Raw genomic sequence first — 127,188 nt, forward strand, 5'->3', positions numbered from 1 at the left:
TTTTTTTTATGGCAACACTCAGCCAGCACATAATAAACCGGATGAAAAATCTCAAGATACATGTTAAAAGTATTATTATTATTTTATATGAACAGAGTGTTTGAAGATAATTATTCCTCTAAAAATGTATCCAAACAGCAGATCAGGAGTGGCTTCTTGTAAAATGTGCCAAACTGTCTTTCCTGTGTTATGTCGGCCTAATGGACACTCTAGCATCTATTTTACCCACATAAACAGACAGGACAGTGGAATCAGCAATGAAGAGGGCATATGAATTATGCATATTATATTACCATACCTCTCTGCTATCATGCTTCCCAAAACCATGGGCAGAAAAATTGGCCCCAACAAAGATATTGAACAATTTCCTACAATTTCCTACATGGTTCATACCCAACATAAATATAAAAATCTATTTAGCTTGTTCAGTAAAAGGACAAGCTGTATGAGTGTCTCTGGTTGGCAACACTCTTCTGGGGAATCAAATGTAAACTGGATAATTGAAAAGAAACACACAGAGCCCAGAGTCCAATGGCTTATCAGTGGTATGGATGGGGAAAAGGCAGAGAGAAAGAAGGAAAATGGAACGAATTGTTCCATTGATTTTCCTTTACAAATCAAAGGCAGATAAATCAAACAGCAATTTTTTTTCGGCTGCAACACTAGAGCCTTTAACACAGCCTACATAACATGTCACAAACTATTATTTGCAATCATGCCACCCTTATTAATCTGGCGTGCAAATGAATAAATTGTTGGACAGGAGAAGCAAAGGGATTCATTGAAATGCAGCACACAAGCTGGCTGTATTATGTCTCAAACACAGAGCAGAGTGCTAGTCGATGCACTGCCCTTTCACACTGAATTCCGCTTCACTAATTCATATTCAAGTTGAAATGTTTTGGAGAAGAATAATAAGGAAAGAAATTAAAATAACAATTGTACATGTATTTCTCTGCATGTGCATGACAGAGAGAGAGCCAGAGTTAGTTAGAGGTCACCACAACCCAGTCATTTGTTCTCGTGACTCTGTGAGAGTAAAAAAAAAAATGCATGCATGCATGTCGGCAAGTGTATTTTGCTTTAGGATATGACAATTTAGAATTAAGTGAAAAATGTGCATGGTTAAAACAGTGCACCATTTCAGTGCCTTCAGTGTTGACTTAATCTTGGTCTTATTGGAAAGAACCAGCATTTCGCTATTATAATTCTAGCCAGTATTCAAATTAGTTGTAAGCTCAAATTAATTAAGACCACTGGCGAATCATTCAATATTGGCTGACATGTCCACTGTTACTAGATCTCTCTGTAAGCTGTTGAAGAGTTCGTTATTGTTTGTTCCGTAACCACCTCCCTTCTGGCCTTGTAATAGTTACCTATTATCCCTCCTGCCCTTTGTAGCTTGCACCCTCCCACTAAACAAGCAGAGCCTTACAGCTGATCTTTTCATAATATTTTAAAGAGGGCATCCCCGCTGGAGAGGCGTGGTGGAGAGGGACAAATTAGAGCTGACAATCTCCACTTAAATCAGAACAATCACAACTCCTAGGGGAGCAAGGTCTCACAGGACACAGTGTTAAGAGCCCTCCACATCCACATCCCACTCCACACACACACACAGACACACACACCCACACACATGCCGTTTAACAGGCCACAGAATGTCAACAAGCCTCCTCTGAATGAACCATAAAAGCCACAAAGGAAAGAGGATTTAACAGTTAATATCCCACAGTGTTATGTAGTTATGTACAGGAGTTGCTTGACTGTATTTGTTGTAATATGTGTGATTTGCTACTTCTAGAGACTTCCTACCAGTTTTGTCCTTGTCCAGACCACATTATAAACCCAGATGTGTTTTTACATTAGGTATTAGGTAGATTAATTTGTTAGGTTTAATTAATTGACAGTAACTATTTATTTAAATGGATGTTTATATCTACATGGCAACATTGAAGGTATACCACTACACAGACCGATACAGAATTTCCTGAATTGTACCTGTGCCTGACTTGATTGTTCTTGAGCTTAATTTATTAATCCTTATGAGCTTACAGCATCCAATGTCTTATTCTGGTGTCTTGCATGAGTTGTTGTGCCTTTTACTGTATGTTTACTGAAGTTTACTTAAGGTGGTAAATCAGACTGAGCAAGCTGCAGCAGTGATTACGCCACATCAGCCTCTCTAAATCTCACATTATCTCTGCAAGACTTGATGGAGGGTCCTCAGCCAATTAGAGTAAGGAAGTTTAAAAGCAGGAAAAGTCACAAGTTGCTATTTTATTACACAAATGGCCCTTAAAGGAATAGTGCTATGGATGAATTACCTACAGGGGATTACATTAAAAAAATAGAGGGAAGTGCAGAGTAAAAGTAAATACCACAGAATATTTGTACTGAATGAGGCAAAAATGAAAGGTATTTGGAATAATCATTCCACAGTCACATTCTCCCACAATATAAAGCTACAGATAAAGTACAAAGCTGATGTACCAATGTTCAAAAAGGGTCAAAAGAACTTAATATATGATGCCTGTATTCTCTGAAAATGAAAAAAGAGTACCTGGGCAGTGTATACCCTTATGTTAACTCTAGTGTTTATATGATTTCTGGAACATAAAAGCAAACATTTTAGTATCATTAATGCTTGGCTTAGTGTAATGACAAATGACAAAAATGGACAACACAGCATATAGTTTTAAATTAATAATTTCTGTATATGATTATATATATATATTATATGATTTCAATCAGAAATCTGGATAAGATTTTAACAGAAAGGAAAGTAAGATCATATCAAAGACATAGGTAGTTTAAATGAACCAACATTTTTAAACAAATCACAGAACTATGTGCATTCATTGCTCCCAGTATTAAATAAAATTAACCTATAAAATAAAATAAATAAATATAAACCTATAAAATTTGGCAATAGTGGTTCGCATTTCTTATTTTAAAAATAAAAGGATAAATAAATAAATAAACAATGCAAACAATTATGATATGTGCCCTGTACATTTCAAGTGTACAAATGCAAATCATGTTGTATATTGAGGGATCATTAACTAATTCTTAACTCATAATTTGCAGAAATTAGGTCATTAAAGACAACAAAGCTAGATGGGCAAATGTGCTTTTATAAAATGATAAATTTTACTTTAATAAAATAGTATAACACCAAATGAAACTTCAGATACATTACAGTGCTTTAGAGATTAAAAGGTAGAGACAACTGGAGAGATTATATTATGCTGGCATCCAGTGTGGCAACGTAGCCCAGTTACACAATTAATGTTGTGTCCATCAGGAAAGAAAAGGCACTTCTAAGTAATTATGTGTAAAAAAAAAAATTACATTCACTGTAAGTTTATAAATTCAGTGGTCAAGAAACAACAAAATATTAGGTATTAAACTCTGTACTATAGCTTTATTTACACAAATTTTAGTCCATATTGAACTCATTTGAAGGCATTGAACTGTGCTTACAGGTAGTCAGTTACACACACTTCTTGTTGCAGCTAATATGGGGAATAATGACCATGCTACCACTGTGTCAGTAAAACAAGTGATGCTAATTTAATTATCCATACTTTGCTCTGTTGAATCATTAGATTCAAATGCATATCAAACAACAATAAATATACAAGCAGACAAACTTCCTGTCATGCACTGATATCACATAAACACAGGAATCTGGGCAGATTTGAACTTTAAACTTATCTCACTCCCTATCTTAGCCTGTCCAGCAAAAAGGAGAGCAAATTTATGAGCTGCGACTAAAGCAGTTTACCGCTTCTGATATGACCTTGAGTCTGCCTTCATCCAAATGCAAACTCAATCGCTTCAGTTACTTACATTCTCCCTCACCACCATTACAGGCATCTCATTTATATGTAGGTGACAGAGTGTTATAGAGAGCCAGAGAGGGTTTAGTTACACCATTAAGAAGATGTTAATTAAAATAACATCAAAATGTAGCTGAAATAATGATACATTGTCTGAAGTCTTACAGTGGTGTGCTAATGTCATAAAGAAAAAGAGAAGCAGACAGCTGGATACAGAAAAAAAAAACTTCAAGATGGTCAATTTAAATTGTACAGTTACATTCCATAATTTCATTCAACTGCTTTTTTCAAAACCAGCAGTTTGCTTCTAAGGATCAATTTTGCCAGAAGTTCTGCATGCATTGTGACAAGCCATTGGACAGGCAAGTCCAGCCATCTGAAATCTGTGCCTAATTTATTATTGAAAACATGAGGGTACAACATGGCATTTCACTTTAATCACATCTCATAGGAATGCATGCACTGGGCCAATACCCTGACGTGTTTCCTCTCTAAAAAGGCAGAAAAATAAGCTGGGAGCTAAGCTTCACCCTAATTCCTAGGAAACCATGGGACTGAGTTTCGAGCACGAAATCATTTACATCTGTGAAAAGTTCATTTTTCCTCATCTATTAACTCGGAATAAAACTACCATCACTTATGGATCTTTTCATTTACAAGGGCTCCACCTCGTAAGACAGAGATCTGAGTCCAAATTCTACACTCACGCTCTGCTAATCAGAGAGGGAAAAAGCCAGTCAAAATGGCTCCCCTCGCAGCATTAAAATCAGGACCTCAAAGAGACCCATTTAGCCTGCAGCTAAAGTGCCTGTTTATCAGATGAGACTAACATGGGTTTGAAATAAAAAACCTTTGCCGTAAATCTAGCAGCCTTTTATGTGCTGGAGGAGACACTCTGGCTCCCTATCTATCAGCATTTTGGCTGAGTGGAGTCAGAACAGCAACAGAGAGCAAGCATCGCGTGATAGAAACAGAAATGCATGAGGAGTTAACCAAAGCTCTAATCGTAATGGGCTCAGGTAAAGAGAGTGTTTACAGTTTAATACATTCCTAACAAATTTCTAATATAGAAGTGCACCACAGGGATAAAGATCCCTCAAATCTTTAAGAAAAATGTGTCACCAAAGCTAATGCAAAAGTTAATAAAATATCTGAGGCATTCTAATATACCTTATTCATCAATAAGTTATTTTATAGCCTATAAAGCATCACAAAGCATCAACACAGAAACTTATAACCAAGATATTGCAGCATTTCATCTGTTGAGTTTTCAACTCTATTAGCTAAATGGTAGTGGGTATCACTGGTTTGTATATATCTACAGGTGTTTCCTGTGCTGTCATGTTGTCTTAGACTTTTTGTAATGTACTTGAGAGAGAATGACAGATCTAAACCCCAGTTGACAAGCGCATCTCTCTCACCCTGACACATTCTGATATCTCAATAAACACCTGGCTCACATTGTAACAGCAACACATCACACCTGTGTGCCTTCACCATTACCCAGCGCAGCGCCAGGAGAGCAGTGCACCTGCCATACTCATCTCTCATCACTCAGGGAACACAAACTCAGGAAACAAGAAACTCATGCACTTAGATGCAAAAAAATGTTCCTTCTATTAATCATAATCTCACATGCAGATCATTTGACATTCACTGAACTGCAAAGTAGCTGGTCAATGTTTTTAATGAAATCGACCCACTAAAGCCCCAGTGTATTATTCCATTATTCACTTTAAAACATACACTAACTATAAATTATTCAGTTGTCTTAGACTCTTCGTAATGTACCGAGATTAAATGCCTGTAGTTATGAAGTCTGTAGTTATAAGAGTGAAGTATGTATGTCTGACCTATTGATGGGTTCTGAGAGTTTATGAGGATGATGGATAAAATGAAAACATTTGAAATGGGTGTTAGAGGTTGACGGTATATCAGTAATTAAATATTTGCATTATTCATTCATTCATCTTCAGGTTTAATCTAGTCAGGGTCACAGTGGATCTGGAGCCTATCCCAGAAAGGCAGGGCGGCATGTACACACATTTGAACACTCACTCAAACCTAGGGGCAATTTTGCGTAGCTGATTCACCTTTCAAACTTTTTTTTTTGTTGAGAGAGATAGGAGGAAACCGGAAGACCTGGAGGAAACCCATGTGGACACAGAGAGAACATGCACAGAAACTCCACACAGACAGTAAACCAAGCTCAGCATCAAACCAGGACCCTGGAACTGTAAGGCAGCAATGCTACCTGCGTTACCTCTAGGACACCTGCATGATTTATAATAATTGATATTTTGCATTTATTTAATTTCATTATCAGCTATGAGACTCAGCTATGAGTATTTAGATTTATCAGTTAGAAAATGTAATCAGTTGGAAAGTAATCATATTCTCAAAATCATTGGTTTGATTGCTGCTAAGAACAAGGCAGGAAAAAAAAGCAGGTCTGAACTTATATTCTATGAATTGTATGAAAGTGTTCTCTATATTCTCTATACTCTATACTCTAGAATAAGAGTTTTGACCAGTTTAATTCCAAGTCTGCCCTGAAAAAAATGGAAAAAGGGTCTCTGTTTAGAAGACAAGCCTCTAATATGGGACAGTCAGATCTGCAGTTTCTATGCCACTAATCCCAAAATGGTCCAGTGATGCCAGGTTAAAAGTGCAATAAATTATATAATTGTCCTGAAACAGGTCGTATTCAACATTATCGTTATATACCTTTACAAACATTGTGATCTTAAGATCAACAAAAAGACTCACTCTTTTTCTGCATTATTTATACTATCTATACTCATAGTACCTATATTATCCTCATATCCTAAGCAGCTCCTGAATAAGGATGTGATTACAATACTATGCTCATACACTGAATAGTCAGATAGAAGTATATCATATTAGTAAATGCCATTGTAATATAAATCATACTTAACAAGCAATGCAAACTGAGCACCAAAGCAAGTAAGAAGATTTCCCAGGCTAAAAATAAACAAACCACAGTCAAGCATTTCAAATACTGCAGCTAATACCACATGGAAAATGTATTATTACTCATGCCTGCTGGCATAATGTGATATTATGGGGGATAAACACTATGCCAGATTTAGGAAAGCAAAACAGAGCCATAAGGTTATATCACAATTTTCATAATACGCAGTACATTAAATTGTTTATATTCAATCAGCATATGCTACTAACTGGGGAGTACCAAAGGGAGTGCGCTACTGATCAATATTATTGCACACTTCCCACTCTATCAATTTAGTGTCTGCTAAGAGTTCATTATCCACTTTAATACACTGGCTTAAATTAAATGTGTAAAAGTGGAATATATTAACAGTCCCTTTACCCAGTGGTATTATTTTCACACAATGCCACATATTTTTCAACATCAACATCACTGCATATCCATGTGTCAAGGAAAATGTCTCCTAGTAAAAAAGAAAGAAACCATGCCTGTTGAAGTTTGGCTTTTTTTTAATCAAAGGAAATGCTGTCTTGAAATTAGTTTAACCAAAATTGTCTGACATTAACATCATAGCATAATTGATTGCTCAAATCAGAATCAACATTAGCACTACTTTGCTCTAAAACAAATATACCAGTTACTAATAATTGAAAACATGTGTTTTGATGTATAAAGCATAATTCTTGTTGTACTATTAAAAGTTAATTTCCATGTGATAATAGCTGTTTGGGTAGAAGCTGAGGTTCAGTCTTAATGAGGTAAAACCCAGAAGTCATTTGGTTGTTCTTTGTAATTATGCAAATGAAGGTGCATGGTTGATGAAGCTGAGAGCAGAACTCAGTCTCTGTGACTGCAAGCCAAGCAGGTGTTTCATCCTTTGCTTAAATCATGCCACAGATGATGAGGTACAACACCACAGCAGAGCCTCCTGGAGATAGCGGAACATCAGAAATACACAAAAACATGTTTAGGAGTGAGGGTTATAGGTAAGGGCATAATGAGTGATTATAACAAGAAGTTATTTGTTCAAGGTTATAAAGTATTTATTCTATATAGGGTTGTTTATACAGATTAGGGATGTTGCTACAGTATGACAGCATACAGTAATAAGGAAATTGTGATAACCTTAATGTTATTCTATACCAGCATAGATAATGATTTCTCAAAATCTCAAAAAATGTTATTTGCAGTTTTTTTATATTATATTTTATATTATAATAATACATATTATAACTTTTCCTAAACAAATAATTTATACTTACCCTAATTAAATGACAGCGGTATATGTCACTTATATTTTAATGTCACTGTGTTTGTAGATACCAAAAAATAACACCATTAGGTTGGAGTTTTTTCTTATTACTCCATCTCTATAAAGGATAAATTGTTTTATATGGCTTTTAGCATATCTCTCATCCCTTATTAGTGCATACAAGGCATACAATTCCAACAGTGATGTTTGTAATAAGATCAAGATACTTAAAGGCATGAGGCACAATATCAGTATTTTTGCTTCACTAAACCAGACTTGTAAATTGGTTTCCCACATGTATTGATTGTGGGTGTGAAGAAAAAAAAAAGCTCTTCAAGTCAAAAACCTTGTCTGGTCTAGTCTAATCTGTTTAACTTCATGTCCACTACATCTATCCTTTAAACTGCAAACATAAGCAGTTCACTCCTCTACCCATGATTCCATTCACACCAGGCCCAATATCAAAACCCAGAGTGTCCTAATTATGGTATTCATGAAAAAATGAAATCGAGACCTGTGTAAATCTGTAGCTTCAGGCAAAATCAACATCACTACATCACACTGCATGACCTCCAGCTGTCTCAGGGACACAACATGCATAATGAAACTTTTCAGGAGACTCTGTGTGTGTGTGCGTGCGTGTGTGTGTGTATCAACTGTACAAATGTTCATGGGTGTACAGGTATGTGAATGTGTGTGCGTGTGGCTTAGATATGTGAATGTGTGTGTGGCTTTTTAACCAGCTCCAGTAAGGGAATGAAGTGCATCGATTGTTTGTGATTATTAACTAGACTGGGATAAGGCCTCTCCTTATTATGCAGATTACTGGGGCTGGGCGCTGCAGCATATTGTGCAGATGCAGCGTGGCAGCTGCTGCTGCAGATGGCTGCTGTACGGCTCCATCATTGCAGAGCTATTGTCTCCACTCCGATTGTTCAGGGGACTGGCGAGGAGGGCTACAGAACAACCCGACTGCAGTGAATTAAGAAGAAGAAACGGAGAAGCAGACAGCAAATTTATACACACGAGGCTATAGAAACAGTGACAAACATAACACTCAAGCAGCCGTCAAAGTACACACATGTCCCGCCATCATACACACGGTGTCGCCACTCAACAGAGACGCTGTGCAATGCAACAATGTGGATCAAACATATGCTGTCGTATTGTTTTTTCAGTGCTGTTACGCCAGTGGAGAAAAAGTCTTATTGTTAAATGAGGAGGGAGCTTTGAGACAGGACTTTTAGACAACAGAAATATTTAACCTTTTTCAAACCATATTGAAAACACTCTCTCAAATCAGCCCTCTGTTTCTAATGAGCATTGAGCCAAGGTTTGGTGAAAATTAGGCTAATCTGGATTTTGATGTCTATCAGCAGACAAACTGCTGATATAGTTTCTCCACTCCCCTGGGAGCACCTTCAGCTAAGAGTCACACTTTACTGTTTACTATACCCTCAAATATGATAACAGCTAGATCTTACTATAAGAATTTGCTGGTCATTTAAGTATAAGATGAAATTTAGCCTATAACTCATTATGAATGACTGTAGTAACTATACAACAGTATAAAAATAAAGTTTCATCCAGTTTCATCTTTACATCAGTATGAGTTTGAATTCAAAATGTTACTGAAGAATATGTGCTTAAGAGTTTGAAGAACAGAACAATATGTAATGAAATTTATCATTTTGATTAACAAGCTTCTATAGTTCACTTTACAGCTTAATCTCATAGGCTTTGCACTGCTATTTGGGACCTGATGCCTTTATGCCATATGAAAATATTTTCACAAGACAAACAAATACAATTAAATATCAGCTTAAAAGCTGGCAATTTCAACTACTTAGTAAACGAATAAAATAAAATAAAGTGATAGCTACTTCTTATAACTACTTAGGGCAATGGCATAGAAATTTACAATAAGGTAATCCAAAAAAGGAAGTTCCAAATTCATACAAACAAGTTTAAGTCTTCACTGGAGGCTTAATGAGGTCATATTTTTCCTCTATCAGGAAAAAGGTTCTACCAATTTGTGAATTTCCTTATCCTGCATAGATTGTTTACATTAGCACACCAATGAACTGGACAGACCTGTGATATTTGGGCTAGAGAGCTTAGCATGCACTAAGTGAAACATTCATTTGCTTACACCTTGAACAAGTTTAGCTGTGATACTGTTTGATGACTATACAGTTTTTGTAAGGAAGCGTAGCTTTACTTCAAGAGTGTGAATTTAAGACACCAGTTGAGAGTTTGGGCAGACTCATGGTTCTCAAAATGGGGACCGTGTACTCACGGGGGGCCATAAACCATAGCCAGGAAGTCTGTGAAATTTAAAAAAAAAAAAAAGATTGACGATAGTGGAAATCACAACCTACCATTATAAGAGTTAAAATATTTATTATTTAATTTTGTAGTTATTAGCCTGTTTGGGTGGTTGAATGGATTGAATACAAGCATCAGTAACTTTGGGGGTCTGTGGATTTTTTGTTTTTTACAGTTAAAGGGATCCCTAGCTGACAAAAAAAAGTGAGACAAAAAAGTACAATTTTTTCATATTTTGAAATATTTTAAAGGACACAGTTTTAAAGGACACTATTTCTGCAGTAGTTTGTCACCATTAATAAAAAAAAAGGCTGTCAGAAAAATAATTGTATATATTTTGGTAAGAAATAATATAGATGGATCTCAGCATTAACAATTAAATAGCTATAAAATTAGGCTTTGGCCTACACATATTGTTCACAACACTAGGCTAACCAGGCCACAGCATTCTCTATTCTCCGCTATTCCTGTCAATCACTTCAGCACCACTTGAAGCACAGCATAGGTAGAATCTTTCATAAGCCCCCTTCGTGTCACAGGGTTTCATGCTGCATAAAACACGCTGGTGGATATGCAGATATGCATTGTCAGATTTGCCCTCAAGGGGAAGTGCTGCATGTCCATTTGGTGGAGCAGCTCTCCCCTGCTGAGCCGAGCTCAGTTCAGGACACTCCAACCACAAAGCACAGGGACCTCGTTGCCCTGCTCAGACATGACACACCACCTCCGCATACTACATGCAGAGAGTGTTCACGAGAAGGTCACACACACGCACACACGTAAGTCTCCATGCCAGCTGAACACACTGTTACAGGCAGAAGATGATAGTGATCTGATAATACAGGCTGAGATCTCAGACATGCAGCATGACCTCGTGCTCTGCTACAGCAAAAGGACATTCGGCCTGCATTAGATCTGTTCTTCTCAGAGAGTAATTACACAGGCTAAATGGCAAGCCATGTTCACAGAGAAGACAAAGAAGGGGGAAGGGAACAAGAGGAATGAACGCTTATGTCATTTTAATATTAGATGCATATTATTTGAGATAGCTGCACAAGACAGGTATTGCTATGGACATCCCAGCTAGTGTAAGGCACCCTATTTTCAGCTATGGATAATAATTTCAAGTCTATTTCTTAGCACCTTAATTCATTAAAACAAAAAAATAAATAAGGCTTATTTATTAGCACTAAAATACTGCTCATAAAGCTATGCTGTTTTGTTTTGTACCATATTATTTTATTTCTTTGTTATAAACCATTGAAAAAAAGTGTGTTATTCTGGAGATCTAATTTTCAAGTCATCCAAAATATTCCCAAACTGGTTCACATTCATAACAAAGTGGTTTATTTCTTTGCTTAGTATATAAGTTCATATAGAAAGTGTGTTGGGTTGGATAGCTAGGTATTTTTCATACCAAGTTAAATTCCATACCATAATAAATAAAAAATAGAAAAGCTATTTAAAAGTATTGCAATATTTCCTTAAGTAAACATCCTCTGTCCCAAATTACAAACACGGGGCAGTGTTTGGTTGTAGTATATATCTCATATTTTCTTGCACTAGACAAATAAATGGGAAGTACGACTGCTGCCTGAGCAGCCACTTCATATGGAACACTGGGCTGTGAAATAGAGAATTTTATTGGTTTAGAGAGAACACAATAAAGGTGGAGGGAAAACTTTGCAGAATGAAAATCTCTTTCTCCTTTTGAATGTCTATGCATTTCTTCACAGTGAAAATATACGTGTCAGGAATTGCATTAACTTTATTCCTTTGATGACTTTTTAAACACCATGGTGAGATAAAATACAGTGATTTCGGTTTGACCTCCATTCAAAAGAAGATGCTGTGTGCAGTATATCAGACTCATAGTTTGGCCCACAACCCTTTTCCACTGAGTGCAGCTGTGTGTGGTAGTAGGAGAGCAGGTTTCCTACAGCTGGGCCAAGCTTTTGGCCCTCAAAAGCCAGTCCTCTGGGACCCACTACTCCTCCTAGACTCTGACATGTACACCGCTTGTCATATGGTCCAATTTGGTCAATACGGTCACACTGCTGCCACACTACAATAGATTAACCAGACACTCTTAAAAAAAACCACATTATTTAAGTTAGTGACTACAGTGTTAATTTGAGAGCGCTGGCCTAAGGCTGGAATATATTGGACAGTATTGGGGGACAATTTACATTCTGTGTTTGGTCCTCTGTGGCCTGCTGAAGTAGCAGTTAAATATCCAATTCCAGTGCTATTGAATAAATTAACTTTTGTATATTTGACCATGGTATCTGTCCGTTATTGACGCAGAATTTATTGAATAATATGATATAATACACCTCGTATGATAAATTACACAAAGCATAGCAAAACTGTTTGTTCAGCAAAGAGGCGGACTGAACCAAAAGGCGAAAAAGATGTCAATTAATATGTCATTTACACTTCTATTCATCCTCCAAGAGCATGTTTAAATTTGATTAAAGCCCGTCTGTTTAAATGTTAGTCCTAATAAAAGGCGGTGTAATGGTAGCAGAGGATTAGTGCCTGTGACACAAAGCCTGTCCCTGAAGTGCTCTTTAACTCAGCTGTTGTTACGGTTACGGCCGGGGTCCGCATGAGGCCACTCTTGATTGGAAGGCCCAGAGGGGCGGCACCAACCAGTCACCAGGGCATTGTTAGTGCCGTCAAAATGGCCGACAAAGAATGGCTGATTATGCGACTACATCCAACACCACTAACAGGGAGCGTATTTGAATTTCTAACACAGCAGATGTTTGCTAGGCACCTCCATGCAGTGTGCATACACTGTTATGCTAATTTGCCAGTGTTTCCCTTCAACTTAGCTCAGAGTCATTAGAGCACACACTTAGCTTGGATCCTTCTGTCAAACTAATAATTGGCCATTATTGATATTAATTAACATTTTTTGCACCCCATCTCCATTCCTTGACCCAGTATCTGTTAGTAAATCTAGTTAGTGAGGGCCATTAGAAGCTGTAAAATCCAAGGGACCTCACGCTAGTCACAAGCCATTTATCAGAAAAGAACACAGCCCAATTAGCACCGAGGGGAGACAGTAGTCTTGATTCGCTGCTGACTACTTCTTGATCACCATTATAAATTGCTAATAGGGCAGCGAGTGCTATGCACCAGTCTGTAGGGGGCTGATGCAGGCGGCTGAGTGTGACAGGTGAGGGAGGTGGTGACGGCCGCCAGGATGAGACTGGCCCATCAGCCGGTATTTATTACTGAAGCCTATGATGTCACAGCTGATCCCTCTCTCCTACAAGTCAATCAAACTAATTAGGCCCTGAGCATTGTGAGAAAAGGCCACAGAGGGTTATTCTGCTTTCTGACAAAACAATACTTTGAAAAATCCTAAATTGCAACAGCACTTGATATTGAATAGTCTAACCCATTATTTTGCAATAAGGGCCACCGCTTAAGGTTTTTATGGCCACAGATCAAGAGATCATAATAGGAGCATATTGACAGATATTTTTCTTGCAAAGTTCCAAGGGACCCACTACAGCAGGAAAATATATCAAAAGCCTATCATGAGTGCTTGGATCTTCTGTGTAAAATCAATAGTGAGCCACAGAAGGCTGGAGTTTTCACCGTTCCCCTCCGTCATTTAAGAAGACTGTGCCGTATAGTGCATGGCCCCAAGAGAGTCAGTAGCTTAGCAACCGTGCAGTTTCTGCGATTAACTATACAGTACCATGATGCTATTGTTGTCACCTCAGCCTTTGTTGCAAATATTGATGTGAAACTCATGAAAATAAAATCACCTTCAGAGTAGTCTAATTCATGTCCTGGAATTAGCTAGCAACATTAAGATTATATGCCTCTTCACAAAGATTTGTTCAAAAATATCCAATGGCTTTCTCGGTAAATTACACAGGTATTCTTGAAAGTCTAGTCACTGAAGATCCAGCAGGCCATAATAGCACGAAAATCACTTTAGTGATTTTATTCACCTGCCTTTTTCCCTTCTACCAGTGAAAAATATGATGCCACAGGTTCATACAGAAGCCTTATAGGTCTATATCTCACTGTCCTTGAGTCACATATATGGCTTCTAAACTAACCCATCACTGATGAGGAGTGATGTTGTCCATAAGAGCCATTCCAAGTGAAGTGAATGTTTAAGGATCACAGTCCAAACAATAGACTCAGCAACAGACTGCACTTATTGTCAGTGGGTTATCTTTCATCTCATTATGGCAGTCAGCTGTGTATGTTTTATGAATTATAGCCCTAATGAAAAAAATTCAATCCTGCATGTTAAAAAAAAAAGAAAGAGTTAGTCTTCAAATGTGTTTTTCCACTTATTACACACAATATAAATTTGTGTCACAATAAGTATTTAATAAGTATTAGCTTTCTAGCTAATCTGACCCCCTTTGACCCAGACATGGGTAATTCTCTGAGTAAATAGTTTGCATACACTGATCAGACAGAGAAGGATTAAAGAGAGCCAAAAACTCATACCAAAATACACAGAATTTAGCTTACATTCTAAACAAGTTATGACTCTGGAAGCAAGTCATTCCAGATGTATGTTTCTCTATTCAATTCTATTCAATTTTATTTGTATAGCATTTTTAACAATGGACATTGTCACAAAGCAGCTTTACAGAAATAAATACATTCAGGATATAAATTGTAAATGTATGAATTTTTCCCTAATGAGCAAGCCAGAGGCGATGGTGGCAAGGAAAAACTCCTTGAGATGATATGAGGAAGAAACCTTGAGAGGAACCAAACTCTAAAGGGAACCCATCCTCATCTGGGTGACAACGGATAGTGCAATTATAAATAAATCCTTCTATAACTGTGTACTACATAGACAAATAATGCAATTGTGTAACCAGGAAATTGCATTTTTCACATGAAGGCTGTTTTGCTGAACCTATCCACTGTCCACTGTATTCACTGTGTTTGATTCAGATTTATTTATCCCAATATAAATATATAAGAATATTTTATTTTTTCTGTATCTTGAAATTACTGCTTGATTGTGCTTGAAGTAAAGTTGAAGCATAAAAAATACACTTTCGTGTGACTTAATTGAGTATTGCTTAGCTGCATTTCTCTGTGAGTGGAACAACAGAACTTTGAAAGATCTTTGATCAAACTGTGTTACTTATCTGAGGTCTACCCTCTGCAAGCATAACAGAGCAATTCCTTATTCAACTGTGTTGCTCCTGTAACAGTGGTTTTCTTTCTCTAAGATGCTTTCCCCCAGAGAATTGCTCTCAGAGCCCAATTACAAGTTTCATCATCAATCATCAGTGTTATTTATTCAGTAAAACGAATTTCTAATTAATAACTGATGAGCATTATGGCCTTGTAGACTAGAAAGCTATTAATTATACCCAGCCATGGAGAATTTGCCAGCATAAGAAAAGACTACCTGGCAAATATTCTCCACCATTAGTATGTGGTGAATGTTTACATCCTCCCCAACTAGCGCATTTAGCTTGTGCCCACTGAAGGATTATTGTGCTAATGAGTGGCATATGCTGCCATTGTGGCAACTACACAACCAGTCACATAGATTTCATAATATTAAATGGAAAGGCCCAAAAGAGATGTTTATTTTGCAATAAAAATGGCCATTTTAGACTCCTATTGTATCTTTTTAACTCATTTTTACAGAGTGAAAGAGCTGCAGTCTACCACATTAGGAGTCAAGGACGGGACAAACAGTGCTGAGGTGTTTTACTGGATGTGGGCTACCTGAGCTCCGGCCTTGTGGATAACAGATCGTATAAGAGGTGAAATGAGCACAACATTGTGCAGCTGTACTCTGGTCTCACACCATCAGCTCCCTTTCCACCCAGAGCAGCAGCCCATGCCCAGCGTAGCAATAATGATGACTTAGAGACTGCTTTCAGACACAAGAACACTTTTTTGCCGATTTGTCATCTAAAAAAATAGAAGAATGACTCAAAACCAAAATGTACTATACTACAGCAAAGGGCTTATACATTTTCCTTATTTAAAGCTGTTCTTTTTTTTTCTGGGACCAACAGTACACTGTGGATGTAGGATAAAATACACCTCAATGATAGAACACTTTACAAAGCATCAAACTGATGCAACTGTTTAAATGTTTTTTGACTTTCCTGAAAGAGCCTCCCATGCCTACAAATGATATCATACATGCTTATGTGTGCGGAAAACTCTGATGGTTACTTCCCTGGAAGCGTGCCTAGATTTCGCAGAATGCTTATTTACTCAGAATATTAAGGTGAATATGTAGATGGGAGCTTTAATTGAGGAGAGAGATCAATACAGAGATTTTCAAGACATGTGCTCACTCCTTCAAGCCACAGCTACAGCCCTCTTTCCACTCTTAACTGTCAATGTTGTTGTTTCTTTATCTGGTTTTAACCTCATGCAAGGATTATCTGCTTCTCAAATTAATAAAGATAATTGTGTCATTTATTTACTGGCACAAATTCAAAATGGTGTAATGACAACGACAGAGAGGAAGACAAACACATGATAAAGAGGCATAAAAATGTAATCTTTATATTTAGGCAATGAAAACCAGTCAAGCAATTCTTTAATTTAGCCATTGTTACAATTCAGCACAATTTATGCACAATTGTGACACTTGTTTTCTTTTCATATGTTTATCTCATCTCCTGAGTGAAACAGAGATGGATGGAGTTATGCATGGTTGTATTAGGTACCCAGAGTCAATGTAATAAATGTGTATGACCATAATGCTGAATCGCAGCTCCTTGCTGTAATCACATCTCTCTGGTTGGAATAGGAGGCTATTGCCAGGCTTGGTATTCACTACCATCACCGTTTGTCTGCATGGGTGTGCGTATGTGTGACTGAAAAGCAGACCCTTACCCACACTACTGTTTGTGCCATACTCTCGACTGAGGGCAACAGCCTGGACTATTTTTGTTGTTGATACACGAACCAATAGATGGTAAGAATACAGAGCAGTACACTTGTTATTCTCTTCATAGCCCTGTCTAGATAAACAATAGGAAGAAGTTTTTACATTGCATAGCAATATAAATTGAACTTAAAAGAACCAAAAAGTTTTAAATGCATTTAAATGTAAAGCTACTTACAATACAATGTTGAAATAATACTGAATCTTTTAATAATATTGAATCGGCATTGTATAGAAGAAAGAATGTGTCATGAGCTAGGAAGGAAGTTTTCTATCATGCATCTTATGGTGAAAAACCCAATAACCACTAATTAAAAATATTACAAAGATGCCATGTATTTAGTGACTATATAAATAGTAATGCCAAAATATAGCTTCATATTACTAAGCATACAATTAATGTACATTTTACCATTTCACCAAAGATTATTCAAAGGACTAATGTTATAAGATGAACTGCCAGAGCACCAATAGCCTATATGTGGTGCTGTGGCTTTAAGGGGACATAAGGACAACAGTGAAAGAGAGAAAACTGTCATGTTACTGATAGTATAGAGAGGTTTTATTTGTGAGGACCTGGCATTGATATAAGTATTATTGTAACTAATAAATGCCTACACCCAAACCTAACCCCTGTAACTAAAATAAAATATTTATGCACTATGAGTGTTTCAAATAAAAGCTGAATTTTTTGTAAAAACATTTTTTGTGAGGACTGGGTGATAGTAAGGACATTTGACATTATCCTATCATTATGATGACTTTTACTCATTTTAGGTCTTCACCAATGGCTAAAAACACTGAAACACACACACACAGTGTGATCAGATTATTTGATACTTTCTTTTTTCTAAGCGGTGTCATGATTGATTTGTAGATATACCTGCTTTTTGCAAACTCTTTTGGTCCATTTAAGAGAAATAATATATGGAAGCAATCAAGCTACAGACATTTTGGAAAATCTATTTGAAATCATTTCAGCTGAGGCCCTGGCAGTTTGTCTTCAGAGGGAGCGGGGCAAAGCATAATTGTCTGCAGTCTAGTAAAACACAGAATAACTGCCACCACACTTGAGTGAGCTTATATCCAGCGACTCCCAGGGCCTCAGGAAGATAGAGCAGTTAATGTTCCCTTTTATTTTAGAGGATGTGTCACTTGTATCTCAGGTTTATACCATGATACAGCAATTTCAGCCAAACAGATGGATAATGGTGTCAACTAGGGGAGGAAGAAAAAGCTGTGTTTTTACTGAGTTGAAACACAGATTGCTTGTGTTTTACCAGTCTTGACTGCTCTCCTTCTCTTAATCTCCCTAATCTCAGCAGCATCAAGTTTGATGATTTTTGTTTGAAGGAGCAGTACAGCTCTGTAATAGCCAGAGCTGGGGACACAAATCCAGAGGCCCTGTTTTCTGCCATGCCTCCATAAGCACCGCTGATTTATTGCGCTCTTTATGACAGAAAGGAAAATGATGTGCTGCAGGTATATATCAGCGCAGGGGGAGGAAATTGAACTTAGATATCATCTTGTCAGATGCTTAATGCTCTTCCTCCTGTCACATTCGATAGGGCCAATTTGGAGAATCCTGTGGAGGTAAAAAGAAGACAATTAACAATGACAGAGTGGTAATAGATGAAGCCATAAAATGGGGCCGAAGCATTCAGGATGCTTCATATGATTTCTACAAGATATACTAAGCGTGTCTGCTGGCTCATGCCAACACCACTATCAGTCGCATGTTACAGCATGTGGGCAGTGTGTACATTTATGGGCAGTGCATTGCTTTAGGAAGACATAGAGTATTTAATACAAAATGGGTCAAAATATACAATCAGCTATTTCTGATGCCATCAAATTTTCAATGTTGCATTATAGCAGATCTCATAATTATTGAACACATATGGGAATTGGTTTTGCTAGGTAAATCTGTTTGGTTACACAGATTTGTAATTTGATATCTTCTCAAACAATATGACAGAGACAATCAATAATTTGAAATACACTATGGATGTAGGATAAAATATATTATGTGTAGAAGGTTAGCTGGTGCATATCAGTTCTCAACAGTAGACAGCATATTATATAACTGCAAAGATAGCGATTTGTTAAAAAAAAAAATTGGAGGTAAACATGGTGGACAAATATGCTCTATAAAATACTTTTTAAAGGATTGGGTAAATATTTTTTTATACAAAAAGACGTTTGTGTGCATCCAAAATATAGTGATTCAAGGGATGCATTCTTTCATTAAAGCTCTCATGAAGACTTGTGACATTTCTAAGCTTATTGTATTTTCTCCTAAGTCTATCAAACAACCTAAAACTATAAGAAACTTACCAGGTTTGTCTAGTGTTATGAGTTTTCTAATGTGGAAGTATGAATAATGAGGGTCAAAGTCCATGCTCTGACTTAAGACATACACTTTGGCCAAAAAAGAACAGCAATAAAGATAAACACAGCATGTAAATGCTGAAAGACTGATATGGAAAGTATACTACCCAGTTCCCTCAGTACAGGGAAATCAACTTTATTGTATATCTTTTTTCATCCATGAAGATCCATGATCCTTCAATATCAAAACAGTTAGCTGGAAAATTAGTATACTATTCAATAACTCCAAAGCGAGGAGGGATAATAGGACTCACAGTTCCCGCCAAGATTGGTGCCCTTTTGGAGGTGAATTTAGCAAGTGTTTATAAATATTGAGGGTGATAAGGTGCTGACATTTCTAAACGTTATGATGGCTCTAAATATATTTGAAGAGCAAATTTCAATTTGATGTAAAGCATCATGTTGAATGGGTTTTCTGCTCCAGAGAAGCTTATTGTTCCTGTTTAACGATTTATGACGGGCCCCAGTGAGCAGGGAGAGATGGGAATCAGCTTGCCTAAATGTGGTTTGTGGTTTAAACGGTAAATCCATTCAAATCAACATATTTTTGGCACCTCATGACCTTTTAGCAAAATGAATTCATGGCACTCAACTTTGTCTTGTGGCATTTAAAGACCACAGAGCCAAGAACTAATCGCTAGATATCAACTGCTTGAAGAGTGTCTCCTCATTTAGGCCATAGCAGCAGCATATGCCTGTATAACTCTCTAATTTGATTTTAATGCCTCCCAGGGCCACTATTGCACTACGATGGCTTTGATAATGATGCAGTTGTCATCATCCAGTGGTGAACTCTAATATTCAGGGAATGTTAATTGCTTTTGTGACACTCATCTCATTATTTTATATTATTCTCTTATATCCTCCTCAAGGAAACAGCACATGCTCTGCTGATAGGCAATGCTAAAATGATAAACCCACAGATGTACATGTAGCAGTCTGGAGCTGAGAAGAGCAATACCAAGTGATTCTGCAGTCTTCTGCATAGACCTGCTTTAGATTTCAGTACATAAATAAAGATAATGACAAGGTCTTCATTTTTTTTTAACACAGGGTAAAGTTTGAAATGTTCTCTTTCAAAAGCAGCAAATGGAAAAGTGACATGGAGGCTGCTCTTGTCTGTTTTACTTATTCTCTGCCTCAGTGTTTCATATTCTGTCTGGACCAGTGCTGTTATTTTCCTCAAGGGTTCACAAGGCCACGCTCTTTCATTTCGACAGAAAATTGTTTCCCAGGATTTCAATCTTTGGCTGCTAGATATGACAAAACACAATATCAAGAACACTTATGTTTCTTATTTGCCATTCTTTCAAGGCATAAATAAAAGATCAGTATAAATTTGAGTCAAGTGGAACAGACTGTACATGTAAGAAATAAAGATTTCAGAGAGCTTGGGACCCTAGACAAGGCCTGCTGTATTCTCCCATTCGTGACTAAATTACCTCAGCTTCGCTGACCACTGCATCGTTTGTCATCCTTGAAAATCAATTAGTGGCTATGTGATAGCACATCGCTGATGGGATCCCTCTGCTGAATGGACGAACAGGGCCTTGGAAGGCCAAAAGTGATGTATTCACTTAGGTGTTTGGGTTTTTTTCTCTTACACTCCACATATATCTCTGTACCGATGTCTGATAACATTTATGATAGCTGCCAGTAGGCTGTATGGAGCGAAACGTCTGATAGGAAAGAAATGGCAGAGTGACGGTAGAATATGTCAAAATAACAGCTCTAGTCACCACAACTGCACAAAAGTTTCACTTATTGTTCACAGATTGTACAATGCATGTAAGATGAGGATAGAAAAGTAAAAAACATACATCTTTCCCCTTATTTGATACATCTAGATGAACTTTGAAAGAGAATGTTTTCCCACTTGGGAAGAAAAGTACATCAAAAAGGAAAAAGAATAAAATGGAAAAGACAAATAAGGTAGCAGTACTACATGGAATCCATATGCAGATCTCAAGGGCATCACACTAGATGTGTTTGTAATTACTCCATCTACTCCTGACAGAAATCATCTATGAAAAAAAAGAATCTATTGCAAATATGAAAAACTACATTGGAGTGAGAAACATGTATTCTGAAAATTTAATGGAAATCCAAAACACACAAAATGATTTTACTGACAATGCACTATATAATTGTCAAATAAAATCAGTGTCATTGTGTAGAATGATGGAATGTGTAGTAAGGTGTTTCATTTTGATATGAAACCAAAAAGCCCTCAACAGTTATGATTCACAAACATTTGATCTACATCATATTTGCTGTTAAATGTTCAAACGTCCTATTGACAGGCTGTTTTTTTCCCCCCCAGTGCCTGTGCCACTGTCAGGGGTCAAGCTGAGATGGAGTGCGCTGGAATCAGGTGCTACTGTCCTGCTGACAGTGATGCATTGCCACACTCAGGGGGTCATGTCTCTGTAAACATGCATTATCAAAACCCAAAGACAAATGTGGGAGGATGACCTGAGAGCCAGTGTGTGAGAGTGAGAAACAGAAGAGTGTGTGTTTGTCAGTGGGGGCAATATGGGTAGAGATAGTCCTCAGGTTGCAAATGAAGAGGGTCAAGCAATCAAGCTGGGTTGGGCTTGGGTGTCAGTCCCATTATCTAACACTGTCTGAAATGATCAATGAGATAAAATAAAATGATCACAAGCCAAAACAGACCAGCTAATGAAAATGGACTGTGTTTTAACGGATTCCATTCAATGTCCTTCCATATCAGGATAGCTGGAACACAGATAGGAAGGGGAGTAAGCAATAAAGCAGCCCACTAACAGCCCTAACAACCAATTTCTTTAGAGGACACATGCTTTTTCCTCTCTAGAAAGGCAGGTTCAGTTAACTATTCAGCTGGGCAGAGTGACTGACCCGTAATCTCTCACAACAAACCACATCTTTTAGTAAGCTTAACATTTCCCTGTGTGCAAACATAATAAGGAAGTAAAGTGAACAGCAGTGATACATACAAGGGGCATAGGAAAGTTAACATAAGTCATATGAAGATCATAGTAATGCTTTAGTTAAGTATAGTTATAACGAAACTACATGTAAAAATGTGCATATTAAAAAAAAACTTTATTTATGAAAAGTCAGGGCAAAAAAAAAATCCATATGTAGTAATTAAATAATTACTATTTATTTTTTACAGAAATCTTAAATAGAAAGGCACATACATATATAATACTGCTCTACCTTCAGATTCTATAATTAAATAAATAGCTGTGGATTTTTTAATGACTAGCTAATCTGTGTAAACATGAAACCCATCTCACTGCAGGTACAAAGAAAACTATAAACCTACTTAATACCTTCAAAAAAAAAGGCACTGTAATAAAGGTGTAAACATCTATAAATATCAAATATTTCTCAGAAAAGAGCAGACATTTTGCATTATTGTACATGCTGGAAAAACAAGTTAAATACATTCAGTCATAAACAGTACTCATGAATTTTCCCTTCTGAAATAAAGGACTATCACTGAGGAGTTATTCTCATTAGGGAGAACTAAACTAAAGACATGTAAATGGTCAGAATGATGCAGATTGAAGGGTACTTCAACATAAAACAAAAAAATATATATTTGAACACAAACAGGATAAGTTTTTAGCACTTAATTATTGGCATTTCTGTCTTTTAACCTCATCTCCTCCAGATTTATTACAGTTTTTAAAAAAAAAAGAAAGAAATTAATAAGAAAAGTATACTTAAACTAGACTAAATCAAAGTTACAAACTTTCTAAGTACTCCCAAACACGTTAAACATGCGTTACATAATGCACACCTTTCCAGGGGACTGGTTAAATTTGTAGATATTCTTTATTCCACCTCCATAGCAGATACATCTTGTTCATTGTCTGATTTGTCAGCAAGGTCAGAGAGAGTGGTGGCTGGTTCTAGAGGTCCTGGTTTCTCTTTTTGGTTTTCTGCCTGATGCTCACTTGACTTCTCCTCCTCTACAGGGCCAAAGGACTCAGATTTATCCTCTGCTGAACAAACAAGACAAGTAATACAGATTAAGATTATGTAACTAAATAAAGGATAGTGTAACCTCATAATGCTAAGCATATCGTACTGGTTTAATTATATTAGCCCAACAGGAATTTTTGAACAGTCCCCATATTTCCTCAAATACAGTAAGTCAATGTTCTGTTACAATCAGCTTAAAAAGACACGCTTCTTGGGTTATTAACTTACATAAAAGGAAGATCCATCATGTACCCACTACGGGATAATCACTACAAAGTGAGTAGAGAAAGTCAAACAAACTATGCACTGTGGGACAGCATCATGAAATGATCCAAATCCTTTCAATCATACAGTAGATCTGCTCTCAGATTCAACGGCAGATCAATGTAAGATCAAGATCAAGCAGATCAAATGCCTTTAGAGACAATGAGCTAAGGGCATTTAATCACCACATGATACAATTTTCACACTGTAGGAAAAAAGGATGGGCACAAGCTTAACACAACCTGTAGACTCATTCCTTACTATAAGAACCAAAGAATTGTTTATCCAGGACAGACTATCCAAACAAGGGTGTCTGTTGTCTCATATATGCAGAAGAGGGTAGATAGCGCTTTCCTCTGAGTGTGTGATACAGCAGTTTGAAAACATGTGGCTAGTTGTTCAGTTATTAGTCTTCACCATCCCTGGTTGGCAACTGTCGTATGATATGGGAGAGCCGGCTGGTGGGTGAGAACTGGCATGTGACCCAACTGGGGAGAAACGGGGGAAAAATGTCTAATATGTGATTCCGTTTTAGAAGTCCTGGAAACACTGGGCCTCATTCATCAAGCTGGATACAAAGGGATTTATGCGCAAATCGTTTGTAGGAGCACTTACGCAAAAAAATTGGTATTCATAAAAATCTCAAATTATGAAAAATTTCTGCTTCCAAGTATGTAAATTTACTTATGGGAAGACCAACTAATGCAAAACAATTCATCGGCTTCTAATCTTATAATTTGCAATAAGCTTTGCATTTTTATATATGGCTTATGCGGTCTAGCTCAAATTGCTTATTTATTTCAAATACACAAACAAATGAAACATTTTTTAGACCCCGTCATTTCATATAGGCAAATGACAGAATTGATATTACTGGAAGAGTTGGCACATGATACCCCTAAGGAGGCAAAAGATATTTAGAGACTAGTATGATTTTTTTTTTCCTCTGAAGATGAAAGCTGGGTTATAAGTCAGTTCCATTTGCCATGGCATCTGGTCAAGTTCAAAAAGCTTTGTCATGGTTTGGGCCCCCCCAGGTAGAGAAACTGTCATTAGCAGGATTTCCTTTAATTGACTTAGTTTTAGTGTAAATTTTCTTTTGACCTCACTAATATATGGGTGGATGGACAATACTTAATTCACCTCTGTAATCTCTCACCATAGTTTGGCCATATCGGGTGCTGTGACTCCACTGGATACACTTCTAAATAATATTTTTTTATTCTCATAGAAAAGAGTCAAAAGTACTTCAAATTCTGCCTCAGAGAAATTCTTTTTTTTTTTTTTTCCTCCCATTTAGTAGCCATTTTACATTTTCTGCTCTCTGAACTTGGCCTTTTTATGGAGTTTTGTTGGTGTCACAAAACGAAAATCAGCTGTGGTGTGCATGTACCCGGTAATTTACAGGTGAGTGCTATTTATCAACATATACGTGTTTGCGAAAATTTTGTAAATTCATCATACATTTTTAGTTCGCTTGGGCTTATGCAAACATTTACATTACATTTAGGACATTTGGCAGACACCCTTATCCTGAGTGACTTACATTTATCTAATTTTTTATTTTATCTTCTCTTATCCACTGAGTTACCTTACACACAACTTTACTCAAAGATTGATGAATGAGGCCCATTCTTAGTTATAAGTATTTTAAGCCAGCTAGCAAGCAATGCAAAGCTAGCAAAGATACTGCTATAATCCCTTATACAATTTTAAGCAAGATTATTTTAATGTTCATTTCTTGGACATAAATGCACAAGTGTAAAAATTCAATATTTACAAGCCTAATATGTAGATGTTTTGCATCTATTAAATAACTATGTATAACTTCAGATATTGTTGTGACAAGATTACCAAGCAGGTAGTCTTTCGCATGAAGACTCATGCTGACTGACACTGCAGACAACCAACCACAGACCTTTTTCCTGTAGTGTGTCAGCATATATGCAAAGAAATCCCATTAATTTGCCACTTTGCTGTTTAAAAAAAAAAAAAAAAAAAAAAAAAAAAAAAAAACCCTCTTGAATAACTATTAAGAACATGATGCTATACACTTTTTTCAATCCAGTGACTTCAAAAAGGTAACTGTCGCCGAGTTTAAAATTTTGTTTTTCTGCTGAAACCTGATGCACAGACATGTGTATATACGGAAGTGCAGAGAACCAATTAGGATGCAACTTTTAGGATCTTAAAGCTTGAGATTAGAAAAGTGTAGTAAAGATAGCAGATGTGGGCAGAATGTCTACTACATAGCAGGTACCTGGGGAAGATGTGGGTGCACCTTGGTCTGTCTCCAAGGCAACAGCAGATGGTCCTAGGCTTGTCTTGCCTTCACTAAATTCAGAGAGATGTGGAGCCTGGGGGCGTGTCTTCCGAGCAGGATTCAGGAAGTAGCAGTAAGCACATCTGAATGCTGAAACAGCAGCCATAACACACTCTGCTGGTCCAAATTATCCATGGTCACATTGATATATTATGAAAATAAAGCATGCGCTTATGGACACACATATGGCAAAAAGAACATAAACAGCCTACACTTGTCTGCATATTTAATCTGTTACTGCTACTGCATTCAAAATGCTAGAGAAGGCCCAGCATTTATGAGGTCCATGATATACTGAGCTGCCAAAAGTCAGAGAGGAATAAAGATACCATGTTTGATGAAGACTGACAAATTGTTCCATGTTCCTCTAAATCTTACCAACATATTCAAATTCCTCCTTTAATGCCATGCCGTTATGAGATAGACACTGCTGGCATATTAGGGCATATCTGCAAAAGAATACAAATGTGAATTTATTAAAACAGGTCTACTTCCTCCATGGCAAGAGCAGTCAACTGCTACTTATTTTCAATGTACAAAATACCCATCCATACTTCTTAAACTAGCTTGGATGAGAATACCAATTTCTCAGTTCTGCATGCATGACCCATTACATCCATGACTGGCTAGCATGTATTGATAAAGAGCAAATTAGTCAGAAATATCAACCATTAAGAATCCATGTTAGTTAACAGAGTATGACATGAAAGATTCCTTTTAATTATCATATACACAAAGTAACTGCTTACCCAACCTCCACTGATGGCAAGAGAATTACAATTTAAAGCATTTATAGATTATCAAAAAATGTTTATTCACCTACAAAAAATCTAGAATGACAGTGACGGTCATGCAAATCACCTTAGCCTAGTTGCTAGTGGGAGTGTTGATCTTCATTTTACTGATTGCCATGGTTTCACGGGTAATGCCAGGCTAGTGAGATATCGTGCACAAACAACAGTATCGGTACAAGCTAGCTACAGAACAAAACACTGATTTGACGACAAACTAGATGTCCTCCAGCTAAAAATGAATGTCTGTGTATAAAATGACCTAAAATTTAACTAAAACAGTTATTTGCTCTTCACAGTTTCTGCCCATTTGAATGGCTTGAACGTTTTGTTGTACAGAAACAGAACAGAGGAAATTTTGAGTAAATCAAAGTTTCATTCCTGTACCAGGTGGTAAACTGGCCCAGGAACTGCAAGTAGACAGAAATATGTAGACCCAAAAAACACAGCTAATGTTTCAGTGTGTGGGAAAGAAACCTGCCAAATTGCTTCACTTCTCAGTGGCATCAAGTTAAACTTCACTCAAATTTGTTGCATCGCTCAACCAACCTATTTTGCATCACTATCAACTACTTGAAATCTCAAGCTCTCATTGAAAAAGCCATTTGGCTTTCCTGCTGCCTGTGTGAAAATGTGATTATAGAAAAAAGCTTTCAGATTCAGGATATTTACCTATTCTGAGGGCCATCACCTACTAGGTACTCAATAAGCTTGTCCAAAGCGCCTCTGTCTCGAGGGAGGACAGGCCGTGCCAGGGGTGGACCAGGAGGATGCATTCCTGTGAACACACGCAGACACGGTTACTAACAAACCAACCAAGAATATACATGCAGGTTTTCAGACCATGAACCAGTTTACAGACAGACTTGCAGTCCTCTGCAGCAGGCAGGTGGCCATGATAAATGGAAGGCAGTGACAGATTTTAATAATGACTCAGAAATAGTTCTCCCTATAGATAACTGCAAACCTGCTGTGATCCTCATCTCTAATTAATATAATTTAACATGAAGAGCGATCATAGCGAGATGACTGGTCATTTCTACCAGACTTGGCAAAGTCCCGATATCCTGCTGCTTATTAATTTACAAGCATATGGAATCGCTGTGGTGACTCTTTCGTATCAAATTGCTTTTCACTAGCAATTCCTTACAAAAATGATCTTGCTTGGATTGGTTCACCCCCAAGTACTGATGCTGATTCTCTTCCTGCATTAAGAAAAAAAAATTACATTGCCGTTACAAAGTGTCAACCATTTCTGGCAGATAATGACAAAAATAACAAGGAAGAGCAAACCAAACACTGGAAGTATGTATCTTTCAAGAATAAGAAAATACATGCTTTCGGAATGGAGTATCTAATCTTTATTTAAAATTATTGATGTGATTAAATACATGAAGAAGCATTAAAACTCAAAATAGCATGTTTGAAACTTAAACATTACCAACCAGCACTGAGAGCAGTGCTGGCATATTAGACCTTGCAGTTAGCAAATTGCCAAATATAAATTTCCATGGCGCATTAATAAACTACATTCTATTAACAGCTCTACAAACTCTAGAGACTGAAAATCCCAGAACATTAGCAGTTTCTGAAATACTGAAACCAACCAGTCCTGCACCAACAACCATGCCACGTTCAAATTCTGAAGTTTCACAGTTGCATTTCACTCTCTGAAGTTAATGTGAACACTGACTGAAGCTCTTGACCTATACTGCATGATATTAAGCATTGCACTGCTGCTACATGATTGGATAAAAACTTGAATGAGGTGTTCCTATTAAAACGGCCAATGAGTGTAGTCATATTTTAATTGAACGCAACTCAATAATATCAAGGAAAAACCCTTAACATTTATTCATAGTATGTTGACGCTGTTTCACAGATGCAGTTTCTACACTGAAACATCATGTTTTTATTACAAAGTGTAAAAACAATTTGTAAAAACAAGTGTGTATCTCTCACCCACACCAGGGGCAGGGGAGCCTGTGGGGGTAGCATTTCTCCTCAGCAGGTTATGGTGCTGGGCAGAAGAAGACAGGTTCCTCTCTGGAGGCCCACCTGGGGCTGAGATCAGGGCAGGAGGGGCAGAAGGGCCAGGAGGAGGACGTGCTGCTACTGCTAGGTTTGGAGTCACAGGAACAGGAGGGCGAGGAGTCACATGCCTCTGACGAAGCTCTGAGAAAAAAAAAAAAAAGACCAGAGTGTGTGTTTATTGAAGCAGATAATCATATCTTTTTTGCTTACAAACCAAGTATATATACACATTTGCTTCCAACCTTGACCTTGCCGAGGAGTTACAGGAGGTCCGATGGGTGTAGCATCCAGCTCCTAGAAAGAGAAAGAACTCGATTAAAAATTCTGCAATAATCCCTTATGTTAGCAGTCTGTCTATATTGCTGAAATACTTACAATCTTTTTCTTAGAATCTGGATCAAACCGCTCCAGTATCAATTTGGCATTTTTGTACGTTTCCGTCTCCATCACCTGTTCAAGCTGAACAATATATTAAACCATTCAGTCTACTGAATATAAACATAATGATTGTACTGGCACAAAACATGACATAGAAATCTAGAACAACAGAGTTTAAAAATCTCATTGACAGAAGGGGAAATTGCTTCCTAGCAATGTTTTTAAAAAAAAAAAAAAAAAAAAAAAAGGAGTACAAATGTTCTGCTAAGGCAGTTGCTTAGGGAGAAAAATCTCCTGGCAGTTTTTACATTTTGTTCTATTTAGCTTCATTTTAAAACTCATTTTAGAAAAAGAGCAAATAGTGCTAATTATTTAGATTTAATGAAAAGAATAATTACAAGATCTATTCTGATAATGGAGAGTGTAAAAATCCATCAACTGTAATTATTGAAAGTTATTAGACATGACAGCAGATGACAAGCAATTTCTCAGATTTATTTCCTCCCAGCACTAAACACTATTAATTTAAAGACAAGCCGTTGGCCAAGCATTTTACTAAGTCAAGTCTGTGCAATTACCCGCTGTCTGCATTGATTTTAGATTATTTATTTGAAGAAGAAATTTCTCTCCTTACTAAGAGCATAAGCTCAATAACTGTGCAGAGAAGGGATGCTCATGTTTTAGCATTAGCATGGTGCTAGCCTAATGTCAGAAGTAAAGCTGAATGGCCTACAAGGGCAAAGCCAGCACATTAGCATTTAAGGTTAACGCTCACATTACAGTTGCAAAGATGTCTGACATTTCTGAGAAGGTGTGCACTCTGGTTTGACCCCTCATGGAATAACTAGATTTTAAGTGTTCTACACAGGTATGAGGGTGCAACTTGCCACAAGAGCAATGGCCTCCCTGAACAAATAGACTACAATTATCATCAGAATGCACTATTCAGAAAGAATAGACAATCCAGAGGAACACTTACTATTTTCTTTTTTTCAGCTTTCAATTCTTCTAATTTTTCAACTGAAAAATAAAAAGGAGAGTTATGCTAGAAAATAAAACACAAAATGTCAAAATGATTAATGATAATGATATTTAAGAATATTTAAGATGAAAGAATAAAGTGATCATTTTACCATTTCTTTCTGTCCTTCTTGAATATAACATAATTAACAGTTTTCTCAGAAGCCATACACTGTGGATAAAAAAAAATATGACATTATAAAGATGTAAAATTAATTTAAAAATTCATCTTTTTTGCTGCAAAAACAATTACTTACGAGCAAACTATGAAGTAGACAAAAAAATAGAAACTTCAGCTTCGAGGTAACCAAATCACATCAGATCAGTCATTAAGTTAAAAGCGAAATCTAATTTAGATGTTTTACCTGACATAACCCCTGATGCAATATACTCTTGACCAACTCAAATTAGCCAGAATAAACCAAACCTCACAGCTGATCAAAACCCAACATCTATTTATTTTGCATTTGATAGTAATAGCACAAAATAAGCTATAAATAGTAAGGAGCTAATTATGAAAATACAGCTGACAGGGGCTGTAAAGCTTTAAGTAAAAGAATGCAAAACATTTATTCATATAAAAGAAAATTTAAAAGAATACTTACAGTAGTGGAAATATTAAAAAGGGTGAAGCCAATATTAGTTTCCCCATTAGCTGTTCAGGGATGTACCACATATAAACAACCATGCAGGCTAACAGGTACAGAAGGGTTGAATATAGAAGTAATCTGTACACCCATAACTTCAGCTGTTTCTGATTCTTTTCTCTGTGTTCCTCAAGGGTTTGGATATCCTGAAAAATCAAGGGGAAAAACAAAGTTTACTAAGAACCAAATAGCATTGTGCTGAATGACAATGTATAATAATAATGATAATTACAGCAATGTATAGTGTCTGATCACTCCAGTGGCCCAGCACTCTTCAGTTACAATCTAGCCTGTTCTACTGTAATATCATTTTTTCAAATGTGTCAATCATTCACAGCACACCCCGATAGCCTTGCCTGTCCCAAAAACAGTTCATAATGGATAGAGCTACATCAGGATTTTTCATGAAGTTGATTTGCGACAAAGTACATCATTAAAAGCGCTTGCAATGAATACTTGAATTTAACACAATATAATCACTGAAACATGAAGAGTTATAAAAATGAACAGTAAACAGAAAATGTAACACTCTGTCTATTTGAACAGTGGACACCATGTTGTGACTATTCAGAGTATGGGGTCCTTAGCCTAGAATATATGTTAGGTAAAGAAAAGAAAACAGAGTAATCTAATTTACCAATTAATTTCCTAATTGCCTGAAACACATATGCCAACATACTGAACCCCATGCTGGAAGCAGAACTACAAAGGCATTTAGGTGAAGTTATCCTATTATTCAATTTCTAACATGTTAAGTAATATTGCATGAGCAATTGTGCGGTTATACTGAACATCAGCACGGCTGTGATTATAATGTGCTACAAATTATAGCTGTGCCGATATCCAGTATAATCTCATGATTGCGAGTGCAATATTACTTTTATACAACAGTTCTATAAACAAGAAATTAATATAGAGTAACTGACATTTCGAACACATTATAGTCGAATGTTATGTTTATTTTTGCTCTGCTAGCTGAAATAGATCCCAAAGAAGCTACACTTACGTTATAGCCCATTAGCTAGCTGGGTAGCAGGGTCACATTGATTTGTACATTACCGTTAAAAGGTGCTTCCAGTGAAACTGGCTTCCCTCCTTCCTTTTTTTTTTTAAATCTTCATCTGGGAAGCTTTCATATTTTCATTCAAAAGTTATATTTCTGAAAAGTATCATTTGCCATGTCACAAACACTACTAGTAACCGTTTCCGAACTTGGAAGTGGGATTTTACATGACCAACACTGGAGTGATACAAATAGTGAAATGTCCCAGTGTGGTTATACTAAACATAAGCACTGTGGGAACGCCGCTCAACCAATCAAATTAGCGGACTAGAACTAACTGCTGTATAATATAACTTGAGCTTTTCAGTGGAGTATGACTTTAATCTGGACCATGAGCAGTTTAGTCAACTGAACTGCTCATTCAAAGGGTCTTTCTTGGTGAGCCAATTCTCAAGGACCATCGTAAGTGGTTTTAAATAACCTCATTCCAAAAATATCCAAGAATGATCCCAATGAACCTGAGCCAAGGAGTGCTCTAAAGAGAGCAAAGGCATATACAGTAACACGTGTCTGACAGTCTAATAATAAGTCTGATTCTGCCAATGTCTCTGGTCTACTGAAGTCAACTGTATAGTGCTGCCAACTCAAAACTACCTCCATGTTGAAAAATGTGTTTTTTACACCAATTTTTTATGCTATTCGCATAATCCATAAGGATAAATATGGTATCAGTGAGATTGGATATCAGTAACAGTAATGAGCTCTGTGGGCTTAGAAGCAGATTACTTCTTACCTTATCAAGCCCCTCCAATACCTCCACAGTTGTTGGCTTGGTCTGAAAGACAAGTCGTACGATTATGCAAAATATATATAAATGCAAAAGGAAGTCACACATTTCACCAAAAATTTACTTCTGGCAGATAGACTAGACAAATTGCTTTAAAGGCCAGTTGCGCGCTCACTTGGTAGTTCTCTTACAGTTCACATAGACATTCTGCAGAATGTTAACTAGCTACTGGATACATAGACATTTTTCAAGCAAGCCTAAAATACCCTAAAATATTTTTCCAAATGTAATGATGAAGAACTTGTGATATGCCTAAATGGTATTCATTAATCAAACAAGAAACAGTAAGCTTTTACATAGTACATACCCTCCAACGAGAAACCAAAGCTCCCATCTTGAGGAGTAGATTCACACTTCTACTCTCTTGGTGTACTCCTGTTAAACAGCTGAAAAAACTTCACCACCTACCAAAAAAGCAGAAGTTACCAGTTGGTGTTTCAGTCTGAAAAATGCACTCAATATATAAGCTGGAGACAAGCTTGCAACAGGAGGGCATAATACAAGAAAACTTGTCATCAGAAACATTTAGAATGATTTATCATTAACTTCACTACTATTGCACCATTTTCAAGTCCCAAAATACCAGTGTAATCAGGAGCTGTTGAGCTGTAAACCTGACAACCTGATACCCCTCTATATCTCTATTTTAAACTTCAGGGCATACGAGTGATAAGTAAGCTGCTAACCTAAACAACACCTACAGGATCAGCCAAGAATAAGGGTTGTCTAGTTAAGTAGGCCATGGTCAACTGAACAAATATATTTTGATAAGGTAAAACACTATATTTAAACCACCAAGAAAATTAGCTCCTTTTTGTATGTGTACTGTTAGAGCCATTCGGCAGAGTTCCACCTAAGCCCTGGGTCTAATTTCTGGGTCTAAGCCCCGGGTCTCCCTGCCCATTCATCATTTCATTACTCTTCAACATAAAATCTCAAGCTGCAACACGAGAAGAACTCATCTGATGATGATGATGATGATGATGATGGTGAAATAAACATATAAACCATGATGATCTTGAAATAAACAAGCCAGTGGATAAAAAGATTTCGTTTTTAAAGTAACGAAAACATTGTGTTCTAAAACGATATTAAATTTAAAAAAAAACTTAGCAGTACGTATACATGTAATCAAGGTCACCACGTTTTCAAGCTCTGCTAAATAATCTAACATAACGGCATGTTAAGTTAACTATCTGTCTAAACTAAGCCAACTAACCTTGTGCACTGTACGAGCTAAACTAGGAAGCTTAACTAGTAAACATGACACAAAGTAGCCTAACGGCGATAACTTTTACAGTCCTGCAACAAGACAGCAAACTCTGCTATGTATCACAGCGAGAAGTACCGAAATAACGGAAAAAGGATATTTTTGGTACTTTACCGCACAAACATCAGCCGAAGGTAAGAAGGGTAACTTGTTTAATAAACGTCACCGTATACCCATAATTCCCTGCGGTAGACTTCTGCGTCGTTTGGGTCGTCACGTGATATTAACTTCCACAAAGGGCGGGAAAACAAAGCGTTGTGGTGGGCGTCGTTTCTTTATAAGAAGTGATATTAAAGCTACAGTGTGTGAGTTTTTTTTTTTTATATATATATATATTAAAAAAAAAAAAAAAAAAAAAAAAAACATGATTATTGTGTCAGAGAAGAAACATTACTTTATAAGTTGATGTTCCTGAGCTGCTGTTGGTTACCCTGCTGAAAAGAAACAGCTGCCAGCTAGTCAAACTGGGAGACCATCTTTGCCAGCAGGTAAGTTTTGCAGAAACAGTTTTGGAATTATTGCTGCTAATGTCACATGGTAGCCAAGTTATTGTTATGTTTCAAATAACACAACAGTTGGTAATTAGAAAATCTCATTTACTGATCAAATTTGTCAATTAATTAATAAGAATCCTGGAAAATAGATTACCAGCTGGTAAAGATGGGCTACTAGTTCAACCAGCTTGGCTGTTTTTCTAGCACCTGATTGCTTGTCCTACCAAGCTATATTTTTCAGAAGGAAGTTCATAGTCGGTGCAGTGTGAGGGGTGTCAGGTCAGAAATCTGTCCTCATACATCATACGCCAGCTCAGGTATGTCGAATGCCATGACGCCCCAGCTGAAAGAAGTCCAGCTACATGGTGACTGGCAGAAGCCACAGCCAATCAGAAGAGAAAGTGAGAGCATGTGAGAATATAAGAATGTCAACAAACACACACGAGAGAGTGAAAAAGTCTGATAATATACTTTAAGAAGAAAATTGGTGTGGTGGAGTTTTGGCTTTTTTTTTTCTTGCTGAACAGGTAAGGCATTTATCTGTTCTCTAATTTGATGGAAAGCTATTTGATTTTTTTATTTTATTTATTTTATCTTAACTGGTTTTATCTGGCACGGTAACATAAGCTGGCTAGTCGGTATCCAAATTATTTTTGGTGTGTTTTTCTGTACTTTATGCTTTTAAAACTGATATACCTGTCAGTAATGTGATCGAGGTTTTGCTGAACTCTTATCAAATGTGCATTAGCATACTTGCAGCCATCAGATTACTGCTCATGGTGTAGATCACAGTACAATGCTATATTTCACCATTGCCTCACAAAAATAATTGCCTCTAAATACTAAGGAAGTCTGTAATCCAGTTTGCAACATTGAGCCTTAACACCTACTATGCACCTACAAGTAAGGAGATGGTTGTCTAAAGGATGCTGTCTTTAAATCAAAGGTGCAATTTTAGGTGACTGCACCATCTGCATAGTCTAGTAGTATTTTCTTAATGTTGCTGTGCAGTTAAATATGTATACCTCCTAGAACATCTCAGCAAGGATGAAACTTGTGACTTCCCATTAGATCTATGCTGAAGCTGGATTCCTGCAGATTGTTAATGATGCTAGCGTACATAACAAGTCAGCTTTCTTGAAATCTGTGCATTCAGTGACCACAGTACTGCTGTGCCATATACACATCTACAAACCTGTGATTTCAAGCCATGCCTGGCATTATAGGCTATTTATAAGAGTTTTGTGTGCAGTGTTGCGCGGCATTCATTCCAGAAAAGGTAACCTGAAATGGGGACTGGTGCAAGTTTTTTTTTTTTAATTTTCAAGGAACATCATTTAGTACTGTTTGCCTTTATAGTATACAGTTGTAGAAGAGTAATGATCAATAATCACATTATGCAGTGTCACTCAGAAGAGGATATGTTCCCTTTTGTGTCTGGTTCCGCTCAAGGTTTCTTTCCCATATCTTCTCAGAGAGTTTTTCCTTGCCACTCTCACCTCTGCCTTGCTCATTAGGGATCAAACATCTACATCTGGATTTCTGTAAAGCTGGTATGTGACAATGTCTATTGTTAGAAGCGCTGTACAAATAACAATGAGTTGAATTGAATTTTAAATAATTATGGCATTAATCATTAACGCATGGGACCCATCTGACAGATTTTTGCTTCATAATCAATGTGCTTTGCATTATCATTACAAGAACTCTTATCATAAATCATGACTTCTCTAAGTTTAACCCTAAATCCTCATCATGGGTAGGTTTCAGTGTTAATGTGATCGGAGTGCTAAACGAACCTTTTGTTGTGGTGGCACTGCTGATGGTTCTACCAAAGGTCAAGCAAAGGCATGTCCTCTTACAGTGTGGACATGTGATGCTGTTGCTTTGGATAAAGTGCAGGAGACGGTGCAAAATAATTAAAGTATATGTATTTTATAGAGCGTGTGATATCAATATATGAAAACATATAGCACGCATTGAAGTCACAATTATCAGTGTCAGGAAATGAAATATAGAAATGAAATCTGTATGCTAGTAACAGTAATATTTGTTTGTTATATTAATATCAGTGTATTGATACACTATATATCTATACACTATATATACAGTGTATATGCGCGTGTGTGTGTGTGTGTGTGTATGTATATATGTGTGTATATGTATATGTATATATATATATATATATATATATATATATATATATATATATATATATATATATATATATATATATATATATAATTGTGCAAAACAAATCAGTGTCATTAGTTTCAAATCACAAATGAGTTACGGTAGTTTCATTTGATTTTTGAGTTAGTTATGAGTTGAGGTTTAGTGCACTGTAACCTTTCTTTCAGCAAGGGACTTGCACTGAAATATAATGTGTTTTTCATTCTGTTTGTATGTTTGTGTGAATACTATGCCATGCTAAAACATTCATTATCCTTTGACAAAAAAGAAAACACTAAGATCCTCAAAATAACTTAACAACAGTGCCACATAAAGAAGTGAAACATAAACAAAATTAATAATAACAGTATGCATAATAAATAACAGATTTTCCATTTGCTTAATTGCTGTTTTTTTTTGGCCAGTGTAAACAAACCTTTGTTTAAATTGTGAATCCAAAGTAACAGTTTACACTCTCATTTACTGGACAAAATTACTGATACCAATATTAAAGACCTAATATATTAATGCCTCTGATAAACAACTTACTTGGCAAGAGGCATGGACTTCACTTGTTTGTTTTTGTTGTTGTTGTGTCTCTTTTGTATCCTCTTTAATTTTAATTACATTTTTTATTTTCTTTAGTTATATTTAAATGGCACTTCTTTAATTCTATTACTTTTACATCCTGGCAAATGCACCAGGATTAGAGCACTGTGGAAGGATAAGAAGGCTAGTAACTGTATGCGATTAAATTTTGAGGTGATATCAGTTCCTGCTCTTATGCCAAAAGCCGTTGCTATATGTAAGAAGCAGGGTATGTTACTGTTTTCCCGTTTATGTACTTACTCTTTGTGCAAGGTCATCACACGTTTCCCTTTTCTGTGTTTCACACATACCATCTGATTTAGAAAATAACATCTTTATTTTGTTCTGTATGATAAATATTTTTCCTATTTTTTTTGTAAATTTTGTAAAATTGTTTATGCTTACATACATTACCTTGCATTTTCAACAGAATGGTGGTGTTAGTAGTCCAAAAAGGTGTATATTTATATGGGTGCATTTGCTGATGAATAGATCAGTTGACCAATAGAAATTATGTCCTGTCAATCAAATCTTTGGTGGCATGGTAGCTTTGCTACTAACTGAGCTCACGTTATTGTCTGTGTGGAGTTTTGTATGTTGACCTCATGTCTACATGGGTTTCCTCTGGGTCCAGGATCTATCCCTGCAGATTCAAGGGCTCACTTACTAACAGACCAATACAGCTGGTGTGAGTGGACATTGTGCAAAAGTTAACAGACAAAAGGTGTGAAGAGGAATGGGATAAAGTAAAAAACACTGTCTTTTTGAGGGTTGCCAAAAAAGAGAGCCACTTCAGCTCACTGCCCTTAGTATAGCTGAAGTTGGCACAAGCACCACGCCCCATTCACACCTGAGCGGAGTGGTGGCTTACTGTTTGTGGACCTGCCTCAAATTGCATTATAGGTGAGGCTGACTTTCACAGCAGAAAGCTGCCTCAAATGTTAAGAGCATACACTATCTGCTTCCACCTCTGCAGAAGAATGAACCCCTTTTCACTCAGCCAGCAAATCCATTCTGGTCTTCTAGATACTGTATGCCAGAAATCCCACCCAGTTTTGTTTTTGAATGTAATGTAACTGAGTATGTGTGAGTTTAAGTACAGTTTAAGTGAGCTAAATTTACTTTGTTTATACATTATCTGCACTGAAAAAAATGTTGGAGTGAGATTTACTCAAGCATGGTAAGAATTTCCACTCATAAACTCTTAGTAAATGTAGTGTATTTTAAGTAAGGTTTACATGGCACTAAGGATTATTTTCATTAAAAAATGTAAATAAATTTAACTCTGTTTTTCTTTTTATTTAAAGTACATTTTACTCAAACTTGAATTAAATTGCACAAATCAAACAAGTAAATGAAACTTTTATTTATTTATTTTTTTTAACTTTTTATTTTTCTATTTCATACAAGATATCTCAAATGAACTACATAAATCTCAACACTGTAAAAAGTACACATTATTTAAAAGTTATCATTACTACTTAATGGCCACTAACACCTTAAATGGTTCCAAACAGGAAGCACTCCAATGAGTAAATGCACTTACAGCCCTCCTAAAGACTGAACTGACAGAACCCAACATGACTACTACACTGACTTGCTCACACACACACACACACACACACACACACAAGCCATACGAGAAACGCAAAGGGAGTGAGCCAAGAAAACATTACGGAAACACTTGATCTTTCAAAACATTTCATAATAGAATAGCCTTAGGCTTTAAAACCAACACAAAACAAGAAATATTGAAAACAACCCACTCATAATGCTCAAAATCAGTTGAAAGTGCAAACGCATATGCAAATTGAGTTTAAAAACCATGCCCCTATTTTAGTCTGCAAACCGTTCAGGTAAATGTTGTAAAACAAGTAAAGCATGTATATCTGTGTGTAATAATATTATATATATATATATATAAAATATATGGGTCTTTCTGCCTTCAGTCTTGTCTTCTATGTGTGTGTGTATGTGTATGTGTGTGTGTGTATATATATATATATATATATATATATATATATATAGGGGGTTGTTTATCAGTTTCAGCTTCTTTGGTGTTAATGAAATTAACAACAGGTGCACTAGATGGGCAACAATAGCTGCGTTAGAAGCACAATCAGATTTAAAAAGTCACATGTAAACACGTCAATCGGAATGAATTGGCCAAAACCGATTAAAATTTCATTCAGATCATAAGGGGTGGTTTAAACCTTTTCTAATCCGATGGAGAGGACATGTAAACACTTCATCGGATTGAAAATGAAACCAGATAGTTCTGCGCATGTGCAGTGACGTACAAATCACGTAATGACGTATGACGCATATATGACGTATGACGCATATATATATGATATATATAATATTATTACACACAGAGACACACACCGATCAGCCATAACATTAAAACCACCTGCCTAATATTGTGTAGGTCCCCCTTGTGTCACCAAAACAGCTTTGCTCTATCGAGGCATGGACTCCACAAGACCTCTGAAGGTGTGCTGTGGTATCTGGCATCCAGACGTTAGCAGCAGATCCTTTAAGTCCTGTATGTTGCGAGGTGGGGCCTCCATGGATTGGACTTGTTTGTCCAGCACATCCCACAGATGCTTGATTGGATTGAGCTCTGGGAGGCCAAGTCAACACCTTGAACACTTTGTCATGTTCCTCAAACCATTTCTGAACAATTTTTGCACTGTGGCAGGACACGTAATCCTGCTGAAAGAGGCCACTACCATTAGGGAATACCATTGCCATGAAGGGGTGTACTTGGTCTGCAACAATGTTTAGGTAGGTCATATGTGTTAAAGTAACATCCACATGAATGCTAAGACCCAAGACTTCCCAGCAGAATGTTGCCCAGAGTGTCACACTGCCTCCATCAGCTTGACTTCTTCCCATAGTGAATCCTGGTTCCATCTCTTCCCCAGTTAAGCAATGCACACAAATCTGGGCATCCACATGATCTAAAAGAAAATGTGATTCATCAGACAAGGCCACCTTCTTCCATTGCTCCATGGTCCAGTTCTAATGCTCATGTGCCCATTGTAGGCACTTTTTTCGGCAGTGGACAGGGTCATCATGGGCACTCTGACATGGGGTCAGAGTGACACGGCTACGCAGCCCCATACACAGCAAGCTGCGATGCACTATGTGTTCTGAAACATTTCTATCATAGCCAGCATTAACTTTTTCAGCAATTTGTGCTACAGCAGCTCTTCTGTGCAATCTGACCAAATGGGCTAGCCTTCGCTCCCCACGCACATCAGTGAGCCTTGGGTGCCCATGACCCTGTTGCCACTTCACTGATTGTCCTTCCTTGGACAACTTTTGGTAGGTACTAACCACTGCATACCGGAAACACCCCACAAGACCTGCCGTTTGGGAGATGCTCTGACCCAGGTGTCTAGCTGTCACAATTTGGCCCTTGTCAAAGTCACTGTGATCCTTACTCTTGCCCATTTTTCCTGCTTCCTACACATCAACTTTTGGAGCTGACTGTTCACTTGCTGCCTAATATATCCCACCCCTTGACAGGTGTCAACAGTAAAGAGATAATCAGTGTTATTCACTTCACTTGTCAGTGGTTTTATTGTTATGGCTGATCGGTGTATATACCCGACATCGCATTAAATTTCAGCCAAAGATGTTAACTGTGTCTGTTACTGCTGTGTCTGGTCATGTCAGGTATGGCCATATTTGTATACCTGATGTAAAACAACTTGGATGTATCCTCTTTATTCTCTCTATAATTGGCTCTTTGTAATTTCAGACCTACATATTAAGTGCACAAGTCCCTTTTTGCTATAGTTATGAGAAATGGTTTATTAATATTGCTGAGTAGTGGTTGCTTAGCTCAAAAGATTGTAAGATAAAATCCCTCAACTTCCAAGCAACCACTCTTGGACCGTTGATCCTCAGCTGCTCTTTTCTGTGCTTCAGTTGTATCCTGTCTTTTTTGTAAGTCACTTTGCTAAGTGTTTGAGAAAATAAATATTTTGCCAACAATGGACAAATCCTGCATCGTGATGGACTACTTACATTCAGTGCTATGATGCATTTCTGTTTTTAAAAAGTGTGGCTCTAGTGTTTCCAGTAGCATTATACACAACAAAATGATATCAAATCCACTGTAAGTTACATAAGACAGAACAATTTCAAATACAAATGAAGAAATATTCTGAAAAAATATTCTTGAGCAATTCTGTGTCCCTCTGTGCACGATGTCTTCAGAATTTACCAACTATTTAAGCTTCCATAGCTTTCCAGCTTAAATTGATCTCAGGGGAGCATTTCACAATTTAGCCCAGACATTTCACACCAGATCAGCTAGTTGAACCCAAAACCACCAAGGGTCAGAGAATACAAAAAGTGCAGTACCATGGCTCTTTGAATGGAACAGCTACGTATAAAAACACCACAGCCTATTGTGTGGGAGAAGAGAGAAAGGCACTGGATTATAAACACCCAACAAGAAACACTGTACAATAATAATAATAATAATAATAATAATAATATTATTATATCATCATATTATTTTACTTATCACATACAGTTTGTTCCATATAATTATATTATTATATGAAGTGGAGGCATTTGCAGGTTTACAGGACAAGCTGTGACTGCCAAGTGTGTTATTAGACTAAAAACAAAAAGGATAAGAATAGCACCAACTGCAATGTAGATTTCACCACCTGACTGTATGTATCAGAGATGATCACAACCTTCTATACATCTTTGAGAATCTGTCCATACAGACTGCCATGGAAAGAAATTACCTACTACTGCACCAGAGCTGACATCTGCAATGGCTCAAGTTCATATCCAGGCAGCACTGAGATTTTATCCAGCTGATAGTATTCCTCCTGGCCCTTGTCAATGGGCATAGGCTCTCAAAGGTATCTGTATCAAGGTCTGTCCAGGCATTTATCAGTACCTTTCATTAGCATGCAAAAAAAAAAAAACAAGACAGGACATAAATAACGTAACTGGTGTAATTCATTGAACACTCATTCCCATTCTCATACCATCTATAGATGGGATGTATACATACTGTATGTCAGATAGTTCATTCAGCAATCAACTGTCAAGTTATTTAATAAAAACAGATAGCAGAAATTGAAATCTAAAAGATACAGATTATATGCAAATTAGTCCAAAGGTGAAGCATCTGGGGTTCCGATAGATAATTTGACACTTTCAGAGTGGTCAAACAAATAGTTTTTATGTTCTATTCAAATAGTAAGCAACAGTCGATGCTTAGTATATGCTCAGAGTAACTATTTAAGTAATGTTCTAGCTTTGAGGCTATGATAACATTAGCTTGCTGGCAGTATTTAGCAGCTAACAGCCAGAGTTTGCTGCTTAATATGAATTTAGCTATTTCAGTAGAGCATAACTTTAGATGCCTTTACCTCATTACAGTTGATATTTTCCATTTGAGTGTGACAGATGACTGTGATTGGCTGAATGTTGAGTTCAACCACCCTGAAGGTGTCTACTCTTCCCTGAGAATCTTGGTTTCTTCAGCTTTGGCCTAAAGTACATGAAATGTGAATTTTTGATATTTGAATTTTTGAGATTTGTTATTAGTGTTCTGATCTTTTTTTCTAATCTCAGATCCCATTTTTTTTATTTTAGTTTTGGATTGTATATGTGGTTTAAGTTATCTGACCCAGAGAGCCATTATTCCAGATCAGCACCATGGATAGTTACATATTTTAAATTGTACACACTTATGAAATGGATAAACAGTGCAAAATAGTTTTACACCATATAAAAGTATCACCATTACATTATCACCCTGCCCTGAAGGACAGCCTACAAATTTTGGAGTCAGGCAAGTGTTTTTAATGGGATATAGCTCAAGCCTCAAGAGTGTGGTTCGGTTTTTGCCCAAATTAATGTCTTTTAAAGTAAAACTCTCAAAGTAGCATTTATTACTAAACGGTGTCCCCATCACCACAAAAGGATCCTGCGAAGGCAGTCTATGAGGGACAGGGGCTGCCAGGGTGAGGCTTTACAGCCGAAAACTACATTGTACCAGTGGGTCATGATGAAAATGTTGCAGGGGTACAAACTTCAGTTCCACCATTGGCTCAGGGGCTCATCATTAACAAACCCTAGCAACATTGCTGCTCTGACCTAAAACTTTTGTTCCCTCTAGGGACAGAACAAAAGGTTTAAGAGATTAAATATAACTTTAACATTTAAAGTTATATTTAACCTCTTAAAGATTGGTGGTTTCCATTCAATTCTAGAATTGAGAGGGTTGACCTAGTTCATCTTTAGCATTTTAAGGCTATCAGATGTTATTCATGCAGTGGAACTACTGATTCACATCAGTGTATCTGCATGATGCATATTTCCATGTTTCCAGTGGCCCAGCACACCTCCTTTTTAAGATTTGCCCTTCCAGGGACATGGTTGTTCTCAAGATGTATGCTTGTGGCCCTGTTACTGCTGATGGCCGGAGGCATCAGGATATTGCCATATTTGGATGACTGGCTCTTATGTGCCTCTATCCCAGACACATCCACCCATCTTGCACACATCATGGTGCTCGGTCTCATGGTGACCTCAGAAAAGAGCTCTCTAACACTGAAATAGGCAACAGAGATTATTGCCATGAAGCTAGCTTCCCTGAGAATGCTATCCACCCTGTAACTCCAGTGTGGTAGATATTATGGTGATTGCTGAAAGCCCATAAACTTATCACAGCCTTTCTGAATGGATCAAGGCACTTTTGTCTACCACATATGGAATCTCACCCTTGCATGCCTTGAAGATGAGCTTGTTTTGCACGCATTTGTGGCCAGATTCCAGAATTTGTGGTTAAACCTGGGGTTTCTGCCCAAGGTCATACTATAACCCAATTTTGTTAAGTAATCAATGAACCTCACAGCATTCATTTACATTGAGCCTGCCATGTGTACTATTTAGGCCATGGCCTAAAGGCAGGCCTGTGTGTCTGAGAAGTGTTTCCTCCTCATGGGCATTATTTATTTATTATTTATCTCCAGGTTCTTCTCAAGGATGCTATACTGCTCCCAGTGCCATACGTGCAGAGGTCATCTCCAAACTTGTTTCCAGTCAGTTCTGAGGTGGGTCAGTTGCTCATGAGAGTATACATTGTGGTATACATTATCCAGTTGTTTTTCACCAACATTAACAGTGAGGAGGGTCAAATAAAACGCTAGTTACATATGTAAGTATGGGTCTATGCAAACCCATACCTCGGAACAAGCATAAATTCAGCTGGAGCTTGTTCCAGGCAAAGATGAATATATGACAGTGCTATTTACTGCAAATACTAGCTTCGTCATACGCTACTTCGTTACTTTGTTGAAAGGTCGCGGCATTCTTGTGCACGCGCACAAGAAAATATCCAGGTGATTTTCACAGCTCCTGGCGGCTATCCGGTGTTCAGAGTTTAGTTTAATGCAATTTAGTTCAGTTCAATTAAATTTTATTTATATAGCGCTTTTAACAATGGAAATTGTCCCAAAGCAGCTTTACGGAAATCCGGATATAGATTCACTTGTACATAGCATTTTAATAAACTACTAATCAGACATGAAATTTTTAATCGCGGCCGGACTACAGTGGCAAATATTGTGTCCGAATCAGAATCTTTGCTTAGCAAAGCTAAGCTTTGAATCTGTACCCGAAAAACACAGCAAACGTGTCTGAACCACGGCCTACCAGAGGCTGAATAAAACGCGATATTCTAATAATAACAGATTCAGCAAAAATAGATTCAGTGACAGCCATCATCAGATAAAAAAGAAGTTAATAGTTTACTATATCAGTCAAATCCACCTAAAGTCTTCATCAAACATGTTAACTTTACATTCGAATTTATCCATCAATTTGTGACTTTCAACATCCTGAAATTCTAGTGCATTAGAATAAAGCCTGTGTGTGTGTGTGTGTGTGTGTGTGTAATTTCCGCTTCTACTGTTTGCATCTAAAATCATTTTACATCTAATTTAAAAGACACAGTAATGTTTAAATAAATTCAAATGAAATGTTTTAATTAATTTTATTTCATTGTAATACAGCTTGTCAAGACAATTGACAGAGACATGATTTACACTGTTCATTTGTATAATCACTTCAAACTGTAATGTATAGAAACCTAACCGGGCTAACACACATGCAGTCATCACTTAGGAAATCTATTCTCTCCTCTTTGTGTGACGCAATTACGCCGCTCGATTTGCTCAGTTGTGTCCTCAGAGCACCTTTACCACATCAAAATACAACTTTGTGTTATGTGTAATTAATTTCTTAGTCTAATCTTGTCCTTTATTATATAAATGCATGATAGACTGTGCAAAGTTAAACAACATGTGACACGCACAATTTACAGTGCATAGCTGGAAGTAGTTAGTTAGCATTGTTATATCCTTGTTAAATGATGTGAAATTATTCATCATGCCTAAGTGTGTGCCGACTTTCTCGACCTCATTCTTGTGAGAGCCAACAAAGTCGTTCTCATAATATTGTGGGATATCGCCAGTTACAACCATCTCACTATTATTTTTTTTCTTATTGATATCGAGATCAATAAAATACGAAGAAACAATATAACCTTTTTATTACATTAAAATATAATAAAATAAATATAGCATATTTCCTTCAAATGCGTCATGTAACTGACACTGTAGTTTCTACGTCTCTCGGTCAGGGTTCCTGAAGCGTTCGTAATGCAGAGAAGGCCTATTTGCTTATCTCGTTCGTAACAATGTTCTTTAACTAACGAATGTTCCCCGAAACCCTTCGTAACCCTAAAGTAGTATATAAACTCATTCGTAAATTAACGAGCAACCTGACCAACTCGTCATTCACTAAGCACTTCGTTATTTGGAGCTTGAGTGCAGTTCTACCTCAAAGAGACAGAGGCCGCTCATTTCTACACAGCAATCCTCAGTTATATAGCCTGAGTGTGCGCCATTGCCCCAGTGTTAACCTGAGTAATTAAGTTACTGCAGCGCGGTGGGGCAGTGGGTAGTGTGGCTACCTCACACCGCCTCAGACCTCAGCTCGAGTGACTGCCTGGTTGGGGTTACATATTGTTTTTATTAATCATATTAGTACAAAAACAAATGAAGCAGACTGCATTTAAGAACTGTGTTCATGTACATCACTTCACATGGAACCAACAAGCTTACTTATCATGTGTATAAGATATATATAATATATAATATAATATAATATAATATAATATATATATAATAATATAGATATATTGAAGGAACATATTTCATTGCGTGGAACCGATGCACACATTCCGACCAAGTAAATTCAATTAACATTTTGTCGTGTAGCTTTTCTTTCATGTTTCAAGTTTCAAGCTTATTTGTCATGTGCACAAAATGTCAGGGACAGTTGTACATTGAAGTGCTTATTGTGAGCCTCAGGTACTCTACAGCTGTGCTTTATATATATATATATATATATATATATATATATATATATATATATATATATATATATATATATACACAATATATATATATATATATATATATATATATATATATATATATATATATATATATATATATATATATATATATATATATACACATTAGTGCAGATCCTAACTGTAGACACTGGAATATGTTTACTTTGTACTCTCTTTGGTCTTCGTTTTGTATACAAAAAAGTTAATTGTATTTCCTTGATTCAAATGTGTACATTGATTCCACGTGAATGAATTGATTTGCTTTAGCACGGTTTGTTTTTGTACAACCAACAGGATTTGATCATATATCATATCATATATCAGTGTGTGTATGTATGTATATTCAAAACCCTGGATTAAAAATGAATTTTTTTAATTTGATGAAACCCAATATCCTGGAGCTGTGCGACAGCTGTGCAACTACACTACCGTGCCACACATGGGTTAACCAAGTTAATTTATTATTAGTCAGCACCTATATAACTTCCTTTTTTCAGTATATGGCTCTTCCAAACAAACGTAAAAATGCTGTCTTTCTGTGTGTGTTTCTGCTGTTTAAGTCTCTGATTCATCTGTTAAATTTACCTCCAGACTGTCAGTGGATAGTTTGACTATCGACTGTTATCCAGACTCTGGCCGGGCGGAGTCAACAAAGAACTACTGACAACTCGTTCTTTAAATCTCTGATAATGAAGGCTTTCGAGAAACGCTATCAAAACAGGCTCCTACGTAACGTACGCCCTTCTTTAAGTTGTTCACTAAGGTTCACCGTTATCGAGAAACCCACCCCAGGTCTGTTATGGTCTTACTTCTGCGCATGCGCACAGTGTACAACCAAGCATCCTGTCACCTACAAGGTCTGTTGTAACACAAGCCGTGAATAGTAATCTTACGTTGTCAGTACACAGCTAAAGAAGCCAAGCTAAGAAGAAACAGTAATACCTAAAGTAACCGTAATAACTACAATCTATTTGATATATGGGTTCTCAGAGGGGTGATTCATCCCACAAACATGGTCTTCTGTGAGGTGTCATTAGAGCTAAAAGGATTCGTAAGCAGCCGTCAGATGAGCGTTAGTTCGTGAGGAGGCGCCTACTGCTTTGACCTGACCTCGTCTGTGCACTCGCTCCTGCTGTTCAGCATGATCAGCTCGCTCAGAGTACTTCATCACACCCGCCCTATCTTCATCCCGTCTAATTAAAACAATTCTCAATTACTGTTGCGACAAAATTCTTTTATCTTTATGCGCTCCCAGCTCATTATATGTCTAAATCGTCGCGAATCGGGGAGGATATAAAGGTTTAGTCCTCAAAGTTGTGGGAGCTTCAAACGTGCGTGTATTGGAGTGATGGTCCATAAAGTAGGCTAGTTTTGCTTAATTTACTTAATCTGTTTCATGAAAACGTGAACACTTAAGGGTTAGCTATCTCCGTCGCAAAATTGGAAGGGAGTAATATGACAAATTATTATTAATTACATTGCCTAATGTTATGCAACATTGGCAAGGTGAATACCATATCCAGAAGCTGGATTCGCAGCATGTTATTAACCACCAAACGCCAAAATACGGGAAAATAAAATTTTTTAAAAATCTTATTTACTGCACAAACTGGATCTCTGGCGTCCTCGTGTTCTAATATATTATAACGAAATGTGGGAAAATGCATCTGACTTGTTGTGTACCCTTCTGAACATCACTGACTCCTGGATTCCATTTCCGCCAGCCAACCCAGTGGACTTCCCTTTGGCGCAGTATCCTCGCATGACATTAAAGCCGATGAAGGCAATTTTCAAGGATAATTGATAACATGTTTTAATGCATATGCATGAAAGCGAGTTTTACGAGACCGACTCTACATGTTTATGTAATTGATTGAGGGGATGACCTCCTATTCAGAATGTTTTTTGAGATGTAGCAAAACGCGCAAACTTGCAAATAGCCCAGCTTGTGTCTGAATTAATACCCCATTCATCATCATTATGGGCTGATGAGTTAATTTAACCATTTCATTCTGTCTTAATGAGCTATGGTTAAATTAATGAAAGTAACATTTGAACAGAAGCGTACATAAACAATAAACAATAACCACATATATAATATACACCTATGCCACGGTATTTACACAGCATCATCCCCAACTTAGCAGATTATACATGTAGGTCTAAGGAGATGGACAGTTTGCAAATACGGTGAAAGCTATTGCAACTCCATCTCACCAACCAATCACATCCTATCTCACATTAAAATTTTAACAAATGTAATTTGAATCTTTAAAATAATCTGACGCCAAACGGAAAATTGTACTCCATTATTCTTAATTGGGTTATGTATGTAGACCACCCATTGTAAAAAAATTACAGGAGCTTATATTTTATTTCTCCTATTGAAGTTATTCCACCTTAAAACGATGGAGTCGTTTGGCCCCACGTGCTCCCTGTAGTTTTGGTTTTTGTCCTCCTTGCAGCTGCTGTCACCTCGCATTACTCGCAGTCAGCTAAATGAAACATTATTCTAAACATATGCATCGTAATCAGTTCGGTCACACTTACAAGAACACGCGTTAATAAGGCAATCAATCACTGTGGAACAAGCGAGTTGTTCTGCAGCAGCTCATAAACAGTGTGTAATGAAGAATTGGAGGTTAGAATGACACGCGCTGATCAGATAATCAATGTCAAAGACGCGATGAATGTCAGTAAATGTAGTTTTCACGTCGTTTCTATAAAATCTTCAATTTACAACAAGCAGTTCAATTACCCAGAAAATACAGTCAATTAAATAGGGGTGATTGGACAGTAGGGGGAGGATCATCGATCTTTGCATTTCTATCTCGCCAGTGGACATTTAATTTAGGTTTCCTATTAGCACCGAAATAAAGAAAATATAAAATATATTAAACAACCCGCAGATATATCTTCTTGTCAAAAGCAATTCGGTTAAGGTGACAGACATTTTTTACATTTTATGATGAATTCTTTTTTTAGCCTTTGCACACTGGATACAGAACTAATCGTGTTATTGTGGCCAGTGTTTTTCTGCCCTCTTGTCTTATTCCGTTTAGCTCTCCATCTATCTCAATGCCTTTGTTGGATGGGTTGTAACCCTTGCTGAAGTAAAGAGCATGAAGAACCACTGCAATACATCACATCCAAAGCTGAGTCTAATCCTATTTCTTTAATGGGGACGTTAAAAAAAGCAACTTATCTCAGAATCCCCTGGGGGTGCTCTGGTATATATTTAACCGAGCTGCAATTAACGACAGTATCAGCTTGTATCATTTAGAGGTAATGTAAACATAATGGTAAATTATAGGGTCGAAATGACCCGTGATCTCACTCTTCATATTCCCTACAGTTTTGGTGACTGTTTAATTAATATGAGTCTCACTTTCCAAAGAGAAAGAAAAAATGCTTCGAGGTACGAAATAGTAGAAACATCCTGCTTTTCAACGCTGTAAGTTTTCTATCGAAATATAAATTTTAAAAGCACTGTGCAAATAAAGGTTTCCTTTTATCATAATAACAGCTTCAGACATAGATGGAAATTTGCATTAAGATTTTTATTTAAATAGTTTTATTCTAATTAGCTTTATATAAATATAATCTATTATAAATAGTAATATAAAACAGAATAGAAAATAACGGATTATTTACCAATTTTTATGCCGAATGGGCATGTTGTCTACTTTATAGTAGGATAACCGACCTTTTTACCCTTTAGTATCTGTTCATTTTAATAGTTGCAATGATTTTTGCGAAGGACAAAATGCTTAACAGGCAATAAGTTGATTTTTAAATATTTATTTCCCCAAGAACAAACACCATCAATAAATAACATAATTTACATTTTATATTGCACATATTTCTCAAGTGAAAATATGAAAAATCATACAGTTGGTAATATTTAAAATACAGAAACGTAATTTAAAGAGTCATGAATCACAGCGATCCTGGGGAGAAGGGCAAAACACAGGATTTTTTTTTTCACTCCCATTTATTGAACAAACTGTTTCTATAGCGAGAACCATCCCTTCGCATCCCCTACTAATGTATAAAACCCTTTTACCATTCGAAACTTTATCAGCAATGTAATATGCATTATATACAATGACCATTTGGTATATGTCCTGCATTTCTGTGTTCTGTCTTGGATGTCTTGATATTTATTTTAAACTCTGGTATCGACATTACATGTGTGTAGAACTGTTAGAGCACCTAAGACAAACTCAAACATTCAGCCAGTCACTTGAATTAAATAGATGTCTAACTCATTGAAATAAATAAATAAATAAATAAACGCTGAAAGTTCTTTTCACATAGCTGTCGGTGTTTTGGTTTCATTCTCTCTGAACTAGACTATGCATGTTATGACAAAATATCTCACCATTCGTAACTGGCTATACAAGTGCTGTTTTGCGTTTGTTAAAATGCGGTTGTCTAACGGGCAAAATGTTATCTAGGTGACAAAAAATATGCATGCAGACAGAAATGCATGAGCAATTTGTCTAAAGTTTGGGCTTGTGCGGATAATCCCGTTACAATGTGAGTGAAGAGTCTCTGTTGGGAGCATTATGGAAATATCGGTTCGTATTTAATGAGGCTGCTCGCATCAGCGGAACACAGCTGAGAGGAAATTCTACCCACGACGACTAAAGCTCCAATAAGGAGACTGGAAATAGGACTCAGCGGAAGGGGAGTTTTTTTTTTTTCTTTCTTTCTTTCTTTCTTTTTTTTTTTTTTTTTTTTAAATTTCTTCAGATAACGAATGCCACGTTTGTTACTGTACAATATGCACCAATAACAATGTGTGAAGCACAAGGTCCTTTATCTGCCTCGTCTAATGACTTCCCACAGCGGGTTGTTATGATGTGACATCGGGTCTCAGAACAGGGAACTTCCTTACATTTTCTCTTTCAAAGGAGCTCCATCAAGGTGCATGATTGGCAATTTTCGTCATAATCTGCACATTATTAACAGCAGAATTGACACTGTGGAAGCAGTGTAGAGTCTCAGCGCCTATAGCTCCATCGAATTAAGGGAGTCCCTGAACGGCATCGTCATCATCCTCATCCTGGTACCTCAGTAGACACTAAAAGTTGCACATGCACCATATTTTTCTCTTTAGAGCATGAAATAGGTGTGTGTTAAGTCATAATATTTGAAGACGAAAATTGAAAAAAAAAAAAAAAAAATTAGGAAAAAAAATAATGGAAACTGGATCATACATCTGCTATTATTTAGCCATATTGTTTTCTCGATGCCGAATCTTTCTTTTTTGCATCTGGCGCTAGTTCCGGATGTTATCATTTTAATAATTGTTTATATTTTATGGTCTTGGATAATGGGTTCTGCTTGGAATGGCTTGGGAAAAATGTCCTTAGTACTTTGAATGCGCTAACAACACGATGTTGATTAAAATCAAAAGTAGCTTTCGTTTCATGTTCAAGTGTCAAGTTATCTATTGAGGGCGCTTTCCTCTCTCTGGTCTGGCGAGGGCACGGCGGTTTTGCTCAGTACCGCAGCCGAATAGGGTAGAAATCCGCTTTCGGACCTGGGCGCGCTTGCCGTGCATGTGAAGTCCGTGCCCGCGCTGCGAGAACTGAGCGCGCCGCCGCTGTGGCAGCTGAGACACGAGCATGCACTGGCCGAAGGTGCGCTCACCGCCGCCGCCGCCGCCGCAGCCGCTGCTGCAGCCGAACTGTTGAGGCCCGCCGGCGACTGGTACAGTCCGGGGTGCCGAAAGCTGCAGAGCAGCTCCGGACGCGAATACGGATGGGAGAGCGCTCGGAAGGTGTCAAGGGGTCGGATAGAGGTGGCGAATGGTGATGATGCGGCCCCCGAGGCCGCAGCCGCCGCCGCCGCGGCCGTGACGCCCACGTGCGGGTAGTAGTGTAGGGGCATGTGAGAATGGAACGGGTACGGCAGACTTCCGGTGGCGGCTGCGTGCGTCATCATGTAAGTGTAGAAGCTGGGATCGGCCGGATGTGGCCAGGACATGGCCAGGCGCTGCCTCTTGTCCTTCATTCGCCGGTTCTGGAACCACACCTACACACACACACGCACACACGCGCACACAAACTCTGTAAGTCTGCGTTTCTAGATTGCCCCTAATGCTTAAAATCCGATTTCCTTCGCGTATATTTTCCTAGTTTGCTTCTAAATTTACTTGGAAACTAAAAGCAAAATAGGAGAGAGAGGGAGATCTAATTAAATGTTTGAATTAAAGCTTGCTAGAAAAAAAACTGATTTGTGAAATATTGGGTTAGAGCAATATTTATATTGCATAAATTATAAACTGCTGTACGCATAAAAATACCTAAGCCAAAGTAGCGTAAACTTCCGCAATACACGGAATTAAAAAAAAAAAAAAACATTCTTGCACTTTAACTGATTCTTACACCTTATACTGGTTCTCAACTTACTCCGAAAATAACCGATTATATCTGTTGGAACCGATTATATCCCTGTATTTCAATTTCAGATTAAACAAATTGTTTAAGTACGTTGATCACATGTTTATATACGTTTAAAACTATTTATAAAAGAATTCTGTTTGAATGTAAAAATGTGTAGCCTGTGAGTGGGAAGTTTTAAATGTCACGCTTTTTTCCCCACAATTATGGAAAAACGTGTATTTTTAAAATATATATTAAAAACAGATTTATAATATGTATGTAGCATTATTGCATATACACATATTGGGCTATTATTTGAACCAGCAACACTGAAAGGAAATATTACCTTTATAGTTGTTTCAGGCAGGTTTAACGCTGCAGCTAGCTCACATCTCCTGGGTCTTGAAACGTAGTTTTCCCTGTAAAATTCTTTTTCCAGTCTCCCGATTTGTTCTCTGGTGAAAGCAGTCCGATATCGCCGCACCTGGTCTGTGTTTGAGTTGGTCGAGCTGCCGATGGAGTTTCCGTTATGATTGGAGACAGACGAAGAACTCGAGCTCGAGGTCCCCGAATTACTGTCTGAGAAACCTAACGAGCACGAGAAATGATTATAGACAAGACTAGGACAAATGTTAACACAGTCATTTCGCTACAGTAATGTCGTGATTCGAAATATGTTGTCATTAAATTACATAAGAGAATTTTGCTACATACTTTATCCCATACAGTGTGAATTTCCCCCTAGCTATTTATCTCTGACTCGTATATCAATAATGCACTCCACTGGGTCTATTTATGAAAAATAAATCAATTAATATATTAGCCAAATTGTCCGATTTTTGTTGTCTTTAAATTTGCAATATGTAAAAAAAAATTGCACCAAAGAAAAAAAATGTTTGTACGTTTTATATCAGTAACAAGTTCATATTAGCATGAAATACCAGTCAACATAATAATAATAATAATAATAATAATAATAATTTTATCTGTCTTAAGGCAATAAGTAAATACATTTCCAGCGCTCTAGTTCTGTATTGTTTTTGTATACTTAGGCCAATGCATTTTCTATACTATTAGAACAGAAAATATAATTAGTATAATGTTGGAATGATAAAACCTCAGCATTCATGACTTAATGACGAAATAAAGGACCTTTGTGCGTTACCTTTATTATTGTTTTCCTTGTGTTGGCTGACACTGCTTGGGGAGCGATGAGATGGGCAGCCCACTTCCACATCGCTATTCATTTCGGAGTCGGTAGAAACTTCAGGATACAGACTTGATTTCTTCCTGTTTTCCGAGGACGAGATTTCCGCCGATGAACTGTTGTCGCTGGCGTGGTGGTTTCCGAATAAGCTGTCTATTTCGAATTTGCCTTTGCTGGGTACGTCGCCCAGGCTAGCGTGTAGCGAAGCGGAAGTGATTCTCGGGCTCAGTCGCCCCGCATGCTGAGAATTTTCGAGGGCCTCAAGCACCGCGTTTCCGTTCGACTCAGAGAGGTTTGGGAGCCTCTTGCCTGACACGGGACTGTGCAGCCCCCTTTCCATCAGAATCATCTCTTTTCTTATCCTCTCCATCATGAAGTTGCGTAGGAAAAAAAAAAGCCCAAGTCCCGGCGCCGCTGGTACTCCGATGAATTTGTGGCGTAGCTAATCCGCCGTCAGCTCTGCTACTGGCACTAAATAATATAACACCTTTATGGGCAAGACGAAAGAAAGAAAAAAAAAACAGACGAATGCCAGTGCGGGCAACGAATGACTGCTCAAAATGACCCGTGCATCCTATCCGGTCCGAAATGTCATTTATCAAAAAAAGTGGTTCGCGGTTTCGTCGTTAAAGGTGCGCGTGACGCTTCTCGAATGATCATTTATTGTAACAGGTTTATAAGCAAATAAATAGGAGCAGGACTGTCAGAGGAATGATGTAGTCGGGCTGAGCTCGCTCAAAGCCTCATATCCAGGTGGAGGGAGAGGGGAGAAGTGAGGAGAGGAGCTGCTGTCCCGTCGCTGATCTGCGTCTGCTTTAGATGGCTCCTGGGTTTGGCCTCTGGGGTGAAATTGACAGTCTGATTAATAAAATGAGTGCGGCAACATTTCCCTCTTCATTTAGGAATATCATTATACTTTGATTCTCTATTGTTCCTCCCTTCTGCTTAGACTCTCGCTCCCCCTCTCTGCCTCCCTTCTGATTCTTTTTTTTTTCTGAGTAGATTATTTCACTCAGATGTTTTGGACTGAGAGGTGTTGAAGATTTTTATTCCAGGGTATCTGCGTGCGCAATTTAAGAACTGGTGTACTTTAAAAAAAGAAAGAAAAGAAAAAAGAAATCGTGTTTATGATGATGTCAAATAATCAATCCACACTGAAAATCATGATATTTTTCATCTTTTTTAGGTGTACAGAATTATGCATTTGTTGTAGGAGCTAAAACAATGTGTTATTATGTTAAATGGTCAAGAATCCCATTTATTTATAGTATTAAATACATTTATTTTCTGCATATTTTATTACATATTTAAACTTGACATACTTTAATCAGCATAGTCTACATTATTTCTTCAGCAAGCCCATTAAGACCTTTATACAAAATCTGAAATTATAGAAAAATAAAGGGAAGCAACCGAGTACTTTTTCTTTTTATTAAAAAAAAAAAACAATTATGCTTTGAATATACACACTCTTTTCCCTTAATAAATCACAATGTTCGTAACAGAGTGTAGTAATCATGCTTTGTTGGAATAGGGAATAAATTTTATATTTGTTATCAAAGGATAGTTTGTTTACACCTGTGGGTTACAAAATAAATGCTGTAATAATCTCTGAAATTCTTTCTGTTGGTCTATTTATAATGGGCGCTTATTTTTATCTACTGTATTTCGTTTCAAAAACAGAAAAGCAAGATAACCATGTGCGAATTAATATCTAATGCGTATATGGTGTTTAGAGGTGAGCTCCGGATCAAGTGTGCACTGGAGTGAATGGAGTAAGTAGACGGCTTGTGAAGGTGAGGTTAAGTGATAGAACGACGTGCTTTCAGTTTGGGAGAAGAGGTTTTGGCAACAGAAGCGCTTTCCTGTTCTTTGGCGCCCCCAGCAGCTTCTCTCTAACGCAGCAGGCGTTGGATAGCCTATAGAGCTATTGGTCAGATTTGCAATCAGGAACATAATATAAAAATGATCAAATATTCAACATTTATTACAAATAAAATGAAGGCTCACAAACTACTGTACATTCAGCTGCAAAGAGCAAATATTCCCCTAGTAGCTTTAGCTCTATTGTGCCCTTTAAATCTATATTCTCCGTCGTTGTTGTTGTTGTATTTGTTGTTGTTTTCTAAGAAAATATTATTTCATTTACCTAATAAGGTTAAATCTAATTAACATGCGCTGCTACAATGATGCACGCTACGTTTTTGGCAGTATTTATATGGTCGGTAGTAGGCTATTTATAAGTGCATTAATTTGGGTCTCCATATCAGGAGTAGTTTCATCTCACAAAGAATAGCATTAGAAATCACATAAATGTCTTGACAAAAGGCTTGGTCGTAAAATGACACACATGATATAGCAATGTATAAGCGACTTCTGGCTCAGGTGGCGCATAAAATCTAAGCACTCTTGTAGGTGTACTGACATTTGTAACCTAAACTAGTGTATTAATATCCTATATCTATAATAATGATATAAATAAAGGATATTCTGAAGCAAATGTGGACATTTTTTTGATTATCTTTTTTTCTATGAACAAATTTCCCAACGAATTACATTTTATAACTAATTATTAAAACATTCAATAACGAAAAACGTATTGAATTTGCTGAAGGTGAGTCGTGTTCTCCTGGTTTTCTTGCTCTTGTATGTCAGTGCAATGCTAGCTAACTACATACCACAGGGCTGTGTACCAGCTAGAGTCCCAACAACAGGCCTTTAACAGGCCTCTGGTTTCGTTTTGTTCATCTGTCAGGTTGAGTTGATTACTCAACCACAGCTTTGCTCAGGTTGTTTTAGAGTTGTGATTTAGTCTGGTGTCGTCAAATCCATTCCAAGAAGAGGACTGAAAAAGCTTAAACTCAATCTCGAGCTCTGAGTTCAAATAACCAAATTCCTGACCTGTGTAAAAAGTAGGTTACAATCAGCTAACTGGACACATGATAGGCTGAATCAGGACTGTGAGTTTACGGCTAATTATAAAAGCCCTCATCAGTAGATCGCTGAAGATGTTTCGGCTTGCAGAGAAGAAAAGCCGCATGTGGCATTTTTCAACATTAGAAGAAAATGGTTTGTCTATGTTGATTTTATTTTTCTTTACATTTTTTTTACAAAGGTAGCCTCTTTTTCATACATTCAATTTTTAGCCTAAGGAAAAAAACATAAGATACCATGTTGCAGTTTAGTTATTGCAGCTAAGTTCACGCATTAAAGGCTACATTTTCAATCTCTAGCCAGCCGGAAGAAACATGTGTCCTCGAAACGGTGATGGTTCCCTACCGCCACCTTTCGCCCCCAAACAGTAGCTTAAGCATTGTTTATGGAAGGGGGCTCAACACAGCTGCCCCTGCATGAACTCAAATTCCATCATCAATATATATTATTATATATTATGGATAATTATGGCTGAATAATAGCTTGAAAATGTGTTAGAAAAAAAATAGCATTTATTCTGATGGCCCTACATACACTGCAGGCTAGGACAATTTTGTATAATCGTCTACAGTTAAAAAGCAGCAGTTACCTGTAGGAAAATATATCCCGCATAAATGAAATTCGCATCTTTTGGTAAATGTAATTTCAATGGAAATCAGTGTGCCTCCGTCCAGGCCTAGCAATTTACAATTTTATACTCATTTAATGATGTATCACCATATTGAGTTACAATAACTTCATCTAAAAGCATATTTTAAAGGTATATACAAGTCATTTGAAGTGTACTGCATATCTCTCGAAATGCACTAAAAATGACACTGGAGGCAAAAAAGCAAAAAGGAAACGTAATGCACAAAGGTTGCATGTAAGGTCGCATGCAAGCAGCGACGCCTTAGAGAGTTTAAGAACGTCGTGTTAGTATTTAATAACTATTTAAATGAATAAGTAGCAACGGTCAGTTGAACTCTGTATCCGTAAGACTTTCAATAAAACGACGCGATTTATGGCATTGATTAAATGTGTACCGTGATTGTTTGTCTTCAAATACGGCAGGTGAGGTTTCAATGCATAAGTTTCCCGATCTGGAATTCGAGTATGCTGATCCCAACTAGAATGGAAAATCTATATCTTTGTGAAACCTGATTGACATTATCAGGCTAATTCGCAAATCGTTTCTGTGAGAAACCTTGGTTATCAATCGAGCGATGAATGCCCACAATGTGGACTGATATCGCCATCTAGTGACAAAACTAAACTACTGCATGTCTGTTGGATTCGACGCTAGACCCTGGTCTGAGGACTAACCTTCACATAGATGCAGAAACAAAGGGAAAAAAACTGTAACATAAGCTTAAACTGTATATTTTCTCTCTCCCTCTAATATAAAACTTTCAAGTATGTTTACTGATTATTAATATGTCTGCATAGGCACATAATTCCATATGTACAGACAAACATTTCTGTGAGAAGAATAGAATTTTAAGATATCTCCCATTATGTTTGCATTGCTAATGCAGTATGACTATATTACATGTTGCAGCAATTTCTCACAGACTTTTTCTCGGTAGACATATCTGATAGTTTTTTTGATAGCTTCACAGATGTATGAATTCAGCTGAGATCTATATACCACATTGAAGATGTCACTCCAATTATAAACAAACAAGCAAACAAACAAATAAACAGACAGGCAGATAGACACAAACAAACAAACAAATAGGCCTACACAGTGGGAAGGACATTTAATGCAATAGTCTGCAAATAGCCGAACCGGATGATATAGTAACAATTTCCAAATATACATCAACTCATTGTTAAAAAGATGTCGGCCCGCTAAAGCGTATTTCTGCTTAAGCATAAGGTCAAATCTGTGTTACAGAGAGGCCTGTGTAAAACCTGTACACTTGTATAAAAGACTTGTATAGCAATCTATGGTATTTTAACAAGCTTAACGTCTCAGCGACTTATACTGTTACAGCTGGTTAATTTTTAATTTGCAGTACTTTATACTCTTATTCTACAGTATCAAAAAGTCTTAAGAACCACGTCGTGTCTTACTGTAGGCTACTGACCTTATAAAAATCATTAGGCATATTATTTTTTATGTAAATTTAGATTAATTTAAAAGGATAATGTTACGTAGTTTTTTAATAGACAAGGAATTATGTCACCAGTGGGATGAGGCATTTGTCGACTGAAATTGTATACACGTTTAATTGTATGTACATAAATAGTAGGTCAGCAACAAATGCTCAAACTTGAACGAGGTCTCTGGTCTTCTGAGCGACTTAATCTCTTAGTAACATTATCCAAGGTCAACCTAGTGATTTGCATATCACGTGGACAGTACTAACCAATCATGTTTCAGGTTGTCATTGTCCTGTAATTAGTCTGGAAAATATAAAAAGCCTTGCTGTCAATTGATTTTTATAATGCTTTGCCCTACTTGACTGGACTGGATTAAGACAGGAGGATGGTTTTAAACAATCTCAGGTTAATTGTGCTGGTTGTCATATAAATATGGAGCGGCAGGAGTTAGGCGGGGAGAAAGCCAGTAGAAGTTTTTACACGTCTGCCTTTGGAGCGCACTCGAGTCGATCTTCGTCTTATCTGCTGTCGGATACACCGAGCTCTCTGAGCCCCGAGCCTCTATCTCCTTACGTATCCTTACCCAACACAGCGTCTTGTACCAACTCGCAAGTTACTTTTGGGTGCCACTTCGCCAACAGTTTCTACAGTTGCAAAGCTCCTCCAAGCGCAGTGTTTCAGCAGCGAGTCATGAACCACCACAGTGTTAATGGGAAAGTATATGGACACTTGGCTGATACCCAAGATGTGGTGGATTTCAGTAGAGCCGCAATACACTGCAGTGAAGGTCCGACCAGGGTTCGGGACGTTGGTGTGTATCAGGGCTATGCAGGACCCTATAGGATCCCTGGATATATTGATGTCCCTGTAGTTCAGTGCGCCAGGACCAGAGATCACAAACATGAAAGTCCTTTCGTAATGGAGGACTACGAGCCCTGGAACTGGTCGACCAGTTGGAGCAACCAGATTTATTGTCCGAAAGAGCAAGCGGCCAGCCCGCATATCTGGAAATCGTCACTAACAGGTAAGATGTATACTGTAGGCCTTTTCGTGTCTTTTTATACCTATAAAGGTCTAGCACGCCTACTAATGATTGCTGCATGTTTGAAAATGTTGATGCAGTGAATACATTTGATGATATAGACTCGTTTCATTGCCATAAGCAACAAGCTGCGTTAGGTCATATGTATAAACAGTTTGCTTGTACAGCTAATTAAAGACTTCTGTCCGAAATTTTTAGAAAATTTCCAGTCTTTCCATTTGCTTCAGAAATATGGAAGTACATCGCAGTTACACACTGGAATTATAGATATGTAAATTGTACATATGTATAGCTATATATTATTATTATGTATGCAACATGCATACATAATAATATATAATGTTTATAGATTATACATAACAAATACAGTCATCATTATGCAAAAATATATTTTATTAGTGTCATGTCACTAGTAGTAGGCTACTATATTGTTTTAGTATATATTTGCAGAAGACGCAGCGCCTGATACCGGCCCTTTTCTTCGGCGCGGGAGGAAGAAACGGGTTCCATATACGAAATTGCAGCTGAAGGAACTCGAGCATGAATACACCGTTACAAAGTTTATTACCAAAGAAAGGCGAAGACGGATAGCGTCCTCCACTAACCTGTCAGAGAGACAAGTCACTATATGGTTTCAGAATCGCCGTGTTAAGGACAAGAAAATAATTTCCAAAATATCTAAAGACTTTGAATCTTTTTAATGAATTACCATCTAAACTAATTTTATACTCAGTTCAACTTTGTTAATGGTCTGAAGCTCCTTATTTATAGAAAAGTGTCCTAATGTGCTGTAAGTTTTATTGCTCCATTTTAACAGCTTTATATATATATATATATATTATTGAATGATTAGTGTTATTCTGCAAGCACCTCAATTGTTTTTCAGACACATAATTTAAAGGGTTAAGGCTACTGAAGACATCTATTATATTATACGCTATATGGTAATCCTACAATATTAGTTTATTTTGTGGTGAGGCCAGTCTGGATTCCTTATGTACACTTCCGTTCTGTTTGTGCAGATGTTAACAATGATTTGCTTCAATGTTTTCCCAATAAAATGTCATTGCATCATTTGTGGATGATTGTGATTCTGTTGAGATATAAACAAGAAGGCATGCACTTGAAGGTCTTGAACCCATGAGGAATGTTATAAGGAAACAGAATGTTATTTATTAAAGAAAGAAAGTTTAATATTGCAACAACATGCAATACACACCCTAGATTCAACCATGTATACAAATGAAACATTTGTGATTTGTCTTTATTTTGTGAAAACATGCAGCAAGACAATAAATGACGCATTTTCAGTGGTTTGGAAGTTGTAAACTTTTATTTGTTATTTTCGCTTTGTCTGAATTTGGCATTGGTCTATATGGTACAGCCATCTTGAAGGCTCATTGTACTACATAATTTCAAGTTTTCTCTACTCCGAATACACCAGATGCAGCTTATGGAGGGCTTGACGACGAGCTCATGAGTTGGATTGAGTGTGTTTGGAGACTGGAAAACGTTGAGCCACCAGGAGTGGAGTTGAGAAATACATCACTTTATTCCCAATATGAATGTCAACTTGCTTGTTGTAACTAAGTGTTATAGTTTGGTGGGCTTTACACTCGGGAAAACTCTTGGTTAGATCATCATGTTGAAAAACATACACAACTGATTCAAAATGGTCATTCACATACTTTGAAATTTCAGAATATTTCTGAACTTATAAAGCAGCAGAATCTTTGGAACGAGCTCTTCTTTCCTCTTAAACTGCTATACATAATACATTAAAAGTCGCAGAAGGTTCATAAAATTGCGTTTTAGGATATTTTTTCACAAAATTTCCACTCATATAGCGAGTCTTGTCTTTACCGTTGACCTTGACACGCGTTCACAGTGGCGACCTTGACTTAAATGTCTGAGTGCCATAACTACCGAAAGCTCCTCAATTTGTGGAAGTTTGTTTCCATCTACTGGCTCTGTAGCGTAATTACAGCTCAGTAGTGGTTCGACAAAAATGCCATTCAAATATTAATTTAATAAAAGGGCCAAGGGGCGTTGTATTAAGGAAATTAGACACTTCCCACTTACAAACCAGAATGGCCGAATGAAGGCTGAATGGCCGTAAGTGCATGCAAAAACACAACGGCGGCTCTAAACTATGGCCTAAAATATTACATTGGTTTCCTTTATCTACGTCAGTCAACAACACGATCGTCAACAAAAGCAACAAAACTGTATGGCCTTGTTTCCAACATGGACTATATTATTCCATTTGAAAAGTAACTCGGACTGTAGCTACAAAACAACCTTGCTATTAAATGCACTTGGACTTGTTTTTGCTAAATGTATGTCTGGACTTTGACCTTGAACTGAGTTTTTGTGTTGTCAGTGAATCTAACTCGTTTTCCATTAAATAAATACGATAACTTGTGCCATTCTTCGGAATGTCGAGCAAACGAAAGGAGTCTTGTTTTAATGCTTTTATGTAATTGCTAGACTCGTAAAGGCTGGGAGGCTGAACCGTCTCTTCTCTTTCCGGCGCGTTTACGATTCATTCAGGCTGCTCTTGCTAGGCAATAATTTCCAACGTTTGGAAAAAGCCACCCGAGGTAAGGCAAAAATCTATTTAAATATTTCGTTCTCATCTTTAATATTAGGCTTATTAGATACTCAATTTAACGTCTAGTGTTTGTGCAGTGTCCAAGTAATCATGTTCGGCCATTCACATTCTGTTATATGAAATTGCTGAAAATTTAAATATTTGTTATTTACTGCTTAAGGTTTTGTCATTACATTGGCCTAAATACGTTTCCTTGTTTCAGATACTTAAAATATTAAATTAGACAGTAGTCTATGACATGGGATATGGCATCATTATACCAGATATTTCGCCATGTACACCATGTCAGGTAAGACCATTATTGTATTATTATTTGTTAAAAAAAATCTGACATTGAAAATTATCAAAATGTTTAAGCCATAATTAGTCATTTTCACAAATAAAGCGTCCTCGACAACATACCTTGTGATTATATAAGTGTAATAATATTTTGAGAAATAAAAATCTGTGTTTTAAAAAATTGGCCTGTTCTACTGATCACCTTATAGAAAATTACACCGAATTATGAATTTGACTAACCTAAAAAAAAAAAAAACACAGAAAGAAAGAAAGAAAAAAAAAGACAGGACCGAAGGCGCAAGGAAAGATTGAAAGATGAAAATTGAAAGCTCTCTTTCTTATAGGCCTGTAGCCCTATTATTTCTTTAGTTGTGAATGTCTGTGGAACAACATAAACATGCTAATGACACAGAGATAAACATATTTGAAGTCTCTGCAAAAAATTGCGTGATAAAACTAGAGGAAAAGACACATAGGAAAATCGTCTTAAGCGTCGTTTTCAACATTCTAGTGTCTTCAGTAATAATAATAGTACAGGAAACGTGACGTTTTGCGCTTGAAAAAAGGAAATAATAATAATAATAATAATAATAATAATGAGAAGAAGAAGAAACACGTTATAGAAACACGTCGTTTTATTTTGTTACAATTGTGTGTTGTTATTTTATTTAGCTTCTAGCTGGTTTAACCTTAATAGTTTGTTTACATTTATAGTAGCCCACATATAAGATGGAACGTAAACTAAATACTAAAAAGTGAACTCAATATACATAATTATAATACAGTAACATATTACAAAATTATACAGAATACGTGTCTGTTATGATAATTCTGAGATTCTAATTCTAATTGCAGTTTTTATTTATTTAAAAAAAATCAGGACTTGTTTTAAAGTAAATCGGGCGGAAGGAGTGATTAGTAATCAGTAAGCTAATGCTAGAAAAAAATTTAATAAAAGATTGCTAAAGACTGCTAACGTCTATGTTATATTACATTATCGTAAGCAATTTTCAGTCGCAGGCTATATTGCTCTAATAGTTATTGACATATAACGCGTTGTAATTAAACCTCTTTCTTTGAATCTTACTAAGAAAATTTATTTTGAAAGCCACAATTTAGTTATGTTAAACAACATTCATATAGACAAGAAACGACGGTCAATTGCCTATTTAAAGGCTTTTTCCTAAAAAGACGTAGCTTGAGTATTATGTTATGTAGTGAGCTGGGGCAAGGGCGGGGCCGGACTCTGCTGGTTTGCATATCACGTGACTGTGCATTAACAAATCAACAATTACTGACTTTTATTCTTTTAGGGGTAAAATAAAATCGCGTGTAAGAATTGCGTGGGTGAGCTCATCAGAAATGTGTGAGCACAATTTTCTTAGTTCTGGCTATGTTAGTCCTATGTTGAATTATCCAACTGCGGATTCGTTGCCTTTCTCCAACTGGCCCAATGGCGCCCATCCGTCCGGACTCGCGCAGCTCTACGGCAGGAGAGAGGTGTGTTCACTCCCGTGGACTTCCCCAAGTTCGTGCACAAGCCCGCCACAGAGCCTCGCATTTAGTGGCTATTCTCAGCCGTTTATTACTAACTCAGTGGCTGTGACTGGCCATAGCAAAGGAGACTCCTGTAAATACTACGGCCAAGATGCAAACCCCAAAGCAGGGTTGGCGGACAAACACACGACAGCGTTTACCGGTGAGCACGGGATAACAACAACTGCCAGCTTTAGCAAATGTGACTTTTCAGACTTGGACAAAAGGTTGCAAAACACGGTTGTACAGACTGGGGTGAATTCCAACAGCCATTCGATAATCGATGGCACTGAACAACTTGCACACTCCACTGCCCCAGTACAGCCCACATCGAGTTCTCAGAACACCAGTGCAGCTTTTACGGACGGTACGCAACTTCTTTAACTGTTATGGGAGTTATGGTCTGTCCATATCATATTGTTTTCTTTTATATGTATGGCACAAGATTTCATTTAAACAGGACATTTAATTAGTACTTTTCCTTTAGAATGTTGCTTTATTTATTTTTTTTTTTTTTACATCTGTCCCATTAAATATCTGCACTAGCAATTCGTTGTTTCCAAGAGGAATATTTGATATGAAAATATTGTAACATATTCAGTATTAAATGTGTTCATAAACAGTTTACAGCATAGGTGAACGAAATCTACTGATGCCTTGTTTTCTTTCTAGGATTCCCTTGGTGTCCTGCACAAGTAAGAGCCAGAAAGAAGAGGAAACCTTACACGAAACCACAGCTGGCTGAACTTGAGAATGAATTTATGATCAACGAATTCATAAACCGACAGAAACGGAAAGAGCTGTCGGATAGACTGGACTTGAGTGATCAACAAGTAAAAATCTGGTTTCAAAACCGGAGAATGAAAAAGAAACGTTTATTAATGCGCGAGCATGCTTTCTCCGTGCACTGAAGAAAAATCAGTGCTTCACTTATTGGTGGCCACAGCGTACAAGTTGCTCCTCACCTTGGCAATGACTTCCCAAGTGGTTTAAGGAGTTTAATACAACTGTATTTTTATAATACCATTGTAAGGATACGAAGAAATCGACAAAATTTACAATATTTATTTAAGGCAGATACTGATCTAGCTGATCACGAGAACAATTGCAAAATTAGTCCCCACCATAATAACATTTTTTGACGTAATCAGCAGTAGAAAACATTTTACAGGACGCCATTCATTAAAAGTAAAATTAATATGCAACATTGCCTGCACAGTCATGTAATCTTTTATGTTTTTTCTTGATTTATCAGAGATTCTGCCTATTTAAATTGTCATGTAAGCTGTCCCACTGAATTGTAAACTCATCGAAAGGTGTGTACGTTTTGTGTGTGTGTGTGTGTGTGTGTGTTAAACTTCTGTTTTCTAATGAAAAGCCTTGAACTGGAGAGAGAGCTTCAGCCTGGCAAGTATAAGCTCTAAGCTCAGGTTTGTAAGTAAACAGTCAGGTGAATTCCAAGTCTGGGTGGTAACCAAGTGTCCACACACAAATTTACCTTTAAAGAGAGAGAGCTGTAATACATGTGTATAGCTTCACATTGACATATATATATATATATATATATATATATATATATATATATATATATATATATATATATATATATATATATATATATATATATATTGACATTAATTATTTTGTTTTCGTAATACATTAATCTAAAACAATACGGTGTGTGTCTGATATTTCTTATGTAGGCTTTTTTTCTGGTTAAATTTTTGAACTATTTTTTAAATATTCTGTTAAGTCAACACTATATTATCTAAACATAATCTGGTGTCGTAATAGTCTGTTGTCTTGTTTAGATCACACCGGTATGTGAATGTTCAATGCGTATTATATCGTATTGTGTTATATGACTGCAGTCTGAGAAGTATTATTATGTTTCGATTAGCCGAAAGTCTATGCAAAAAGTGTTTAGTATGGTATTTGTAGTATCAAACTGGGTAAATGTGAATGTAGACGTTCTTTGGTATTTGTTATGTTAGAATAGGCCAAATGAATCTCAACCTTGTAAAAAAAGGAAGAGATGTTTACTTAATAGGCCAAAACGTTTGAGTATATTTAAGCGAATCTACTCGCATTTTACTTTATACATGAATACGTCCAGACTCATCATACTGGAGCATCACTTTAAGGATATAGAGAGAACATGATCTATTTTTTTATATTAAATAATACTTGTCTAGTATAAATACTATATACATGTATATATACAGAAGCAATACGTGCAACATTAATTAAACTGCGCTGTTCTCTTAGTTTGATAGCCTGAAAGGCTTTATAGAGCCAAGCGGAATATAATTTATTTTATTTTATTTTTTTAAGCTGAGGGCGCGAGACAACGTATCTGCTGGCGCGCGCCAGATACGGGGACGCCATAACAAAGTTAAGGTCAAGTTAGTCTTCAGCCTTTCACCATAAACACACAAATACACACATTATTTCAAAAGAATACATTTTTGGGTGAGTTATTTAAAAACATTCATTGTTATTATTATTATTATTATTATTATTATTATTATTATTATTATTAATAGCAGTAGTAGTAGCAATAGTAGGGCGTTTATAATAAAAACAATCCGTTAAACACATCGTATTCACTGAAAGCTTTGCGCTGTGAATCTGCATTCATTTGAATAATTCCAAGAGCCAAATATCTGTGCGATTGTGATGTGGTTTTCTTAAATTATTAATTTAATTTACACTCTATTTAGTTATTTTATTTTTTTATTATTTTAAATTCAGTAAAATTATGTCTTATTAGACTTTAACAGCAAAACTGTGGTGAATATAATTTAACGTCTTTTGGGATCATTAGTATCAACATCGTTCTGTCCACGTAACGCTTACACTGAAGGTAGATTTGTTTTGAAAATCTTTTTGTAAGCTAGGTAGCCGTATGGCTTCCATAGCTGGCCACTTTTCTTTTCCAGACAGTTCATAGTGAAAGGAAAATGTAGTTATATGTATAACATATTTTCTTTTGTTAAGCACGTGATTTAGCTAGCTTGGAAATTACAAGTAAGCTCAATCAGGACTAAAGCTACACCTTTTAAGCTTTCATAGAATTCGAGCTGAGATGAATTCAATAAACGAAATAACAACAAAGGTAACCGCACGATTTAATATGCTAGATTAAGTAAAACCTTAATAATTTACTTTTTGATAATAAAACATATTTTAAACATTCTGCAACTTCTGGTAATATTAGTAATTGCATGAAATATTCTAATAATACATTTTGCTTTCTTGGCTTCAGTGTAGTCAACAAATTCTTCCACACAACTCACTTACAAGACAGTAAAACCAGGGCTCATCCTTTTGTCTGAGCAATAAAATGATTTAAGTGCTGACGGTTATTGTAGATTGCCGGCTGCCTTTCAGGCCTCAGACGTTCAAAGCCAGAAGAGTTGTTTTGGACTTGGCAGTGTGAATCCAGCGTAGCTCCTGTTTCACGACATTTTTCTGTGTTTAATTGCTACGATGCAACATTCGACGAAAGCTATTCAGCAGACGGAGCTTGGATTTGCTACTAAAACTCTAAAGTAAGTGCAACTCAGATACAGTATTTCTATTACTACTGTGCTACTACTATTGTTATAATTATTATTAATAGTAGTAGGAGGAAGAGGAGTAGGAGTAGTAGGAGTAGTATTAGTAGTAGTGGTGGTAGTAGCAGTAAATTCTTCGGCGATGTAGGCTATACACTTATCAGTACTTTTTTCCAAATAGGTTTTAGGAATAAGCCTACGTTTGCCCTGTGAATAAAACGTCCTTCTTTCTCGCCTTAGAAACTGCAAGAAAACATATACTCAGTAATGATTCGCCTTAAAGTAAATAACTTTAAAAGAGTTGTCTGCTTCCTTCGTAAAAACATGTTGAAAAACTTCCTTAAACCTGTTCTCTAAAGCCAAAGTGTTACGATAATAATGTACTGTGAACTGCTGTTAAAGCCAATGCCCGATGAGAAAAAAAGGAGATGAATGACAGTACACATAGTCTATTGTAATTGTTGAGAAAGGAATAAAACTTCACAGTTCGATTAAAACCAGATAGACCGTAAATCTGTATGTTAATTCAGATCTCCGATAGAAGTATCCAAAATTATTATCTTGTTTGTAAAAGTCACAGCTCGTCGTGTGTAAGGCGTGGGTACCTGGGAAAAGAAAAAAAAACTAGATATTCTTAAAAGTCACGAAACTGAGCCTTATAGAATTATCAGCAATGCAGACACAATAATCTGACTAAATGTTACAAAATGTACCTAATTTGTTGTAATCTGTTATGCTTATTTCTGGAGCAAAGTGTCTGTGGTAACCTAGCACTTCAGCGATTGTTTAGCTTACTAATGCCTTGGTTATGAACATGGGGAGTTTCAGAAGATGCAGGCAACCAATAATTTGCCGTGTGCTTTTGCCTATGAGCTGCCCAAGACAGTTCCTAATGACTGATATTGATATATGGTAATTTCTTTGCCGGATCACATGACACAATTACCTCAAGAATCGATCAAGATGAATTGCACGTCAGCCTACGTTTCCGATTTTTTTTCTCCCTCACGACTCCTGTCCACACGCCTATGGTGCAATAGATGTACAAAGTTTAACACAGTCGAGTTGCCTGTTCGTGCTCTCTAACGCCAAACCGAGATATGACGGACTACGATGATCGCGGTAACTGCGCGTCCAGCATGTATTTACCGAACTGCACGTACTATGTGTCGGCGCCTGATTTCTCGACTGTGTCGTCGTTTTTACCGCAGTCCACGTCTTGTCAAGTTAATTTTCCATACTCTTCCAATATCGCTCAAGTCCAACCTGTTCGAGAAGTGGCTTTCAGAGACTATGGACTGGATCACCCGAGCAAATGGCATTACAGGGGCAATTACGCTTCCTACTATTCAACGGACGAGATAATGCACCGAGATCTGCTCCAGTCATCAAACAGAGCGGAAATGATATTTAAAAATGAGCCTGTGTACAGCCATCACGGCGGCACGAACTCCGCGTGCAATTTTTTCACCAATGTCGGACGAAACGGAGTACTTCCTCAAGGCTTTGACCAATTTTTCGAAACTGTTAACACTGGGAAGCCCAACCCTGAGTCCTCCAGACAAAAGACTGAGCCTACTGTCCCCGGAGATGCCGCATGTAATAAAGTGTCCTCGGATAGCGCGGATCAGACGAAAAGGGACGCTGAAACCACAGAGGAAGAATCTCCACTATCAACGTGCGAGCAAGAGGGGAAGAACAACGGCTCAAGTAGGTACACACATTAAACGGTACTTAAAGCTGCTAGACCACTTTGTTGGTTCGGTTTTATGTGCAGCTTTATAAGCATGCAAAGGTTTTTACATACCCAATACGACTTGACTTGCTGTTGTAAAACAATTTTTATGATGGGAAAGCAGTTCTGGGGCATATGGCAATGATGGTGGCGAGTTGTGTATTTCTGAATTTAATTACAAACTGATATACATGTATAAATGACTACAGTTCCTTGTCATATACTCTACCGGCCCAGTGAAGTGCATTTAGTGCTGCAACTAAACCCGTGTCTATTTCTGGACTTCGGTGTTTCACTAGTTTGTACGACTAAGCTATTTAGGTTTAACAGAATACTGGACTAACCCGACAGATTTTAACAGAATGTTGCAAGCTACTCCTAGAAACCACAACAACAACAACAACAACAACAACAACAAAATAGCTTGTCGGCATGCTTTTATGTGCGCGCGCACGTACATGTTCGTCTCCGTGCAATGAGTGTGTTTTCATTTGTGTATGGGTTTCTTAGGTCCTTACTTTGTTGTGTATGTGTCCATCTGCTGTTAAACTGACGATAAAAGAAATCACAAAACGTGTAGCTGTATATGGAAGGAAAAAAAGCTTGCTGAGTTCTTTGAGGCCATTGCAGAAAACGTCCAGCTTCAGTTGATCTTAATGTATTTAATGTCAGCCAGTTAAGTAGTTGCACAACTAAGTTTACTAAGTTACATTTTATTTGCATTGTTAACCCAGCTATGTTTCTTTTTGTAGGTACAAAGTCCAGAAAAAAGAGATGCCCATATTCAAAATATCAGATCCGAGAACTTGAACGAGAATTCTTTTTCAACGTGTACATAAATAAAGAGAAGCGCCTCCAGTTGTCAAGAATGCTAAACCTTACAGACCGACAAGTGAAGATCTGGTTCCAGAACAGAAGGATGAAAGAAAAAAAGCTCAACCGAGATCGTCTCCAGTACTTCACTGGAAACCCTTTATTCTGAAATCATTAGACTGTTTATTTTAGCAGACCACGTTCATGGCTTTCACCCAGTCGTGAGCATGTATGCTATTGGGACATTATGCATTCAACCGAAACAGATACCTAAGCTGAACTGTTAGGTCTGATGTATACTTTTAACTATGCAAAAACGTTGGTAACCTATTAAAACAATGAACTCTTACCTCTGTGAAAATTATAACCACAACAAGAAAACATTCTAAAAAAGAATGGTACCGAACGGTAGACAATCTTTTCATGTTCTGTTGTTTAATTGTGATTGCTACAGAAACGTAATCGTATTGTATCTTTTTTTTTTTATTTATTGCAATTTTCATGGTACAAGGCTAGGTAAGTCACTACAATTGCAGTAAGCAAAACAGATTTTGATTACAATAATCAATGCGTGTTTTCATTAGTGTAGAAATGTGTATGCATTTGTTTCGGTAGCATGCTGTGTATTGGTCTAGTAAATAAATATGAATATTCCAGAATTCTCTGAACTTTTTTTTACGTAATAGCTTGTATTTTGTGTGAGAGAATGTGCTTGCTGTTATTTTTTTTATTAAATATATTTGTTTTGAAAACGTTTCAAACATATTAAAAGCAGAAATGTGCATGTAAATTACTAAGCATATTCTTTAAATAAACTTCTTTCCACTTCGATCATTTTAATGGTATAATAGTTTAGTCTGTCGACGCTTTAAGGGTGCAGAATCAAAATCGTCACGTAGACTAAACGCGTGAAAACCTGTATAGGCCTAACTAAGGCCAGAGGCCTCGAGTTTTTGTTCTTTTACATTAAGGGTGTTTACCAAACCTTGAACCGCGTCTAGACAGTTCAATAAAGTCTAGCTGTAAAGGGCTAAATTAGGGGCTATTGTACCCTCTGGCCAGTCCAAATGCGACGTTGGCCCTAAACCCTGCACATTGTGTGGATGTTCTTTTCTAGAATGAGATGTGGATGTACACAAGACCTACAGATTTAGACAGAAAGTAGCATTCTCAAAATGAATCAGTAACGCAGATGAGAACTAGACAGTAAATTTGGTAAATTTTGAACCACTGCATCATCGTTGCAGTAGTGACATTTGTGTCAAAGATTTGAATACTGACAAAATGGGGTTCTTATACTATTTTATGAGCAACAATGGAAAACGTGGATACAAATATGAAAATCGGGTTTGAACGTCCATAATGTCAAGGTCGCCACCCTTAACCCGTTCGTAAAATATAGGCGCCTTTTTCGTTGTTCTCGTTGAGAAACTACGCCCTCCGAGAAATAAAACACTGCAGCATGAGCCAACATGGCCGCGACGCACTACGCTTCCTTTCATTCAAGACCAGCATTCCTCAGCCTGCTACACGGTCTAATCAGAGCAAGGTTACAGCTCCCTGAAAAAAAAAGATACAGATATAAATATTAATATTAATATAACTATATATCACTTTATCTGAAACCATTTTACTTTCAGTTAGAATACCCTGAAGACAGAAATACGCACTGAGACCTTATACCTTACAGCCATGTGAGCTAAAAATATCAGTACTAAACAAGCCGGGTTTTAGTTTTCTGACCAAAATAATACTAAATACACAAAAGGAAACCTTTATGAAGCGTTTTTTGTTTTGAAGGCATGCTTCCTACAGAAGAAGACCTAAACCAAATTGTTAAAAAAAAAATCCCTGAAATGTATTCTCAGTCTGTTACAACAACAAAGGCTCGTGTCGCAAGTGGATGTTTTACAAATGCAATATGTCAGATATAGTTTCTAGAATTTTGCCAATAACATCTTTTTTAATTTAATAAATTAGGCCTAAATATTTATTTATTTATTTATTTATTTACTTATTCATTTATTTGCAATAATGGGAATGGTGGAGTAAACTGAAAGATTATTTATTTATTTATTTATTTTTATGAATTGACTTTTTGAAAAAGAAATGCCTGTTTTATCCTAACAATATGTTAAGATTCTATATAGTTTTATTTGTTATATTTATATGGTTTTCTAAATAAACTGTTCAAGCGTTATATAAAAAGATATAACAGTGGTTACTACAGTGGGCACATGCAAACAGGGTTTAGGGATCATAATAAAATTATGTTACACAATTGCATGGCTGTTAATGTTAACATTATAATTATCTATAGTGGTCTTATTTTGGCCAAATTTGTAAAATTATAATTTAATTCTCTCTTACTCGTTTTTGACTTTAGTATAGTCAGTGGCCACGTGGGGGCACACTTACAACAGTTTTGGAGTAGGCACTGTGTATTTCAAGTGTTGAGTATGTAACAATGACTGTGATCTTGGGAGAAAGTCATTTGTATCTGAGGTTTCTAAGTGTCTGAGATTCCGTACAACCTGCCTTTTAAAACAGAATTACAATATTTCGGGGTTTAGTGGATAAGTAATTTATGTGATATATTGCATATCTAACAAAGCGTCATAAGCAGTTTAGTTGAGAAGGTTTTTGCTCATCGCTGTTATACAATTGTGTGTGTGTGTGTGTGTGTGTGTGTTTTTCAGGTAATTTTCATTTCTAAATGGTCAGTAAATATTTTATTTATTTGATGAAATTAACCGGTAACAGATTATTCAAGTTGTATGTGCTCGTAATTCAGAGGCGTCTAAATAAAAGACAGAAATATAGGAAATATCGTGTGTACTATTTGAATCACAATTCGATTTAGTGACAGTCTAATAAAAAAAAAAAATCGGACGTTACAGTCACAGTAAATAAAAACGACTGGAAAGTCATTGTACCATACTACAATTCTGACTAATATATTATATAGTATATGGATTATATTATATTATATTATATTATATTATATTATATTATATTATATTATATTATATTATAATGTTACTTTCAGTTTAAGGAATATTTGTCAGTGGTTTGAGACATTTATCGAACATAATGTGCTGTACATTTAGTCAGTACTGTTACTACGTCAAAATGTATTGTCTAATATTACGGCATCGTTGCATATACACGTGCAAAATATATTTTTAAAAAAGTATAGAGGCCATCATTGAGAAAAACAGCAGGATTAATAGTGTAAACTCTCTAGTTTACTTTAAGTGTGCCCGATAATTTTGTCAAGAAAAAAGCAATAGATACATCGTATACAGTTAACGAACAAATGGAAAAAATAATAATAAAAAAAAGAATATAAAAGGTAAAAATAAAATGCTAAGTTTTTGTATATGCTGTTTTCCTTTTGCTTTATTTCTTAATACGGCCCTGCATGTAGCTACGGTCAACATTCATCTGTTTTTATTAACTGTAATATAAACATATTAACAATGTACATCTATCAAAATATTTCAAACGTAAAAAAAATGCTTAAGCTATTTTAGCTGACATAAAAGAATTATTTAATCATATTTAAGAAAAGCTAATGCATTATAAATGTACTTTTTAAAACACTGAAAAATAGGCCCACTGTTATATATATACATGAATTCTCTCCACCCCTTGCCATTTCAAGCATTTTATTATGGTTGACTGATAACTGTTAAACTTGAACATGCATCACATCACAATGATACATAAATAACACTTGCGCATTTGTCATTCATGTGCCTTCGGAAAAAAACGGTTTTAATGTACAAGCGACACTTAAAACAAAATAAGCCGATGACTGGGAGAAATAAAAGAATTATTATGCACCAAATTCTCAAGATTAAGTCATCACAATATACAATGAATCATGACACAATTAAAAGTTTAATTACACATGGCATTGCCAGATTTATTAATAAATTTAATATTTTTGTCAGGACAAAATCAATAAACCAAAAGAGCAGCATGTAATTTTGTTTTAAATTAAACACAGTTATTGTATCCAAATAGTGTCCTTTTTTGTTGTTGCTACTACTGTAGGTGTTGCTGTTGCTGCTGTTGTTATTCGAAGTGGTAGTGATGGAGGTGCTGATTCCTCTCAGAAATTAGTAACTGATTTAGTTGTGAAAAGGAAACTACTCTCTGAACCAGGCCTGTAATACCACAAAAGACTTCCAGAAGAAGGGCATGGGAATCAAAGGTCGCAGGTGTATTTTACAAATGAACATGTAAAACTAACCAGCGCAAATGTGCATGGTAACCAAATGAAATATGTATTAAAGAGTAAAATAAAAAATTAATATCCTGGTAATTTACCTGGTAAGTATTATAGCAATTTCAATTTTGTTGGGAAAAAATGTAATCATAAAGAAAACAGCCCATATCCATTCCCTGTCCACTGAACCCCTACAATATCCTGCGTTTTATAAAGTATACTAGCAAATAATATGTATTTAGTAGCCATCGTTCTTATCTTGTACCTGAAGGAGTTCACATGCTGAAGAATTATGCGTTTACGAGCAGAGTTTTCTCAGTACAACTCAGTACAGATGCATATCTGTACACCAGGTTTTTGCATTTTCTTTATTACACATGAAGAGCAGATAGAATTGTTTAAAACAGCCTTCGTCTTTGTCCGTCTTGAAACCAATTTCAAGTCCGTGTTCTAGGTGTCGCTGTTGACCACGTCTGAAGCTCCAAATCATGTGCCGGTGCGCACACGTGACAGAGAAGAGCCTGCGTCTCAAGGCCATTTTCAAATTTCATTGGTGAGATTGTCATGTGGTTGCAGAGAGACCCTCCGGGTTACGCGGGATTGTTTTGCTAGATATGTCAGCTTACAAAGGACAGCTCTCTCTTCTTTAAAATCTCTCCAAAATGTCCTATCCCAACAGCTCTCCCACTGCTAACACGTTTTTGGTAGATTCTTTAATTGGGGCCTGCAGAACAGACAATTTCTATTCCAGCAGCAACATGTACATGCCATCCAGTGCAGAATTGGGAAGTTATGGAATGCAAACCTGTGGACTCTTGCCGTCTCTTGGCAAACGGGGGGAAGTAAACCACCAAAATATTGGCATGAACGTGCACTCGTACATACCTCAGCTTGATAACTGGGTAGATCCGAACAGGTCTTGTCGAATAGAGCAAGCGTCTAACCAGATGCCCACTTGCACATTTTCCCAGAATATAAAAGAAGAGAGCAACTGCTGCATGTACTCCGACAAGAGAGCAAAGGTCAGCTCGTCCGAGATGCCCGCGTACTCCAATCTGATCTCCGAGGCGTGTACGGTGGACGGTCCAGAAATTCCGGTCCCGGGTTATTTCAGACTGAGCCAAACATACACGACGGCTAAAAGCCAGGACTATAGCCACGAGACCAGCACTCCGAACACGTTGATGCAGCTGAACCGGCTGACTCCTAAGCCGCACTCCGCGTCCTTTGTGGAAGCAGAAAAAAAGGTGCCGGAGGTTGAGGAGGAGGAGACGCGCAGCCCGAGTCCGGACAACACGGCGAGTTCTCAGGAGGAGAAGAGTAACACTGCCGAGGCGCCTGTCTCCAGCCCGGAATTGCCACACAAGGAAGCGAAAGGTGGGTACAATAAAAAGATTTAATCGCGTCGCGCTGTAATACGAACGCTCCAGCATCATAAAACCCAATATAAAACACAAACAACCCCGAAAGTCGTAATGTTTAATGAGAGGCTTACTCGGGTTGCAGTAAAAGACTTTACAGGAAACGGTGCCGCGCGCTAACATTAAATAGCCTACCTTTTGTTGCGGTCCCTTTAAAGCCCCTTTCTTTCTTTGGATAACTTGAAAGTGTAGTCATATCTTTATAACACAAATATATATTTTATTGTTAATTTCAAGACATACATTTTTTCAGTGTTTATAATTAATTGACAACATGAAACTGGTAAATTTATTTTCATATTTGCAGAACTTGATTTTTTTAAATAAATAAATAAAACCACTGACCTGTTTTTAAAACAGTTAAATAAACGTATAATCACTTAAGAATTAATATCCTTGTGATATTTGTAGGCTAATCTTGGCCAAAATCTACCTTTGCTCTAGTATATACTACATCCTAAGGTCATTGTCCTACTTGTTATGCAAACGAATAGCTGATTAAACCATGAGACAGAATGAAGGGTGACTTTAGTATTCGTTCCAAATTTCTGTAATAATAATTACAGGTTATGTATAAATCTTATTTATTGATGATTTGGGAGACTTTTGGAGATATTTGCATTGGGTAACGGGTCGCACATGTTGAGTGATTTTATTTATTTATGTGTTTATTTGCTCTGTTTGATTTCCAGAATGCAAAACGGATACACCGACAAGCAACTGGTTAACTGCGAAGAGTGGTAGGAAAAAGAGATGTCCATATACAAAGCACCAAACCTTGGAATTAGAAAAAGAGTTTTTATTCAACATGTACCTGACTCGAGAGCGCCGTCTAGAGATCAGTAAAAGCGTAAACCTCACCGACAGACAAGTGAAGATTTGGTTTCAAAACCGCAGGATGAAGCTGAAGAAGATGAGCAGAGAAAACCGGATCCGGGAACTTAATTCAAATCTAACCTTTTCGTGAACATGCAAACCAGTGCATGCCCTGAAACCAATGCCCTGTCTGCCTCTCTATATCTATTCATGATGGGTTATGCTACAACATGATGCTGTCGAACATTGGACGTTTTCTTTTCTCGTTCAGATACTGTGATTGTTGCTATACGTCAAAATAGGTTTTTATTGTAGTTACTTGATGGTATTCAAGTATCATTATAAAAAGTATGAATTGTGTATAGCCATCATGTTTCACAGGGTATGAAGTGGTCTTAAATTATGATACGTGAGAGAAACACAAATTCGTTGTGTGTATGTTTTCATTGGAGACAATATAGTGTCGCACAGGACAGCACTGAAATTCCTTGAAGACATGACTTTGGACCTGAAAGCACAGTTGCCGTTTTTAAGCGAAGACTAGGCTCCCCATCTTCTTCGAAAAAAACTTGTACATTTCTGTGAAATCTTACCATTTAAATTGTTCTGTATAGTAAATGTGATATGTAACATTAAAATATGTACCTCTAGTGCATGTTTGTGGCATGTATCATGTAATAAATAGTTTCAGTGTAGCAGTTTGTGTGTAAACGGTGTTTCATAAACCGCACTGTAATAAAAAACACATTAAAAAAAACAAAACAAAACAAAAAAAACAAAAACAAATAAAAAGCTCCTAAAACAACCACTCAAAAAACACGCAAGCCATTAAATGAAAATATGGCACGAATATATTGTCTTCTTGGTCTTTCTTGTTTATGTAAATTGGTAAGTCAGTATAATTGCTGATATTGTTATAACTTCATTTAAAATGTTTAAATGGTGAGTAGAGGTTTGGCTACGGTAATACCAAATACTGCCGAGTTATACTAAAATACACTGTTTAAAAATAATCGCTAGGCCTTTAAACGGATTAGAATAATACGTTAAGCTCTGTCCACGTTAATATAGTCAAATATTGTCAATAATAGTCTGTCAAAATAAAGCCAAAGTAATATTATGACTAATATGTTGAGATTTCATAGTATATAATAAATTTTGTAAATATTCAGTGAGTCGATTACATAAGAATTTGCATTCAATAAAAAGCAATATCAAATCTAATACAAAATACAGTTAAATTTGCTAAAAACAGAATTATGCCCAAGAAACCTCTCTCTCTCTCTCTCTCTCTCTCTCTCTGCTCATGTGTTCATGCCTTAGTTTAGTCTACATAGCCTATTATCTATAAGACGATTCCAGTATTTATTCTTCGATGTGTATTTGTGTTAATATCTATATTGGCTTACTTTCTTTCAAAGGTAGACAGCTCCTCTGAAAAATGTCAAATATGCCTAATTAATCTATTTCTAAATTTAAAGACACTACAATAATAAAACCATTATTGGCAAATAAAGTGTTGACAGATTAATTATCAATGGACTAATAGTAGGATTATCTTATATTCACCATCTTGCGAGAATTTTGAACGGTGATCAAAACGCATATCATCTGCGGGGTGATGATAGACCGAAGTTTAATTATTTGTGTTCCATTAAATGCAGTCATAGACACATATTTTACTTTGTAATGCGAAGTGTCCGTTTTATTAAGGGCACATTAATGCATATCCAAATGCACCTCATAAAGATTTTTATTGATAGACATAAACACATTATGGCTTTCTTCTTAATAAATACAATCAACATACAAATTCTAGGTTCTGTGTGAAACTTACGAGCTTTTAGAAATGTAAGTTTTCAACTTAGAAGAAACATAGGCAGTATGTAAAATATGAGAATCCGCCAGGAAACGTGGTATGTTATTTTACAGCATGTTATTGCATTTATTTTACGAGGGCTTAAAACTCAGTACACTATTAAATAACCCACTTTACAAGACTGGAGTATAGGATATATCTCATGACGAGATCTTGTAAGATTTTACACTCAGCTGGTGTAATTTGGCATGCAGGCATAAACGCTGAGAAGAGATCGTGGAATAAATGTCTGTTTTATTCTGGCTAGCTAAAAAAAATAGTCCGGGGCCTCCTCCATTTTAGCAGTGCATTAAAACAGATTTTTGGACAACAAAATATATCGCCATATCAAATTTCGGGAGGAAAAAAAAGCATGTGTATATGTTTATGTTTTTATGTTTAGTCAAAGGGCAGTATCAAGCATACCGTTATCAGCGGATTGATTTACTCTCTGTATTGGTAAATATGATCACGTGATTCATGTAACCAATCACTGAAGATGAAGCCAGCAAAAATACTATGATTGTGCGGAGGCAAGGTTTCCGTAACAGTGTAACCTTTTATATGACTACGAGGGGATCCAAAAATGTCGACCAGTTCAACTCTGAGCAACTATTATGTGGACTCTATAATGGGACACGAGGCGGAGGACGTGTACGGAGCGCGTTATGTCCAGAGCCCGCACTCGGCGGCAGCTAGGCCGTCAGGTGTAGGGGAAAATGCGGATTTTTCCTCCTGTAGCTTTGCTCCCAAGACAGCCGTGTTCCCCACGTCCTGGTCCTCGGTTCACCCGCCGTCCACGGCTACGGTGTCCGGAATTTACCATCCGTACGTGCACCAGTCCCACATCGCATGTGCAGATAACAGATACGTGCGTTCCTGGGTAGATCCGATCTCGAACCACATCTCCTTTTCCGGCTTCCATTCGAGTAGTCGTCAGTGCGGGACAAAGGCGGAAACTTTACCTCCGAAAAGGACTGAGAGCTCTGCGTTCGGCCCTGACACTCCGGCGGCCCCAGACTACAGCTGTAGCGCCCTGGCCGAGTGTGTACAAAAAGCTACCAAAGATACCGCTGACAACGATATTTCCAACCAAAGCGAGCCCAAAGACGAGAAACATCAACAACAACAACTTGACCCAAGTAAGTAAAAGAAATTGCCCTGTGATTTACAACCGTCAGAACTGTACGAGCAGGGTGTGTAAAGCTGGAGGTTTTACTAACCAATAAAAGTGTCTGAACTCTTACCGCAGGTCCAAAGAAATGTACGCAGCCGTAAACCTAGTATTTAAAACAGAATTTACTAATAATAGCATTCACGCCATCAATTATTGCTACTGCGAATTGCTTAATAAGATCAAGGAAATAAAATAAGAAGTTTATTTCACAGTGCAACTATTTTTGCTTATGTAGTTTGTCCAGTTGTTTATTGCTTTTGTAACCTTGGATTTATTGGTTTATTCATTCTTTTACAGGCAACCCAGCAGCAAACTGGATTCATGCACGTTCAACGAGAAAGAAACGATGTCCATATACAAAATACCAAACACTGGAACTTGAAAAGGAATTTCTTTATAACATGTATTTGACGAGAGATCGCCGTTACGAAGTTGCACGAATTCTGAATTTGACGGAGAGGCAAGTGAAGATCTGGTTCCAGAATAGAAGAATGAAAATGAAGAAGATGAACAGAGAGAGGGGTAGCCAGGAGCCTCAGTGAATTACACTGCGGGCAGCGCGCCGCGCCAAGTGTCCTCTATGTATATGAGTAATATGTTACGTTTAGATCGAGGTTGTTGGAGCCTCATTGGTTTATGTTCTCTGTGTGTCTTTGTCAAATTATTTTATGGAAAAACACAAGCTTACATTCTGATTATTTTGGATTGGATGTATAGAGAGTCTTAACATAATTATGATTTTTGTTCATTCTTGAAACAAATGTTCAAACGGTTGTGCACGCAGGTAAAGTACACACGCTAGTTATGTTAAATGCAGTTTTGATTGTGTTTGTTAGTGTACACTTAATTCAATCTTAATAGTGTATAGCACACTGATTGAGGAACAGTATTCATGGAGCAGTAATAGGCCACGCTATACTCTCCCAGCATCTAGTATTAATTAAGCAGGGATATTTGGGTAGAAATCTAAACATGAAGACAATTTTAGAGACTTATACCACGTTGTTGCAGGATTAATTTAGTATCAAAAATGTCGTTGAAGATTAGTTTAGTAGCCGAGATCCAGAAGGTCTTACTATCTTGTTCGAGTACTGGCTATATGGACAGAGATTCATGTAACACTACTATGTATAATAAATGCATCTATGTATGTCCATATATTGAACGTGAAAAAAGTATTGGGTGCGTATTTGTAATTTAACAGCGTTCAACATCGCGTATTTGTCTCTGACAATACTGCACTTATAAGTATTTTAAAGGTCTAAAATATATTAGCAAAAATATCTAAGTCTCGTTTTGGGGGCTAAGATTGTGGACCAGAATAGACCGCTGAAGGTTTTTTTTTTTTTTTTTTTTTTTTTTTTTTTGAGGTTGACAAAATTTGTTCAACGAAATAAACACAGTTGGTGCTTGGACTGCACACTTTGTGTGTTGCTCTTATGTCAAAAAAAAGTTTAGTCTAAAAGGATATCGGTAGGCCTAATAAACCGTTCCTGATTGCGAAATAAGTGTTGTAGAGAACCCCAATTTATTTTTAAACCTTACTTTAGAATTACTTTAGAGCAGGAAGAGACTGGGTCCAATAAAGCCATAGAGAAGACTAGACGTCTGGTCTAAATGACTTTATGGTCTAAGACAGTAATTGCACTCTGCTTTGAAAACCTTCTAGTTGGGTGTTTGCGTCTGTTGCTGACAACCAAAAATGCAGACACTTTTCTACGGGGTGTCTGGTCGATAAATTGTCTGTCGGTGAGACTGAAAGAAATCGACCCAAACACACGGAAAGTCAGGTTTATTCACCAAATGCATTTCCACTCATGGGCTGCAACACTTCACTTTGACTGTTGCCTAAAATTCAGGTTTTTATTAATTAATCTACGCATTTCTAGAAGTTAAGGAATCGGTTTTTACGAGTGTTTGCTTAGTGATAGCGAGAGATAAAAACCCTATCAAAATATTCATCTATACAGTCACAAGACAATTAAAATGTTAGCTAAGTAATTACATGGATCGGCACAGTGTTAATACTGTATTCAAAACTTCAAAGCCTGCATGTTGTGCTGCAGGCAGATCCGATAGCATAAATATTTTAACTATATTTTGAGGGTATCTTTGCGGTTAAATGCATCACTGAATAGAGCATTAAAATGGATATGGTTACCGCTAGAGGGCAATATAGTTCTTTGAAAACATGGGTGCAGGGTGCTGATTAAAAACGTTATTTTTGTGGAAGCATGCGCAGAAAAAATACAAACCACGTGCTTACTAATCTATACTGCGAAAATTACTTCAGAAAAAAGGCTGCTGCGCAAAATAAAGCACAAAATGGTAATGCATTTTATGAGGGATTTTCTCGTCTACTCAAAGTTATGAAATGATCACACTAGTGCTTCATGATGATTTCAAAACAGAAAAGAACTTAAATGTTAAGATATAGATAGGGATATAGCCTAGATATAGATATAGATAGATGTATATCGATTTTTTTTTTCTTTATTGAATGAATAGGTTGGTGTTAACAGTAATTAAGGAGGAGTAAATAAAATTATATCAGACATATCAATGAGTCAGTTTTTTACCAGTATCCCGACCCATACACACTACATGGTTCTTACAAATAGCCTACTTCATTGGTTACAATTTACTTATATGATAACTGCTGCTTTTTCTGTTGTTTAAGTAAAAGGTTATACTCTTGCTGCTATTTTTTTATTTTATTTTTATTATTTTTTTTTTTGGACGGAGTACTCAGTATAAGCTTCCAAATCAAAATGTTTTGTACTATAACATTTTGGAAATTAAAGTGATCTTAAATGAATAACCATCCCACTCCTCAGTTTATCAGATTTTTTAAAAAAATGAAAAACCTGCTATAAATTCTAATTCAGATGGACACGCATCTTGGAGAATACTGCATTTGTTATTAGATCCAGTAACCTTAACCTTAAGGTTTAACCAATTTTACAAAATACGCAAAAGGGATAGTTTTATTATTATTATTATTATTAGTAGTAGTAGTAGTAGTAGTAGTAAATATTTAATATGAACGGAAACTGCACAGGGCTGTTATAAAACTAATACGAATAGGTTAATACTAAAAACTATAGTAGCAAAACCTGTGCGGCCATGGCCCTTTCCTCTGCGGGCTTTTGAGGTGTGTATGAGCATTGCAATTTGGCTGAATTGCTCCGGATAGCGGCCTTGGTCGCGCACATATAACAATCTCTATCAGATATCCTTCAATCATATTTGACTCCTCTGACAATAACAATTTATAAGTAACAATGTGATCGTGCCCAAGAGGTACTTTCTGTCGGTCGCTTTCAGCAGATACTGGACCACACGACATTGTCTCCTGTGGGAGAAGGTGTGGTGTGATAATACTCGTTTCTATCGGCCTTAGACGCTCTCTGATTTTTTCTCTTTATAGGGGAGAGCTGCAAGTTATCATACGAAATCTGGTGGAATTACGTGCCATGGCCAACGCTCTAAATTTTACGGAGACTATAAGTTTAAAAGACAGAAGCTCTTTACGACACCGCGAGAGGCCGGCCTGCTACAATAGTCTAACTGTAAATCGCGCGGTGGTAATACGGGCGTCTAAATCACCGCGCGCCTCTTTCTCACACGTTCCCTTGCTTGAGCCCTCAAGGTTGCTTGTCATTAAATCCACTCCCAAACACCACGGGCATCCAAATTGCCCTATTTTTGCTGATACCACGCATCCCTATATAAGTAGGCCTGCAAGTTCTAGAACCCAAAAAATACAGATAGATTTTGACTGTTAAGTAGAAATGGACAGAATAACATTTGCACTGTGCGTATTGTTTGGTTATCTCAAACAGGTCATACCAGCCCCAGCGACTGAATTGGAAATTAAGCTCTATTACCTACTGGAAATAAGAGAAATTCTAACACACTTCCGTGAGCGCACTAGTGGCAGCAGTTCTGTCAGGAAAATATAAATAATATCCGAGAGAATTACTGGCAAAACCACCTACACATACAAAATACTATTTGAACCATAGATTGTAGCCATATGCTGCGGCCATTGTAGCAATGGCAATATTGATTCATAATTCCAATATATAAATTTAATTTATGCATAATTTAAACAATATGCAAATATACATGCATCCCTATTTCAGTTATATGTTGTAAATATATCGCAGTTAATACAGCTTCTTATTTTTAGTGACATTATTGTTTGCTAAAAGTTAGAATTTTGACCAGGCTTTATCTGGATACTATGAATATACAATTTGTGTGTGTGTGTGAGAGAGAGAGAGAGAGAGAGAGAGAGAGAATATTTTCTATTTGTTTATTGTGCTCACTAGGACGAATGTGTTTCAGAGTTCTAACATAAAGAGCATAATCAGTAATGCAGTAGAAGTAGTGCTACCTCGGCCATATGCACAAAACCGATGGGATTTGCGCCAGCCCCGAATTCCTTTTTTGTTCGAAGACAATTTACAGCTTGGCAATAGAGATTTTTATGGGCCTGTATCGCCTGTCATTGGATGCCACTGGTCATGTGCAGGAGGCAAGCGTCTTCATGGCCCCCTTTCCTGATTTTTCAAGCGATTTTTTTTACCGCATTCTGCAGCTAAAGCGTTGTAACCCAAAGACATTTTCTCTGCTCGCATGTTTGTTTTGTGTATTTTTCAGAAAGTCTGAGTGAGATACACTTAGAGACAATGAAAGATTCCATAGCTTTATAGCTGTCACTTTGTGCTGTCCGACGCTAGAGCTCGTATACAGACTGCATTTGGCAGGACAAACACAAAAATGCCTCAAAATATCGGCAAACGACACAGAACGGAAGACATGGATTATCGGGATTCGTTTGGTAAGTTTATTTCATATAACGCTATTCTGGTATAATCAGTATTTCCACATTTATCTTTACTCTGAGGCAAGAAAAATATATTACTCAGGCAACTTACATTAATAATCTATCACTAACTACTGACTAGTTTTCCTTTCTTTCGAAATTGACTATATAAACTCAATCAGAACCAACACAATACACTCTTAAAACACTGCGAGTTTATACAGAATATCATTATTACTATCCATCATAACACTGAAGATAAAGAACTGGACAAAAGAATACCTGAAGAATTATGGCAAGGTCATCTTGTGTTCAAATCAGTTTTCCTTTTTTATCCTGTATAGTTATTGTCAGATTTCTCTGGGTAATGTTTCATATGCTTTGGGTGTTCTTATAAGAACAACAACAGCAATAATATTAATCAATAATAATAACAACAACAATGTTATTATTATTATTATTATTATTATTATTATTATTATTATTATTGTTGTTGTTGTTGTTGTTGTTGTTTATTAAAAATTAATGTAAGTAATGATAATAATAATTGTGCAAATACTGTCCTACATGTGGAGTCATGATTTTGGTATTACTAACGTTAAAAAGGTTATACATTTAATGAATATAATGAATCCTGATAGCTTTTAATATGTCCACTTACCAGGCGATAGCTTTCTCATTTATATGAAATGCGAATGCATATATTCATAAGAACTATTTTGTGTTCTATGTGCCCTGAAAATCCCATTTTGAATATTGAAATACAGACAACACAATAATATTACTTGTTTAATAGGAAATACGATGCTGCAGTTGCGTACTTGAATGCATTTCTTTCCAAACGAGACTGTTGAAGTTCTGTGGCCAGTTGGGTGCTGTGGAACAAAGACAGTATTTCACCAATGGCTGACAGACAGCTGCAAAACTATTTACAGCCCTACTGCAATGCGGCAAGAAAAGGAGAGAAAGGCGCAGAATCAGAAGCATACCAAACAGCACACAGACGCCAATAACCAGCTCGTTCTATTTTGTTATTTTAATATACTCCTCAACACAAAAGCCAAAAAACACTCATATATATATATATATATATATATATATATATATATATATATATATATATATATATATATATATATATAGTTTTCATATAAAAGGAATAACGTTTACAATTTCGCCATAATTTTTATAATCACTAACCTGATTGCATAATTGCATAATTTCCTTATATTTGTATGTGGCATTATTATTTGGCATGCAGTATAACAGCAAGTGAATCGCTTGCAACAATGATTGTCCTTCAGTCTAAGAATTTATGAAGTTATGAAAGGCTTCGCATGTTCAATAATCTTAATATTAATATCGGTCTTAATATTGGTCTTACGTCATGAATAAAGACTAAAAAATGCGCCACTTGCGCCAAAGAAATAACAATACCCCTATTTACCGACAGGCGGCAATGTTGTCCCACACTCTGACACTTGCTAAGGTCTTTCTCCGTAGTTTGTATTCATATCACAGGGTCTAGTTGTGGTTGGTTGATGGAAGCATGTGACCTGGTTGTAGAGCATTTTTTTTTACGAAGGAAATATAGCGAAGAGTCTATGGGCATGAACCAAAATCTAAAAGCAAATTCTAGTGATAGCATAAAGCAGAAACTGCATAGACGTTAAATATGTGAATTTCAGAACAGTTTCTATTGGTCTGAATAAGGCTAGACAGGATGCTCAAGGTTTCCCAATGTTGCTAGTTTATTATTTCAGTTATCTTAATATATAATATTTGCATATTAGTGAAACGGGTTACTTAGGGCCTGGTAAATCCTTAACTAAAATAATTAATTAATCTGGTAAATATACGCAGTCAAAAACTAGTGTAATAAAAGAAATACCTTTTATTAACAAATTAATGTGTATGAGTTGTCCCTTACAGCTTTAATTGTAAATGACTTTAGGAACTTTATAACCCTTTATAAAATTAATTCTAAAAGATTCACATATTACTAAGCCTACTGCAGCATTTGATGAAGGCGAAGAGTCGCCATATGGAGAGAGAACTTACAGTTCAAAGGTTCTCACGTTGGCTGTAGTGCGGTTCGCACCAGGGATGCGTTTTATTGCTTTATTGCCTTAAATTTACAGTGTGAAAAACAACCACAAATGTTCGCGCTTCAGGCTTTTGAAACGGACATCATTTTTTCTGGAGTGTATAACGAGTAAAATGAAGGAAATCACTAGTTTAAAAAAAAATAAAAAATCTAACTGCATCCACCAAGTGTAAATAATGTATACTTTAGATGAAAAGAACATAACGTTCTTTCTCCTCCAACATTCAAATGTTTTCCCATCTGAGAAACACGAATGCTTTTATTTCCTCTTGACATCAGTGCAATCTCCATTATTGAATAAGTGCAACTTTCAGGGTTATTTATGGCACCCGCGCGCTGTCATGAATGGCTGTGGGGAAGCACGTGATACCATTAAACTTTGTTTTATGGCCAGGGAGTTGACAAGCCAAAATATAATTCACATTGTGTATTAGAAAGGCCTTGCAGACGTTTAGAAAAGATCACAGTGTCGGTACAGGAGCCCGAGTAAGTGCTGATTTAGTTTTGAACATGGATATCGACGCTTCTCGGTGTGCCTTACGTGATCATAGAGTCCCTCGAGGTAAGAGCGATTACAATAGTTGTCACTGAACTTGTGCGAGGTTGAATTGCATAGCATTTGATTCGTTATCGTTTTATTTTAAATTCCACATGGTGTTTCTGGTGTGGCTTGTTTGGTTGAAAATCGTTATTGTGCAATGCTAAGTGTAGTTAGGTCTCACAGAGTAGGAAATGTAATGAAGGTGACGGCGTGATTGTAATTTAGTTGTCCGGATTTAGTGCTCCGTTATCAAGGAAAGTAATGTGGGCCTCGAGGACAATGGCTACATCTTAAAAAGTCAAGAATTAAGTGAGGAATAAAGAAATTAGATAGCGAGGAAAAAATCTATCAGTTTTGCTTTCATTTCGATAGCAATGGATAGTGGTATATAAAATGCATAGTTAAAAACAAACTAACAATATCATGTTATTTGCTTCCAAAAATGAAATGAACCACTTCTTAATTTGTCATAGACTATTCAACACTGAACTGAATTGAACACATTGAATTAATGTTTTTAATTTAATTAATAATAACATTGACACACATCTACATGTTATCTCGCACTGGCATCAGAGTTGGGGTTGAATCGAAAAGAGAATCGAATAACTCTTATTATTTCAAATTTGCATGACTTTAAACTTTAAACACGAGTTATTTAATCTATTCTTAAAGATTAAATGTGCTCTCTAGCGCCCCCACTCCAACTATTCAACATGTAGAAACGCCAAAACATACCGTTATTATTATTATTATTATTATTATTATTATTATTATTATTATTATTATTATTATTATTATTATTATTATGTTAATTTTTACGTGTAATATTCCTTTTATATGAAAATTAATATATTTTCAGTTTGTCTGATTTCTTTAAATAGGTACTGCCTCCAAGTGTTTGAATTTGGGGTATTAAAAGGAGATGTATTCTGAGATACTGAAATCATATTGCACATTATATTTGTAAATTAAGCATTTAAATTATTATTTAATGCAGCCTAGATTTCAGTTTTCATATTGAGAGATGAATGAGAGTTCTGTTGGCACTCCGTCTGCTTTTGAAATGTAATATTAAACGACTATACAATACAATACAAATTTGTAATTATAGAACATTAGCAGAATGATATAAACGGGAAAAAAGCTGTTGAAAGAGTAACAGAGTGAATCTAGTGACTATTCAGGCTCTGCAATGGAATTTCAATTTCCGAAAACTATTTTTAATATTGTTTTAATTTAACATGCTAACCAGAATTCGAAAATAATGTAAAATAATTGTGGTTCCTGGTAAACGTTAAGACAGAGGTCACGACAAGCGTTGACTTTTCTGTCCTTTTGTTCATCAGTAACTCGGCTTTGACCCGCACGAACAAGTCTCAGGGCAAGGTGAATCGCAGGTCAAGCTGTCTAACACATATTAAAATGCAAAACGCTTTAAAGATAAAAGATCTGTTATACACAAATCAAGATCTACTGCTATAGGTTAATAGCAATATCAAATTACATTTCATCGATAATGTTATCATATTTTTAATCAATATTACACACACGGTTTATATATAATTTAAAAATATACTCGCCTATTTGATCTTTTAACAGTAAATTATGTTTAAAATCACCTTAACACCTATTCAATTAAAATTAAAACGTAAAGTAAAGGGCCACTGGAGCTGGTTATGGGGAGGTCATGCAGAATCCCTGAAAACAAAAACCTGTGTGATGTGAGATTTAAAAGAATCTGGTTGACATAGCTTATTTATTTATTTATTTATTTATTTATTTATATATACATACATACTTAACTTCGTCCACCCGGTGTCCGAGAATAAGTGAGACCGCCTGATTTACTTTAGTGGTACGGGCAAATGTCATGTGTGAATAAACTTTATAATATCGTTTTACTGCTGCATTAAAGCATAACTTTACCTAGAAACACGATGACACATAAAAATCTCGATTTTATTGGTGAGTTTAGTATTTACTGTCCGACTGTCCGAGAAGATGGTGCATGGTACAATATTTTCCGTCAGAAAAAGGGGGGCTGATTAAAACCTGTATGCACGCTATTTCATATGTTTATTATTAGACAAAAAAGTAGGAAATTGGTTAAAGAATTATTCATAAAAGTTTATGGATAAATTATTCCATAAAGGTGGGCTTTGTGTTTGATAGTGAGCTCTCTGCCTCTATGCTTTGGTCACAAGCAGAATTTGAATGTATATATCCCGTCGTCTATATATACCCTGTAGAACCGAATTTGTGTGAAAAAATCACGGTCACAGATTCGATTCTAGGGGAGTATATGGTCGATGCAAAAACTTCGAATAAACTCAAATTTTAACTTTGCATTTCATATAGGCCATTACGCGTTTTACGTGTTGCTGTATTAAGGCCCAACGGATGGACTCGTCTAAGTTATACTGACAGTTGAGGAGTAAGAGCGTTGTCTATACAGCATTAACTTAAGTATTATCCCTGGTGTAGTGCATCTTGATTTTTAAAAAACGCCTTTGTTCTTGATGAAGTTGTTTTGTGAAAGTGCTTTTGAAAGAGTAACTGTAATAGCACTTGGACCATTCTCTCGGCTCACATAAAGACACTCTAGACATTAGCGTTATTTTCATTTCAATTAGACTCAGCAACACAATGCTACACTAGTAGATAAGATACACTAAGTCGTAATATAAGCTAATGTACTTTATTCTGTCTGTTTGGGGTCATCCGTGCCAAGCTTTAGCTTCTCATATTTGCGTAACCATAGCCTCTCCACCTTCCAGTTGTGCTATTTGGTGTTTGATTATTGATTGGCACGCTGCATTGATGGCCATCCACAGCGCTGCTTGGAAGCCCCTGAAAGAGTGTGTGGGCCAATGGGGCGATGAGACTCCTGTAACTTCTGAATGACCTCTTCATCACAAAGACGATCTCAGTCAATTGTCTACCGGCTTTATTCGTCTCTTTTTGTGGCAGAGGTCGCATTGTATCTTTTATTTGTTTACCAGTTAGAATCTCTGGATGGAGTGTGATTTGTATGGTTGAATATTAATCCTAGATAGGAAAACAAATATCTATATTAAGGTGGGTATTTATCTTTTATTTTAAATTATTTATAATTATGGATTTTCAGTATGGTAATAATGCTCACTGACCTTTGTTTATGAGAAAGGTGTAGGCTGTTCATTTTCAAGTTAATTTTCAACCTTTGGGTGCATTAGACATGCTACACCATTAAATTGTGTGTTCAATCAATCCTAACTGATGAAATTATGCAAAGTTTGTTAAATTTGCTGCTAGGTGTGTATGGCTTCTTACCCGCTAATAGACTCACTTCACCTCGATTGGCCAAATCCGGTCACATGGGTGGCTAACTTTATTCAGTTGACAGCAAGTAGGAGGGCTTTATGGAGGGAGGAAAAAAGACAACTCGAGAAAAATTAGTATTTTCTACCTTCAGAAATTAATGGCCATGAGTTCCTACATGGTAAACTCCAAGTATGTGGATCCCAAATTTCCTCCATGCGAGGAGTATTCGCAAAACAGTTATATACCTGAGCAGGGCTCTGGATACTACAGTCCATCGCAGGACAGTGATTTTCAGCATCCAGGGATCTACTCACGGTCAAACTACTCGGAGCAACCCTTCAGTTGTAACACTGTGCAGGGCTCAACACTACAGCCGCGGGGTCATGTGCAGGAGCAAGGCAGCCATCCCGGATCTTTCCCCACTCATGGCGAGCAGTGCTCTCCGATCCAAATATCCGGCCCGAGGACTTGTGATCAACAACAAAACACAAAGAATCAGAACGGGATACAGACCAGGCAACCTGCAATAGTTTATCCCTGGATGAAGAAAGTCCATGTTAGTACGGGTAAGATTCATTCTTTTCTGCTGTCTGTTTCAGGACTAGTTGAATTCCGCTAGGCCTATATGAGACACCCAAAAATTATTCGGTGAAATATTTATGGCTTCTTCTGAAGGGGCCGCCAATTACACTAGTCATAAATTTTTATTGCTTAGGAAATAGGCCGCTGGCTGTATTGGCTGCCTCAGCGATAGTGAGACGCCCAAGTGGGCTATCGAATTTTTTCATGAAAATTATGGAATATGGCACCGAATAGAAATTTCTTAATTGATTTAATTATTTTAAATTTAAGGGAAACTTTATTCGAGTTAATGCAAAGTGAAATTTGCCATCTTGAACTAGGGCAGTTCCCTTCATTGGGTTTCCTTGCTCACCCAAGTGTGTCCTTGTCTTTTCCAGTGAACCCAGATTTCACAGGAGCGGAACCCAAGCGCTCGCGGACAGCCTACACGAGACAGCAGGTTTTAGAACTAGAAAAGGAATTTCATTTTAACAGGTATCTAACCAGACGGCGTCGCATCGAAATAGCGCATACTCTTTGCCTCTCTGAGCGACAGATTAAAATCTGGTTTCAGAACCGAAGAATGAAATGGAAAAAAGATCACAAACTGCCCAACACGAAGGGAAGGTCGGCATCGGCTGCAAAACACGTTCAGAAGGACAACCAGACAGATATCACAACTTTATAAAAGAAATGGAAACAACTGACCCCAGAAGTACAGCTGAACTGTGTATGATAGACAATGCTTCGTTTGTCTTTGCATGGTTTTAAATCCTGACATTCCGATCTTTAAGCTATTTAATATGAAGCAGAAGCACACATCATTACCAAACGCAGTATGAATGGATGCGATGAAAGGAGCCTCAAGACAATTTTAAATATTGTATGTGTGAAGTGGCAGACTATAGGAGGGCATCACAACTTGATTCACGGGCTGCCATGAGGTATATATTAATTTTAAAAGATTGCAATATCTATATGAAAGCAAGTGAGCTTTAGAAATCATATTCTTTTATTATTACCATTATATTTTCCGTGTAATCACTACTCTCCTAAATGCATTATGGTCTGTAATAAATTCGATAAATTATTTTGTAAAGAAAGCAGTGGCTTATGACTTTAGCCAATAATTTATTAAACTATTTGATCAAAGCTCAATAAATCTTGAATATCTGGCCTGGAAAATATTCGCATTTTAATTACAGACTTGGTTAACCAAAATATTCGTTTTCTGTATTGAAAAATCCTGAAATAATTTAGTTACGGGTATGGCTAACCGAATAATTCGTTTTATGTATTGAAAAAAATCTTTAAATAACACGAAGGTCTTAAAAAATTAACTACTAGTAATATAGGATGAAGAGAATAAACCGTTCTTCGAAAATTACTCTAAAACAGGAAGCGCAACATTTGAAATCTATTTTACTTTGTTGACCATAGTATTGGATACCTTGACGGCTATAAATCTCACTTGACAGTTTTGTAAACAATGTACAATTAAAGCAGCTGTATATCTGTCTTCCAGATGTCATCAGAAATTCCTAAATAATAGTTCATTTATTGTTTCACGTACTTCTGGGCTTTAGCTAAACTTTTTTTAAATCTTCATTTCTTTATTTATTAAATGCCAGAATAAGAATGCTGAGAGTTTGTTTGTTTTTAATTTCTATGTGAATTCAAGTGGTCGTTCCTTAAATATACTATGTTCAGTTAGAAAAAGTGCATTATTTTTTATTCTATATATTTCTGTATTTTGTGCATATTTTCTACAAGCATATTTTCTAGCAAATGAATAATAGAGCTCATTAAGAAAAGGTTTATCCACAGACCACGAATACCCTGTTGCAATAAGAAACAATGTGTATAGCTCGCTGAAAGAAAAGCGGTCTGCTGTTTCGGTTTCATTAAATTTTTATTTTGAGCAACAGAGATGGGCTTAGCTCTGAAAATGTGAGTGGAGGTATTCACGTCGTGATTAAAGATTGACTGTTCTACTGTTATTGTGATGTCTTTGTCTTCTTGAACAAAACCGTGAGGCGCTCACACATTGCGAAGACGTCTTCTGCCTCAAGTCTTCACGTTGAGAGGTCTGAAAAGGTATTTTACACAGAAGTTCGACAAAAGCCTCGCGGGCAGGTTCATCCAGAGGACACAGTTTCTGTTGCCTTTCGACGCTTTTGAGCCGTGAGCACTGACCTCTAAACCCCTGACCCGCGAGACAGGCCTTTCTCGCCCAGACACTTCTTTGGACCAGTGTAGGAAAAAAAAGATCTCTATAAATCCTTATATACTTTATATATACATGGTCAATATTAACTTATAGTAAACAAACAAGAAACAAGCTAAAAAAAAAAAAAAACACCAGTGCGAGATGTATTTTGAACTGAATAGTGTTTGAAAATGTGATCATTTGTTCCTTTTTTGTTTTTTTTAACATTGTAGATTCCAGGTGCCATCACCTACCCTTTCCGGATATTTAATAAATCACACATACTTGTTTCGGATGAGACAATACACTGACATGAGCACACGCGCGCACGCACACACACACACACACACACACATCTATCTATCTATTACTCATATATATATATATATATATATATATATATATATATATATATATATATATATATATATATATATATATAATCTGCATTTGAATCTCTCTCTATATATATATATATATATATATATATATATATATATATGTGTGTGTGTGTGTGTGTGTGTGTGTGTGTGTGTGTGTGTGTGTGTGCGTGGGTGGAGAGAGAGAGAGAGAGAAAGAGAGAGAGAGAGAAATAACATTTTATGCATGGGTGTAAGTCTTGCTTATCATTCACTCTGAATGGCAATCACTTTCACTATAGGGTCAAGCAAACAGTATTTTTTCATTCACTATAATCCTAGCTATAATTCGTGCTGTAGAATACTACCTACTGCAGTGTCTGGACTGAATATATGTTTTAAGTTCATTGCAAATTGATAATTCTTTCAAAAACACTGACAGAATAACATCAGTGTTTTGTACTCAAATACAGCCCCTGAGCCTATCCAAAACGATGTGACAATATCTTTATTCGAAAGCTTTTTCTGTAAAACTGCAAGTTGTCTTTCAAGATCACCAACTGTCCAAGGCTCCAAATACAAGCTACGCCTTTCCTTTAACTGAATTCGCACAGCGTGTAAACGCTGATCTATATGTCTTAATACAATAAATGGGAGCCATAGGCAGTACCATTTGCAGTGACACTGCCCTGACTACCAGCGCCGCTCCCTCAATGGTGTTCAAACGGCCATATTTGATTTCCAGCTGTTCGCAGAAAATGTCTTCGCCAAGCGAGACAGCCCTTTAAGATATATTAAACTGCGCTGTCGACATCCGAAGATAGAACTCGGTGACTATATGGTTCCGTTCTATATCTTTTTTTTTTCTTCCCTATTTGATCACGTGACTGTCTAAATAATTAATGCAGCACGTCCCCTTAGAAACACGGCGTCGTCATTAATCGCAAGGACTCTATCAGACTTGAAAACTGAAGAGATCCAAGAAAATAATATCCAAACGGTTCGGTACCCTCGGCAACTATAACCAGCACTTTTGTACAACATTTCAACCAATGGAAGCTTGGTAGGTAAACATTTAATGTTCTTTTATTATTAAGAAGGTAAGGTGAACATATCTGTCAGAATTATGATAAATAGCGCCCACTGATAAATGCACGAAGCTTCCTCGAGGACAGACAGGAGTCGGAATAAAAGCATGGCAATGACTTTTTGTGTAGAAATCGTTGTAATCACCTCCCGATTTAAACCTACTTTGCAGACCACGACAGCTGTTCAGTCGCAGTTCTGGTTATTTTATCATATAACGGTTACTGCAGACCATTTTAAACCAGTGTCAAGACAAACTTCAGTTACATTTATGCATGAGAAATATCTGAACACGTACATGCGTCGTGAAAAGGCCACTGCGTGATTTATAATCCATCGAAGATGCAGTTCTTCACAGGTTTACCGGTGGCTGTTTGTTGGGATGCATTGTTGTGTGTTTAGGGTTGTAAATGGGCTATAATGCACGGTAGTGAAAACACGCCACACAGGAATATGGGCTTTATGTGTTTATTGATAGGAAAGAAGAGAGTCTGTATGCATTTTATGGTATTAAATTAACCGAGGATAACCTTAAAAAACAAATAATTGTGAGAAAATTAATCTTCACGATCGGAGGCAAACACACACACACACACACACACACACACAGAAGCAATCCAAGACAAATTTAATTTTGTATTTGGTATTTGTGAAGATAGGAAGTAATTGCAGATTATTTCGAAAAGTATGCCAGTGGTTAGAAAGGGATGACGGAGATGTGCATTGCTGTAAATCATGGTCAGTAATTCCTGAAAGGGTGAGAGGCTGTTGGGGGCCGGCCGAGGACCGTAAATCTTTCACTTTTATTGCTCTATGAACATATGCTGCAAACGGAGAGCGCTCGCATTCTCTCCTCAGGACAAGCGTGTTCGGCCACGTTCCCATGTCGCTTCATCTTCATCCTTGCTTTGACTAATCCACTCTAAAAAAAAAAAAAAAATTAAGGCAACATGAAAATACGGAGACAGCATGAAAACATAAAAAGCCCCCCCTAAATTTAAATCTGAATTTACTCTTGCAGCTTATTTTAGCGATTTTACTGCCCCAAAAAAGGTTGAAGACTATAACTTGTATTCCACGACCATAGCAACAATATTAATACAAGGAAGAATAATTAAATTCACCTTCTTCATATTATTATTATTATTATTATTATTAAATTATTAAATATATATATATATATATATATATATATATATATATATATATATATATATATATATATATATATATATATATATATATATATATATATATATATATATTATAAATAACGGTGTTATGAGAAAAACAGAACAGGGCTTGTAATGATTTTGATGAATTTCCCCGGCTGACGGGGTCATACATTGCTGTCAATGCTTTAGCCATAATCGTCAAACAATATTTCGAGGCTTCCTTATGAACTATTATAAACACATTTTAAAAAAAACAAATATATAAGACAGTTTACTCCCACAATCTCAGGTTAATATGGTAGTTTACCCTCAAAATATTCAATCTTTATTGAATAACAGTTTCATATTCAAAATATGAAGCTGATATTGTGATGTATACAAAGATTTAAGCTAACTACCATTTTAACATTATTTTTTTAAACTCACATTGATGTATCCCTTGTTTTATTTCTTACTATATATTTGTCATATTTACACCAATAGACGTTTAACAGAAGTGCCCGTAATATAAGGACGGAGTCAGTACACAGGCTGATTTTTCAGAAATTTTTTTAGAACCAGTTGTAATGAAAGTGGGGTGAACTAAGTGTAGTGAGTGTAGTGAGGGGTTACACGAAACAGTAGCGGTCCTGCTTTTAAAATGGGTTTGTGAGGTAGAGCTTGGTTGGAGTAGCACCCTCAATCAGGACAATCTACTATCCAGATCACGTGAACAAATATGCTCGTATTTTAAGGCAGCGCCTTTATTTGTCATGATAAAGGTTTCTGAAACGCCAATATCGCAATGTTGACTCGAATGATGACCCAGCTTCTGTAAACGTTTATTTATTTATTTATTTTCCAGTGGGAGGTTGACTGCCAGCAATATTTCGTTTTTGGAATAAGGATACCTGCTTGGCTTTTTATTGGTAGTTGAGTGAGTGGCTTCCATTCTTTCGGGAATACTGTCTGCACTGGTATATGGAAATGTTTGGAAAAGCGTAAGATCGGGTTTAGGACGGTGCCGTGCACAGACAAAGGGTGAAGGATATATCCGAGGCGCTACAGGGATAGGTATTGAAACTGAGAAGCGAGACTCTATGATGAATTGATTCCCAGGTAAGCAATTGCATGGCAAAACGCAACCTTTAACCATGGACTTTACCAGGCAAAATATGATTTATTCCATTCAGAGCAGATGAGCTTTATTAACGTCTCCGGATCTTTGACTAAGCAAGTACAATTTATGGACATCGGGGAAATTTGCAGATCTAGTTTACAGTTTCGAGCATCCATGAGCACTTTCCAAAGGTTAGCTTGGACGGTTGTCTCAGTCATACAATTGAAGTTGAATTTTATAGCTGATTTTGCGATCTGACAAATATAAACTAAAACAAAAAGGGGAAGCTACTGCAACCTCTCCTTCTGGCTCATAGCTTGTATGATCGTAAATCACTTTAATTTGTTGTCTTATACTCACAGTAATGTTAGACATGATATATTTGGTTTAGATTATATGCATTGTTAAGCAGTAACGTTACCATATTCAAATCAATTCAATTGCTATATTTCGGATTGTGCTATATTTCGGATTTTTGTCTAGATTTCGAGATTAGACTAAAGTAGACTCCAGAGCACCTTAAAGAATAACGATATACATACATACATACATACATACATACATACATACATACATACATCATATATATATATATATATATATATATATATATATATATATATATATATATATATATATATATATATATATATATATATGAGCGTATAATGTTTTTTAATAGAACAAACTGAGCATCATAAAACAATATTTTAAATTATAACCGATAATTGAGCGCTTAACAACCAGGAAGCAATAGATTTAAACAAATATGGAATAATAAGAAATTTGAATGTGTGAGTTTAATACTAGTGCGTACTACTACTAATATATATGTATGTAATATATATTGTAATATTTTATATATATATAGAACAAGCTGTGTGTTAGCGACTGCAAAAAACAAATAAAATAAACAGATAAAAATAAAATCACTGTTTTAATCTAGCTTAAATAAGGATATTAAGACATTTATTTTTGTAAAATAGACTAAATGTCTTAGAAAGGCTTTGGAATAGAGTAGTATTATTCTCCTTTCCATATGGCATGGCTAAACAATAACTATTAAACAACAATATTAATTTTAGCAAGATTATCCGACAAGAGACGAAGAACATAATATTTACTATAATCACCGACACAGAATCGCAGACATATTTAAGCTCGAGTTCATAGATCATTATTTTAACAAGCCATTGTGTCATTATTTCTACCAAACTTACCGTAACAATGCGTGGGCGAAAACATTGTAGTCAGATAAAGGCAAACCATGTTAAGCCACAGAGACAGCAGGATTTATCCCATTAAGCACAACTTTAAACATGAAGCTCCAGCAAAAGTGTACTACATTTCAAAGCGTAATTAATGGTTAATCGTATGTGGAAATGTTGCAGCTTCGCACTAATAGCGTAGGTAAGAGTCCATTATTTTTCTTGCATCCACCTAGCTTTACGAATGCGCTAAAGAGCAGCGCATCTAGCTTGGAGACAGAACTGGAGAACTGTTTAAATATCTCATCTTCACCGGCTCTTTTGGTTTAAAAACTCAGGAGGAAAAACTTGTGCGGTGTGGATTTCATTGTGACTTACTTGAGCACCTTCCGCCCGTTGTTCATTAATCAGTGAGTTATGGCTGGAGAAGCCAAAGGTCATCTAAAAGGCTTATGAGTGCTAAATATTTTGGCCAGCTACTCTTTGTGTAGAATCGCTTGTGTCAGTTTTTTTTTCAACCTGCGTTTTAACATACATTACTGTTGCTTACGCTCATGACAAAAAGTAAAGTCAAATAAATAAATTAATTAATTAATTAATTAATAAGACAAAATAAGAATAGACATATATTTCGTGGCTTTATATTTTCTTGTTACATACACATGAGTCCTTGTACATCTGTGGGGTGTGTGTGTGTGTGTATAATTTATGTACAAATTTCCAACAACAGGAGGGTATGACTGATATAGAAATAGTAACAGTTTTAAGATGCATAGGCCGCATTGTTAAATAATCTTTTTATGGAGTCCTCCAAAGACAAAAGTAAAAACACACTTAATGCAGCAACATTCAATAAATTATTTCCATCCTCCAGGTCGTGGACCAAATAATGAGAAGCGCTTGAGGGAAAACAGAAAACAGTGCAATAAAGGCTACGGTAAGTAACATTTCTTTAATGAAAACAAAACAAATGAAATATTATTTTAATTCATGACACTTTTAACTTTCATCTAAGATGACAGGGCTTGATGTGAAATAGGATATATAAAACTAGCTAGGCTATATATGCTTGAAACATATTCTATCCTAAGAGTCACAGCACTGAGAGTAATTTTTACACACGGCACTCTGGGCCCACCAAACACAATGCTTCAGCATACATGCCATAAAATATATCATTTAAAAGGCCTTCGTTTTAAATGTATCTCTTTTCAGTTATGAATAATTGCACGTGAATTATATAATAAGCAATATATTAACCATATATATCCCAAACGAGAGCAGAGTATACCCGTCTCCATGCAGTCTTCACCATTTCAATGTATATTTTCCTTATTTCAGTCCAGTATCCTCTTCATCTCATTGTAAAATGTCGCCGCATTAGTTTATTTCAAGACCGATATCTTACAATGCGTGGAGTAGACTGAAGTAGCTGTATTTATACTGACTGCCTGTTTGGGTGTACTAGCAGAGTAAGGCATTCTTTAACCCGGGCATCCTCCTACGCTTGGGGTTTTACACTACAGACCGTTACTCGTCTTTAGCTTCACTCCTGTGTTAAGCATAACATATATAGTTGACCAGCAATACATTTTGTAGGGTCCCACACTGACAGGTGCATTGAAATGCATGCTGTGGAGCTCCAGGCCGTCTAATACTGTATTAAGCTGTGCTGACAGGTTATGAGCCATTCTTTTTTAAAAGGATAAAATAGGGAAGGGTAGATAGAGAAAGAGAAATTGTAGTGTGGCTGACTATAAGCCACGCAGATCCTGAGCACTTCAAAGAGCTAAAGTGATCAGATTGCGCCCGCGCATTTACCACGCATTTGTGATGTGATTAGTGTAGTTTGGTAGCCCTCCCACCCACCACCACCAGTTTCCACAACGGCAGTCACTGCTACTAAACACAAGTCACATACTGCACCTCTCATCAATTATAAGAGCTACATTACAAGGTAAAAAGTCGAACAAAAATAATTTTAATTGAGTCAAATAGGCCTACACTTGCATCGGATTTCAGGAACAGCAATTGTTTACGACAGATGATGGACTATAAATGATATAAACATTAAAGATGAAACACTCCAACAGCTCGACATCAAAACAGAGCGCCTGAGATTTTGACTGATTTTGGCGCTATGACTTACAGCCCGGTTTATGGTTCATATAAAGTTCATCTACAAAGGAGCTACAGGCTATATGGATACACACACACACACACACACACACACACACACATATATATATATATATATGTATGTGTGTGTGTGTGAGTGTGTGCGTGTGTGTGTGTGTGCGTGTGTGTGTGTGTGTGTGTGTTCTTTTTTCTTTTATTCGTTTATATATTATTTTCTTTTAACCATTGATAACAGCTTAGATGTCCATCGCTCAGGACGAGTGATGAAGTGGTAAAGAAAGGGATATTGTTCTGGCCAAAACTGCTGATTCGCCTTCTGTCATCTCTACTTTTGACTCAGTAGGGAACTTTCAGAACAAGTTAAAGTTTAACTCTCTTGTTGCATTCATGGTTAGGCTTCTGAAAATGAAAGGCTTGAAATGTTGCTGAGGAAAGAGCTTTGACTAGTGACCAATTTAAAAGGGCGATCAGGTGCATTATGGCAAATTTACTTATAATACGATGGCTGTTATCGAAAAGACAAATCAGTAAACAAATACCCCAATGTGGAAAAAGTGGAAAAATATTTATTTATTTATTTATTTATTTTGGGTGCTTGGAATATTCTGTATGTCTGATTGTGCATAATCAATGAGTTACGTAGCTTAGGATACTGTATAGGTCTTGATTAAAATTAATCTGAAGAATGGATGGATGGATGGATGGATGAAAAAATGAATGACTTTACACTCAGGCTCAGGAGAACACGTAAGCAGAGCTGTAAGCTATAACTTGAAACTTACACTAACCTCAGTTTCTGGCATGTGCTTAAGACATAACGCTGGAGTTCAAGGTTAGGCAGGTTTCAGCTAAGTTAAACTTTTTAACACAGTTTACATGTGAGCACGGCTAAAATCAATATAATTTGCACTAGTACATTTTTTTCGTTTCAAAGTGTAATTTGGATTCTTGGTATGGTATAATATGAAGTATATAGAGGTATTGGGTTCAATGAATCAGATAAATATTAATGCAAAATTTAAATGAAGTCTTGCTAAATGCATAATTGAACCTGGGGCGCAATAATAAACGGATAAAACTTGACACCAAGGAAATGTGTAAAAAACAAAACAAAACAAAAAACCAACACAGTGTATGCCCACTACTCAAATCATAAACCATTTTTAGCCTTATTTGATCTGATTGGTGAATTTGCTTCTCTCTTTGCAGATCAAAGCTTAAAGAATCTTTGGGAGGTCCCAATTACATGACACAGGAGCCCATGCCACTGGACAAACATACAAAGTAGTAAATAATCTTCAAAATGCAGAAAGCCACTTATTATGATAACTCTGGACTTTTTGGAGGCTACTCATACTCAAAGTCTGACTCATATGCCTATGGGCCCTCCCATCAGTCCTACCCCACCTCCAGCTTAGAAAATGACTATCAGGGTCCCATCTGTTCCGTACAATCTACAACGGTCCGGCCGCCGGTGCACAAAAACAGCGACATCAGTGGTAGCTGTATGCGACCAAATGGCAGCCAAGGCAGCCAACCAGAGAGTGTTAGCGACCAACAACAAGCGCCTCCTTTAGCACCCACCTCACCCAACTCAAGCAGCAGCACCACCACCCCGAAAAAGAAATCTCCCAACAACAATGGCTCCAACACTGCCACCTCAGTCATCACCAAGCAAATATTCCCATGGATGAAGGAGACGCGTCAGAACTCAAAGCAGAAAAATACCAACTGCACAACTCCAGGTATAGCCTATGTGAACATATATTACTCCACGTGTGTGCATAGTATGGGATGGTTGTTTGGAGTGAGAAAGGGACTGGGCTAGTGCATTAATGACGGTTTCACAGATGTCTATGCAGCATATATGTACTTGCAGAACGAGTAAAAAATGAATCAATTGATTGCACATGTCACTACTACCCCAAGTATTAAAATCACTTCATAGGCTCCACAGAATGAATTAAGATGTCAACATAGTTTGTTTGACGTGTTTCCGCTTTTTATATCTTTAAAACACTGAATTCTAAAACTATCCATTTCAGGAGAGACCTGCGATGACAAAAGTCCCCCGGGTCCGGCCTCCAAGCGGGTGCGCACTGCTTACACCAGCGCCCAGCTCGTGGAGCTCGAGAAAGAATTTCACTTTAATCGCTATTTATGCCGCCCACGAAGAGTCGAGATGGCCAATCTGCTCAATCTCACCGAGCGCCAAATAAAGATCTGGTTTCAAAACAGAAGAATGAAGTACAAAAAGGATCAGAAATCCAAGGGAATAATGCACTCTCCCTTAGGACACTCTCCGGACAGAAGCCCGCCGCTAAGTGGACCCAATCACGTTGGATATTCTGGGCAGCTTCCAAATGTAAACAGCCTGAACTATGATGCGCCGTCTCCCCCGTCCTTCGCCAAACCTCAGCAAAATATGTATGGCTTGGCTGCGTACACGGCGCCGTTGGGCGGCTGTATACCACAGCAAAAAAGGTACCCGGGTGCAGAGTATGAGCACCACGGCATGCAAGGGAACGGAAGCTTTGCCAATGCTAATTTGCAAGGCAGTCCTGTGTATGTTGGGGGGAATTTTGTTGATTCGATGCCAGCTTCAGGCCCTATGTTCAACCTCGGTCACCTTCCTCATCCTTCATCTGCCAGTGTGGACTACAGTTGTGCCGCTCAGATTCCGGGCAACCACCATCATGGACCGTGTGACCCTCACCCCACATACACAGACCTCAGCTCTCACCACGCATCTCAGGGAAGGCTGCAGGAAGCGCCGAAACTTACTCATTTGTAAGGATCTCACGTGCGTGTGCCCAAGCGAAGTGTCGCTTTTTATTACCTCATGAGTTAAAAGTAATTTATATAACTACACTTCGAGAGAGAGAAAGAGACACAATGTATTACTCCTGTATTATTATTATTGATAGTACTATTACTGCTATGACTGTAACAATTTTTAAGCTGTGGTCCATTTCTCTTGACTGTTGAAGATGCGACAGAGTGTTTGTTGTCAGTCGTTCAGATCTTGAAAGAGCAGTGCGTAATATGAAGGACATTTCATATCTTATTACTTGAAGGTAAGTTCTGTAGATTTTACAATATTAGGCTCCCATCTTTATAGGGATGGAATTTGTAGAAAAAAAATCATTGCCATTGTTAAGTCGTCTGTTAGTCATTGGTACCTATGAATCAGTCCACACTAAAAGTGTCATTATTTATTATTTTCATCTGAGATTGTATGGCAGACATTTATCACTATTGTATATTTATTATTTATGACTTTTGTAATACATATTATTATTATTTATCTTTTCATGTGGACTATTTATATGGATTATAGTAAAAGTTATGCAACCTAATTGGGAAGATTGCGTGCGGCATTATCAAAACGAGCAAAACGATAACATGATAACATGTGACTAGTGTATTTCCTGCTTTTTTTTTTTTTTTTTTTTTCTTGCTGCATCAACTCGAAAGCGGAAGAGTTTATGTGTTGTTGTTGTTGATGATGATTTTTTTTTTTTTCAAAACAAAATCTGGCACATTTTTTATTCTCATATCTTTGCCCTAATCATCCATAACGAATTTTATTTTGTGAGTGAACAGTCCACACGCAAATTGACGAAATGGTAACGATATGGAAATGTTATATTTTATTGTGTTATAGATTTTGTAAATAAAGTGCTTAAACTGAATGAGTGAAATCATATTTGTGTAATAATACATTTATTATATTCAAGCTGAACATACAAAACTGTATGTCTAATGGACCTAATGTTGATGTTACTTCATTCCCACCCAGGATATCTCATCAAGTATAAGACCAAGACGCCATTTTGAAACGATATCGACAGTAAACAAAGAAGGCAGGACCATATTCATGCGCACCCAGCGCGCATCCCTGGTCGCCATTCAGAAATAACTATATAGCCTAAAGAGCATAAAAATATAAAAGTAGACTATTTATGCGAATAGCCTACTATTTTTTGATTATATCCATTTTAACATGGAAAATGCACTAATTACTCACTAATTACGAAATATATTTAATGGTTAGTAAGTAAAATAGTAGTGCAATTAAAAGACGTTTGGATCGCCAGGTTAAGTTTGCAGTTTATTTATGCGTTAGGTTCTTTAAAAATAGCAAAAATAATGGTTGATATTCGCCATATTTATACAACAATTAAGCTAATGCAGGATACAGTTTTTGTTAAACGCGTCTCAGTATGAAATTAAATACCTTACCACAATTTCAGGCTACTCATCTAAAGATTATATACTATAACTAAATATGTCCCTTAAATATCATCCTACAGGTACTTGTATATTCGTATTTATTTAAATCTACCTTATAACGTGACAATAAATAGCAGTGAGAATAGAAGCATTTCTACACATTGCTAGTTTTATAGGCATGGCAATCCTTCTCTGACTGAATGGCTCTCTCACCCGCCTCCCCCCCCTAGCGAGGTATTTCAAAGCTCATTAATCAAAAACTCGCCGCTTTCAGCCTCGCCGCTGATTCCACCTCCTTATGAACAAAGCTTTTGCATTCCCAACTCTAGAAACACATTTCAAACTGCGAGAGGCCAAACTTTGTCCCAAGCAAAGGAGTGTGACAGCATGCTTGCGGTGCAATCAGGGCACGGAGAAGAGAAGGCTGGAGATGTTAATGCTACATAGTGGGGATGAGACGCTCACTGGTTTACTCTGCAGAGGGGTAGGTACATCCTATTTACAATTCATAAAGACTGTTTAGGATGCATTTAAAAAATATATTTATATAACCAAGTATTTATACGAAATAGCTCGATAATGGTTACTGCTCAATACCCAAAGGCTACTGCACAAAAGCGCCTCAGTAGAAATGACCAGTTTCAAATGGAATGTTACAGCAAATATTTTAGTCTAAATTTGGGCATTTCTCACAGGTTTTCGTTTTCCCACGGCCCTACTGTTTTGGTCGTTGCACAATAATGGCAGCCATTTTCCTACATCATTATAATGAATTGGTGGTGCTAAATTGCCTTATCCAGATAGCCCTGACTAAGAAAATTACCCTGCCAGCCTTTTGACATCGGAAGTGATCACAAGGAGTAGTGACAGACAGGTCTTTCAGACAGACAGAGAAAAATAATGTAAAACAAGGCATGTGTAAAATCTGCAGGGGTTCGGGCTATTTTATGGCTAGGCCAAGCGACATATATGAGATTATGGTGCTCTATAAACTCTGTCCTTGTCCGAGGTTCCATCTGAAACACTATGGCTTATGATCATCTGAAATGAACAAGCAATTCAATAGGAATAAGGCTGAATAATTGAGTCACTAAAGTTGGATTTAAGAGTTTTAAAAAATGAGTTAGTTCGGTATGCCTATACTAAACTGCAACTTTGTGAATTCGAGTTATTTGTTTACAATGTATTAACTTCTCAGAGCTCAAATTAAGTAAGAGAGCATGGCTATTACAGTAATAAGAATTCTAATTAGAAAAGGAAAAAACACCTGAAATAGTTTGCTGTCATTTTAAAGCCACAGTAGCTCCTGCACCTTAAACTGGCCACACTAACACAGGCCCTATGTCTTATACTGCTGGTTGAAAACGTTAGTTCAAAACGAGGTGAGATTAAGTAGGTGTGTTGGGCAATTACTTGAAAGTACTAATGCACACTCATTCAACTAATGATGCTAATGCATGTAGCATGGTATTAAAAGAGCCATTTTAGCTCTTTCAAAGTCAAAACTACGCTTCCTACATAAAATAGCCTACAGCCCTACCTATTTATGTACATTATTACCATGCATGATATTCTACAATCATGCATGTTATCATGTTCTATAGAATTAAATGCTAATGTGCTAAAATGTTTTAAAAAAAAGGATTGAAGCAGCCTTCATGGAGCTATTTTGTGTGTCACGAAAAAGAAAATTAATAATCTATAGATACACACTGGTGCTGGAAACATCGACGCAAAAACTTGAAATATAGACTTGGAAATGAGCATGCACTTATCACATGCAGATTATAACTGTACTAGTCAGAGTGCACTTTCTGGAAGGCCAGTAAGGTATTAATAAAATGGCAGGTTGAGACAGTTGGACTAATTTAAATAGAATTAACGACCAATTCTGTTTTGAAAAAAAAAAAAAAAAAAAAAAAAAAAAAAAAGATCATTGTTTGCCTCAAATTTTCACAATTCACAGTCGCAACTGCTTAGCTGTCTCAACTCTCATGTAGGCTACTAAACCAGGGCTGTCATTTCACTCTGTTCATCGTCTGTAAGATAGGACCAAATTTGAACACTTGGAATGTAATAGTGTAACGTCAGTCAAAGAGGTTACAGGAAAACAGTGCAAGACCTACTTGCTTACTACCGCTGTCGACAGTGTTAGTCTGCTTAACAGCTTAACACCAATCACAGACAGTGCGTAACTGTGGTGCGAGGACTAAGCCCAAGGAAAAAAAAAGCATTAGTCAGTGCAGTGTGGCCTGAGCTAGCATGCTGGAAGTGACCGTGCAAAATACCTTTCCTGACAATTTAAGGAAAACATTAACCCATAGATGAATAGCTTATGCGTTTGAGTGGGAACGGTGAAGGCTAGTTTAATCTCACTAGCCTGATTAATGAGCTATTAAAACGTACAGAGCAGCAGGCATGAAAGTCTATGAGAAAACTGCAGTGAGCAATAAAGAAGATCCAAAGATCCGAAATAAGTTTTAAAAAATTCATTTTAAAACTTAATTAAACTGTGTCTGGCATATATTTAGTTTGTAAGTTTAGTTATGAGTAGTAGCCCATTTCCAAATTTGAAAAAAAAGAGTAACATTTGAAAGAGCAATCTATGGAGGTTGTAGATCAACAGGCTAAACGCTGCAGTTTAGAAACCAGTGCACAAGGCAGAATACAGATCTGTGGTTCGATTGGCTGGGGGGGCGAGACCACGCCCCTCTTAGTGGTCGGCATTATTTACATGTTGAGCCTCAAAATACAGTAAGACAAGAAGACAAGCTGCGGAGGCCATCGTACACCCTTTGAACTGACCACCTGAGAATTGTAATGTCCTTGTATTCAGACTCAGGCGGAGGCATGTCTCTCAGATCTAAATTCGGTCAGGTGGAGCAGCAGGGAGAGACCCAGGGGAGACTAGCGACAGGTATTGTGGATCATGTTATTCACACATCGGATGTGCAGTGTAGCTCGAGTGAGTGTGAGACGCCTCGGCCAAGTTTCTTATTTAGTGATGATAGATCCTGTGGATCCTACGCTGAAGCTGAGGACTGCATTATACACGCTCAGTTTATAAGCTCTTTATACTCAAGAAGCGCGTCGTTCTGCCTTAAGGAGTCTTGCCCCCACAGTACACAAGAAGAACAAGCGTACATGCAGAACGGGAAAAGTTTACTCGCTTACGATAGTTACCAAAGTTTTACTCGGTCTCAGGGGAGCTGTTTAATAACACTTCGGTCTGAGGACACGGGGGGTGCAGCTAACGCTTTCGACTGGATGAAAACAAAAAGAAGCCATTCTAAAAGTAAGTTTTAGACATGATACCATATACCACACGGGCGTGGTTTATCTGACAGAACAGAATGCCTATAATGCTTTCAACTACGCCCAGCCTACAGGTCATTTACGATGTAATATATTTGCAGGATGTTCACAAGCTTGCGGCTTGACTACTGCAACAGCTCGCACCAGCTTCACTACCGGACAGGTGACTGAACTGGAGAAAGAGTTTCACTTTAATAAGTACATCAGCAGGCACAGAAGAGCCGAGATGGCGAGCGAGCTGCATCTGAGTGAGTCGCAAGTGAAGATCTGGTTCCAGAACAGAAGAATGAAGCAGAAGAAGCGGGAGAAGGAGGAGGGCCTTATCCCGATTACGCGCTCTACAGAGCTGCACTCTTCCTCCACAGGCTCCCAGCCTGCTCACTTCCCCTGCTACTCCTGCTATCATGAAAGTGCCTCTACACGAAAAATTACATAGCCTATTTGTGCCACATAGCCTGTCTGTGCAGGTGTTCAGCTGATTGTTTTGATTGACTATGTCAGTTATTTCCTTGCACTATTTATAAGTAAACTGATTAATAATTATATTTTTACATTTTATATTAATAATCTGTCAAAAGTGGGACCTTATTGCTAATTTACCAAATAATGTCAAATGTAAATTTCAGTGCCTTTAAAAGACTATATTTCCCAATATTTTACTTTTTCCAAGGACCATGAATGTATTTTTTTAGTTATGTAATTATGTTCTTACTATAACTGTAACAGACACAGTGTCTTGAGAAAAGCTTGTCTGTTTAGATTATTAACATGCAATGCATATCTGAACTAACACTATTGTCATAATAAATATAAACTATACTTCTACTGATGGCACACCAGTACTGCTCATATGTATCACTCTTAGGTTAGGACTTTGTAACACATAAAGGTAATGTTTCACACAAAGGTAATGTTTCACGTTTCAACACAAAATGGTTTCAGCATAGGACCTTCATTTTCCATTTATTTAATCTTATGTGCAGATATGCAAAAATGTGCATGTAAAATATAGCAAAAGATAAATCTCTCAGATAACAATTACTGGTAAATGGTCCAGTAAGTGTAAAGGCCGCCTAACATTTATAATTAATAGATGAATAGCTACTTGTCAACCATGCTCAAAGACAAGAAGCAGATGAGCAAATCAGCAGGTGATCCAAAAACAATGGTTTTGTGACTTAACCTCACAATACACATATAGTCTTCACATGAATACCAACAAAGTGATTAATCGTACCTTGGCTAGACGCATGTTTGAATATATATTAGTCACTGAAAAACAACATATATAAAATTTTTGGTTTAAGCAAGTCTGTTTTGATTTATTTTAAATTAGTCTCCAGTCCATTTACCCCAAACATATCAGGAATTCTTCAAAGTTTACTAGGTGGTTGATTTTGGAAGTTAAGCTCAAAGCTCATATCTATAAAATATTTATACCGTTTATTCTTTCAGCTTATGTCATGTTTGGTAATTAGTAGATACCCAGCAAATGTTCATGTTGATACCATGTACATTTGCTCTGTTATTGTAGCCTACTATTTCAATGCTGATGTCATGGAGAAGAGAAATTTTCCACTATACTGAATCTGACATTCCTATCATTTTGTTTCAAGATACACAACACCTTTGGAATGTATTCAGCTCAGCAGTAGTTGATGATTTATACTTATCATTAGAAGATTTAACCTAGCAAACGTCATGTGGTTGCTCATTCCTTTTTCTGAGGCTGCTGCCCCATCCCTCGCTTTCCACCCCCTTCAAACTGACAGACAAACTGATCACACAGGAAAGCTGCCATCAATTACTGCAGCGATGTCTATACCACTCCACACACACAAATACCTCACACACATCCTTCTATCTCACTCCTATCCATATGGACATCCTTTAGAGCATTTTCCCATAGAAATTATGACGGAATAAAACACATCTTCATTCATCTTCACCACGGAATGAGAGACATCTAGTCTCTTTGGGTTTTACAGCACATCATCATATTAGCCCTCCCCCATACAGAGAAATGGATTATTCTGGAGAATGAACTTGGCTTTACTATAAATTACAACTATAGATTCTGAGAAGTAGCTTATTTTGTTTAAAATAGTCTCTAATACAATTAAGCTTCTAATTTATGTAAAATCAAAAGTGTGCCTAACAGTAACAGGGCTTGGAATTTAATCTGTCCACAGGATAAAGAATGATTCCCTGTGCTTTTCATTTGTAATCCCAGACACATTATTCCAGTAAAGTAGCCTATGACCATTAAATATGAAAAATGACTAGCTGACAGCTCAGCCCGTGAGTTTGGGTTTAAAAGTTAACAGTCCCCTTACAAGCATGAGCTTAAAATGAGTAATTAAGCAACTTATCATGAGCCAGCGACATCTTAAGCACGTGAGAGAAGTCCTCTATAAATGCTCACCTGACAATATCTTTATCACAGTCATAGACTTGGCCAGGTAACTGCAAGCTCTATAAACCTGCTTGACCTCCAATCACACTCACACAGCCCAATATACCAACAATTACTTAAAATTACAGAAAATAAGTCAAAACACATCACCTTAAATATTCCGCTTTACACTTGATATTGGTCATACACTACTGCACATCAGAACTGTACTAGCACTAGACAGTTTCTTCATTTGAATAAAGGATACTGTTTCTGTTACATTTCCCATACTAGCACGTTTAGTAAGATATCTGTGAATTATGGATTTAGTCTTTTTATTTTTTTTACAATTTAGAAAAATCGGAAAGACTTGCTTTTAAAATAAGCCTAGTAAAGAGAGTTTAGATGTCTAGGGCTAGAGTAATTAAGGATAATTAAGGTTCACAAACAGCATTTGTACCCTATGTGTGTTTGTGAGAGAGAGATGCTAACTCTCCAAACAGCATACTAACCTAATGGATACCCCAATGCCCACTGAAACTGACAGTTGCTTTTGTAAAGACTATTGATGGCTCTATTAAATACATATGCCTCCAAATTCACATTAAGACTTTCTTGTCCCTTCCAGGTCATATGAGATCATATGAACACACAAGGACTCTATGTTTGGATAAGGGTGGTCATCACAGAGAGAGATAAATGGGCAATTAGTGGTGGCTAGTCCATTATGATCCATGTTAGGGTCTTACAAAAATGCTGATGGAAAGCTGAATCTCTGTGGACATATACATTCAGTAGAAAAAATTTAGTTTTTTCTCTTTTGATGCATGTCTAATAAATAATGTGAGTGTCATTTCTGAGTGATCAATGGTTATAAGTCATACTGAATATAGAAAAATATTTCTAGAGAAAATATTTATTTTGGTCTGAAAAATACTTTCCATAAGATATATTTTTTTCAGATGTGTGTCTATCCAGCCAGCCACCCAGAGATGCCTCTGAGCAGCTGAGCAATGACATATGTTCATAAATACGTAGAATAACTATATTGTGACAATTTAATCAACCTTTCAGATTAAAGTGCAAAATAATGGTTTTTGGTGTAGCCTAATGGTTGATTGTGTGGTCAGTTATGTCCAGGGACTTGGTATCCTTGATCCATGGGAAGAGAAGATAGGAGCCAGATTAAATTTGCAGAGACAAGAATGTCACTACAGGTGTTTTGCATTCTTTGAGCTTAAAGTAAGAGAGTGAAGCCACCTACCGCTGAAATGATCTGACAAGGAACAGACTGAAGGAATGTTAAGTTCACCGACCTTTGTTTTACTTTTCCGTTTCTCAGTCAGTTTTGACATTCATTTTTTTCTCTACATTTAACTTATGAATCATAAAAAAAAATGTTTTGCTGGTTAACTCTTTGAATAAACCTGACATTGTTTTTGAATTTTGGACTGATTTACCTTGAGTTATGCAAGAATACATATATGTGTGTGTGTGTGATATACATATATGTATATGTATGTCACACACACACACACACACACACATATATATGTATGTGTGTGTGTGTGTGTGTGTGTGTGTGTGTGTGATATACATATACATATATGTATATCACACACACACACACACACAACAATCAATATGTGGGGGATGTGTCATAATAACAGTGTGTTTATGACATGGGTTATGATTATGATGAGTTTATGAAGTAGGATATTTGTTAGATAAAATGACATAGAATGTTAAGTTAAAAAATTATGAATTCATAAAGAACAAAACTTGATGTAGGTGATAATATATTTGTTCCAGGGTATCAAGTAGTATCTTAATGCTCACATAATTCAATTATACAACAAAATGAATAATCTGAGTTCTTGTAACAGACTACAGGAGTGGTCTATTGCACACAGAACTAAAACAACATTGATTTTGAACTCAGTGCCCTACATCAGAAACAATTTCTTATGTCATATCTATACTGTAGTGATAAATTCACATTGTACTATAGTGATGAATTCACACAGTTACAGTAGGTTGTATTTTAATCAGAGTGTGCACACACACACACACAAAACACAGACAAAGTCTCTTTGCAGGGTTAAATTATTCTCCTCAGTAGCAGCAGCCATTTGATTTCATTTGTAGTGTGTCTAGTGGGCAGCGGAGGTGAGAGCACCTTTGGCTGCAGAGGGACTGGAGCAGCACACATATCTAGTAACTGGAGACACAGAATTGACAATGCATTTATCTTTGAATAATGTAAATGTCGGGAGAATGCAGTGGCTGTGGAGGAGAGAGACGGGTGCAGGACATGGTGGGGTGGGGTGGGGTGAATGGAGGCCCAGATCTCCTCCTCTTCATCTATGCCCCTGTCATCCATAGCACTTCTCCTATGCTGTTCCTTTGCTCATCCAAGGCCTGCTACATCTTTCCAGAGCTGAATCATTTCTGCCAGAGGCCAACAGGGAATTTATACACAGCACACTGCCAAAACCACTATCCACTTGCAATTTTTTTTGGCATTTTTTTCTGCAGTATCTTCTTCCATTGACTGTATTCTAGCTTGGCTGATGAATTGCAAATTGCTAAATCTACTTTATATCAAGTTTTTGTTGAAAATAAGAGAGATGGGTATGCATTTGTGGTGTGATAGTTTTTTCTGTGCATGTTAATTTTTGATATGTTGTCAGTTATTATATGCACATGTAAATGTTGACAGTTGTCATTAAGCACAGTCTGACTGCTGCCCTCTGAAACCCCTTAAGCAAGTGATTATGGCTTTGCACTTTGTGTGTCAGTTACAGAGAGATTATATAGTCACAGATCCAACCAGACAAAGTTACTTATGTCAGTCATAAAAACACTTCGATTCACTGTTTTCCCTTACCCTTTAAAAAAAATTAAAATTTACACTACAGTTTGCTGACAGAAATAAGAGCCACATCTGTCACAGTTACAAAAACACAAAAGCATATACACATGCAAAATCTAAAGGACACCAAACTTATTAATTGAGATGTGACCTCCATACAGTGTTTTGAAAATGTTAATTAAACTTTAATAAAAATAAAATAAGGTAAATCAGTCCTAATGTTCATAATACTGAACTTGTGCAGTTGCTGTGCAGAATTCCTGATCTTCAAGCCAGTGCTCATCAAACAGCTATGTGTGTAGGTCAAAATTAGTCTAGCTTTTTTCTTTTTTCCAGGCTGAACTGAAATTTGATACCAATGACATTTATCAACATATACATTTAAAATTTAGCCCTGCATTGTGTGTATTGCACCTGTAAAGTGTTGCCTGTATGGTATGAGTGCTTGTGTATGTGTGTTTGATACTGCATGTAGAGAATAGTAAAATGGATGGCTACTGGCAGGCAGCAGGGCTGCTCATTGAGGCAAAGTGCCAGTAAATTGTTTGTCTTCTGCTGTGCAACCCTATAATTCTTATGGGAGCAGATGACATTGTGCTTGCCAAAGAGAATAATAATAAATGGGCCATAATCAAATAGGGAAATTTTGAGAGGCAGGCATGGTCTAAATGCATTACCAGGTTGAGCCCTGGTAGCCACAAAGCTTTGTTTCTCCTTTAAAGGCATCTGACCTGCCTTTAAACACACTACCCGAGGACACCAACAACAGTGCAAACATTTACATTCCATATCTGTGCCATTAATCTGGATACAGAACAATATGTATTGTTTCCAGACAGGTACAGTAACACTACTGAACACACTGTATTCTGTTCATCGCTCTCTCTTACAGCAGGAGATGTGCTGGCTGCCTGTATGAGGGTTCTCTTTTGCCTCAAAGAGCATACCTCTATTTGAGTGTGTGTGAGGAAGGCCATCTGTTTGGTCATGGCAACATGATTCCACCTTGCTGTTGGAAAGAGGGACTTGAGCGTTGCTTGGCTAGCAGAGGTCTATTGTTAGCCTGAGCAGGATTGATTACAAAGTGTGGTAAAATCCAAATTTTATTTATGAAAAAAAATTATTAATAAAGCTTGGATATTAGACCAGACATTAGAGGGATTTGACCCATTTCATCACGTGTCACATCTTCTCGGAAACACTGACTCAGCGAGCCATGTACAGCAAGTTTCCTCATAGAACAGGAGATGCCTTGGGCACTACACAAACGAGCATAGCACAATCCACTGAATGTACCACTGTAAGCACATAACCACAGACTCTGGATCTAGCTAAACATTCACCAAGACCGATTACTAAAAAAGTTTCTAAAAAATATAGTGCATACAGACTTGGTATAACACATAATGCATAATGGCAGTGTACAACAGAAACACAAACATATTTGAGTTTACAGTAAGGTAATATACAAGATTAAATTATAGACTGCATTTAAATACACAATGAATGTGTTGAGAGTATTCAAAACATTATATGATGCTTGTTTAAATGTGTAAAGGAAGTATTTGATATTTACTTTTAGCTGGATCGATCCTCTGACAAAATAATAAGGGAATATAAGCCTGTCATATATTGACTTAGTATTGGTGCAGTCTTAAAGACATAATGAAATATTGCAGAGGAAATCACAGATGTTTTAAAAACTCGATTACAGCTAATATCTCAGGCCTACAATTCGTCTTTGTGTATGCTTGTGAATTCTTGCATTATCTGAGGTGTAGGATCAAAAGTGAATATGCTGTATGTGGATAGTTTGCTCATTCCTTATTTTATATTTTCACAAAAAGACCAAAGAAATGTAATATTTTTAGGTTCCTATACTTTTCTTAGCAGTATTAATACAAGGTTATAAATGTAATCAATTACTTCATATGCCCCCTCTGTCACAATGCACTTGTCTGTGAGCTGCAGGTGCCAGAGCCAATTACACAATGCTAGACAAATTGTATGTATGTACGTAGTATTATTATGGGTCTTTTGTGAGTCATTTAGTTAGAGACAAAGACAAGCTCTCATGAGTGAGATGTCAGTAACCACACCAAAATTATTATTTTATCAAAATAGAAAAATAGATTAGTTACATTAGATTGACTATAATTTGACTATGATTTGGGTATTGTGCCCCCCCTCCACCCCCCCACCCCCGAACACACACACACACACACACACACACACGCATATTCTGTAGTGCATATCATTGCCTACTCAAAAAAAAAGTACTAGTCGTAGCATGTCTAAAGATATCTGCCCTATGGCTATTACTCGTATGGTAACTAAGTGAAAAGACTTCTTAAAAACAAACTAAAAACAATCTCCTCTGCTGATTGATAGGCAGCTTTTATACAGAACACACACTGACATTGAATACTATTTCAATCTTTGACACGGAAATCTAAAATGTCATGCACCAAAGCAGCATTCTCCTTATAAACATGTTCCAGCAAATCGCAAACAATATTGTGAATAAAGAAAGGCATGGTAATAATAATTACCATGCTAGTTAGTTCAAAACCTTGGTCCATCAGTTAACAGGATGAGGAAAGCATGACACTATGAACCATACTTGTGTTAGATGCATGTATGTGTGAGAATTGTACATGTTTCTTAGTAATCTTTAGTAACAACCTTACAGACTCATTAAATTTAGATATACTGTATTTTTTAGAAGTCATACAGGGAACTCTCTGTCTAAAGTTAAATGGGAGTCTTATAGATTTTTGGAGACAAAGAAGAATGTGCAGTCTTATGTCTCAGTGCAAACAAAGAAAGGGCTGTGTGTCTGGAGCGGAGCTGGAAGCCAGTGGCAATATTGTCTCAGACCTTGTGCTGCTATATAAAAAGTCCTTGGACACAATTTAATTTCTGTCAGGACTGAGGCACTACCACCACAATGGATTTCTTTTATACCATAGCTTCAGCATCTGAGCTGCTTTGTACAGTAGGAGTGCATCACCTCTTTCTTTCTCTCTCTCTCTCTCTCTCTCTCTCTCTCATTCTTTAACTCATACTTTCTCCTCTTTCTCATATCAAATCAGTAAAACTGCCTGTACAAAAACAGCAGAACATTCCAATGAATTGAGGTGACAGTGGTAATGTAATTGGATAAACATAAAAAATTGAAACTACACAATGTTGATGTAAACTGCATGTAACACTGGAGTGATATCACGTTTATCTGTCTCTCTCTTTCTCTCCAGATTGTAAGGTAGCAGCCGTAAGTGTGAGGACTGTCGTAGTTAGCTATGTACAGTAGTTTAATGTACTGTGGAGACTGTGTGGGCTTCAGAGCTGTGTGTGAGCAGCCCCGGCACTTCATCAATCACTCCTGGCATCTTGCACCACAAATCGATCCCACAATTTGTGTCCAAAGCTGTATAATAACAGCCCACATCCCTCCCCTCAAGTCCTGCATGTATTAGAGAACCCAAAAATGCTGTAGTCTAGAAAATGAAAGAGTACAGCCAAAACATAGAGAGAAATACCAGGGATTTCTTAAAAATATGAAATGCCATTTTTTGGATTGGAGAGCAGCAAAATTTCAGCTGCAGATGTTATCAGTGCAGACCTTTTTAGTGCCTTCGTACTAAAAGCTGCACTGTAGCCCACACAACAGCCCTCGATATTGATCTTATTAAAGCCTGATTAAGTAGAGTTTTACTCAGGGGTATTTCTCTGCTTACAGTAAGGTCAGTCTGTCTCTCCTTCTCTTACAGTCATAAAGGGTATTGCAGGATGAAGCAGTTCATAGTTTCCATGGTTTTGGTGGGAGTTTCAGGCTTGTTTGGAGCAGGGAGCGTATGCTATAAACTCCTGCTGATGACAAGGGGAACAGCAATTCTTCTCTACTGACTAGCAGAGAATAATAGCTAATTAAAATGCTTTTGCCAAAAACTGGTAGTCCAACCTGAATCTTAGAATATTTTTCAATTTTTTTGACTTCCAATGAGAAGAACTTACAATACTTATTACCTAATACAAATTTATACAGGCTACAAACAAATTACGGCAGCATGGTGGCACAGTGGGTAACATTGCCGCCTTACAGCTCTAGGGTCACAGGTTTGATCCTGAGTTCAGGTTTCTATGTTCTACCTGTGTCCATGTGGGTTCTCCAGTTTCCTCCCAACACACAAAAAACATGCCAGGATTGGCTAAGTGTCCCTAGGTGTGAATATGGCTATGCAGGGTGCTTTAGCACTGCAATGGACCCTTGTCATGCCAGTGTACCAGGGATAAGCTCTGGATCCACTGCAACCCTGACCAGGATAGAACAGAAGATGAATAAATGAATGAACAAATTAGGGCCTTTTAATAATCATAACTAAAGTATCATGGAGCTAAGAGACCCATTAAAGACAGAAAGGAACTAGAGGTACTTAGGGCAATAAAATTTGTTTTAGACCAAACTATAACACTGGTTTCTGCAGAACAATGAAGGTATGTTTTTTTGACTATTGGTTTCACCACAAGCGGCCTTTAACCCTGTGGTAAACTATATATAGGCAATAAAATTATGATTTCAGATGCCATATTGTTACAACCCCGGATATATGCCAGTATTTTTTTGTATGGTTGTGTGGTTTTCTTTTCTTCTCCTTCCCCCTCTCTATTTAATGTGTGGTTAGGATAATTCAGAAAAGAGTCAGACTCAATGTTGTGACTGACAGTTGGACATCAAGTCAATATACAAAGGCTGACTGCAACAAGAATGGCAACACTTCTGGCACAACAGATACAGCATCTGGCTCCAGTGGTGTAACTAGGATCTTATGGGCCTCCCAGTGCAATCCTCCCAATATATCCCATACAAAAATCTTACTTTTAATGAATAACAAATTACAGTATAATTTCCTTGCTATTGTTATATCTCTTCCAAGTTGATGCTCTCAAGGCATGCCACTCCACCCATGTAGAGCTACAGAGTATGTCTAAGACTTAAAGGTATGGTACTCACTCACTTACAGGGAAGCAAAATCATCCTTGATAGCCATCAAATCCAAATTTCTTGTTATAGCATTTCAATGGACAGAACAGCTAAACTATTAACTCCACTCCCATGCTGCTTCTCAGGTCCTTGGTAAGCGTAAAAAACAGTAACAGGTAGGCTGCCCTGATACATGCCCATATCAACTTTCTTTTGGAATCCCTAAAGCCATTTTAAGGGCTGGTCTATTACTCTCTTTGCTTAAGTGAAGTTTGTTGGACAGGTTTGTTGGAGGGAATGAGTGAGGACAGGGTGAGGGGTGAGTGAACAAAGGAGCAGAACTTGCCCATAAATCATTGCAATATGATGCAATTTCATTTCCGTTTCTGAAAAAAAGGCAGACAAAGCTGTTTATAACTGGAAGCCTCAGCAAGAAGACAATAAATATTTTGAAAAAGGAATTTTTTGATAGAAATAGCAGGATCATAATAATCATAATAATTATACAGATCTATTGCTGTGTATATTATATACATATTTTTATGCACTGTTTTAGAGGTACATGCATGGTTTTAAAGGTATGAATAATTAATATATTATTTTGCAAGTTGTGAAGGATCCATTTGGCTGCCATGCAAGAGACGCATTATGTATAAGACAGAGAGATTAAACAGATGTTAAGGCTGTCTATAAAACGTGATGAGGGTTGGTAAGCATGCTGTTAAATTATCAGATCCATGTAAATCTGCAATATCAATATAAGGAACCTAAAAATAAAGGTGTTATTGAGCCTGATGACCATTTGTATTGTGCACAGTCCAGATCTTTTGTACATTGTAACCAGATTTCAGAATCATATTTTTATACAGTACTTTGTATTTTTGTCACCAATATATGTAATGAAATATGTTATTTCATTACACTGATATTGTATTTCCTTTTCTTTTGTTATCTTAGGTTACGCAGTTCTCAGTTAGAGATGCCATTCCATTTTGCCGTTCCATTTTTTTTTTTTTTTTTTTTTCTTCACCTTGCCTGGAGGTTCAAACCTGGCTCAGGTCAAATTGTAACAATATCTTTAGAAACAAATGATAAACTAATTGTTTAACCAGTTGTTCCGCTCAGACATGACATTTCTGATCCTGTGAAGAATGTGTTCTCTAAACCACCACTCGCTGCACACACACACACACACACACACACACACACACGCACACACACAAACATCTCAGTAGTTGTCTTAGATCTTTGACAGTGAACTCAGGATCATTCTCTCATTGCATCCTTTATGCCCTTCCTGCTTTCTTTTTTTTTTTTTTTTGCTCTGATTCTTCACATTTCAGTGTCTCTCTAAACAAGAATGCATTTGTGCATGTGTGTGTCCATTGTGTTTGGATCAGTGATGCAGATGCAGCTGGAGGTGAGTGTTGTCCCTGCATTTGTCTTAATTAATCTTTAATGAACCCCCTTTCTCTCTCCTCTCTCTCATAGCAAGTGTGGCCACATAAATGAAACATGAAGCTCAGCAGTATTAGTCTCAGTGTGTTCATTTGGGGTGAGCAGCACATATATCCTCCACCTCAGCCTGTCACACTCTCTTAGTGCCCTTTTTATTGCTCTGCCACACTCTCCTATTTAATATTTCATAATGTGCTTATTCTCCTAGCTCTCCTAATCAAACACATTCAACAGGACATGTATATTTCTACAGTGTATTCTGCCATATGCATGTAAAACCACCAGATATATTTTAGGAGGCATAAGGCAATAAAAGCCTCAAATATTGAACTGTTGTTTTGCAGAGTAGTGTTGAAAATAAAGTTTGAGAGTTGCAGAGTGTTCTGTCAGCACTGAGAGCAGGTCACCTCCATGCTTAAAAAGACCTAATAAAACTATGTTTCTGTGCAGGCAGAAAGTCTCCCAGAGCATGTCTAGCTTCTGGTGACCTATGAGAACATTGCTCAGTGTGCAAGCTCGGGCTCAGCAGAGGCAAAAAGCCTCCGGCACTGCAAAAGTAGCTGAGACACAGCCAAATTCCTTGCAATGTACCACATGTTCCCCTGAGCCACTTCCACACAGGTGTTCTTCTGCTCTCCTTTGCTCCCACTCTTTCTCATCATAACACACTCACTCTGCTTCTCTTTCTTCCATTCTTTACATCCTTTGAGGATGCAAGCCTCTTTCTTGTTCTTGTTTTCTTTCCCCCGCTCACTTTCTCTCTTTCGTTCCTTGTTTCAAGACTGAGGACCTAAGCCAGTTCTGTCAAGCAGTTCCTGTCATTGTGCCAGGCTCAAATCTTATTTGATTCACTGCAACATGCAGACCTAAATCAATCACTCACAGTAGTGTAGGGGAGAAAAATCAGTTACCTCACTAAAAGACACAAGATCAAAGATAACAGTTACATCACTACAGCAGATCTAAATGTATCAGTCCCTTTGGTCTAGCTGATTAGGCAACTCTATATAAACAACATTCTAAAAATTGTCATGTTACTATTGTTGGGTAAAGAAATTGTTATTTTGCTAAGTTTTAAAGAAAGAAATAAAAGCATTTTTATGCTAAAAGCATTGCTTTTTGTTCAAAATGGTACATTTGCTCTAAGGATTTAAATTTCTTAAGTATTCAATTACAACAGGCTTTTTGAGTTTGCACAATACAATTATATTCATCAGCTGAACAAGCAGTTTAAAGTTGATTCAATTTTAGCTACATCAGTTCAATCTAAATTTCTTATCTATGCCGTTGTTTTGAGGTAGTTTTTGAGGTAGTCACTAGCAGTCTGTAGCAGTAAAAAGTGCTATTGTAATCAGATACTTCAGTTTTTTTTTTTTTAATTGAGAAGATGATTTATTTTCTGCAGTGTACAACTCTACATCCTGTAGGGTCCCTGGAGGACTAGTGGTTAGGCCTCTCCACTCTCGCCACCCCGGCCGGAGTTCGATTCCCAGCCAGGGAACTGACCCCAGCCACTGGGGTTGTACAAGACAGTGCTCTCCCAGTGCCGCTCCCAACCTCAGATAAAACTGGGGAAGGTTGTGTCAGGAAGGGCATGTGGTGTAAAAACTGTGCCAAATCAAATATGCAGACCAATGATCTGCTATGGTGACCCCTAACAGGAGCAGCCAAAAGAAAAACAAATGTACATACTGTAAGCAGCCCTAAGTAAAACAAAGTAAAACAAACTAAAACCCTACTTGTTCCAAGGTAACTATTCTAGCTAGCTAATGCACTTAATTTAAAATGGGTCTAGTGGGCATGTGTGCACTTTTCATGGCCATTATGTAAACTGGATAAACAAAAATGCCGCTAAATAAAATGACATTCTGTGACATCCATGATTGATTAATTATAAGTAGGTTACTTATTTCGGAATCAGTATCAGGTATTGGTATCAATGAGTACCCAAAATGAATACTTGTTCCTGTACTTGGTCTGATAAAAAAAAGGTGTTGATGTTTAGTTTTAATAGATCAGTAACTCATTTTAGTAAAAGCTACCTAATGTAGTATGAGATATTCTAATCGTGTGAGACAGTTAGAGATGAGCAGTACATGTTGAACTGTTGGTGATTTATGGTATTCTCTGTAGAATGTAATCTGTCTCACAGTTTGTAGTCAGTGTGTTGTATCGTATGAAGATGCAGGTTCAGATGTGTGGTATGGAGAAGGGGGAGAAGGAGAGAGAAGCCCTGCTATGAATCTGCAGTATGCTTGGGTCAGAGTGGGTCAGATGATGAAGTCAGAGGCCCTACAGTAGGTGAAGCAGAGGACACATCTCCAGTCCTCTCTGCTCTTTGATAGCACTGTCAGGGGCCGTTCTATGTATTTGGGCTGTGACACAAAGGCAGAGGCAGGGCAAAGAGGCTCTATTTCGGCTCTGAAAGAGCTGCAGGGAAGGAGAGAGGACAAAGAAAGGCAGAAAGTGAGAGATTAAAGGAGAGAAATTGAGAGAGATTGATAGAAATATAGAAAGAGGAATTGTATTGAAGAATATAGTTCTGTTATATACATTGACTGTAAGGAGGACCTCAGTTCATCTTTACAAAGGAGAGAAATGCAGAGAATTAAGATGATTCAAGTACAGAATTATCAGACAGACGCAAGTTAGCAAAGGAATGTACAAGGCTATGGAGGAATAACAAATATATGAAACTGTTTGCTCAGAGGCCTGACTTTGTTTACACTGTGCTAGAATACTAGAGAGGAAGCAAAACATCCACTGTTTTAGCTTATATGTGCTAATTATTTTAATTAGAATTCCTTTTTGGACATTATTAGCTCTAAGGTATTTTGTTTGCCAAACCTTGATTCAAACATTGTTATTGTACCAGCAACCTGCACACACACACAGACACTCGCTCATGCTGTGTGTACGCTCTCTCGCAGTCTGAGTGCACACACAGGGGGAAATTATAATTAATCTGTTAATGACAGTTGGATCTGTCATTAGCTGGGGGAGTGTATAATAAATTGCGGTAATAAAAATTAAGATTGCATGCATCATTGAGGCCTTCTGAGGGTTTGTTTAATGTAGTTACAAAAATGCCAGTAGCTGAAGTGGCCTCCACCACTGCACCAGTATGCTTCTCACTTAACCCACCACTACTCACGCTGCACAGTACAACCCTCCACCAACCTATTTTTGCTACTGTATTTGCTTCTGTAATCTACATCGGTGACTGAACTCACATTCCTACAGAAGTAAGAACTGTTGCAGACACAACTGCACTTAAAACAGATGTTGAACAAATTAGTGACTGATTATACTGAAATGGACAGACTCATATATACTTTCATCCCCTCTATTCTGTTTTTCCCCCAGCCAAACTGTTCTGTAGTGAGTTGGGGTAGCTTTGGGTGCCCTGGAATTTGTCAACGATACTGTAGTACCTTATATGAAGATGGAGAGTGAAAGACTCAAGTGAAACCCTCATGTTCCAAACTCCAGAAGCCAAGTGAGGGTCAGCCATTACTACAACCAACAGGCCTGGAGCGCTGACTGATTGGATACCATCATCTAAAAGTGCTTCAACACAGACAAATGAGTATGAACTGAGCTGGGGTTAAAGGAGCACAGTCTACATTGTCTCCTTTTCCGCTTTCAGATTAGCAGAGGGGCCTAGCCATGCTCGATCAGTGCAGTGGGGAAGTCTTGGAACTTCCTTTGCTTTGATGTAGCACAAATAATCTTGTGTGGGGTACTCTATGAAAAAAATACACAGTCACACACTTTAGAAACACAGCCTTCCACTCCAGCCCCTCAGCTACACTGAACACCTTGTTCATGTTATAATGTTGGATTTTTCTAGTGTATCATATAGCAAGCTCATTGTGACTTGATTTCTCACAATGGCACAGCTTTGACATTGTAAGTGGATGAACATTAGCATGTGAGCCTCTGTTGCTAGTGATCAGGGCTCCTTATCTCCATCTCTGGGAGGGTATTTGGGACACAGAGCTCTGGGTTCAGAGTTTGGAGTTCAGGTCTAGCCTACAGGCAAGGCTGTTGCACATGTATCCTGACACTACTTAACCCTGGAGGCTCCAGCAGGTCATGCTGCCACAACATTGCCCTCCATGTGACACCAGCCAGAGCTGCCCACAGGACAAAGCCTAGCCTGTAGGTCTCAGAGAGCCTACTCACACACTTGGCTCAATTACCAATCGCTCATATTTACCCATAAGCTGTGAAGTCATTACAGGGTCTGACTGACCACAGCCTCAACCCTGCAGAGGTCACTCGCTGGGCCAGACAAAGGGGTCAGAGCAAAACCCAACGATGACTGACCACAATGGCTCCCATCAATCGTCAGTCTGATGGCCTTAGCCAATCAAAACAGGACAGAGGCAATGGATGAAGAAAGATTATGATGAATTTGAACAAGGTGAAGTGTGTGTTTATGTAATAGTCCATAACAGCTTGCATAATATTAAGAAAAAAATAAGAGAATCCAACACCATATACACACATACTGCTAAATGCAAGCCAAATGAAAAATATGGGAAAAGCTCAGGGCAAAACAAACCATTACAGATAGCCAGGAACACTAATGTATGTTTACTATAAATATGTTCTATATAAAAAGTGCTTTGTTGTGCTATAACTCTGTCTCTTTATATGTGTGAGAGGCTTTAAATGGGCAGTAAAAGATAAGAAAGGGCTATGTGAGTGTAGTGGTGTGTAATGAACTCTCAGAGTACACATGAAACGAAACAGGGGGAAGGAGCAAGACCTTGAGATGTTCCAGTCAGGTTTCAGACTCTTTTCCTCCTCATTCCATCTTTCTTTTAGATTGAGTTTCCATGGTATCCACAACAATTATCTCCCATTTGTCAGCCAGTTGTGTTGCTCTATTCAAGTTTGTTTGCTATTGCTCGTTTACTGTATTAATCATAACGGGGACAGATATTTATCACTTGCTAGTCCAAAGGTGATCAAACACAAATAATTAAGTATTACACTAACACACACACACACACACACGCACACACACACACACACACACCAGCATTTCCCTAATTCATATGCCGTAGGTAGGTGTTATGTTAATTAATATTGCTTCATATCTATGTAATAGCTATGGGACATTGGTGACAAATTTTAGCCTACTTTTTGCAAAAACCAAACAAATAAATAAACCATAATTTAAGCCTAACCAAGGTGCCACCAGAATGAATCCTTCTTTTTACGCTTTTACACATTTAGATAAAAAAACACAATTATTCTTTTTAATTAGTGCTTCCAGCCACTCTATTAAAATTCTAATTTTCTGCCTGTGCTTCAACTGATCTGGTCAGGGTGCTTTTTAATATTGTGGGTGCTTTGGCATGTGTGTGTGTGTGTGTGTGTGCTGTGGTGCATGGCTCTTGCATTGCGGTTGCGGTGTGTGGTTTTGTGGTTTGCTGTGTGGAGCAGGCTCTGGAACTGATGAGGTGAGGAGCATGGTTCCCCAGCACCGCTCCGGTAATCACACCACTGTAGAAACTCATACATCACACAGATGCACTTCTAGCAGTGCCACTCACACACCGCCACCTCACACTCCGCACCGGACAAATGACGGCCAGACGCTTGCCTGTCTACACACAGATGGCTGTGCATCTTTATGCAGAAAGAGCTGAGTGCGCCACTTTCACACTCCCTCTCCTTCTCCTCTGCCCCCCCCCATTTATTTTTCCTCTTTCATTCCCTCTCTCCATCAGTCCTCTCCTCCCAGGCTGCTTCTCTTGCCCTTCTCCTGTATAGTAGGTGGAATAATGGGTGTGTTGGTAATAGTGCAAGGGAAAATGACTGGAGTTATTTGTTGGGTGGTTGACACATGTGGAGCATTGTCCTTGCAATAATCATCAGCCCACTGCTGGGTTTCACGAAGAGAGCTGTCATAGCCACTTTGCATCTCACCATCTTTTTCAGCTGTTTCTATACATAAGTACATGATATAACCTGCAATACATATATATATATATATATATATATATATATAGCCTGCAATAATGAAACTTTTAAATGAGAAGCCTGCAATAGCTCAGTGCATAATAGCTGTGAGTAGAGCTCAGTGAGTAATAGCTCAGTGCATCTTCGATCATTAAAAGTACTGCACATCCACATTGGGATAATTGTCAAATGGCCATCACGGGGCACAAAACAAATCAGTGACCTTGTTAGCAGCTTACCAAGAGAATATTTACTACATGTGGTAGAAATCTCCTGTACACCTGATGTCAGTTGTAAGTGGCGTGCTTTTCTTAACCATGCTGAAAGTAAGACAAATTGTCAACGTCTGAACACAAACACACCATGGTGCACTGATAGCATAAGTGACACAAATATACAGTGTATTGTAAAAAACAGTGTACTTTAACTGAAACTAGAAAAAAAGGACTGTTACAGATATGGAAATTATTCTAATAATACAGATAAAGCCTATAAATTTTATACACTCCACAAACTATCTGCAAACTATAATAGCTAAACCTCATATGTTCTTTAAGTGCTATGTTGACTGTTTGATTGCTCCTTACCTGAGTCTGACAGGTAATTTCTGAAAC

At 37.1% G+C, this 127,188-nt stretch overlaps 10 protein-coding genes and 1 long non-coding RNA gene across 17 annotated transcripts; 8 read left to right on the forward strand and 3 right to left on the reverse strand.

Annotated features, from left to right (window-relative positions):
• Positions 1 to 22,841: 22,841 nt before the first annotated feature.
• On the reverse strand, positions 22,842 to 34,502 carry lnpa (limb and neural patterns a). Of its 7 annotated transcripts, none has more exons than XM_034304793.2 (13): positions 34,385 to 34,502; positions 33,308 to 33,404; positions 32,947 to 32,988; positions 31,109 to 31,296; positions 30,617 to 30,675; positions 30,463 to 30,503; positions 29,481 to 29,564; positions 29,354 to 29,399; positions 29,034 to 29,246; positions 27,744 to 27,849; positions 26,659 to 26,729; positions 26,218 to 26,394; positions 22,842 to 23,713 (listed from the first exon to the last, which is right to left on the reverse strand). In XM_034304793.2, exons 2-13 carry the CDS (start codon positions 33,332 to 33,334, stop codon positions 23,544 to 23,546), a joined length of 1,224 nt encoding a protein of 407 aa, XP_034160684.1. In that variant the 5' UTR covers positions 33,335 to 33,404; positions 34,385 to 34,502; the 3' UTR covers positions 22,842 to 23,543. The 7 variants fall into 7 exon arrangements, with proteins under 7 accessions (XP_034160684.1, XP_053090443.1, XP_026768783.2 ...); XM_053234468.1 differs by having other exon boundaries at positions 22,842 to 23,710; positions 26,218 to 26,370; positions 29,348 to 29,399; XM_026912982.3 differs by having other exon boundaries at positions 26,218 to 26,370; positions 29,348 to 29,399.
• A 16,279-nt stretch (positions 34,503 to 50,781) lies between these two features.
• On the reverse strand, positions 50,782 to 55,666 carry evx2 (even-skipped homeobox 2). The gene is made up of 3 exons (XM_026912926.3): positions 54,557 to 55,666; positions 53,738 to 53,979; positions 50,782 to 53,041 (listed from the first exon to the last, which is right to left on the reverse strand). The coding sequence occupies exons 1-3, from the start codon at positions 54,969 to 54,971 to the stop codon at positions 52,451 to 52,453; spliced, it is 1,248 nt and encodes a 415-aa protein (XP_026768727.1). The 5' UTR covers positions 54,972 to 55,666; the 3' UTR covers positions 50,782 to 52,450.
• Positions 55,667 to 59,954: 4,288 nt separating this feature from the next.
• hoxd13a (homeobox D13a) lies at positions 59,955 to 61,736 on the forward strand. Its single transcript, XM_026912906.3, has 2 exons — positions 59,955 to 60,644; positions 61,113 to 61,736. The coding sequence occupies exons 1-2, from the start codon at positions 60,053 to 60,055 to the stop codon at positions 61,361 to 61,363; spliced, it is 843 nt and encodes a 280-aa protein (XP_026768707.1). The 5' UTR covers positions 59,955 to 60,052; the 3' UTR covers positions 61,364 to 61,736.
• Positions 61,737 to 63,594: 1,858 nt separating this feature from the next.
• On the forward strand, positions 63,595 to 66,630 carry hoxd12a (homeobox D12a). The gene is made up of 2 exons (XM_026912851.3): positions 63,595 to 65,458; positions 65,764 to 66,630. The coding sequence occupies exons 1-2, from the start codon at positions 64,918 to 64,920 to the stop codon at positions 66,000 to 66,002; spliced, it is 780 nt and encodes a 259-aa protein (XP_026768652.2). The 5' UTR covers positions 63,595 to 64,917; the 3' UTR covers positions 66,003 to 66,630.
• Positions 66,631 to 68,659: 2,029 nt separating this feature from the next.
• Positions 68,660 to 72,033, forward strand: hoxd11a (homeobox D11a). The gene is made up of 2 exons (XM_026947387.3): positions 68,660 to 70,361; positions 71,139 to 72,033. Exons 1-2 carry the CDS (start codon positions 69,752 to 69,754, stop codon positions 71,366 to 71,368), a joined length of 840 nt encoding a protein of 279 aa, XP_026803188.1. The 5' UTR covers positions 68,660 to 69,751; the 3' UTR covers positions 71,369 to 72,033.
• A 3,932-nt stretch (positions 72,034 to 75,965) lies between these two features.
• Positions 75,966 to 78,368, forward strand: hoxd10a (homeobox D10a). Its single transcript, XM_026947815.3, has 2 exons — positions 75,966 to 76,813; positions 77,550 to 78,368. The coding sequence occupies exons 1-2, from the start codon at positions 76,099 to 76,101 to the stop codon at positions 77,822 to 77,824; spliced, it is 990 nt and encodes a 329-aa protein (XP_026803616.1). The 5' UTR covers positions 75,966 to 76,098; the 3' UTR covers positions 77,825 to 78,368.
• A 1,669-nt stretch (positions 78,369 to 80,037) lies between these two features.
• On the forward strand, positions 80,038 to 83,692 carry hoxd9a (homeobox D9a). The gene is made up of 2 exons (XM_026946950.3): positions 80,038 to 80,673; positions 81,006 to 83,692. Exons 1-2 carry the CDS (start codon positions 80,118 to 80,120, stop codon positions 81,248 to 81,250), a joined length of 801 nt encoding a protein of 266 aa, XP_026802751.1. The 5' UTR covers positions 80,038 to 80,117; the 3' UTR covers positions 81,251 to 83,692.
• A 1,088-nt stretch (positions 83,693 to 84,780) lies between these two features.
• On the forward strand, positions 84,781 to 105,027 carry hoxd3a (homeobox D3a). The gene is made up of 4 exons (XM_026912691.3): positions 84,781 to 85,557; positions 100,068 to 100,130; positions 102,542 to 103,077; positions 103,378 to 105,027. Exons 3-4 carry the CDS (start codon positions 102,636 to 102,638, stop codon positions 104,124 to 104,126), a joined length of 1,191 nt encoding a protein of 396 aa, XP_026768492.1. The 5' UTR covers positions 84,781 to 85,557; positions 100,068 to 100,130; positions 102,542 to 102,635; the 3' UTR covers positions 104,127 to 105,027.
• On the forward strand, positions 88,218 to 94,057 carry hoxd4a (homeobox D4a). The gene is made up of 2 exons (XM_026912692.3): positions 88,218 to 92,062; positions 92,456 to 94,057. The coding sequence occupies exons 1-2, from the start codon at positions 91,654 to 91,656 to the stop codon at positions 92,743 to 92,745; spliced, it is 699 nt and encodes a 232-aa protein (XP_026768493.1). The 5' UTR covers positions 88,218 to 91,653; the 3' UTR covers positions 92,746 to 94,057.
• Positions 96,164 to 99,566, reverse strand: LOC117597384 (uncharacterized). Its single transcript, XR_004578231.2, has 2 exons — positions 99,206 to 99,566; positions 96,164 to 96,633 (listed from the first exon to the last, which is right to left on the reverse strand). It is a non-coding gene; the product is annotated as an uncharacterized LOC117597384 (long non-coding RNA).
• A 1,051-nt stretch (positions 105,028 to 106,078) lies between the features above and the next one.
• On the forward strand, positions 106,079 to 112,609 carry LOC113526114 (homeobox protein Hox-D1). The gene is made up of 2 exons (XM_026912919.3): positions 106,079 to 108,863; positions 108,985 to 112,609. The coding sequence occupies exons 1-2, from the start codon at positions 108,389 to 108,391 to the stop codon at positions 109,317 to 109,319; spliced, it is 810 nt and encodes a 269-aa protein (XP_026768720.1). The 5' UTR covers positions 106,079 to 108,388; the 3' UTR covers positions 109,320 to 112,609.
• The last annotated feature ends 14,579 nt before the right edge of the window (positions 112,610 to 127,188 follow it).

The sequence above is a fragment of the Pangasianodon hypophthalmus genome, chromosome 5, assembly GCF_027358585.1.
Source record: "Pangasianodon hypophthalmus isolate fPanHyp1 chromosome 5, fPanHyp1.pri, whole genome shotgun sequence".
Taxonomy (NCBI): Eukaryota; Metazoa; Chordata; class Actinopteri; order Siluriformes; family Pangasiidae; genus Pangasianodon; species Pangasianodon hypophthalmus.

What these genes read in the sequence shown, in the direction of transcription:
- hoxd9a (XM_026946950.3), top strand. Translation starts at nt 80,118, where the DNA reads ATGTCGACCAGTTCAACTCTGAGCAACTATTATGTGGACTCTATAATG. An exon ending in ACAACAACAACTTGACCCAA is followed by an intron (nt 80,674 to 81,005) that starts GTAAGTAAAAGA and finishes ATTCTTTTACAG; the next exon opens with GCAACCCAGCAGCAAACTGG.
- hoxd13a (XM_026912906.3), top strand. Translation starts at nt 60,053, where the DNA reads ATGGAGCGGCAGGAGTTAGGCGGGGAGAAAGCCAGTAGAAGTTTTTAC. An exon ending in CTGGAAATCGTCACTAACAG is followed by an intron (nt 60,645 to 61,112) that starts GTAAGATGTATA and finishes ATATATTTGCAG; the next exon opens with AAGACGCAGCGCCTGATACC.
- hoxd4a (XM_026912692.3), top strand. Translation starts at nt 91,654, where the DNA reads ATGGCCATGAGTTCCTACATGGTAAACTCCAAGTATGTGGATCCCAAA. An exon ending in GAAAGTCCATGTTAGTACGG is followed by an intron (nt 92,063 to 92,455) that starts GTAAGATTCATT and finishes TGTCTTTTCCAG; the next exon opens with TGAACCCAGATTTCACAGGA.
- LOC113526114 (XM_026912919.3), top strand. Translation starts at nt 108,389, where the DNA reads ATGTCCTTGTATTCAGACTCAGGCGGAGGCATGTCTCTCAGATCTAAA. An exon ending in AAAAAGAAGCCATTCTAAAA is followed by an intron (nt 108,864 to 108,984) that starts GTAAGTTTTAGA and finishes ATATATTTGCAG; the next exon opens with GATGTTCACAAGCTTGCGGC.
- hoxd3a (XM_026912691.3), top strand. Translation starts at nt 102,636, where the DNA reads ATGCAGAAAGCCACTTATTATGATAACTCTGGACTTTTTGGAGGCTAC. An exon ending in TACCAACTGCACAACTCCAG is followed by an intron (nt 103,078 to 103,377) that starts GTATAGCCTATG and finishes TATCCATTTCAG; the next exon opens with GAGAGACCTGCGATGACAAA.
- hoxd11a (XM_026947387.3), top strand. Translation starts at nt 69,752, where the DNA reads ATGACGGACTACGATGATCGCGGTAACTGCGCGTCCAGCATGTATTTA. An exon ending in GGGGAAGAACAACGGCTCAA is followed by an intron (nt 70,362 to 71,138) that starts GTAGGTACACAC and finishes TTCTTTTTGTAG; the next exon opens with GTACAAAGTCCAGAAAAAAG.
- lnpa (XM_034304789.2), bottom strand. Translation starts at nt 33,334, where the DNA reads ATGGGAGCTTTGGTTTCTCGTTGGAGG. An exon ending in CAGATTCTAAGAAAAAGATT is followed by an intron (nt 29,400 to 29,480) that starts GTAAGTATTTCA and finishes TTCTCTTTCTAG; the next exon opens with GAGCTGGATGCTACACCCAT. An exon ending in TGCACCCACATCTTCCCCAG is followed by an intron (nt 23,714 to 26,217) that starts GTACCTGCTATG and finishes TTGTTTGTTCAG; the next exon opens with CAGAGGATAAATCTGAGTCC.
- hoxd10a (XM_026947815.3), top strand. Translation starts at nt 76,099, where the DNA reads ATGTCCTATCCCAACAGCTCTCCCACTGCTAACACGTTTTTGGTAGAT. An exon ending in GCCACACAAGGAAGCGAAAG is followed by an intron (nt 76,814 to 77,549) that starts GTGGGTACAATA and finishes TTTGATTTCCAG; the next exon opens with AATGCAAAACGGATACACCG.
- evx2 (XM_026912926.3), bottom strand. Translation starts at nt 54,971, where the DNA reads ATGATGGAGAGGATAAGAAAAGAGATGATTCTGATGGAAAGGGGGCTG. An exon ending in CAAGGAAAACAATAATAAAG is followed by an intron (nt 53,980 to 54,556) that starts GTAACGCACAAA and finishes CGTGCTCGTTAG; the next exon opens with GTTTCTCAGACAGTAATTCG. An exon ending in TGCCTGAAACAACTATAAAG is followed by an intron (nt 53,042 to 53,737) that starts GTAATATTTCCT and finishes GTGTGTGTGTAG; the next exon opens with GTGTGGTTCCAGAACCGGCG.
- hoxd12a (XM_026912851.3), top strand. Translation starts at nt 64,918, where the DNA reads ATGTGTGAGCACAATTTTCTTAGTTCTGGCTATGTTAGTCCTATGTTG. An exon ending in CAGTGCAGCTTTTACGGACG is followed by an intron (nt 65,459 to 65,763) that starts GTACGCAACTTC and finishes TTTTCTTTCTAG; the next exon opens with GATTCCCTTGGTGTCCTGCA.